General features: G+C 43.7%; 2 protein-coding genes across 11 annotated transcripts; both read left to right on the forward strand.

Annotated features, from left to right (window-relative positions):
* The first annotated feature begins 4540 nt into the window (after window positions 1–4540).
* On the forward strand, window positions 4541–19406 carry KBTBD8 (kelch repeat and BTB domain containing 8). Of its 4 annotated transcripts, none has more exons than XM_008179464.4 (4): window positions 4541–4695; window positions 7330–7540; window positions 9927–11041; window positions 15840–19406. In XM_008179464.4, the coding sequence occupies exons 1-4, from the start codon at window positions 4680–4682 to the stop codon at window positions 16301–16303; spliced, it is 1806 nt and encodes a 601-aa protein (XP_008177686.1). In that variant the 5' UTR covers window positions 4541–4679; the 3' UTR covers window positions 16304–19406. The 4 variants fall into 4 exon arrangements, with proteins under 4 accessions (XP_008177686.1, XP_042705915.1, XP_023955930.2 ...); XM_042849981.2 differs by having other exon boundaries at window positions 4559–4724; XM_024100162.3 differs by having other exon boundaries at window positions 4565–4749.
* A 13387-nt stretch (window positions 19407–32793) lies between these two features.
* Window positions 32794–100312, forward strand: LOC101950129 (monocarboxylate transporter 2-like). 7 transcript variants are annotated; one of them, XM_005297817.5, is made up of 5 exons: window positions 32794–33081; window positions 35453–35712; window positions 82623–82766; window positions 92467–93342; window positions 97818–100312. In XM_005297817.5, exons 2-5 carry the CDS (start codon window positions 35496–35498, stop codon window positions 98117–98119), a joined length of 1539 nt encoding a protein of 512 aa, XP_005297874.1. In that variant the 5' UTR covers window positions 32794–33081; window positions 35453–35495; the 3' UTR covers window positions 98120–100312. The 7 variants fall into 7 exon arrangements, with proteins under 7 accessions (XP_005297874.1, XP_065406777.1, XP_023955904.2 ...); XM_024100136.3 differs by lacking the exons at window positions 32794–33081; window positions 35453–35712 and adding exons at window positions 49209–49525; window positions 52049–52308; XM_008179465.4 differs by lacking the exons at window positions 32794–33081; window positions 35453–35712 and adding exons at window positions 49570–49849; window positions 52049–52308.
* The last annotated feature ends 43867 nt before the right edge of the window (window positions 100313–144179 follow it).

Below are 144179 nucleotides of genomic sequence, written 5' to 3' on the forward strand. Positions count from 1 at the left end.
CGTAGAGACTGTCCGGTTTGGCCAATGTACATTGGACACCATTATAGTGTGTATAGTAACACCCATTGTTTCATGTTCTCTGTGTGTATATATATATATCTTCCTACTGTATTTTCCACTACATGCATCCGATGAAGTAGGCTGTAGCCCACGAAAGCTTATGCTCAAATAAATTTGTTAGTCTCTAAGGTGCCACAAGTACTCCTGTTCTTTCTTCAGGCAGAACAGTCAGTCTTGAATTTTGAATACTTGTGTGGTTTTCAAGGAGACCAGTTCTGCTCATTAAAAACGGCATCTTATCTGGTGATCAGTTCAACCCAAAGCCCTGGATCTGAACAATTTGAAGAAAGAGAGGTTGTTTCAGAATCTAAACCATGATCTGAATTTTGCAGCCAGCCCCTATTTCTGTGGTGGATGTACCAAATACTGTACTTATTTGTTGGTTCAGCCAGGTACTGAAAAATGTAAGTGATCAAACTATGTATGCAAAGTGTCCCCCCCCCACGATCAGCTTATTCACAAATATATGAAAAAATGTTCTTCCTCTTCCTTTAAAACTCCTCTGCTCCTTTCTTACTCCTTTTGCCACTTGGCATCCTAACCCACTTGGCTTCCTCACAAGAATGAGAGAGAAGTCAATGACCTTAGCCTACGTTTCTTTTGCAGGCAAGACTCCTGGTGAAGTCAGTGGGAGTTCTGAGTGCACAAGGAGGATCAGGCTCTAAGTTTAAATATGATACTTTTATTTAAAAAAAAATAAAGTTGTAATCACTTGTAAAATAAAGGGCTTAGAATTAAAGTCACTTCTGAGCCATAACCGTATCAGCCCTATTTTTGGATTGTGGGACTACTGAATGGTACATAACACTTTTCCCATAAAATGTTTCCGTCTGGTATGTTTTCTTGCTGAGCTATATGATACTACTGCTATTTAACAAATATTTAAAGCTATGTGTGTGGCAAATTTTTTATCCACCAAAAACATCATAAAGATGAGCTATTGCAAGAATAACTGTTTCCTCTGTAAAGTATCCGATTAAATGCTATATCTATGTTAAAAACACTCTCCATTGCATTCCTTCATTTTGTACACTAATCCAGACAAGCCAGAGTCTCCACACCAAAAGAAATGACACACTGAGGACATAATGCAGGTGATATCTGCAGTCAGAGAAGGACAAATATATGAGGATGTCATTTGCTAAAAGGTAAGAGTTGTAGCTATTCTCCCTTCACTTTCATTTTATATAGCTCTGGTCAATTTCACAGCCTTTACTAGTACTGAATGGGGAAATTGGAAAACTGCAGAATCGATTTGCAGGAATGAAGTTCTATTTTCTTTTACACCTCTTTCATCAGAGTCACTATCATTCCTGTGTTGCGTGGTATGATTATCGACAGCAGCCTGGGCACTGCTGATAATTGCTAACAGAGGGTAAAGCCATTCCCGGCAAGAGAAAGTAGAACCATATAAGCAGCAGTCATGACATAGAACAGTACTATTTTTACCTTCAATGTATGCTTCTGCAGGACATCAGCAATGCACTTGTTTAACTATTTCTGAGATGTAAAGGTAAAGATTTTATTACCTAAGATCTTAATTTAAATTAATGGTGCCTTTCTTTGCTTTTCTTGTTTATACAAAAAAAAATTTAAATTACAAAGCATTACACTTCTCTGCTTACCATAGAACTGCAGATCTTGTTAAATCAAGGAAAGAGAAAAAAACTATCAGCATCCTAAATGTTTTAGAATTTAGTGGCTTCTCCTTTCATTTACCCTGCTGTTCACAAAAGGAAAACAGTTCTGTACCTTCCTTCCGATAACCATTCAAGTCACAAACGTGAAAGTTGGTTCATTGTTGTTTTCTCCAACTGGGCTATCATTTGGTCATTGCAAATAATGCCGAACAAAACCACTAGCCTCCAACCACGAATCTCTATTCTGAAAAGGAGATTGTGCTTTGTACTGTTCTAGGTCATTGACAACAAAACAGTTTTTTTTAAATTAGTTTGGTTGCTTCTTTACTAGTTACTATCATAGCACCTAGGAATCCCAGTCATGGACCAAGATCCCATTGTGTTAGGGACTATACAAACATAGAAAAGATGGTCTTTGCCCCAAAGCACTTACAATCTAATTAAACCTTTTTAGCTGTTTTTTACTGAAAAATCAACATAATGGAATGAAGTCCTTACCAATTGTATTATCCAATTAGTATTATACCACTGACCATATCCCCTATAAATAGTGTTGGGAATATTGCCATTGTTTCTATTTCTGTTTCATGCTCCTTGTGTTCTTCTCCAGTAAATGTAGCAATTTTTGCAGGGCTAAATAACTTGGAAACAAACTTTCTTATTAAAACTAATCCCTCCAAGGCCCCAAGTCTGGAGCTGCAACCACGTGCAGGAAGACTGTGCCTTTGTGAAGCCTCACTGAAATCTGCCAGTCTCAGGGTGGGCACAGATATCTGGACCAGAGCCCAACACTTTAACCTGTCTGGTCATTCCATGTCAGACCTGCGGGTGGCTATCTTACAACAGAAAAACTTCAAAAACAGACTCCAACGAGAGACTGCTGAGCTAGAATTGATATGCAAACTAGACACAATCAATTCAGGATTGAATAAGGACTGGGAATGGCTGAGCCATTACAAACATTGAATCTATCTCCCCTTGTAAGTATTCTCACACTTCTTATCAAACTGTCTGTACCGGGCTATCTTGATTATCACTTCAAAAGTTTTTTTTCTCTTACTTAATTGGCCTCTCAGAGTTGGTAAGACAACTCCCACCTGTTCATGCTCTCTGTATGTGTGTATATATATCTCCTCAATATTTATTCCACTCTATATGCATCCGAAGAAGTGGGCTGTAGTCCACGAAAGCTTATGCTCTAATAAATTTGTTAGTCTCTAAGGTGCCACAAGTACTCCTGTTCTTTTTGCGGATACAGACTAACACGGCTGCTACTCTGAAACCTCTCAATCCTGCTTTGTAATTTGGCCACAATCTTGCAAACACTTGGGCATATGCTTAACTTTACTACTGTGAGTAGTCTTGTCAAAAAGCACAGAAAATCATGAGCTGGCAAGTGGAGGCTTTCCCCCTTACTGAGTCTGTAGCCAGGGCCGGCTTTATGACCCACGGGGCCCGATTGGAATAGCTGGCGGTGGTCCGAGGCTTCGGCAGCATTTCGGCGGCGGGGGACCCGCTCCAGGTCTTCCGTGGCACTGAAGGACCCCCCCGCCGCCGAAGACCCCCGGAGCGGACCCCCCGACGCCGAAATGCCGCCAAAGACTCCCGGAGTGGACCCCCTGACGCCGAAATGCCACTAAAGACTCCCGGAGTGGACCCCCCGCCGCCAAAATGCTGCCGAAGACCCCTGGAGTGGGGCCCCCTTAGGCGCGGGGCCCTCTTTGGCGCGGGGCCCGATTCCGGGAAATCGGGGGAATCGGCGTAAAGCTGGCCCTGTCTGTAGCTGTGGAGTCTGTCCTCAGGCATTTAGGCTCCCACGGCCTCTGTTTTCTGCACAGGGGAAAGGAGCTGGGAGGCCACGGAAAGGGAAGCCTCGGATCGAATTTGAGAAGGAGGAGGTGTGGAAGGTATGTAGCGCAGTCACGGCTTGTCTATACGGTAAATCGCTCAGAATGGCAACTAAGCTGGGCCCAGGAGCTGGTGTGGGAGGAGCGTGCCGGGGCGGGGAGCTGGCGTGGGTGCTCCCGTCCCAGGAGCTGGTGTGGGAGGAGCGTGCTGGGACGGGGAGCTGGCGTGGGTGCTCCCGTCCCAGGAGCTGGTGTGGGAGGAGCGTGCCGGGGCGGGGAGCTGGCGTGGGTGCTCCCGTCCCAGGAGCTGGTGTGGGAGGAGCGTGCCGGGGCGGGGAGCTGGCGTGGGTGCTCCCGTCCCAGGAGCTGGTGTGGGAGGAGTGTGCCGGGGCGGGGAGCTGGCGTGGGTGCTCCCGTCCCAGGAGCTGGTGTGGGAGGAGTGTGCCGGGGCGGGGAGCTGGCGTGGGTGCTCCCGTCCCAGGAGCTGGTGCAGGACAAGCGCGCCGGGGCAGGAAGCCGGTGCGGGACAGCGGCCCCTGTGTTCGGTTCCCACCCCAGCGAGTCACACAGTCGCTTCCCCGTGCGTAGGTGCCCTCAGACGGATGGTTGCCAACCCTCCAGGAAAGAAAGATTAATCTCCAATGAAAGATTATGTCATGTGATGAAATCTCCAGGAATACATCCCACCCCAATTGGCAACCCTCCTAGCCCTCGTCCATGTGCCCGGGCCGGGCGAGGGGGATCTGGTGGCCCTGCCAGCCCCCCAAGGCCTTGGGGCCAGCTCCCCCCGGGGTCGGGATGATAGGGGGTCGGGCCCAGGCCCCGCGCCTCAGCCACCCGCTGCGAACTACAATTCCCAGAGGTACCCCCGCGGCGGGCCTCAGGAACTACGGATCCCAGCATGCACCGCGCGCGAAAGGCCCAACCCACCCGTCCCGGCGCCTGGGGGGGGGGAAAGACTACGTTTCCCGGCATGCCCGGCGAGCCCCCGCCAATCAGCGCGTTGTAAGTTGGCCGGTGGGGGGAGGCTGGTTGGCTGGCGAGGCAGTATCCGCACCCCGGAGAGGAGCAGGGGGAAGGGGAAGCGGCCCCGGCCGTGACATTTCCTTCGCTCGCAGCCCGGACCCCGAGAATGGCAGCGCTGGGAGGTCGGTGCCGGGCCGGCGGAGGGGGCAGAGTGAGCGGGGAAGCAGAGCTGGGGGGTGGGTGTCTGGGGGCCAGAGCTGGGGGGAGGAGTGTCTGTGGGGGTCCCTGGGGGGCAGGGTGGCGGAGGGGGGGCCAGAGCTGGGGGAAGGGTGGCGGGGGGGGCAGAGCTGGGGATGTCTGGGGGGGAAGCGTGTCTGAGGGGGAGCAGAGCTGAGGGGTGACTGGGGGTGGGTGTTGGGGGGCAGAGCTGGGGGGTGCCTGGGGGGAGGGTGTCTGGGAGGGAGCAGAGTTGGGGGTGCCTGGGGGTGGGTGTCAGAGGGGGGGCAGAGCTGGGGGTGCCTGGGGGGAGGGTGTCTGGGGGGAAGGTGTCTGAGGGGGGCAGAGTTGGGGGTACATGGGGGGAGGGTGTCTGAGGGGGTCCAGAACTGGGGATGCTTGGGGGGGAGGATGTCTGGGGGGGCAGAACTGGGGGTGCCTGGGGGAGGGTGTCGGGGGGCAGAGCTGGGGGGGAGGGTGACAGAGGGGGGGCCAGGGCTGGGGATGTCTGGGGGGAAGCGTGTCTGAACAGGGGGCAGAGCTGGGGTTGCCCCGGGGGAAGGGTGTCTGACGGCAGAGTGAGTGGGGAAGAGAATTGTGGGTGGGGTGTCTGGGGAGTAATATGTGGGGGAGAGTGTCTGGTTGGGGGTGCAGATTTGGGGGTCTAATTGAGGGGAGAATGAGGCAGAAGGAGTAATGTGGGGGGTCAGAGTGTGTGGGGTGCTACGTGAGGGGAATATATGTTGGGGAGAACAGAGCGAGGATGGGAGCAGAGGTGAGCAGTCATGGAACTGATTGAAAAAGTAGATTAGGGAGAGAGCTGGTGGGAGGAGTTTCCAGGTCAGTGGTGTCAAATCCTGCAAATAAAGAAGCTGGGATGCAGGGGTGGGAAGCTATACATTGCCAATTCCATTTGTATCGGGAGCTCCTTTGGTTTTGCATGTTGGTTAGGCGACTGGCAGGTGGGAGAGTTGTTTTGGGTATGCGGGAGTTCCCGTCTCACACCTACAGAAGGAAGTGTATGTTTCTTGCAGCTCTCTGAGTTTGTGCTGTGTCTTGAGGCACGAGGAAGGGTTGGAGTTGAACAAGCCCTGGTCCACACCGGGAGGGGGAGGAGGGAGAGGTCGGGAATCAATTTAAGTTACACAACTTCAGCTACGTGAATAATGTAGCTGAAGTTGACGTACTTAGATCTACTCACCGCGGTGTGTTCAATGTGGTGAGTCGACCGCTGCCACTCCCCGTCGACTCTGCCTGCGCCTCTCGCTCCAGTGGAGTACCGGAATCGACGGGAGCACGCTCGGCGGTCGATTTATCGAGTCTAGACTAGACATGATAAATCAACCCCCACTGGATCAATCGCTGCCCGCTGATCCGGCGGGTAGTATAGACATACCCTTAGAAAAGTGTTGCTATTTTTTATTGAGTAGCATCACTGACTGTTCTCAATACTAAACGAGGACAGGTGACTCACCTGTACTGAGGAACATGCACTCTAGTTTAGAATATCAGGGTTGTCATGTCTTACTCAGTGCTGTGGAGAGACTCTTTTACTGAATACTCATTTTAAGGGAAGTGCTTAAAGTTCTCTCTGGAAAAAGGAGTGTTTTTTGAGAATTGCTCTGAGAGTGATTCAATGAGATACTGAAAATCTTAGGCCCCAAGCCTGCCAGCAGATTCTTGTGCACATCAGAGCCCTATTGATTTCACTGGAACTTGTGGGAGCAAGGTTGTGTCTGACTTTTGAATAGGGAAACATTGCAGCACATTAGCACAAAACAGGATTTAAATCTCCCATCCATCATGTCTTTTTTAAATGTGTTTAGCCCTGAATGCATTATGACCATTTTCTGTGCAGTCAGCAGCATTTTCCGACTTGCAGTTTTCAACACTTCATTTTTCCTGTTGAGCTTTCCTTTGTTGTGTTGAGCAGAAGACTTGTTTCCCTTACAAAACAGGTTGTTGCGCTGGTAACATTTTCATTTTGGGCTTTACCTTATTAGGAACCATCAGATATTTTCGGAAATGTACAGTTTTTCATTTCTTTTCACAATGGACGTCTAGTCCTTTCACATTTGAGTAATAATTTTAAGTGCTAACCAAGTAATTTTTGTAAAATACATACATATTTACATACAATGTTATTTAATATTTATGGCTGTGCGTACTTGCTATTGAAAATGTAAACTGTACTTTAGGATTGTAATCTTGCCAGTTATTTGGAAAAGACAGTAGCCCATGTTTATTTCCCATTTCATTGTTAAGCATAAGTGTTTGGAGAATCGGGACCTGAGTCACTGACTTGTTCCATTTTTTTTGTAAAAATGGGATAATAAAATACTTCATATAGATCAATAAGGATTGGGATAACTGGGTGAAAAGTTATATCATATATAAGTGCAAAATATTTATCATAGGTGTAATTTACAGATTTATCCACATAGGAGATTGTGGAATTTAGAGAAATGAGGAATCTCAAATCAGTAATCATTCTTAATGCTGATATATGGTATATTTGTGTTAATATGGATACATTCTTGATAGTGTGCTCTGTTTTTCTTTATTGCAATACCAGTAAGACTATATTTTTTTTTTAATAGAACTAAGTAAGTTTTCACAAACACTGAATGGAATTCCTTCTTCAAACACAGTCAGCAGTGGAATGGATCCCTTTCATGCTTGCAGTATTCTCCAACAACTTAAAACAATGTACGATGAAGGACAGCTGACAGATATTGTAGTGGAAGTTGATCATGGGAAGACATTTTCCTGTCATAGGAATGTTCTTGCTGCAATCAGTCCTTATTTCAGGTATAGTATGTAGGTCCCTGCACTAGTATTTACCAAGTGCAAAATCACTTCTATAACTTATTAAATAATATTTTAATTATTGATAGCAATTATAAAACTTATACCCATCTGCAGCTGTATTCTGTGTAACTTCTGCTAGTGATGACATTTCAGATTTAATAAATCTCTCTTTTTTTTTTTTTGTTAAATGATCTCTTCCAATTTGCTTTTAAAATGAATGAATTGGCAGTACCTGTATTTTTAAGGAAACTTACTTTGGAAATGATTTCATCTTCATGTTGTCTTTTTAAAAAAAAACAAAAACAAAAAACCTCTTCTCTGTGGGAGATCCATTCCATGTTTTTTATCATCATATCATTCAAAATTTATTTATCTTACCTTCTTAACATCATGCATGCATTTTAGCATACTGACATGCAATGCATTACAACTTATGATCCTGGGTTGAGTGTGCAGACTGGAAGTTTGAGAGAACCTATTTATATATGTAAATTGAGCAAACTTGATATGGAATTAATGAGACACAAACATGAAACTCCAGACTGTCATTTCTGAGTCACTTGTAAGAGTACAAGTGCACTTTATATTTAGGTAACTGACCGTGACAGCATTATATGAATGATGATCAGATATGTGCTGTTAGTAGGGTTATCAAGCAATTAAAAAAATTGATTGCGATTAATCGCGCTGCTAAGCAATAATAGAATACCATTTATATCAATATTTGTGGATGTTTTCCACATTTTCAAATATATTGATTTCAATTTCCACACAGAATACAAAGTGTACAGTGCTCACTTTATAATTATTTTTTATTATAAATATTTCAACTGTAAAAATAATTTTTTTTTTCAATTAACTTAATACAAGTACTGTAGAGCAATCTTTATCATGAAAGTTGAACTTAAAATGTAGAGTTATGTACAAAAAAAACTGCATTAAAAAATAAAACCATGTAAAACTTTAGAGCCTACAAGTCCATTCAGTCCTATTTCTTGTTCAGCCAATTGCTCAGGCAAACAAGTTTGTTTACATTTGCAGGAGATAATGCTGCCCACTTCTTTTTTACAATGTCACCTGAAACTGAGAACAGGCATTCACATGGCACTGTTGTAGCCAGCATCACAAGATATTTACATGCCAGATGCGCTAAAGATTCATGTCCCTTCATGCTTCAACCACCATTCCAGAGGACATGAGTCCATGCTGATGGGTTCCGCTCGATAATGATCCCAAGGTGTGCAGACTAATACATGTTCATTTTCATCAGCTGAGGCAGATGCCACCAGCAGACGGTTGATTTTCTTTTTTTGGTGGTTCGGGTTCTGTAGTTTCTGCATCGAAGTGTTGCTCTTTTAAGACTTCTGAAAGCTTGCGCCAGACCCTGTCGCGCTCAGATTTTGGAAGACACTTCAGTTTCTTAAACTTTGGGCCTAGTGCTGTAGCTATCTTTAGAACTCTCACGTTGGTACCTTCTTTGCATTTTGTCAAATCTGCAGTGAAAGTGTTCTTAAAACAAACAGCATGCACTGGGTCGTCACCTGAGACTGCTATAACATGAAATGTATGGGAGAATGCAGGTAAAACACGGAGCAGGAAACATACAATTCTCCCCCAAGGAGTTCAGTCACAAATGTAATTAACATATTTATTTTTTTAACGAGCGTCATCAGCATGGAAGCACGTCCTCTGGAATGGTTGCCGAAGCAAGAAGAGGCATACGAATGTTTAGTATATCTGGCATGTATATGTTTAGTATATCTGGCTGGCTACAAAAGTGCCATGTGAACGTCTGTTCTCACTTTCAGGTGACGTAAATAAGAAGTGGGCAGCATTACCTCCCGTAAATATAAACAAACTTGTTTCTCTTAGTGATTGGCTGAACAAGAAGTAGGACCGAGTGGACTTATAGGCTCTAAAGTTTTACCTTGTTTTGTTTTTGAGTGCAGTTATGTAACAAAAAAAATCTACATTTGTAAGTTGTGCTTTCACGATAATGAGATCGCACTACAGTACTTGTATGAGGTGAATTGAAAATACAATTTTTTATCATTTTTACAGTGTAAGTATTCATAATAGAAATAATATAAAGTGAGCACAGTACACTTTGTATTCTTTGTTGTAATTGAAATCAATATATTCGAAAATGTAGAAAAAATCCCAAATGTTTAGTAAATTTCAATTAGTATTCCATTGTTTAACAGTGCGATTAAAACTGCGATTAATTGCGATTTTTTTTAGTTAATCACATGAGTTAAGTGCAATTAATCGACAACGCTAGCTGTTAGAATGTCATGCACGTTATGATAAACTATATTACAGTTATCTTTAGACCTGTAGATAGAAGGGAATTGAAAATAAACTGCTAAATATTTTTCTTTTGTAGATCTATGTTCACTAGCGGCCTTACAGAAAGTACCCAGAAAGAAGTTCGTATAGTTGGTGTTGAAGCAGAGTCAATGCATTTAGTATTGAACTATGCATATACCTCCAGAGTAATGCTGACAGAGGCCAATGTCCAAGCTTTGTTCACTGCAGCTAGTATCTTCCAGATCCCTTCCATACAGGACCAGTGTGCTAAATATATGATCAGTCATTTGGACCCACAAAACTCTATTGGGGTGTTTATCTTTGCTGATCACTATGGTCATCAGGAACTCAAAGACAGATCACAAGACTACATTCGTAAAAAGTTTCTGAGTGTCACCAAAGAGCAAGAGTTTCTCCAGTTGAGAAAAGACCAACTCATAAGTATACTGGACAGTGATGACTTAAACGTAGACAAAGAAGAGCATGTTTACGACAGCGTTATAAGGTGGTTTGAACATGAACAAAATAAAAGAGAAGTGCACCTTCCAGAAATATTTGCCAAATGCATCCGAATGCCTCTGTTGGAAGAAACATTTTTAGAGAGAATCCCTCCCATGTTTGCACAGGCCATAGCCAAAAGCTGTGTACAAAAGGGACAACCTAGTGCCAATGGGTATACACAACGGCTTGGAATGACTGCTTCTGAAATGATCATATGCTTTGATGCTGCCCACAAACACTCAGGAAAGAAGCAAACAGTGCCTTGTTTTGATTCAGTCACAGGGAGAGTGTTTAAACTATGCAAACCACCAAATGATTTGAGGGAAGTTGGAATTCTTGTATCACCTGATAATGATATTTACATTGCAGGAGGCTACAGGCCAAGCAGCAGTGAGGTCTCCATAGACCACAGAGCAGAGAGTGACTTTTGGATGTATGATCACTCTGGCAATAGATGGCTACCTAAGGCTCCTTTGCTACGTGCCAGAATAGGCTGCAAACTGGTTCACTGCTGTGGTAAACTGTATGCAATAGGTGGTCGTGTTTATGAAGGAGATGGCCGAAATTCACTAAAATCTGTGGAGTGTTACGACAGCAGAGAGAACTGTTGGACAGCTGTCTGTCCAATGCCTGTAGCAATGGAATTTCATAGTGCTGTGGAATATAAAGAGAACATCTATGTTTTACAGGGTAAGGTGCTTTAACTGTGTAAGCAATATTGTTTTATCAGTAGGGAAGGGAGTTGTCTAGTTCCAGTGCTTCTACTCCTTTGAACTTCCTAAATTGGTCACTTCCTGCAGATTTTAAGAGTGCCAGAGGAGTAGGGAACTGAGAAAATGGGGGTGGGGGAGAACAGAGGGGAGATGGGAGGGGCAGTGGAGAATGGAAACATGACATTGCTGCTTAAAGTGGGGGCAGCAATTCCACCTCTTGTATACTTTAAGAGGCTCATTGTGAGGGGGAATTTATCCTCCTTTTTGCCTCCACACCTCATGTAATCTGTAGGCTTACTGGGGACTTTTACAATCTCTCCTCACTTCCTGAGAAGCTTAGTAAACTCAGTACAGCTGGTCAGAAAACTTTCATCCATGGAGGGAAAAAATCCAGTTTTTGACCACCTCTGACAATGAGCCTCCTATTTTAGTACAAGGTTATACAAGGTGAAGGAGAATTGGAGTAGATTAAATAGACTTCATGAAATTGTGATTGTTTACAAACACTAGGGATGTGTTGTCTAAAATGGAGTCTACAAGTAAGCCCAAGGAGCAAGAGATTTTACAGTGAAGGGGAAATGCTGAAGAACTTGACTGAGTTTACCAGTAGGATACGCAGCGGTCTGTTCTGAGATCCTGAATTCATTATAGTGATGTCAATTACTGTGCCATAATGAAAGGCCTCAGTTATTTTGTTATTAAACCATTACCAATGGAATTATATCATTCTGCTGTAAGAATATATGCAGACCTAATTGTAACAAACTTCATAGAAATGTAGCACTGGCAGGGACCTTAATAGGTCATCTAGTCCAGTCCCCTGCACTGAGGCAGGACTAAGTACTAATCTATTGGAGTTCTTTGAAGGGGTCAACAAACATGTGGACAAGGGGGATCCAGTAGACATAGTGGATTTAAATTTCCAGAAAGCCTTTGACAAGGTCCCTCATCAAAGGCTCTTATGTAAATTAAGTTGTCATTGGATAAAAGGGAAGGTCCTTTCATGGATTGAGAACTGGTTAAAAGACAGGGAACAAAGGGTGGGAATTAATGGTAAATTCTCAGAATGGAGAGGTGTTCCCCAAGGGTCAGTCCTAGGACCAATCCTATTCAACTTATTCATAAATGATCTGGAGAAAGGGGTAAAAAGTGAGGTGGCAAAGTTTGCAGATGATCCTAAACTGCTCAAGATTGTTAAGACCAAAGCAGACTGTGAAGAACTTCAAAAAGATCTCACAAAACTAAGTGATTGGGCAACAAAAGGCAAATGAAATTTAATGTGGATAAATGTAAAGTACTGCACATTTGAAAAAAATAACCCCAACTATACATACAATATGATGGGGGCTAGTTTAGCTACAACAAATCAGGAAAAAGATCTTGGAGTCATCGTGGATAGTTCTCTGAAGATGTCCATGCAGTGTGCAGAGGTGGTCAAAAAAGCAAACAGGATGTTAGGAATCATTAAAAAGGGGATAGAGAATAAGATGGCAAATATATTATTGCCCTTATATAGATCAATGGTACGCCCACATCTTGAATACTGCGTACAGATGTGGTCGCCTCAACTCAAAAAAGATATACTGGCACTAGAAAAGGTTTAGAGAAGGGCAACTAAAATGATTAGGGGTTTGGAGAGGGTCCCATATGAGGAAAGATTAAAGAGGCTAGGACTTTTCAGCTTGGAAAAGAGGAGACTAAGGGGGGATATGATAGAGGTATATAAAATCATGAGTGATGTAGAGAAAGTAGATAAGGAAAAGTTATTTACTTATTTCCATAATACAAGAACTAGGGGTCACCAAATGAAATTAATAGGTAGCAGGTTTAAAACAAATAAAAGGAAGTTCTTCTTCACACAGTGCACAGTCAACTTGTGGAACTCCTTACCTGAAGAGGTTGTGAAGGCTAGGACTATAACAGCGTTTAAAAGAGAACTGGATAAATTCATGGAGGTTAAGTCCATTAATGGCTATTAGCCACGATGGGTAAGGAATGGTGTCCCTAGCCTCTGTTTGTTTGTCAGAGGGTGGAGCTGGATGGCAGGAGAGAGATCACTTGATCATTACCTGTTAGGTTCACTCCCTCTGGGGCACCTGGCATTGGCCACTGTCGGTAGACAGGATACTGGGCTAGATGGACCTTTGGTCTGACCCAGTACAGCCATTCTTATGTTCTTATGTTGACCATCCCTGATAAGTGTTTGTCTAACCTGTTCTTAAAAACCTTCAATGAGGGAGTTTCTACAATCTTCCCAGGTAATTTGTTCCAGTGCTTAACTACCCTTACAGTTAGGAAGTGTTTTTCTAATGTCTAACCTAAATCTCCTTTGCTGCAATTTAAGCCCATTACTTCTTGTCCTCTCCTCAGTGATTAAGGAGATCACTTTCCTCTTTTGTAAGAACCTTTTACGTACTTGAAGACTGTTATGTCCCTGCTCTGACTTCTCTTCTCCAGACTAAACAAACCCAGTTTTTTCAATCTTTTCGTGATGGTCATATTTTCTAGACCTTTTAATCATTTTTGTTGCTCTCCTCTGGACTTTCTCCAATTTGTCCACAGCTTTGCTGAAGTGTGGTGCCCAGAACTGGATACGGCCAAGAACTGGCTTTGTAGAATTTGAGGTGACTATTTGAATGGGAGGCCCAAGATCTGCAGAGAAATCCCACACATCTCTAAGCACCTGTAGAGGCTAAGGACTCAATATGTCAGTCCTAGGCCTTCTGTTGGCTACTTTTCCTGACAGGCTCCCCCTCTCTGTTCTTGCCAATCTTTGTGAAGGGCAAACCACAAAAGATGCTGACCGCTCAGCATTACTTCCAGAGGGAGAAGAAACCAGTGTAGGTTTGCAAGGAGGCAATATTGCAAATCAGTGCCATGATTCCCTCCCAGCTGCACACCACAGCTGCACTGAGTGGGATTGATGGGATTCCGTGGGATCTGGAGAGAATTCTGCAGAGTGGTTGCTTTTTCTTTTTATTGTTCCTGGACTAAGTGAGCAGAGAGAGCCAAATTGTGTTAGCAAAAAGCATGTAGCAGTATGTCAGTCTGGAGTTTCAGCTAGAATTCAGAGTTTACCATCGTTTTATTTGGGTTTAAGTCAAATGACCCTTAGGGTGTGTTTTATTGAAAGGGAGTGCTAGCGGTAGATTTGGTGCAATGCATAGAATGTTGTTCATCCGTTAACGTTTTGTTTCAGCCTGCTGCTTAAAAATCTACACTCCTCTTATTAAAGGCTTGTTACTGCAAGTATGTCCCCTTTAACTGTTTTTCTGAAATAACTAATGGATAGAAAACGTACAGAATTTTTTTTAGTGAAATATGAGAGTAACTTCCAAGTGGAAACTTCTGAATAAGAGTGTTATTGCTCACATCTTACAGGAGGCACGAGAATGCACCTGTGCAACTTTTGCTGTTGGATGGTTGTGTGGGCTAACTTGATGCTTACACAAATAAAGAAGCTAATCCATTGTGCTACCCAGTCTAACTATTGATTGTTTTCCTTACACTAAGCCTCACGGGCAAAACACTATTAATTTCCACTGTGTTATTGGTGCAAAAACTGCGTTCTGCAACTTTCCTTACCTAGAAAGAAGCAGCATGTCAATTGCTACTGTTCACAAATAAGTAGTCTTGTGCCCTTGCCACACACACGTCCACCAAACAAGTTCATATGATTCAAGTCTGGGGGCTGACTTTGGCTTTAAAAGACCCATTGGAATGCAACTGTTAATTATTTAATTTTGTATCTCAGTGTAGAGAAATCTACCGGTACCAATGTAGCTTAATCTTTTAAACTAAACTCCACCCATTTTAATTACTACCATTCTTGCAGACTTTCCTTATTCCTATAATTGAGTGGAAGAATACTTATCTACACTGTTGCTTGGCAAGATGTCTTAAAATATGTATATGGAAGATGCTATTAAATATAATTTTAAGTACATGCTCTCGTGTGAGGGAAAAATAACTTTGTTATACTATATTCCGCACCCTTTGAGGAAACTATGATTTTTCTTCAAAGCCCTAAAAGACAGCTTCACCAAGAATGTTTTATAATCCACACCAGCCTTACCCAAATTGGAAGAGCACCAGCTTTAGTTTCTCTGTGTCTGAACTTCTGTCATTTTCAACTTTCAGCTAGTAATCTGTGCAGTCAATATATGAAGCTCATTATTGTCCAAACCAAAAAGAAGTAATAGTGAATTAGTTAGCAGGTTCATAGAATCATAGAATATCAGGGTTGGAAGGGACCTCAGGAGGTCACCTAGTCCAACGCCCTGCTCAAAGCAGGACCAGTCCCCAACTAAATCATGCAAGGACTCCATTTGGTATCCTTTTAAACAAACCATTGCAAGTGACTAATCCATCCATTTCCCTGCTTGCAGGGAAGACAACACAAAAGATTTATAGGTCTAAGATGCACAGTTTCCCAGGTTTAGCATCTTTCATGCAATTCATTCAGAAGTTCTTTATAATCCATAGATGATTAAATAGTGTTTATTTTACCAGGAAATAAAAGAACCAAGCGAATACTTGAAACACCTTAAGCTTTAGAGCCTTGAAGGACTTTCCCCAGAACCTCAAACATGGTTTAGAAGTAGTAAAGGATAGCTAACATGTACATAAATAAAGCATTGCACTGTTGATGGCCTTCAGGCTCCCCCCTTTTCAACCTGATTTCAGAGTCTGGCAGCCACATGGAACTGCATTCAGAACAATAACTCATAACTTCCATCTTACACTTGTGGTATTTTTTGTTTTTGTCTCTGTAGGAGAATTTTTCCTCTGCTATGATCCACAGAAAGATTACTGGGGTTTTTTAACCCCAATGACTGTGCCTAGAATCCAAGGCTTGGCAGCTGTATACAATGACTCCATCTACTACATCGCTGGAACCTGTGGAAATCATCAGCGTATGTTTACCGTAGAGGCCTATGACATCGAGCTAAATAAGTGGACTAGAAAAAAGGACTTCCCATGCGACCAGTCCATTAATCCCTATATTAAACTGGTACTCTTCAAAAACAAACTCCATTTGTTTGTCAGAGCCACTCAAGTCACTGTTGAAGAACATGTTTTCAGAACCAGCAGGAAGAATTCACTGTATCAGTATGATGAGGTTACTGACCAGTGGCAAAAAGTGTATGAGACTCCAGATAGGCTTTGGGATTTAGGCCGGCATTTTGAATGTGCTGTAGCTAAGTTGTATCCGCAGTGTCTTCAGAAAGTTATTTAATTTTATTCGGTAACAAGCCTTAGTGATTTCAGTGGTATCTGATGTTAGAGAAAACATGTCTTAAAAGAAAACAAAGAAATTGTCAGTATTTAATGTAAGCTGAAAGAGACAGTTTTTTGTACATGGGGATGGGTGCTCTTTAAAGGTTGCAGGCTGGTGAGGGAATTACTGGTTCATTTTAAAATTGCTGATATTTTCCAGGGGAGCAAGAAGGAGGAGGTTACAAGTGCAATTATCAGCATTTTTTTCTGGTAAACACTTAATCATGTCATTCTTGAGGAGTGTTTTTTTGTGATAAAAGTAAACGAAGAATAGAAGAGCCAGGATAACTATGCACTACAATGAAAGAAAATTAGCATTAATAGCTAAGGACATCCAAGCTAGTTTGAAGTGACTTTTTTTTTTTTTATACGGGTAAAATCCTGAGGCAATATCACTAGGTCTTCATTTTAGATCAACTGAAAGTACATAGAGGAATGCTAGCTCCTGATTATTATTTTTTTGTACTGTTTTGATGTCTACTAAAATGTTCATAATGTTGTTTGTGCACTACCTTAGTTTGGGAGAAATATTGAAGTTGGAAGCAGAACGTGAAGTATATTTGTCCGAAACAGAGAAGGCATACTATCATTTTCTATCTGTGGGCTTTGTTAAAATCAAGCTAACAGTATAAATAGCTATTTTCTGCCAATTAAATGTAGTGCTTGAAAAGCAGTTTTGACACTGCTTAAAAACATTTTCCATCCCATAAAGGGCTTAAACCCAAAAGTTGATGGTGCTAGTACATTTTTAATACTTGTATGTCTGAAACGAATGGGCCAACCCTACACCACTATTTAAAACAGCCTGCTATTATTAATAGAGTCTGTCTTCTTAGGACCCTATCCTGCCATTGTGGGGTTGTTGTTTTTTAACATATTTTTACTGCAGTAGGAGTTCCTGCACAGAATGATGACAGGATATGGACTTAGTGGCTATTAATTTTGTGGAGAGCTCATGCTGCTTCTCATAAAGTGTTTGCATGTGCTCAAGGAATACTGAAGAATGTGGCTTAACTTGATTATTCTCCTTTTTCCAACCCCCCAATTACCTTTTACTATTCTATTCTGACCTATAATGTGAAAAATTTTGCACTACTGAGCTGTCTTCATGATCCAATTTATTAAAACAAAGTTGTCCACAGAAATCCATGGTTTAAAGAATTTTAAATGCAGGTGTAGAATAAGGATCCAATATATAATAACACTTTCTCTGTGAATTGAACATCTAACTTATTTTTCTAATGACAAAGTAAGTTTAAAGTTTAGCTTCTTCTTCAATCATTAAAACGGGATGTAAAAGGGAAAAGTTTAATCCTAGAGCTCATATCAGCTCTACTTTGCCAGGTGTGTAATTTGTTACAAATCTTATTCTCTCCAGAACGAGGCATGTTGTATCTTCCTATATATTTAACTGATTAACTTCTCAAATTGAGGTAAAGGAAAGCTGTTTTATTTTAAATTGATAATGGTAAGCATTGTAGCAAAGGATGGCCATTATCTGGATTAACAGCTGTTTCCATAAGCCAAATGTTTCACTCAGTAATAGTTTAACACCCTGGCATAGCTGTTGAGAGATTTTGGATAACATTGACTTGGTGTATGGCCTTGTTGTCACAAAGTAGGGTTTCTTTTTTTAAAGAAACAAACTCACTTGGTTTTGTTTTTTAAATCTTGCACAAAATATCAAATAAACCAACTGTGAAAACTAAAAGGGAAAAAAAAAAAGCCTCTTTGCATTTACATACCTCATTGTCCAGAGATTGACCAGACTGCTTCTTTTAGGTGTGGGTGCTGGAACATCCCTGAAACTGTTTAAGATCAAGAGCATATGCATAGTTGCTAAGATTGCATTTTTAAACAATGTTAAGGTATGTGTTCCTTTTTGTTTAGTTCCTTCAAGATACTATTGTTATCCACAGCCAACAATAAGAATTTTTCTTATAAGGCTATTTCCATGGGTTTTTTTTACATTTTCCATAGTCCTTGGCTAGCTCTATTTGTGCTATTGTAGGACTCTAGCTGCAAGCTTTCTGAAGCACCCTCCCTTACAGTATTGCATTAGTGTGTAAAACTTTTTTTTCTTCCAAAAAGTGTTATGTAACTTTTTGTTGTTTTTTAAAAGCTTGGTTGACTATTTACAAGATTTCTTGCTGCTTTTTGACAATCTTCTATATTTATTTAGTAGAACAAATTTCAATATATTACTTGAAAAGATGAAATAGAATTTTGAGTTAACAATTGACTGGTCATGTGATGTATAGAAGTACAATATGCTGTGGTTAATTCTGCAGTAGGTTTGTTAATTTTGTTTATCTGCACTAAAGTACGAAGATCTCCATTTTCTTTAACCATTCAAAATAAGATTGTGATCCAAGACTGTAATGTGCTTAAAAGCTAAATCCTGGAACTTGCATAGGAGTAGAAAATACTGAATCTTATGCATGAATAATTTTGTTTAAACAGAAATATAGCTGAGACATTTTGCCACTTCTTAAATGCTTTTAAATTCTTTAAAAGTCAGATAACTGGTAAAGTCTTGCTGCAGCATCAGACTTTCAAAATAAACTTGCACAGTTTGAGAACAATTGATTAAAACTGCACCAAAGGTACTCGTAATTTACATATGGTTCGCTGCATCCTCTCTCTGCCCATGTATCATTTTTTCTGCTCTTGTTTAGATTGCCCTTATTAAATTGCCACTTACTCTTATGCTGATACTTTACATTTTAACGTTCCCTCTCCCAATCTTATAAAAATACAAAATCATTTGTATTCTCCATTTTCTTCTAAATTTTGATGTTGATTAAATCACTAAAACTGATCTTGGTGCATCAGACATGTGTAGTGAGTATGAACTGCAAGAAATCGAAGAGCTCCCTGTTGCTGTTTAGAAATGGCATCCAATGTTCAGTGCTCAGGTATGTTAGTAAGAAGTACTGTAGTCCTATGAGGGCAAATGTGTGGATTTTTAAACATTTTGCCATAATTGCACAATTTTTGCATTTTTACTTAATGTCATGTTACGTTTCTTATAATAAAATAAACCTATTGTTGAAATACAATGGACTTCAACAGGTTTTAATGATGATAAATGTCTTTAAAATGAAGTTGGTAGAGCGAGCTAGTAGAAATTCATCCATGTGCTCTCTTCCCAGCTCTGCAGTTCTACATCCCAAATACTTGCCATCCCTGCACTTTGAGGCATCCTGTGGTGAGGAAGCTGCTGGGGCCTCCGATATGTCTCTGCTCCCTACACATGTAGGAATGTAGAGCAGCCAATTACCACATTTGCCAATGCAGGCAGGACCAGCTTGAAGGTCTCTCCTCATTTCTCCCCCACCCCCCTTTCTTGGGCTGTTAAGACTTGTGCCAGTTTTGCAAGGCTGTTTATAATTTTGTTCAAATTGTCCTGTTTGCTTTTTTTGCATAGCACTCCCTATCCTAGGGTCACTGAGTACTTTGCAAACCTTGTATTGATCTTTCCAGTATCCCTATGTAGTAGGGACATATTTCATAGGTGGTGAAAGGGAGGCACAGATTGGTTAAACAACATGGTTGAGGTCACATAGGAAGCCTGGACAGAACTGGGAATATAACTGAGACCACCTGCTCTTTGACTTTAACCACAAGTCCACCTTCTAAGTAACTAGTTAACTCCCAAAAACAGAAGGGGTTGTAGCACCCTTATCAGTACAGTGCATTCTCCAAGATTTCTCTCCTTGTAACGAATTTCACAGCACTTCAAGCCGCCTCTGGAGAATCTCTGCTTGTATGTTGCATGGTTTGTTTGTGAGCCTGGCATTCTCGTTCAGGGAAAGACAGCTGACCTAGCGCTGATGGGCTGGCCCCATTGCTTCCTGGGAAGGCAGTGTGAAGCTGTCAATCCTGGGTGAACGTGACCATGTGTTGACTGGAGCCCACCCATTCAGTTTAGAATGTTCTGCCCCCCTCAGCAGTATTGAGTAGTACTCTGCAGCTCCCACATGAAACCTGTTCTAGCTTTGGCACCCTGGCAACGTGTCCTACGTTTCTGGGCATTTTTTAGTGACTCTTGGCGGGGTTTAGTCACTTGCCTGAATTAATGGTTGGCGTGTCCTTCCTCTGACAGTCGAGGTACCTTCCTCCCTTTCACCCTCCCTGCTCACAGGTACTCAGTGATGTTAATGCCCTTTCTGTTCACAAACTTGCCAATGGTTGTAAGAGATTCATGCTTGGGAGGGAGCCGTAGGAAGGGGAAAGCCTCTTTTTGCCCTGTGTGGCTCAGGCTATATTGCAGGCAGTTCTGGCCATGCCTGAAAGGCTTCTGCCAAAACCCAGGAATGCTTCCTATTGAAGTCCAAGCTAAAAGGCTGATCGAACCAGCAAGGAGGAGGTCAGTGAAGTGTCAGTCTCTGTCCTCCTGTGTGTTTTGTATAGGACTGACTACATTAAGAGTAAACCTTCATTAAATTACTCTCCTCTCCAATCGTTATTCCTCCGCTTCAGTCTCCACTTCCAATGTCCCCGCCAGAGACGGACATGGAGTGATGACTTGCACTAGGCAGACAGGGCAGAATACAGCCAGCCCGAGCAAGTGTGAACTAACATACAACCCACTGTGGAGGTAGATGGGAGTTCAAATTGGTCCCAGCAGGGTTTGAAATAGCAGCTGATTTATTTCACATACAACTTCTGTCCAGTGTGTAAGAATCTTCTGCTAAGGGAGGATTAACCTGACTTCTCCCCTCCACTCTTTTCATTGGTTGATAGAAAAGAGGAGAAAGCCCCCAAACTCGGGTTACTCATAAGGATGACTTCTCTGGTATGATGGTATAAACCCCTTGGACTAATGCACGTCCAGAAAGCTAAGTGAGGAAATTATCCATGCCAAAGAGGGAGAGACTGCAATAGGGAGATCAGATTAAGTCCCAGTCTTCAATGTGGACAAAGCTGAATCTTCAAAAGCTTACTAAAACCTATTCTTTTCACAGCAGGGGATTTTTAACCCAAGAGACAATAGAACTGAAGCACCACTGCACAGAAACGTAGGTATATCTGCCAGTGCCCTATAGTCATCAGCTTTCTCTGAATGTTTTTTGTTCTCTGTACTTGCTTGGCTGTGGAGTTCATGGCTATTTCCAAAGGATATCAAAGGAGCTATGAACAAAATTGGCTATAGGGTCATTCAGAGGAGAGGTTTCTATAAATGCCTGTAAATTTTCAGCCAGTGCAGTGGTCACTAATTGGGTATCTAGGAGACACTTTTGGTTAAGAATAGTAAAGGAGATACCCCGGTGAAACTGTGGCAAGCCGCTCCTGCAATGGACCAACCCCTTCCCTCAAAAAAATGCACATTATTTGGTTTTCTTGTTCCCTCCCCAAAAAAGACAAGACAAAACTCCCTAGAGGAAAACTGAATTTTCACGATGAGACCCAGATGTTCCTTAAGTCCTTATGGAAAAAGAGAATATCAGAGAAAGGACCTTCCTCATTTTCCCCCCCCCCTCCCCAAATAAAATATCTCAACTCTGGATGAGATTCAAAAGAGGAAAAGTGAGCAGAACATGGGTTGAGTGCCCAATCTCAGAAAAGGGATTCTTTAGTGGCTCGCCCATGTCCATCTCTCTCAGAGAGCTTTCAAGCAATGAGAGCAGGTTATTCTATTTCCTGTAGCACTCAAGAATTTCCTCCTTGCCACAAGTTTCAATGGGAGCAGGGTTAGGCTAGTGCTACTATCCTCAAGCTTTTTAAAATCCAGTTAGAAAACCTGCCGCACAACATATAGGACCGAACGCATTTCTTGTTACAAATAAATAAAAATTACCCAGTTGACGAAGTTGCATTGGAACAATCTGCTATGGATGGACTTATGAAAGTTCAGCTAACTTTACACAGTCAGGCTGCGTTTTGAAAATGTAACACTCCTGAAATGTTTCACATGGTTCAAACGTTAAGGGCTAGATTGTGTCCCTTATGTCAAACCTTGAGCAGAAGATGGTATGGCTCTCTCAGAGGAGAAGTACAGGGAAGATTGATTGTGGCTCAGGCCTGCTTTTTGAGCTGGTGCAGCAGGGGAGGTTGGGCCATGGTCTCTTTCTCCACCCCTACCCAAAGCAGAAGTGAGCAGTGCCCACAGTACTGGGACTGCTATTGTGTCCTGCCCTGGAGGAAATGCTCCAGAAGATAGGAAGCTTCTTGTACATCCTTCCACAGCTAAGAGCAGTATGTAGTTTGGCCCTAATCTCATAATCTGAGTAGAGCAAATGGAAAAAGCAGGCACCTAGCTAGACCTTCTTCCTATCATTTAATCTGATGAATGGACTCTGAAGTGATAAAAGGACAAGGGCTCATTTAGTGCCCTAAGCGTTAGAGCAGCCCAGCAAAGATAACATAGTACTTAGAATCCACCCACCAGAATAGTACCAACTAAATCCAGAAAGGAATATTTCTGGTTTATAGCGACAATTTGTGATCTCTGCTCTCCAACTCATTTACTTTTGCCGAATGCTGTCAGTGCACATTCTAAACATACTGGACCTACCCAATTAATAAAGAAAATCCCAAGACTGAGTTTTCCAGAAACTTCATGCATATTGGTAGGATTAACTTGCTAGATTTTACCAAAGAATTGACAGTCTAACCTAAACTGACACAGCAGAACAATTACATTATCAAAGAAATATGTTCATATATTGAATTAGGGTTGGATAACTTCTGCAATAAAGCTTTTAATAAATATTTTTAAATTTTTCAACTAATTCAGATGGTCTCTATTCATGCTGTGTTAGTGGTGGATTTCTGCAAATATGCTAATGCACAAGTTTACTGGCAGGAATGTGTCATGAACAGAAAATTGTGCATTAATCTTGAGAGAATGTTACAGTAAAATACATTTTATGTTGTATGTACTCCAAAACCCTGATTTTCAGAGTTACTTTCCTCCACATAGGCGGGGTGGGAAGTACGTCATAGCAAAACTAACCAATACAGCTCCAATTTCAAATATTCAAAGTAGAAATATTTCCAGTGTTGGAATTTCAATGAAATCATGAAATTTGAAATAATGAAAAGGGGAAATATTTCAATGTCAGTTTTGCAAATTTTCACCCTCTATATTTGCCAACCTACTATAAAACTGATCTAACTTTTTTGCTTTGTGAATTAAAAAAAAACAAAACTTTTTTTTCCTGAACACTGTTCTCAATGAACTGCATGCCAACAAGCCAGAGTACAAGAACTGCTTGTGGAAAATCTGAATAATTTAGAAGGAATGCATATAACAAACATAGAAATACGTTCTGCTTCAACATTTTGTGTACAGAAACAGGAAGAATGTGTCTAATCATTATAAATTATTTGCTCAGTTCTGTTTAGAGTATGCATCCAAAAACCAAACTAAGTAATGCACCTTCTTTGGAGGACTCTAAATGAGAAAGCCAGATAAAAGCAGACCTATAAGTCTCTGGAAAAAGTCTCTGGCCACTCTTCTTGTTTAACCTTTTCTTACCATTATGCTCCTTTCAGCAATCACTCAAAATATCTTGTGTGGCCAAGTAATGCAGATTGTATCCAATATGTATGTGTAAAGCACTCCTTCATGGGTGCTCTGCAAAGTTTGAACCTGGAACATTTGGATGCAAAAATACAAGCTTCTAACGCATAAGCCCACTGAGCAACTTCATTAGCTGATGGCAATAATAGCCACTAGAAGAGAATTTAACTCCACTTTACCCATGTGTTATGTACACACATTAGAAAAATAGTACAAATATTTATATTTAATAAATGAAAGATCCTAGCTGGTACAAGTTGTAAGGCACCAGCCTGGAATGGCACAGAGCCAAAGACGCTTTAAACCTGGTGTGTGTGAGCAAAGAAGAAACAACATTTTTGGCAGCAAAAGGCCAGCAATGCAGAAGCTGCTTAATTCTAAAAGTCTAAAGGAATTTCACCTTTCGCTAGGCCAGTAAGATTTACAAAAACATTATTTCTAAAGGGTTTAATCTCAGGAGAAACAGATCCTATGAACTCTTTCCCCTGTGCCCACAATCCCTTGAGCAGACAGATTTCAATACAGTCAAAAATACACAGGACGAAATGTGTGTTGTGCATCATCTCAAATTGTCACTTGCTACTTATCACAGCACAACATTCTGGGATTAGCACTCTGAAAGAGAGAGCCAGTTCTCCAGGTCATCTGCCCATCCAGTCTGTCAGTCCAGGAGGCTTTGTAAATCCAGCTTTGGAACACTAGCTATAAATAAATAAATAAGATGGGAAATTCTAAAGTAGGATGAATTGCTCATGGAGATACCATTTAATTTACAACTAATACACAGGGATAAATGTTCAGACGTTGTATGCCAGCTGCCAATATTTTAAAACGGAGTTGGGCATCCAGTCCAACTTCCAGAGTGCTAGTAAGGTTCCTGTAGCAGATGCAAATTGGAAGGTAACAGGTAGGTTTACACACTTATTGTGATCCACCCAGAAACAAGCTATTGCTGGGATGATGGGAAGTAGCATGGGCTAGTGCATGGGGCTGGGATTCAGGAGACCTGGTTCTGTTCCCACTGACTAGTTGTGTGACTGTGGGCAAATCACTTCCTCTCTGTTTCCCTTCCCACCCATTGCCTGTCTTGCCAGTTTAGACTGCTCTTCAGGGCAGGGACTGACTCTCACTGTGTGTTTGTATAGGGCCAGGCACAGTTGTGCACCGGCTATTAGCAATGTGGTTCGCACCTTGAATTTTTTGCCTCCATATCTATCTAAAGTGCTTGTGTGACCCTCTGTTACCACAGCATCTTGGTGTCTCACCGTCTTTAATGAATTTACCTTTGTGGTACCCTTGTGAGGTAGGAAATATTATCCGTGTTCTATAAATGGGGAACTGAGACACAGATAGGCTAACTGGATTGTTCAAGGTCAAACAGGAGATCTGTGGTGGTGCACCCTAAGCCCCTTTCCCTCTGTCTATATACTCTACTACAGTACTTCAAAGAGATGCCTTTAAAAAAACAAATAGTTTGGCCTCACTTTTAACCAGTGGAAGATTTGTTTCCATGCTAACAGGAATAATATTAGTTGGCATTTTGCCTCTACAAAGCTCTTCTGTAGTTGTTGGGGGAAAAGAACAAGAAGAATTTATTAAAACTAGGTTGTAAAGGGAAAGGTGGCTAATGGCTTTTAATCTCCAGTGTGCGGTGTTTTGTTCCTATGTTGTTTTGGATGGATATAGAAATCATTACCGGCCAGAATGTTTATAATCTTAAATTAGGTCAGATTTTGGCTTGAACTACTTGAATGTTCCTTTAAGTTCCTTCATGATAGCTGGTCCAGTCAAAAAGGGAGCTACTAGAACTTTGGAAGGCAAATGTTGGGAATCAACCAAATAGAGGAGTATTTCTTCTTCAATGCTGAAACATAGCGTCTCGATGCATTACGGATGGTGTCAGATCTCTGTAGAATTTCTTAAGTGTCCAACTTAAATGGAATATTCCTATTTGGTGCAGTTTAATTCTCACCAGCTTGGACAATGAAATCATATTGACCTGCCTATCATCAGCTTTATTTTCTTGGGCCTCACTACCCTGCTGCAGTGTTTGGATTACAAACACTTCAGGGGAATGTTTTAAATACCCAAAATGGAGTTTTACAAGATAAGTAGTATGGAAACGTTCCTACTAAAATTGGGTTGTACAAAACTCTTCTATGAAAGTGTGCACCTGCATTACCTGACATTGATCTTTAAATACTCCTAAACAAGAGGTGTGTGTGTGTGTGTGTGTGTGTGTGTGTGTGTTAAATTCTCCCCAACATGTGAGCTCTCTGCATCACTATCCCCATATTAAGGGTGAAATTCACCCCTGAGCAAAGAGCCTGCACCAAGCCTATGACCCTCTTCAGTCCTCCTTAAACCATTAAAGCACTGTTTACATAGGATAAAAGTGATGCATAGATCTTGTGCTGGCCCTCTACCCAGGAGTGAAATTCACCATAAAGGCTTGAAGAAGGCTTAGCTATGCAGAGGGATTGAATATCAGCATGTGGCTGGACTAGATGACCTCTTGAGGTCCCTTCCAGCCCTACATTTCTATGGGTCCTCTAAAGGGTAAATTTTGCTTGCAGGCTGGGGGGGAAGCAGAAGGAGAAAAGAATGTTAAGAAACAAATCCTGAAGAAAGAGAGAGATCACTGATATGTGTAGAGGGGGAACAACAGAAAGACAGTCTAGCTAATCTATTAACATCCAAGGAGGTGAGAGCGTGAAATAACTGAGGTTCCATGTCGTTTTTGTGGAATACTGCTTCTTTCTGTTCAATTGGTGCCTCTGTATGGAGTTTATTGGCCCACTGTAGTGTTTTAGGTACCTAGCTGGACCCAGATTCACTAGATCCACTCAAGTTTTGTAGCTCTTTTCTACATCATATAATTGTAATTGTAATACTATCAATATGCTGGCAACTTTCACCATCTGTCTTTTTTGTTCATCAGGTTATTTATTGCCCTCCTGCAAATGGCTAGAAAACACGTTGTTCCTTGTGTCTGGATCTTCTACCAGTGCCCTCTTTTTCTGGGCCGAACTTGCATCTTAACATGAATATCCTAACTTCCTAACTGTCAGGGTGGTTCAGCACTGGAACAAATTGCCTAGGCATGTTGTGGAATCTCCGTCATTGGAGGTTTTTAAGAACAGGTTAGAAAACACCTGTCAGGAATGGTCTAGTTATTTCATAGTCCTTCCCTGAGTGCAGGGGACTGGATTAAATGACCTACTGAGTTCCCTTCCACTCCTACACTTCTATGAGTCTATGCCTGAAGGTAGTTATGAGTAAGAAGGAAAGTTTCAGCTCAAAAAGGAAAATGTTTGGAGTAGAATTGAGCAAATTCAGCACTTCCATCTGATGGGAAAATCTAGCATTTCAACATTTGTTTTATCCCAACTTGGGACAAAACGTTGACATTTCAAAATTTCTCACAGAAAGGAAATTTGGAAAGCTTTTGGTTTGGAAATGTTTACATTTTTCATTTTGGCATTTTTGATCAAAGTAAAATGTTGACATTCCTGAAAATTTAAATGTTTTGGTCTGGTTGGTTGAAATGACCCAGAGGATTTCATTCAAATCATTTCAACATTAAACTGCATTTTCCTGTTGGGCCTTATGGAATTTTAGTTCAGGAGCCTGATGCCCTCTTTCTCTCTTTTGGGCCTGACTCCCTGACTGGAATACATCTCCCATGATGCACCACACAGAGCTTGGTCATAAGGCAATCTACATTGCATTATGGGAGCTGTAGACCTCCAGGGACCTCAACCCATTGGAGAAAAATGGGAGCCTGAATGACAAATCCCATAAGGAAAAGCACTGATAGGGAAATGCAGTTCACTGTTTTGTTGAACTGATTCAAAACAATATGTTGCAGATCTGTTCAACCAAGCAAAATAGTCTGATTGAACCAACCCAAAGTGAAATATTCAGAAAATCAAATTTTGGGGGGGCAAAACTGATATTTCCCCATGGAAAATTTTGATTTGGTGCAAATTGTGCATTTTCCATCAGCAAATCATTGTGATGGAAAATTCCCAACCAGCTCTAGTTTTACTCATGTGGAAACAGTGTGTGAGGACCACAGACAGCTGGCTGAGCCAAGACAAACAGAAAAAGAAAGAGCTCCTCTAAAGGTGTTTCAGTGGACATTGGGTGGAGTTTTGATCACTACGCACTACTCCTGGGAGAATCAACTAAGGGTGGGATTTAAAAAACAACAACCCAACATTGGCCAAACTTTGCTTCTATTGAAGCCTGTAGGCACTTTACCATAGATTTCAGTGGAATCAGAGATAGACATATACTGATACAGAGTACTTATATGAATTGAGATCCAAACTGCCTTCCTCGGTCTAGGCTTCCGTCTACACTACGGGATTATGCTGGCAGAACTATGGTGCTGTAGTTATGATGCTATAGTCCCTGCAGATATGGCCTGAATGCTTTTCAAAATATCACCCTTATTTTTTTCCAATAAACTTGATGCTCAGTTTTCTAACCCAAACAATTTGTAGATGCCGTAGACTGTTGAGGAAATTCACCTAGCTATCAAGTACACACATTTAATAATAAATCTAGAACTATGCTAATGGTTCCAGGCCTTTAGGACAGATCCCACCTCGCTGTTCCAGCTACTCCTTATGTTATATGTTGAGACTAGTTTGTTAGGCTGTCTGTGGACAACCCAAAATTCTGAAATGTGAAGTTTATGATCCCTTCCCCTAATGTTTCTGAACCGTGGTCAGTAGTTCACTGACTGTAGAGCACTTGCTGATGGATCACAGAGAGCTGTCTTGTGGTGTGGTACTAGCTGTTTCTCCTTTCCAGCTATTAAACTGAATTAAAAGAATCTAAAAATATATATTTTTTTTACTTTTCCATTTTAGCTATTGGAACCACTGCCAATGTGTGTAGGCGAAAAGCTGTGAGATCATGTTTTTAGTGTAAAGTACATTCTCATTTAACTTCAATCAGTTTCTCTTTTCTCTTTGCTATATTAAGTGTATTCTGGTCTTTGTGTATTAAATTTGGTTAATGAAGCATGTTACATAGATGACCTTACATCTACAAGACAATGGACAACACTGAGATACTCATCCCAAACGCATCGCTAAACTCATCCATTTCATCCTCACCCATAACAGTTTTACAGCCAACAGCAAATACTTTGTCCAAATTATGGAAATAGTCAGGGGTACTAAGATGGATCCCCACTATGCAAACATTTTCATGGACCATCTTGAGGAAGAATTTCTGGACAAATGTACCACATAACCAATGATATACCTGAGATGCATCAATGATATTTTCATCCACTGGACAGATGATCTAAACTCCTGCCTACATTTCCACCACAACCACTACCCAGCCATCAAACTCTCTCTAGAACATGCCTGAACCAGCATCAGCTTCCTGGACACCATGATCAGTTTCAACAATGGAACCCTACAAACATCTATATACAAGAAATCCCTGGATCACCACATTCCCCTTTACAGATCCAGTAGCCACCCCAAACAGCCAAATAAATCAGTTATCTACAGCCAGACACTCAGATACCACAGAATATGTTCTGAGGAGAAAGTCGAGAATACACACTTTAACACACTCAAAACCAAACAGGGACACTCCCCAGAGAAGTAGATTGTATTAAAGCTAGCCCTTCTGAATGGCAGGGGCCAGCAGATATGTCCATGGGCATTGGAATGTTGGTCACATGTCCACACCTTTATTATAACCTTTAAAAATCAAGCAAGATGCCTGCTAAAGGCAACCTATCCTGGCATAATTACCCATTGTTGAAAATGAGCACCATTATCATTATCACTTTGCTTCTCTCGGATTATATAACCTTTGGGATACATTTATGAATATGGTGATGTTTATAATAACCAATGCCTTATTCTAATTTGGCTTGAATTGTGAAGAATAGCCATTGGCACCATACTATAATATGGGGACATGCAATAAGAAATGCACATACCATAATGCCACAGCTAGCAAAACCCTTAAGAGATTTCACTGTGGGAGAGAACACAGTCATTCCAAACCTCTGGCCTTGGAGCTGGATTTCAGAAAGAAAGACATGCCAAGAGTACTAAAATTTAGTGAAAAATAATTATCAGAAAAGACAATGTGCAAAATTCCCCCCTTATGTGAAAAATCAGGAGAATGGGAAGTTTTGACTAGAGAAAATTTTCTGTATCAGAGTAATTTGTTTATTTTTGGATCAAGAACACATGACGCAAGCATGGTTTCACCAATTCTTCCCAGAATACTTTGTGCCACAGTGATCAGACCTGGCCATGGTAAGAGACTGTGGGTTTGCAAATGCTAATCTCCCAGACCTTGAAATTATAACGCACCATTGAAAATCCTGCATTGTGTGACTGTGACAATTTTTGTCAGAAGACCATAAGTTAGTGCTGCTTTGGTGTGGTGATGAACCACTGACCCATGATTATTACTTAGGCAGAACACCAAATTCTCTAGTACTAATTCCAACAAATAAAACGCCAGCTGTGTATGCTAGCACTTTTTTTCTGGTTATGATCAGGTTGGGGCAGCCGAAAGATCTCTAAGGAAGTGTGTTCTGAACATGGCCTTGTGATGGGGTGTCCACACAGGACTGGAAGGGGTTAAGGTGGTCAGGTAAGGGTGACCAGATGTCCCAATTTTATAGGGACAGTCCCGATATTTGGGGATTTTTCTTATATAGGTTCCAATTACCCCCACCCCCGTCCCGATTTTCCACGCTTGCTATCTGGTCACACTAGTCAGGTAGGCCTATTAACTCCACAGGCTGCACCTGGAGGAAGAGCCAGGGAGCAGGGAATTGGTCGGAAGCTGGCCTGTAAAGCCAGGAAGCTGGCAACAGAGAGGGCTGCTGCTGGGAAAGGACAGTCACTCGTTGGGAAGAGTGTTTGGAGACAGCAGAGGTGGGAGGTTGCAGTCATTCACTGGGAAGAGGGAGGAGGCATGTAGGCTGTTACTCTATTACAGAACGCAGGTTGCCCTAGACCAGGGATAGGCAACCTATGGCACGGGTGCCAAAGGCGGCACGTGAGCTGATATTTCAGTGGCACTCACGCTGCCCGAGTCCTGGCCACCGGTCCGGGGGGCTCTGCATTTTAATTTAATTTTAAAGGAAGCTTCTTAAACATTTTAAAAACCTTATTTACTTTACATACAACAACAGTTTAGTTATATATTATAGACTTATAGAAAGAGACCTTCTAAAAACGTTCAAATGTATTACTGGCACGCGAAACCTTAAATGAGAGTGAATAAATGAAGACTTGGCACACCACTTCTGAAAGGTTGCCGACCCCTGGCCTAGACCTATTCAGTAATTCCAGGTGAGCGTGAAAATGATTTAATTGTTATTGTCAGACAAAATATTCACTCTCCCAGGGGGGCCCTACATGAGTTTTTTCAGCATTTTGTTTTTCAGCAATACTGAAGTACAAACGATACTGAAAACCCATATGCACCTTGATGCTGCAGAACACTTAAGCATATGCTTAACTTTAAGTCCCATTGAAGTTCAACATGTGTGCAAATGCTTTGCTGAATTGGAACCTCAGCTTACAAGAGTTGAAAGTGCTTAGCACCTCCCAGGATCAGGCTCTTATCGAAGGAAGGTCTGTGAGGAACAATACACTGAGGGGTGAAGCAGCAATAGCGGTGACTGTTCAGAGCAGGAGAACATCCAATTTTGCACTATAAAACAGGAGGGACAGTAAGTAACATGGATGATGTATGTATTGCATATATAGTATTGATTCATTTCTGCATTATCACTGATTATAGTCTTAAAAATAACACATTGAAACTACTTTATCAAGAGCATGTACCTTTCACATCCTTTAATTGCTAGATATCTTATCACTATAACACACTCTCAGGATGTTGGGTTATGCTGGTACCATCTCTCAGCCAGCCAGCCTCATACCAGATAATATATCTATGGTGTGACTGACACTATCCCAACCTGGCATGTGCCCATCCTTAGGGTCTGCTCAGACAACGTTTGCCTAGGCATAGCTCTTAGTGTGAGGTGGGGTGGAACAAGGCATACCACATCAGGAGCTGTGTGTTCTCATTACCAGGCTAGAAGCAATAATTCTGCTGTTAGGAAAACTTAATTGAAAGGGAAGTGGAGCATTTATAGCAGAATGTTTGTAAAAACTATTGCCACAGAAATTCTTATTGAAAAAGAATTGATTTTTTTTCATATTTATTTTGAATCCTATGAATCAAAATGTCATTAAAATAAGCGTTAGAAGAAAACCAGCTTGCTGTGCCTTTTAGGAGCCAATCCAGTCCCCTTCTCTCTCGAGAGAGAAAGATATTTAATTGACGGGAAAGACCCTCAGCTGGTATAAATTGACCTAGCTGTATTCTCCCTGAAATATTTTTCTTTGAGGGATAAGCTAAACTTCCCCAATTCTTTTTTCTTGCCACTTTACTGAACACCGTTTACTCTCCCGTTCTGCAGGGTGGTCAGCTCTCAGTTAGATACAGGATGACGTTCCGATCTACTTCCTCTGAAGACACAATTTTCCTTTAGTTTTACTCCCTTTGTTGCAAACATAAGAAAAACATACAGCTGTGCTGAGGCAAGAAATGGCAGTCCACCTTCATTCTCCCGCCTTACTGGGGAACTGGTCTTTCCCATCAATTAAATACCTTTATCTCAAGAGAAAGCGACTGGGGTGGCTCCTAAAAGGCACAGGGAGGTGATTTTCTTCTAACTCTTATTTTATTTGAGTGATTGGGGAGCGTGGTAAGAATGTTAACGATGCAATATCCCCTCTGGTTTGCCTCGCTCCTGGACATAAGCTGATATTCTGGCAAGAGTCAGGCATATGCCAAGGGCTGGCCACCAGGAACTTTCAGTCAGCTCTCCAGAAATTGTCAGCTGTTTGCTGGAGATCCTGTGGAAGTCAGTAGCTAGGAGAGTCAGATCCTCACTCCCATGCGGCGTTGGGGAGACGGGCACCCTGCGGGGCCAATCACCTGCTGCTTATGCAATGGAATTATTCTTTTAAGCCGGGATAACCTGAAATCATGAGGCTTTCCCCTCCCATCTGAAAACCGTACAATGAAGCATTTACCCTAACGAGAGGGCAAGCTTTGTTTTTTTTCCCTCTCTGGAGGGGAAGCTCGACTGCAGTAAGAACAGCTCCTAGAAACCAGCTTCTAAGGTAAGTCACCTCCGTAACGTTTCCAGCACCGCTTAGTGTAGGAAGAAGTTCTGGGCTCCCCTTATCCTTCAACTCCATGCCCATGTATCTCTGAGCTGCCAAACTCTCCTGGGGCTCTGAGCCCCATTTTCAAGACCCAACCCCCCAGGAGTGCCCATTATTTAGCCCAAGAGACCTTTGAGGAGGTGGGTCTTTAAATCTATAGAATGAAATCAGGTAGGGGACTGGGGAAGGTTCTTGGGAGAATCTGTACATTGGAGTGGGGAGGCAGAGATGCTGTATGAGAAGAAGAAAAACAGGACTACCCCTAAGACTCCCTGTTCTGTGATTCTGTGCCATTGTTAAATGACAGCCCCCATCTCTTTGCTGCCAAAAACTTTAGAGACCACCTATCTGAGACTCTCAAACTTCTGTGGACGTAAATGGGGGCCCTGACACCAAAGAGGGGCCACCAGCTCCTAGCCCCTCCAAGTCTCAGATGACCCAACTTCCCATTCCCGAATTGTGGTGCATACTGATCCCTGAGACCCTCAAACTCAGGGGTATTTATTTATAACACTGCTAAGCTTCAGGGACCCCATACCTTACTCCTCAGGCCTGACATCTGACCCCCTTCCCACCAGACTTGCTCCTCTAGCCCTTTCCCAGGTAGTTCTCATTTCCAAGCCTTTCCTCATACACCTCCCATCTTTGAGCTTCTGTCCCCAAGAGCCAACAGCCTGGCTGGTGCTGCGATAGCTATAAAGTGCAGAGAACCTCCAAGGTTCAGCATCACTCTCCAGTCTCCTCAAAGACCCACACCATCACTTTCTTCCCTCCTGAGATCCTCTCCCCAAGTCAGGGATCTGCATCAGTACCCCTCCCCCCCACAGCGTGATACAAACCCCATCAGGGTTCTAGCATTCCACTACAAAAGACTCCTGGAGATGCTTCCAGACAAATGCAGGAGACACACTTCATAGGAGAGTGAAATGAAATGGCAGTGTGTGTATGACTAAGCAATGGCCTTTTAACACAGGCAACGGAAGCAGCAAGAGAGAGAGTAATGTTGGGACACAAATTTGCATTCTGGAATAGAGTCATAGAGTTTAAGGCCAGAAAGGATCACCAGATCATCTAGTCTGACCTTCTGTACATCACAGGCCACACTAAACCCAATAATCAAAATGAGACTAAAGTATTACAGCCCTAAGGAGACTAGACTATTGTGCGCCATAGACAGAGAATAGGAGGGACTGAGGTGTCCCAATGTCCAACGTTCCCACAATGGCGATGGCCATCACCCACACACTGCAGAGGAAACTGGAAAAAACCCCAAGGTCACTGCCAGTCAGACCTGGAAGAAAATTCCTTCATGATCCCATATATTATGATCAGTTAGACTCTGAGCATATGAGCAAGAGAATGTTGTGAAGGCCAAGACTATAACAGGGTCCAAGAAAGAACTAGATAAGTTCATGGAGGATAGGTCCATCCATGGCTATTAGCCAGGATGGGTAGGGTAGGTGTCCCTATGTGTCTGTTTGCCAGAGGCTGGGAATGAGCGACAGGGAATGGATCACTTGATGATTACCTGTTCTGTTCATTCCCTCTGGGGCACCTGGCATTGGCTGCTGTGAGAAAACAGGATATTGGGCTAGCTGGATTGTTGGTCTGACCCAGTGTGGCCATTCTTGTGTTCTTATGTATTACTGCTCCATTTAGACAAGTACTTACATGTAAGTAACTATTTCCAGTGTTTTTCTGGTGTTCATTGGATAAACATGGATTTCATTTTTTAAATTTTGTATCGGGAGTGTCTTATCAGTGTTTATTGGATAAAACCTAAAATCAGAAGACCTACATTATTTTAAGTGACAGATTTGTTTTTCCTCAAATTTTTATCACAAACATTTTGAAGGGACAAAATAGATATTATTCTTTAAGATAAGATGTTAACTAAATAAAATATCTGTGCTCCTTAGGAAGCATTTTGCAAGCTAGATCACATAAATGGTGATTATTGCAAACTAATGGAAAAGTAATCTTAGTCCTCAGAATCAGATGATCGATTATTCTCAATGGGGAATTTGCCTCCTGCACTGAAGACTGATGTCATTCCACCACTTAGCTCTGAATATCTGTATACATCTTACCACTAGCTGACTGTAAAAAGTTAGAAACTCTCAGGCCATCACATTGGAATAGTGTCTTGATGTTTTAAGAGGCGGTTGTGGCAGGGTTATGGCATGGGTGACTTGAGAGACTCTGGCATTTATTACATATGAACTATCAGTTTTATGTGTGTTCTGATTGCACTTAGTACACAAGTCCATAAAGTTTAGGGCTAAATATGAACTGCTAATTTGTAGGTATGCACTTTGTTTTTCAGGACTCCCAGAGACCCGCTTTCTTGGCTGGAATCTAGGTTAGCTATGTCTCCCCCAGCTAACACAGACCTAGGCTATACCCCTCCTGATGGTGGATGGGGATGGGCAGTGGTATTTGGAGCTTCCATCTCTGTCGGATTTGCATATTCCTTCCCTAAAGCTTTCACAGTCTATTTCAAAGAACTCCGGATGGTTTTTAATGTATCCTACAGCCAGATTGCATGGGTGACTTCCATCATGTGTGCAACTACCTACGGGGGAGGTGAGTGAAACTAGAGTGCTGGCTTTCTTTGGGTCAGGAAGGGAATCTCTCTGCTTAAAAACTGGGTGGGGAAAAATGTTATCCTCTAAAAAGTTTTGGGGAGGCTTAAACTGAAACTCTGGTTTTCTAGAGGCTGTCCTTTAACAACATAAAGTGTTACCATGACACTTTAGAGAATATTGATAAACTTTTACATTAGGAAATGTTTTGGTGATGAAATCAGTATATAAATGATATTGCCAGTTCACATGGTTTTATTCCAAGTCTTGTTATATTTAGGGTGAAATCCTGGCCTCATTGAAGTCAGTAGGAGTTCTCAACAAGCAAGTTTAATAAAAGTACCATTTTAAATGGGAAAGGATGACTTTTTTGCAAGCCTTTACTCAAACGTCTTGATTGAATGACTGTTTTTTCACAAGGGGAAGTTTTCTGCACCATATTTTCCTGGCATTTATTATGAACACCTAAATGTGTTTTTATATAAAATCCATTTTATTCATTTGGGACTAGATCCTGTGAAGTGCTGTGCACCCCTCAAGTTCCACTCAGATCAGTGACTGGGAAAATTGAGTTTTAAAAAATGAAAGTAAATCTTCAAAATGGTTGAATTATTATTGACAAAGCCCTGGCTGGGATGATTTAGTTGGGGATCGGTCCTGCTTTGAGCAAGGGGGTTGGACTAGATGATCTCCTGAAGTCCCTTCCAACCCTCATATTCTATGATTCTATGATTATTTTTTAAATTTTTAATAAAAATAAAGCAGGATCATATCAAGGGAAAGGTGTGTGCAATCACTGCACATGGGTAATTTCTGTTGCTATTGTTTTGTATTTAACGATGAATACAACTGATTGAAAAAAGAAACTGGAAAAATTTCAGTCATTTTTGTCTCAAACGGGCTTATTTTTGTGTTTTAAAATTGTAAAACTTTTTTTAAAAATTGAAATTTTAGATACATTTCAAATTGTCATTACTGCAATTTTATTTTTCCTCTTTTTTACACCACATACACTATTTTTATTATTTGTATTAGTCTAGCACCTAGGAACCCCATATAATCTGCAGGGTGGGTTTTCTCTTCTTTACTCTCTGCTCCTCAAACTTTTCAAAATGTCCTCAACTTTGGAAAAGTTAGAGGGGCAAAAGAGAAAATGAGAAAGGGGGTGGGGAGCTTGGTGCTCACTAGTGTTCATTCTACTGTATTTAATAGCAAAGGGGTGGGGAGGATAATGAAGAAAGCAAAGGGTGAAAACAAATTTCAAAATACCAAACGTCCAAAATTTGGGGGTCTTATGGAGTTTAATTTTTTGGTCAAACATTTTTTAAGGAAACTTTTTCACAAGTTTCAATTTTGAAAGGCCATTTTTCATAAACTATTTTTCAATGGAAAATTTTGACCAACTCTATCAGAGTATTTCTTGCTTAAGTCATAGGAAAGTTCAGACTGAAATTTAGGGTGACCAGACAGCAGGTATGAAAAATCAGGACAGAGGCTGGGGGTTATAGGAGCCTATATAAGAAAAATCTCCAAATATTGGGACTGTCCCTATAAAATCGGGACATCTGGTCACCCTACTGAGATTATAAAAGTTTCCATGTGGGTGTAGACACACAACTTTCATTACTTACAGTGAGAATTGTGTGGGAAAATCTCCTTTGGAAATCACAACTTCAGTTTTTAACACAGCAAATTCTGAGCTAACTATGCATAGAAAAACATCTTAATTATTTTTAGAAGGAAAAGTTAAATATTTTTTTCACACTTGGCTAATTCCAAAATGGCTTAACAGACATGGCTCAAATTTTCTGGATGAAAGCCAGGCTCTACTGAAGTCAGTGGGCGTTCTGACATTGACTTCAATTGAAATCATAGTTCCTCCTCTCTTCTCAAACATTCGCCTTTAACATGAGCGCTAGAAGCATAGAAAGTGTCATCCCAAAGAGATGAAGCAGAGGCTAAGAGCCTAATGTAATTTTTAGAAACCAGTTCCGTGCCTGTGATCACTATAATAAGAATGTTGTCATAGTAGCTTCCAACCATGTTAAGGGAGTGCCTGGCAAAAGGTGCTTGAAAGAAAGGGTATGTCTATCCCGCAGTTCGGAGTGAGCATCCCAGCCTGCAAAGGTGGAATTGCACTAGCTTGCCTCAATTTAGCAGTCTGAACTGCTCCAGCTGAGACTTGAGTTAGCCCCCTGAGCTTAGAGCCAGAAGATCTGGTGGGCTCAAGAGTAGACAAACCCCTTCTTGAAAAGACTGTGGCATTTTTAGGGCCATTCCATTGACCCAAGGCTGCAGAGAGCTTGAACTAGCACTACCCTCGGGACCAAAATCCTCATCTTTTCTGTTCGAACAGGGTACAATGGAAGGAACAAAAGTGTCAAAAGACAGTTCAATGACACTGAAGAGCAATCCAGGTAGGACCTTGAAAGTTAATAGTAAAACCTTATGCTTGATCTGGCGGACAACATCCAATGAGTACAAAGAGCAAAGCAGTGGGGAAAACGTAAGCAAACAGACCATCTCTACCCTCGGTAACATCAAGCTACCGCATTCTGTACCAGAGCTCAGGGGTCCGATCCCCTTTCAGACAGCCATGTCTTTTCTGCACAGCGCTAGTCCAAAGCAAACCAGGCCATGGCTGATGTGCAGTCTCTAGGCATTTAATGCCGCGATCATCACTGTCCTATCTGAGCCTTTACTGTGTCCTAAAGATAAACGCAATAAAGGATCTCTGCTTCCTTCCTCAATTAGTTAGAACAAGTGACTAGAGCTGGGTGGGAAAAGTTTTCCCTTCCCTCCCTTTGTTCTTTCAAAGATTTTTCCTGTTCTGCACTGAGCTGAAACCAAGCCCTTCAGAAATTTTTCAAGGTAAAGACACCCAGACTCGTCAGTGTCCTGACCATCAGGCTACTCAGCTGGGTGTGGGGGACCCAGGCTTAAGTCCTGGCTCTAAAACAGCCAGAAGAGGGACTTGAACCTGGTACCCCATGTCCCAGCTGAGTGCCCCGAGCCATCAGGTTCTAAAGTCAATCTGTCTCTTTTTCAGTTTCTCCAGTTGAAGGATTTCCACTTTGTAGACATTAATTGAGCTAGAGAAAGAGCAAGATATTGACTCACAATTTAAGTTAAACTGGTACAACTTTCTCTTATGTCGACAAGATCTTTAGAATCCTTTGCACCTGTTTCTTCCACTACTGGCTGGTCCAGGACTTAGGGACACCCTGTGTGGTGACACTATGCAACACAAGCTGTGTTTAGTTAGGCATAGTCTTCACTACTAAAAATGGCATGGCTTTTGCCTTAGGGTAACTGACCTGTGCAAGCTATTCTGAGGTAAAAACAGAGTGATAACAAGGCCCTTAGTTTTACCATAGGGTAAATTAGGCAAGGTCAGCACTCTAATCCTGCCCTAGTTTACCTCGCAATAAAACTAAAATGCCTGATTTCACCTCGTTTACCTCATGGTAACACTGAAGTGCCTTGTCTTCACGTGTTTTTAACTCAGACTAGCTCACATGTGTTCGCTACCCAGAGGTAAAAACATAACTTTTCTTGGTAGTGAAGAGAAGGCCTTAGTCTGGGAGCAAAAAACCATGGACTGGGAATGACAGGGATATCATAGATTCATAGAATTTAAGCCAGAAGGGACCATCAGCATCATCTAGTCCAGGGTTGGGCAAACATTTTGGCCCAAGGGCCAAGTCGGCATTACGAAACTGTATGGAGGGCCGGGTAGGGAAGGCTGTGCCTTCCCAAACAGCCTGGCCCTGGCCCCCTATCTCTATCTGCCCCCTCCCACTTCCCGCCCCCTTACTGCCCCCCTCAGAATGCCCAACCCATCCAACCCCCCCGCTCCTTGTCCCCTGACTGCCCCCTCCCGGGACCTCTGCCCTTAACTGCCCCCCAGACTCCCACCCCATCCAACCCCCCTGCTCCCTATCCCCTGACTGCCCTGACCCCTAACTGCCCCCCGGGGCCACACCCCCTATCCAAGCCCCCTGCTCCCTGTCCCCTGACTGCCCCGACCCCATCCACACCTCCTCCCCCTGCGAGCTCCCCCGGGATTCCCACACCTACCTAACCCCTACTGTTCCCCGTCCCCTGATCGCCCCCCCCAGAACATCTGCCCCATCCAACCAGCCTCTGCTCCCTGTCCCCTGACCAGGGCCAGCTCCAGCGTTTTTGCCGCCCCAAGCAGTGAAAAAAAAGCTCTACCGGTGCCACTTCGTTGTTCAGAGGCAATTCGGTGGCAGGTCCTTCCCTCTGAGAGGGACCGAGGGACCCGCCGCCGAATTGCCACTGAATACGTGCCACCCCTTCCTATTGGCCGCCCCAAGCACCTGCTTGCTGCACTGGTGTCTGGCGCTGGCCCTGCCCCTAACTTTCCCCTGGGGCCTGCTGCCCCTTATCCAATCTCCCCACCCCCCGCCCGCCCATGCTGCTCAGAGCAGCAGGAGTTCGCAGCCCCGCCACCCAGCCGAAGCCAGCTACACTGCCCACGCTGCCCGACAGAAGCAGCGGGCCAGAGTGCTGGCGGCGCGGTGCGCAGCAGCTGCGGAGGAGGTGGGACAGTGGTGGATGGGCTGGGGGCTAGCCTACCCAGCTGGGAGCTCAGGGGCTGGGCAGGACGGTCCCGCAGGCTGGATGTGGCCCGTTGGCTGTAGTTTGCCGACTTCTGATCTAGTCTGACCTTCTGCACGATGCAGGTCACAGGCCCTCTCACACCCACTCCTGTAATAGACCCCTAACCTCTGGCTTAGTTACTGAAGTCCTCAAATCATGATTTAAAGGCTTCATGGTACAGAGAATGTCTATGTCCAGTGGCTTCAGTAAACATGCCCCTTTATATTCGTTGCAAACAACTGACTCCTGTTTCTTCTCTGTCCGGAGGGACACTGCAACACCCACTGACTAACCTTTTATTTATACATCTTTCTGCACAAGCCATGCATTTGGCCATGTATGTACATAATTTTAAATACTGCCAGCTTTTACCCCCAGTCATGATAGAATTAAATACAGAGGCTGAGATTTTCTAAGCTGTGGAGGGGATTTAGCCACACGTCCTCTTTTAAAATGAATAGCTAAGTCCCCTGCACTGCTTTGAAAACCTCAACCATGTTATTTCCCTCTTCTTAGGTAACCATTTCCCAAATGTAAGAGAATAGGGTCCACTCCAGGATTAAAAGGTAAGCAAGGATATTTGCAATGTAGTAGCCAGGGAATAATTCCCAAGTGAACACATTCTGGTTATTAGATTTAAAGGAATCATATCTGGTTTCTCTACATAATTTGGGTTATTAGAAAGACAAGATGGGTGAATTAATATCTTTTATTAGTTAGTGGAGATATTATCTCAACTATGCTGTCTCTAATATCTGGGGATCAACACGGCTACAATAACACTCTATTCAGGTTATCCTGATTGAAATACTTGCTAAATAAAAAAAAATCTCACTGCTATGTCTAGTTTCCGGTTTATAGGAAACCATTCTTTCCAGCAGTGATGGTGTATGTACCCGTCTGCTGTTACCACATAGACCTGGGACTAGAGCTACTTAAGCATTTCCCTGGATAACAAATGAATTATTTCTTGTTGTAGGAATTCCTCTGGCAGTTTGGTCTCTTCTCTGCTATTAATACTGGAGCTTAGCAAACACCAAGTTTCTGTTTTGACCTCTCCTTGACCCCTTGTAAAACATTACTAAATGGAAAGGGACATGATGAGCGGGAGAAGATTGCCATGTCCCTAGCTACTTGCTGAGCGGTTCTCAGTTCGTACCAATACACTAGAACTCTCTTCCAGGGCCGGTTGCTGCCCCTGCCAATCCTGCATGAAGCATGTGAGGACGGAAATGTAGCAGGATCAGTGCAATTGAACTCTGCAGGCTGCCTAGGCAGCAGGGTGCCAGTGGGCATGTCTACATTGAAATTAGACACCCACGGCTGGCCTATGCCAACTCACTTGGGTTCGTGGGGCTCTGCTTGCAGCGCTGTTTAATTACAATGTAGACATTCAGGCTTGGGCTGGGGCCTGGGCTCCAGGACCCTGCGAGCTGGGAGTGTCCCAGACCTCGGGCTGCAGCCCGAACGCAAAGATCTGCACCACAACTTAACAGCCCCTTGCCCTGAGCACCATGAGCCCAAGTCAGCTGGAACAGGCCAGCCGCAGTGTCTAATTGCAGAGTGGACTCTGCACCCCAATTGCCACGCATCCCTGATTTGTGGCAGCTAGTCCCATTCACCTGCAGAAGGAACAAGGGATTTCGAGAGGGGCATATGTGTTGGGGGGATTAGGATTTCCGCCAAAATACCCATTGGGTTGCGAGGAGAGCGTGCTGTCAAGGTTGGTTGCCCCTCTCTGGTCATCTATGCACCCTTAATTCCCATGTAGCTTCAAGCCCATGTTTCTTATTAAGTCGGTCTGCTGGTAGCTATTCCTCCTTGCTGGTAGTGATGCACCTTTGCGCTTTTCCACGCCATGGAATGGACAGAAGGATCTGACCCTAAAGCATTTCCTAATAATGGGCCTATCCACAAACCTACCCCAATGTTATGTCTCAGACATGACCCTCTAAGTGAGAAAGTTTAATAAAATAGCCAGCTGTATATTTCACAATTCCAAAGAGCCCAATCTTTGGATTCCCAAGATCTGTTCTTAGGCTTTTATCATAAAATCCCCACAGTGGGTTTTGGATTGCTTCTGGCACACTTATTTACATAAATTCTCCACACTCTTCCACCTCTGCAGCTCCCCACAGCCCTCTTTCTGAATTGGGACCTAACCATCGCTAGAATTAATTTAGTTAGTGGATGGCAAATGCAGAGTTCAGGGGATGCAATGTCCCATATTGCCGCATAGTTTGCTTTATTGGATAGGTTTCTTTTTCTCACCTATGTCAGCGACTGTGGATGCCATCCCAAATTTGGGATCATTGTCTGTTCCTCGTAGCTCTTGTAAATATCCAGCACGAGGGCTACCTAGGGAGGTGGTGGAATCTCCTTCCTTAGAGGTTTTTAAGGTCAGGCTTGACAAAGCCCTGGCTGGGATGATTTAGTTGGGAATTGGTTAGGGTTACCATATTTCAACACTGAAAAAAGAGGACACTCCATGGGGGCCCCGGCCCCACCCCAACTCCGCCCCTTCCCCGGCCCGGCCCCGCCCTTTCCCCACCCCCATTCCAACCCCTTCCCCAAAGTCCCTGCCCCCTCCTCTGAGCACCCTGCATTCCCCCTCCTCCCTCCCGCTCTGATCTTGGTTGGGGTTGCTAAGTGCTTCCCTGCTCCCCACTTGCCCTGCAGCCCTGTGACCCCTGCAGCCTCTGTGATCCCTGCTCCCCACTCACCCCCCCACCACCCCTGCAGCCTCTGTGCCCCCCGCCTCTGCGCCCGCTGCCCCTGCAACCCCTGCACCCGCCCCACCCTGCCCCTGCAGCCTCTGTGACCCCTGCTCCCCACTCGCCCTGCAACCTCTGCACCCCCCCTTGCCCTGCAGCCTCTGTGACCCCTGCTCCCCACTCACCCTGCAGCCTCTGCACCCCCCCGCCTCTGCAGCCTCTGTGACCCCTGCTCCCCACTCGCCCCCCCACTGCCCCTGCAGCCTCTGTGCCCCCCGCCTGCCCCTGCACCCCCTGCCCCTGCAGCCTCTGCGCCCCCCGCCTGCCTTGCCCCTGCGTCCCCCTACCCCTGCAGCCTCTATGCCCCTACCTGCCCTGCTCCTCCTTGCCCTGCAGCCTCTGTACCTCCCTGTCTGCCCTACTCCCCCGTTCACCCGGCAGCCTCTGCCTGGCGGGGGCTTCGGAGGCTCAGCGGCGACCGGGACGGCGCAGGTCCCTGCAGCCCCGGTACACGCCACACTCCCCGCCGCCTCGCACGTTCCCCTGCCTGTCCCCGCTGGAACAGCTCCTGCGGTGCCAGGGCCGCAGGAAGGGTCCCCCAGTGGCCAGGGGGTCCCCTCCTGCGAGGGAAGCCCGAGCTGCTGGCTGGGCCCAGCCTCCCCGTGCTCCTGCGGGCTCAGCTGGGGCGCGTGGTCTGCCCGGCCTTCGGGAGCAGCAGCGGCCCCTCCGCTGCCTTCTGCAGCTGCGCCCCCCTCCCTGCCCGAGCTCGCTACAATGTAGCCGGGGCGACTGGGCTGCGCTACGGACCCGGCGGATCATGCTGGGGCCGGGCGGACCCTGGCTTATGCCTCGCTATTTCCCTGGACATGTCCAGGCTTTTTGAAAATTCCTCCCGGACGGGGATTTAAGCACCAAAAAGCCGGACATGTCCAGGGAAATCCGGACGTATGGTAACCCTAGAATTGGTCCTGCTTTGAGCAGGGGCTTGGACTAGATGACCTCCTGAGGTCCCTTCCAACCCTGATATTCTATGATTCACCCAGGTTTATACCTATAGTCTCTATTTGCATTGTTTAATTACTGCTCTGCTAAACAGAAACTCAGAAAGTGAGGAGAGTGAACCAGCTGCCCAGGCCCCAAACATATCTCCAGTGATAGTGTCTCTGACATCTGGGAGGACTTCAGGCCACCTGCATCTCACTCACCAAATGTACAAATGCTAAGCAGGTTGATGGAACCTGGGGTCTCCAGCCCAATTTTATCTGAAAATGTGAATCTTCTGGGGAACTGAGCCAGAATTTTGGACTGAGAGAGCTTTGTTTGCTTTCAGATTTCCCTGTGAAATGTCCACCCAGTTCTAGTTAATGGGGAATCTGAGCAATTGTACAGATTACAGAACTTCACCCTGTGAGGTCTAGTATCTAACTGGTGGGATAACACCCGAAACTGAAATTCAACGCATGAGGCGAACACCCAAAATGAGTGGTTGACCCTGATATCTGATAAAGCTGATGACAGTCGAAGTTTTTGCCCCACCAAGAATCTCAGCTTGATTTAGATGGGTGAGGCAGATGTTGTGGTACAACTGCCTCTCATATTCAGAGCATGGCTATAACAAGTGGTGGCTCATTCATTTGCAGTCCTCTTTATTGCTGGCTTCTCACTAGATCACAGCACTGGGAACTGAATAAGTAAGTTTTCATTTAATTAAAACGCCTAACTTGCAACGATTAGTGCTAATAAATCCCTAAGGGCTGGAGGCTCTTGGAAGGCATTTTGTGTTAACTTTGTTTAGTCATGCTCAGTGATGAGGAAATCCAAAGTCCTGGTCAAAAGAGGATATGTACTGATCCCTTGAGCGAAATTAAGAATATTGTAAGAACTCTAAACACACATGACCATTTTCAAATATACCAGGTAATCTCTTTCCCAAAATGAGGTCACACTGAGGACATTGATGGAATTGTTGTATGCGAAAAAGGATCTGGATTCCACTGATGTTAGTTTATGGGGAATTTCACACTATTGGCCAGGTTGAACTACCAAACATTTGCCTTGAACTGAAGTTGATATCTCAGATGTAAGTGATTACTCAGCATAGTCTAATCTATCTTGCCATCTTGCATATTGGCTCTATATAGTAAAACCAATAAAAAAACCTGATTCGTTACGTAAGGATAATAAATGGTTTCTATGGAGATCGGTGGGTAAAGAACTTGGACTGTTCAGGGATTTAAGGTTTATCTATGGTAATTTTCTAATTGTCAGATAACCTTCAACCCTCGTGAGAATTCAGTGGCACATGAAAGCTCTGGCTTAAATACTGGTCTAAGGAAACATTGACTCTATTGATTCACATTAGTTCTTGTACTCTTGTATGGTTGGGTTTTCCCTTTGGACTCTAATGACCATGCTTCCTGTGAAATGCATGGACAGCATTCCTCCCCATAACTTTACTAATGTAACTAAAAGAAAATAAAAGCTTTCTTTGATTGATTAGTGGCATTTTAAAGATATACATACTCAGCCAAAAGAAATCTTTTTAAATGGAATTTTTTACTGCTTTAAACAGCTGTAAATCTGCTTGAATGCCACAAAACAATGCACATTATGTGGATGAATTATAAGATATTAATGCAAGTATAGTGCTACAGTTTCAAAAGTAGTGGTTTTGGGTGCTCAGCGTGAGACACCTAAAGAGTTCAGATTTCCAGAGCATGGGTTCTTAGCCTTTTTTGACAATCAGGCCCCTGTAAATGAGATACCTTTTTAAAATCAAAATCACCAGGTTCTCTTGAAAAGGCAGGTTATAACTGTGATGGATTTGGAGCTGCCCTGTGATCATTTATCGATGTGGTATGTTGGCCTGGTTATCGGGATGTTTACTATATGAAGACATTAGGTTACCTCAATATAAGGCTGTCTGGAAAAACAACCAGTAATGAAAAGATAAAGCCACCCCGCAGCAAACACAAGAGTTGTTAAGGGACAGTGCCTGACCATTGGCTCTGAGGACTCTGGCTTGATTTCCTGCTGAGCCTACAGGGCTGATTTTTGCATGGAAGGGCCAAAGCCCCAGAACACAGAAGAACGAAAGGAGTATAGCAGGGTATGAAAGGAACCTTCTCTCAAATGAGAGGTGCTAGTCATTCGGGGGAACCAGATTAAGATCCCAGTGGGGGTGCCTAAAGAAGTTAGGCCTATCCAGGTTACCATCAGGATGTGGTATATGCACAATCTAGATGCAAGAAATTATGTACGTGAATTTTTTTCATGCTGGAAAAATATTCTCCATAATACTAAATGTTCATAAATACAGCGTACCTATTGCTTTATAAAAACGAGGAGTCCGGTGGCACCTTAAAGACTAACAGATTTATTTGGGCATAAGCTAAAAAACCCTTCATCAGATGCATGGAGTGAAAATATTGCATTATGGCTATGAGAACATGTATGGCAACCAGGCTGTGTGGTTCTTCTGACCCTTAGAAAGGAGACCTGCCCTGTCTGTATCATCTAACAGACCACAATGTTGTGATATGTTAGCATGTCACCGCACAACATGATAGTGCATAACAACATCATCACATTATGTCAAAAAATAATCACAACAGGATGCTATTCCACAAGCCCTGAAGACGATTTTGGGTTCTGTTTACACTGATAAACAGTGTATGGTCTCAGAATTCCTGAGAGTAGAGATTGGCTTGTGTCACCAAGTTCAGATTGATAACTGTATCTGCATGTCTCCAAATCCTGATTAAAATGTCTGGTTTGGAGATGGGTTTTGGTTCAGTGTGTTAAACAAAGAGGGACTAGTTGCAAAACTCAGATCTGGATGTGAACGTCCATAAAGTTTGGAGTGGTTCAGAAACAGCTGCCTTATCCCCAAAGTGGTAAATGGGGCCTTAAGGGCTTTTTATTGATCTCAAAGGGCTTTGAATCAGGCCCTTATATAAACCAGAACCGAGGAGGCAAAGTTGGACTAAATGCAGGTGTAAGAAGGCAACTGTAATTTACTGGCAACTTGTGCTGCTGAAGAATTAAATTGTTAACAATAAGTTTCATAAAGAGAATTTTGATATGTAGGAATTTAAATATAATTATGTATTGCACAGCAAACGGCTAGGCATAAACATGGTGAGATACAACAACATATAAATGATATGCTGTTATATTACACATACATGCATTGGTAATATGAGATTTCTAGATTAAAAGCAATACATATGCAGTTTTATGAGAAGGAAATTAGTGTTAAAGGAGATGTTACCTGCTTAACAGAAAATTTTATTTTTTTACGCAAAAAAGTGTAGCCTGATTTAGGGCTAAGAATAAAACTTAGGGAAACCTAGTTCCCTTGAAACTTAAAGCTTAAGAAGAAAAAGTATAGCCTACTAATAGTAGTAGCCATCGTAGATAGATAGAATAGACAGAGAGAAATAGAGTAGAAATAGAATAAGTAAGAATAGAACTGAAGTCAGTAAGAATGGAGAGAGCTCTATTGAGATGGGTCACCTCTTTTATAGGACAATTGCCAGAAATCCTTCCTCTTAGGCCCAAATTTCATTCCTCACCCACAGAAATGTTAGGGTCACTTACCCCATTGGCGAATATGTATGTTCGTATTGATGACAGGTATGTACGCACATCAGTCTCTTGTGGCGTACTTGTTAAGTCTGTGGGTACAACATTGAACCCCCCCCTATGCCATTCTTCTATCGGTCTAGGTGACGGGCTTAGACCTAGGCATAGGCACTTTATTTGGGTATAGGAAAAACAAGATAAAAGGTCAACTTTGCTTTTCTGGGTAAAAGGGCGCAGGAGAGAGATATGCCAACTTTGCTTTAGCTTAACATGCAGGATATGGCCTGTAGGTCTCTTGCATTACAGCCAAACTTACTTTAATATAAATCTATAAACCTATTACGATAAACTTATAGTTTAAGTATTTGGTTTAAGTGTGTATATCTATCTATATCTATATATCTATCTTTTCTTATAGTTTAAGTATATATATATATATACACACACACACAAGCAAGCAGGTTAGTCCTATGGGCTACACAAGTGAAGAGATACTATTTAACAAAACCTACAAAACGATTTCTATGTTCACCTTATCAGATCTATTTTAACCAAACTGTTAAATGTTAAGATACATTGTTTGTACTTAACGTTAGGCAATTCTCCCTTATGTGGTATTTTTCAAACCTACAAACACTTTTTTGTGCATAGAAAATAATATCCAGGATTTTGTGATAAATATTTTAAACTTTCTATAAATTCTCATAGCTTCCACGGTTTTCAGTTTAATCTCAGATTTCATAATCATTCAGAAATAACATTTATTTGTATGCTTTAAAGATTATGCAGAGCAGAGGGCATAAAAGAATATTAAACAAACAACACAAAAGACCCAAATGCTCTTTGGTTCATGACTGTTTTGCATGTTACAATGTTTATTAGGGCAATTTAGGGTGTGTGAGGTGAGTGGAGATATGGCTTGGGTGTCCTAGAAACTGGGGTGGAGCAAGGCTGCTGGAACAATTTTTATAGTGGGGAGGCCATTAAACCAAATTGTAAACCCTGTATATAATGGAAACCACTTTGAGCCAGGGGGTGCGGCAGCCCCCCTAGTTGCAGCACCTATGGGGTGGGGGGGAAATGGGACTGAACCTTAAAAGAACATGATCAGCCAGGTTTTGGCCCACCGTTTAGGCATTTAGGTTTGCTTTTATACATAAAAGAACTTAAATTGCTATATAGAATATATTAAAAATAAGTGGAAAATAGCTCATATTCAAAGGCCTATTATTTTGTGCTTCAAATCTTTTCTTTGGCAACATTTTCAAAACGTTTGTAGACTTTTTTTAAAAAGTTGTGTGGCCCCCACTCCACTAGTAATATAAATGCCATTACTTTAAAAAAAATGGAATAAACAGCTTTTAGTTTGAATTTGGAAGTGGCCTTGCAGTTTCTGCAGTCGGTACACTGCAGCCTTGGGCTCGGATAGGACCCACACGAGTGCAACTGACCCCGACCCGTCCGCCCCCTTCACAATTCTAATACTGGGGGGGGGGGGGGGGGGCGGTATTTGGTAACCCGGGTAAGGCGATTCCGTGTGAATGGAACTGGGCAGTGCCCCTTCCAGGGAGGGGTCTCGCTTTTCAGAGCAGATCAGTGTTTTATTTTTACAATGCACCAGCCGCCCCCCCCCGCACAAACAGCATCTGCCTGGTTCGCCCTGCAGAGACCTGCGCGGGGGCGCATCCGGCTGCTGGGTGGAAGTTTCAAACGAAGTTTGTTGCCGGTTCTGCAAAGCCCTTTGAAGGCTCGGGGGGTTTCCTTGAGCGTCCCAAGCCAGCCCGCGAAGGGGCGCCGCGTCTTTCCCTTCAGTGCCCGTCCTGCCCGGGAGCAAAGGAGCGGCCAGGGTCACTTTTAGCTCGTGCAACAAACCTGATGCAACAGCTGGTAGGTTACTTTGCACCGCCTCTCCAAAGCCAGCTAACCCCCCCCCCCCCGCCTGCCCCCCTGCGTGGCTGCAAGAGGCGCTCTCTGGCTGGGGGTGCGACTGGCAGCCCCATGCAGAGGCAGGGCGGGCCCGTGGGGGCTGGGGTGGGACTGGGAGGGACTATTAACCCCCCTCCTGCCTGGGCTCGCCCCGGGTCTGGGCCGGGCAGGCTGGAGGAGCGGACCTGCTCCCCGCCCCCCTCGCGCTGGTGGCAGTGAGATTTTCCGCCAACGCTGGCACTTTCCCGCCGCCGCTGCCCGCGCAGTGCCAGGCTCAGCGCGCAGGTGAGTGGCAGCCGGCGCGGGGCCCCGGGCTTCGGCCGTCTCGGGGAAGGGACTTGCGGGGTGTTTCCAGCTGGGGGGGCGCTGGGAGCTTGCTAGGGAGCTGAGCTGGTAGCCGGGGTGCCAGGTGCATGTGCCTGTCTGTGGCCTGCCTGCTCAGTCTGTGTGCCACGTGGCACATGCATGTGTGTCTGCGTGTGCGCTGTGCACCGCCTGTGTGCCACAGGCATGTTCTAGTGTGCACCCCCTACGTGCAGCCTCTGTACCAGGCATGTGCCTGTCTGTGTGCCACATGCATGTGCCAGTGTGCACACCCTACGTGCAGCCTCTGTACCAGGTATGTGCCTGTCTGTGTCTTGCCTGCACAGTCTGTGTGCCACATGCATGTGCACTCTGTGTGCAGCCTGTGTGCTACATGCATGTACCTGCGTGTGTGCGCTGCACCACCTGTGTGCCATATGCATGTGCCAGTGTGTGCACCCTATGTGCAGCCCGTGTGCTGCATGCATCTGCCTACTTGTGTGTGCTAGGTGCAGTAATGTGCTTGTTTCATGTGTATCATGTGTGTGCCACATGCATGTGAGCTTCATGTATTATCATGGTGCCTTATGGATGTTCCTGTGTGTGTACACTCTATGTACAGTGCCGTGTGTGTGAGCCCCGTGTGTTTGCCCCATATCTATGTAGCCTGTGTACCGTCTGTGTTCCATATGCCCGTGTGCTTCATGTATTATTGCTGTGCCTTATGCATATGAGTCCTGTGTATGCCGTAAGCCAGTGAATCTGATGTAATCTGTGTGCCATGTGCCTATGTCATGTATCATCTGCATACTATATGTGCATGTTTCTTGTATTGTTTCTGTGTATCCATGTGCATTCACAATGCCAGCCTGTGTACTGGATGTGTATGTGATTCCCATGTACTCGGGCTGTGTGTATTCCATATGCATGTGCTGTGTGTTCTAGGTGCATGTTCATTCTTTGGATGCAGAGGTATTCTTCGCATATGCAAGTGTATTCTCTGTGGATCCATATTGTGTTCTTCAGGCATGTGCATTGCACATAACAGAGTCTTTGATTAAGAATCCTTTGATCTGATTTTCCCCTGGTGTGTTCTGTGTGTATGCACATGTCTTACATGTAGTCTGTGTGCATGATCGTGCATGTATGTATTGAGTGCATGTTCCCACAGATGGTAGCAGTCACACTGTCTTTTTGCTCCTGGCTGCATTTTCAAGCAGCCACTTTCTGCCTTTTTCCTGCTTATGTGTGTGGTGGTGGTGATAGGGGGGTTCAGGTTTTCCTTGAACACACACAGCGGTAGGAAGGAGATACAGTGATAGAATTCTGTTCTCTCCAAAAGCGTGGAATGTTACACACGGAACAAATTTTTCCTGGATTTGTATCCCAGAGTGAGCCAATTCAAGCCGCTGGAGTTGCAAAGGGGTGTGGAAATGGCCAAAATTTGGGCTGTTATTCTTAAGTAAAGCTAAGATTTTGTCATAGACATTTTTAGTAAAAGTCACGGACAGTTCACAGGCAATAAACAAAAATTCATGGAAGCCCGTGACCTGTCCCTGACTTTTACTAAAAATAACTGACAAAATGGGGAGGGAGGAGGGTCCAGCACTCACCGCTGCTGGGGCTTCAGGGGCTACCCACAGTGGCTGAGAGCACAAGGATTTCTTCCTCCCTCCCCCTGCTCCCGCGCTGCCTGTGGCAGCTCAGAGATGCGGGCTCTCGGCTGGGAGCTCTGGAATCCGCCTGTGGCGACCGGGCAGCTGCCTTGGAAAATGTCACAGAGTCTCTGGAAGTCATGGATTCCATGACTTCTGTAATCTCCGTGACAAAATCTTGGCCTTATTCTTGAGTAATAGCCACCTCAAAAGAATAATTATGGAGATCCCTGGTATCTCATCGTTGGTCGATAAAAGCGAGTAGGGCAGGCAGAGTCACTAGGCCAGGGTGTAAGTAGATTTAGAATTAGCTGTTATCCATTGCACTGAAGCACCATAACCTACCATGCGATTTACCTAGGAACTGTGTTTTTCTAAAATAGTGTTTGAAATTTCTGTTGACTGCTCCAGCAGCTGCAAATTTTCCAAACCCTTACCACTGAGAGATAGTGAGCGAGCGAGAGAGAACTGGGCGTGGAGAACTTGCCCAAGGACTAACTTTGCGTGTGTACACTTTGTTTTTCAGGGCTTCCAGAGGAGTGCTTTCTGGGCTTTAATTTAGCCTGGCCATGTCGCCTCCAGCTAACACACAGCTAGCCTACACCCCTCCTGATGGGGGCTGGGGCTGGGCAGTAGTATTTGGAGCGTTCATTTCCATTGGATTTTCATATGCTTTTCCTAAAGCCATAGCAATCTTCTTCAAAGAAATCCAGGATTTCTTTGGCACATCCTACAGTGAGATTGCATGGGTGTCTTCAATTATGTTGGCCACTACCTATGGTGGAGGTGAGTACATCAGAAATACCCAGTTGTTTTTGTTTTCTTCTAATGAGGGAGTACAGGTACCTACAGATTAAAGAAACTGTAGATTCTGATTGCATTCAACTGATTGCACTCTATTCATGTGTGTATTGGAGTATCATGCATCTTTTAGAAAGCTGTACTTGGATAATGAAATCAAAAATCTTGTGTTGCACAGATCATGTTTAAGATGTTGCTTCGAGTAAAAATTTCAAAATGTGACTTGGGAGCCTAAACGCCAGTATCAAAAGTGATTTAGGGACAGATTTTCAAGGATATTTAGGTGCCTGAAGATGCAGATAAGTGCTTCATGGGGTTTATACGCACTAATATTAGGCACCTAACTCTGATTTCAGTGGAAGTCAGGCACCTAATCTAATTGGGCAGCTTTGAAAATCTTGCTAGGTGTCTTTCTGCATCTTTAGGTGCCTAAGTAACCTTTGAAATTCTGGCCATTGGGTACTTCGGAGCCTGAATCCCATTCACTTTCAAATGGGCTCGGAAGCATAGGCGCCAACTTTCTCCGGTGCCGGTGGATGCCTGCGCGCCCCCGCCACTGGGCCCGCCCCGACTCCACCCTTTCCCCGCCCTTGGCCCTGCCCCCATTCCATCCCCATCCCCAAAGTCCCCACCATAACTCCGCCCCTTCCCTGCCCCTATTGGATCCCTTCCCCCAAATCCCTGCCCCAGCCCTGCCTCTTCCCCCAGCGCGCCACATTCCCCCTCCCTCCCTCCCTCCCTGCCCCGCGAATCAGCTGTTTCGTGGCACACGCGCTGGGAGGGAGGGGGGAGAAGCAGGATGCAGCGGCGCGCTCGCGGAGGAGGAAGCGGAGGTAAGCTGGAGCGGGGGGTGGGGAAGTGGGGCGCTGCCGGTGGGTGCTGAGCACCCACCAATTTTTTTCCGTGGGTGCTCCAGCCCTGGAGCCTATGCTCAAAAGTGATTCAGTCCCTCTTGAAAATAGGCCTTTGCCTTTGAAGTCAGGTAGGTGCTTTTGAAAATGTTACCCTTTTATAAAGCGTTGTGGTATTTATTTTATGTCTTGTTCTAAGACTTTGAAATGTTGCAGTATGTGTAGGAGCTTAGCTATGGTGATTATAGATCTGCTTGACCTTTAGTGATTGTCTTTGTAGAATTTGCAGTTGAGCAACCGTAACTCTGACCGAGCCAAGTGTTTGTTTGAGGGAAATTCCCTGTTTTGTTAAATAAGTAGATATCAGTATGGATAGGTAAGTCACATGGCCACTTATCAACATTAATGTCCATTATCTTCCCATTGTCCCCCCTGGCCTCCATTCAGAGCTCTCATCCTCAACATCCTATTGCCTGTGTGAACAGGTGCAGTATTTGGGGGCTCAGGGCGGCCGAGGCAGGAGAGAGCATGGGTGTAGCATGGTTGTGTGTGTGTGTGTGAGAACATAGGTGGAGTGGGATAGTGAGAGGGGAGTGCGGCTGTGAGGGGATTTGGGATGCGTGGGCAGGGATGGGAAAAAGTGGGGCTATAATGCTAGAAGTGCAGAAGGGCTGAAAGAAATGGGCAAAAACCAAGTATGTCAATGCTGGAAAATATCAAACTGAGTCGAGGGACATGGGATGTGGGACTCAAACCTGGCCCTAAAAAATATTAGCTCCAGGCACCAAGTTCCTGCCATGCCCAGCAGCCTCGGGTGTCTGCAGGTGACTGGTCTGAGTGATCGTACTGCTGTTAGCGGGCGCAGGATGTGTTGGGTTTAGCAGCGTTGCTCAATGCACCCTTGAAACTGCGCTCTTCTGTTCTATGGCAGTGCAGTCTGGCCCGTTTTCTGCTCAGTCTGATGGAACGTGCAGGGTTTTCCTGGCGCGGGTGATGTTTTGGATGTCATCCTTTATCATTACACGGTTGTTCACCTTTGCCCCGATTTGCGGTGTACATGATACCGAGGTCGTTTTCTGCTTGCTACATGCTATGGGAACAACCTGTTTGACCTCATGTTTTGTCTAGCTTCAGAGACCCAGAGCAAATTTTACATCGCTTCTGGCCCTTTATTGGCAGGAACTTGGACTTGACGCACCTGCTGAGTTCCCTCAATAGGAGCCAATGAAAGCCTGGCCCACTTTATTTCCCAAGCGTCAAGGAGACACAGGATGCCTGCTTTGACAGCGTGCTGGAAATGTTTTTCCTTGTTTTGGCCTCGGCAGGTAACTTCTCCCAATCAAGATGGCAGCTGTGAAGCAATTTGGCCTGTACAGCAAGGGCATTAATGTCTTTGGGAGTAGCTTTGCCAAGTGTCTAAGGCCTTGATCTAATGCCCATGGGAAGTCAACAGGAGTAGCTGGCTGAGTACCAGATAACTGGCTATGGTGTTCCGGCAAAGCCGAACAGAGCAATGAATGAAGCAGTCCTCTGAATTGTAGCTTATCGTTTGTTGTGACAGGTTGTAAGTTCTGTAATACAATAGCAATAGCTAGTCACCCTCGTCAGCTCACAAAACAGAGCATATTGGGTAGCTCTTACTTTTTGCTACTTCCATTGTAACAGGCTGTGAACAACCTGGGCAGTCTTTGATTAAACTAATGTAACGGCATGTCAATACTGAATCCTGAATCGGTGTTACAGGAGGTTACTCCCTTTTTTTTTTGCATGCTTTTAAAATAAAATGAATACAGTTTTCCTACCTCGTGGAGTAATGCACTCTGGAAAGGTTAAAGGCATACACATGCTGAATGCTCTGGGGTTTGTATTTGTTGACCTAGTGCTTGATTCAAAAACCCATTGAAATCAATGAGAGTCTTTCAATGGACTCCAGTGGGTCAGTCCCGTAGAGCCCAGCCTTGCAAGGACCTGAGCTCATCCTTCCATGGGCGTGTAGGGCTCTCCTCACCTCAGAGGAGTGCTCAGAAACACACAGGCCCTTTAGCGCCAACCCACAGGAAGGATGTATAATTTTTGAAAGGTCAGTGCTCGGGGTGATGTTCATGTAGTTTGGCAACACAAGCTCTGTCCCACCAACCCCAGGCATAGCTACCCTACCCAACCCCCTTCTCCCTCATCACAGTAGTCTCCCCATACATGAAATGCATGGCTTGGCAGGGACTGGGGAGTGCAGTGAGAGGTTCCTTTGCTCCCCTTGAAGCTCATTATTTGCTGTGCATTTAATCCTTTTGCATTGATATTGATAAATAATCATAGAAATGTACGACTGGAAGAGATGTCGCTAGGTTATCTGGTCCAGTCCCCTGCACTGAGGCAGGACAAGGTATTATCCAGACCATTCCTGACAGGTGTTTGTCTAACCTATTTTTAAAAAACCTTTGGTGATGGAGATTCCACAACTTCCCTAGGTAATTTGTTCCATTGCTTGACTACCCTGACAGTTTGGAAGTTTTTTCTAACGTGTAACCTAAATCGTCCTTGCTGCAATTTAAGCCCATTGCTTCTTGTCCCATTGTCAGTGGATAAGGAGCATAATTTCTCACCCTTCTCTTTATAACAACCTTTTACGTACTTGAAGACTGTTATCAAGTCCCCCCTCAGTCATCTCTTCTCCAGATTAAACAAACCCAATTTTTTCATTCATTCTTTCCTCATGGATCACGTTTTCTAGACCTTTAATCATTTTTATGGTTCTCCTCTGGACTTTGTCCAGTTTGTCCACATCTTTCCCCAGAACTGGACACAATACTCCAGTTATCAGCACAGAGTAGAGCGAAATAATTACTTCTCATATCGTGCTTACAACACTCCTACTAACACATCCCAGAATGATGTTTGCTCATTTTTACAATTGTATTAAATTGTTGACTCATATTTAGTTTGTAACCCTTTATAACCCCCAGATCCTTTTCTGCAGTACTCCTTCCTAGGCAGTCATTTCCAATTTTGTATTTGTGCAATTGATTATTCCTTCTTAAATGTAGTACTTTGCTTTTGTTCTTGTTGAATTTCATTCTATGTATTTTAGACCATTTCTCTACTTTGTCAAGATCATTATGAATTCCAATCCTGTCTCCAAAGCACTTGCAACCCCTCCCAGCTTGGTATCGTCTGTAAACTTTAAAAGTGTACTCTTTATGCCATTATCCAAACCATTTATGAAGATGTTGAATAGAACCGCACCCTGGACAAATCTCTGTTGGACCCCACTTGATATGCCCTTCCAGCTTGACTATCAGACAGTGTAATCATAATCAGGCATCTTAGAGGCTAAAAACAAGCTCTCTAATTCAGAGGTTCTTAACCTATTTACCATTGTGGGACGCATATGTGGCCCACAATGTGTTATGTGGGGTGAGGGCCAAGGAGTGAGATCGTGAGGGCAAATGTGAAGCTGTATGGCAGCATAGTAACTGAAAAATATTTCACGACCATTTTATTAGATTTAACTCATGTTTTAAAATCACACAAATTAAAGTTTGCTACTCAAGCCTTCTATGAAGCACTACATCTACATTCTTCTTGGTTTCTCGTACTTTTGCACAACTCTGTTAACGAACTACTCGAATGCAGTGCGTTCATCTTTGGTGGCTTCTCATGTGTCCGGTACTTCCAGTCCTTCAACTGATATGCTCATTAGTTCATTCACATGATCAGGCAGAAGGCGACTTCTTTCAGAACACAAAATTCTATTCAATGACGAAAAAGAACACGAAACTGTAGCTGTTGTGACTGAGAGTAGCCAGAGATGAGTTCCTATTTCTTTCATCCCGGGAAACACAGCACAAAGATCAGTTCGAGCCACTAGCGATGGTAAAAAACAAGTTGAAGTCAAATCTTCATTCATTCATCATATGACATTCCACTCTATGATCAGATTCTCTGTGTTATCCTGATCACTTGGCAGCCCCATTGCCGATTGTGCCTTACTCCACTCAACTCATAGGTGCTGGAATTAGAGGTGGAACTAGAGGTGCTGTCTTGAAGTGGATTCCATTATATACAGGGTTCAGTTTGGTTCAATGGCTCTCAGCACTCTCACTATAAAAATTGGTCCAGCGCCCCTGACGCAACTGTTGGTGTTTTATAAGACAGGTATCTGTGAAAGCTACATAGGGGTTGAGTAGAATCCAGAAGTTGCTGTTGTAGATTTATAAGAATCAAGTCTGTGTACTTTTTCAGATGGCTTAGCAAACACTTCTTGTCCTCGTCACTTAAGGAGTCAATATAAGGGCCTTCATTAGTCAGCTTCTGGACTGAAGTCTTTGCTTCTTCCAGTATGTTTTCAGTGGATATCTTTCTGATTGATCCAAGTGTAGCTTTTAGTGCTGGAGAAAGATCTATTACTGTTGTAGCAGATGCCTAATGACATTGTTTAATGACCCAAGTGGTTTCAACAGTAGCCTTATAAGAGAGAAAGATGATTGCATTCTCTGAAAGTAGTAGCAATAGTCCACCAGCCTCAATACTTAGATCTGTCCCATCTTGGTAGATACTTTCCAAAGCCAGTAATAATTGTTGCAGTAATTTTAAGAAAACAGCCAAGGATTGTGTATGAGAAAGCCAGCAGGTTTTCCCGGTTTGGATTAATTTGAACTTCAATCTCAGAGAATCTTCTATTTTTTTCCAAGATGTTCAATCTTTTTGGACTCTTCTTGAAAAAAGAATATAACAAAGACCTTACATTTATGACTCTTTAAATGTCTTTTGAAGATTCTGCAGCTCATACTAGTGCTAGTTGAGTAGATCATAGAATCATAGAACTGGAAGGGACCTTGAGAGGTCATCTAGTCCAGTCCCCTGCACTCAAGGCAGGACTAAGTATTATCTAGACAAGGGGCTCTCAACCTTTTTCTTTCTGATGCCCCCTAAACATACTAGAAAAATTCCAGGGGCCAGGGACAGGGGGGAAGCTCGGGGTTTCAGTCCTGCACTGCTCCTGGTTTCAGTGGTGGATGGGGGAGAGCTTGGGGTTTCAACACTGTGCTGCTCTTGGCTGCAGTGGGCGGGGAAGAGAAGAAGCTCCAGGTTTCAGCCCCATGCTTCTTTGGGTGGGGGAGAGGGGGAAAAGAGGCAGGAGGGCTTCGAGTTCCAACTTCGTGCTACTTCCCACTGTAGCGGGGCGGGGGGCGGTGGGAGGAGGGGCAGGGGGAAAGCTCAAGGCATCAGCACCTTGCCGCTCCCTGCTTCAGCCCCGCAGAGGGGGGTGCCGGGGCTCAGGACTTCAGCCCTGCGCCGCTTCCCGCTCGCAATTTAAGCCCATTGCTTCTTGTCCTATCCTCAGAGTTTAACAAGAACACATGAGAAGCCACCAAAGATGAATGCACTGGGTTAACAAGTGACAATGCACTTAATGTTGGCCTCCAGTTTGTAGTGTGTAGTATCTCTTGCTTAAATAGAAAGTGTGATGCGACAGCCGTTTATTCACATAAACTGTCTTGTGTCTCCAGCATTCTTAACAGCCTCATTAAGTACTTCTAAAATTGGCTTGGAAAGTGACTGGCTTATAAGGCTTTGTGCATCTCAATGCAGTCCAGAGGCTTGGTGTTTTGCAGCTTTTTCACATAGTTTGTCAGCACTGGTTTTGCTGATCAGTCTGGCAAACCAGGCTCCTCCAGTTTTACCAGCTGTAGCAGTGGGAAGCTTTCCTTCTTCTTAAGCTTTTTTGCAAGAGGTGCGGCCGTAGCCCTGTTTTCTAACTCCAATAAATGGGAAAAATTTGACTGACAAACATCGAGAATTGCCTTTAGGTTGTGGAGACACTGTTTCTTCAGTGGGTAGCTGTATTTGTGCTTCGGGCTGTTCAAATATAGATTCTCCACTTGAAACTTCAGATGTCATGTTGATATATTCTTGGTTCTTGGAATGTTCTTCATTTTGGTTGGTTTGACCACTAGGGCTATGAAGGGGGAATTCAGGCGGAGTGTACACCACCCCCTAGGGGAAGTGGAGAGAAATCCACGGCTCACTGAATTCAGTGAGAACCTTTCCATCGGCTTTAGTGGGAAGCTGGTCTCCTGCACAAAAATCTTCTGTCAGGTAGCACACATCTGGAACCCGCCGAATGGGACCCTTATCCTCTCTGCCACTGAACAAACTGCTGCTGATATCCCACTACCAGAAGCGCACAGGCTGACTCAGCCGGGTCAGATGACTAACAGCAGACTGCTGATTGGGCATCACCGGGTGCAAAGCTTCCTGTTCCTGTCCCATTCCCTGTCTGAGCAACTAGTCACTAGGCCTGTTGCTGCCTGGACCTCTGAGACCAAGTTCCTCGCCTGGTTTCTGCTCCTTGTTCTTGCTGTCTCGCCCTGTTCTTTGTTCCTCCCACCACACCTTGTCTCTGTTCCTGTCACCACGCCATGAGCCCAGTTGCTGATTCCAGCCTTCACCCTTGGTGTGACCACTATTCTGATGTTGCTCCTGATTCCAACCACTAGGTTAGGCAGCCCACGTTTCAGGCCCTGACATCACCATACATCCAGTGGAAGTGCTACTGTGGGGACCTCCACACTGTGGAGATGGAGGCTAGATTAGGTGGTTGGGGAATGTTAGGTATGTGGTTAGCTGTGGAACTCACTGCCACAAGATATCAATGAGGGCAAGAGTTTAGCAGGATTAAAAAGGGCATGTATATGTATTTGGGTAATGAAAATACCCAGTTAGAATCATAAGTATTAAACCAGAAACAAATTCTGGGAGGGATATAAACCCTCATGCTTCAGGGGTCAATCTAACCTCTAACAATTGGGTATCAGAAAGGAACTTTCCTTCAGGGTAGATTATTCCATAACTGCTTAATTCACGATTTCTTGCACCTTCCTCTGACCCATGGTATTGGCAACTGTTGCAGAAAAGATGCTGGGTTAGATACAGTCTGGCAATTCCCATGTTCCTACGTGGCAATTCATTTTCTTCTGGCTTTTACATTGTTCAAAACAATAGGGCTAAAATACAGTGTATGGTGCATGCTTTTAAATAGGACATTGGAATGGAAGGCATTTTATCCTAATTAGCTAACTGTCCCTTTGAAAGGATCTTAAATGTTACCACATATGAATTGCTACCACAATTGTAACAGCGGGTCAGTGAATGCATAGAGATCCATCTTTGGAGCAGCTGTATGATCAAGGCCATCACCTTTGCCATGCAATCCTTTAGAATTATGTACATTTATTTGTCCTCTGCTCCCCTTCTCCGTTCCTGCATTGGGTTTATATTTGCTTCAGTTTTCCTCAAGTTGGTGATGCCAAATTGCTTAGTGACTGCAGACAAGGTAGCCGTGGGAGTTTACAGAACATTAAACACTGGAAACACACTTGCCCCAGAGTGTATTTAACACATCTAATGTGATTGACTGGGCATTTAACATTAGAGCGGGCTGACATAAACAGCTTGAGTGATTTAGAAGATGTCATTAAAGGAACAGGGCACCAGTTTATATAAGTTTTCAGAGTTTTGTTCTGCTAAAGCAGCTATTGCAATTGTCTGCGAGCCAATATAATAAAACCTGTTTTACTATGCAAGGTAGTTAATAGTTTGACATCAGGTTTTGTAACTTTGTTTTTTTAATTGAAATAATAAAGTAAGAACATAAGCTTTTTTATATATGCTGTTTACTAGAGCTGGTTTAAAAAATATAATTTTCACAAAAATGAAACCTATTGTTTTTGGTCTTGTTAAAATGTTGATGAAAATGTCATCAGAATTTCTAATTTCAATATGTTTCAACCAGCAAACAGAACAAAAATCTTGTAACATGTGCTATAGTTACTGATGCAAGAGATGGAACCCAGAGCTAGATTCTCAAGCTGGCGTGGCTACCAATGCCTCAAAAAGCAGAGCTCCAGACTGCAACTGCCCTGAGCTTTGGAGAAGTTTGTGTCTGGATTTCGATCAGTGCTCTGTGGTTCAGGGTCTTCTCTAAATAATACCAAATGATGGCATCAGTGCTTATTATTTTTCTGACCAATAACGGTATCCAGTCCTCACTGGAGAACTTTAAGTAATGCTATTTCCAAACCAGGAGAAAACCAAGCCATCACAGGTGACTAGATATTGCACTGATGGGCATGAAAAACGAACTCAAATGGAATAATAAATTCATAGATTCCAAGCCCAGAAGGGACCATTGTGATCATCTAGTCCCACCCCTGTATAACACAGGCCAGAGAACTTCCCAGAAATAATTCCTAGAGCAGATTTTTTAGAAAAACAGTCAATCTCAATTTAAAAATTGTTAGTGATGGAGAATCCACCACAACCCTTAGTCAGTTGTTCAGTTGTTTAGTTACTTTTGTGTTAAAAATTTATGCCTTATTTCCAGTCTGAATTTGTCTATTTTTAGCTTCCAGCCATTGGGTCACGTTATACTATAGATAATCAAATCTATCTTGCTGTAATTTCTATAATCGAGCCTAGTGCCATACTAATATACACTGTAGGAAGAAGTAACTTGTCTCCAAATATTCATTTAGCCTAAATGAAGATTCATGAAACTTTAATATCTTTTTATGACCTGCTCCTTTCACCTCATTGAGTTGGTGTGGTTGACTCAGACCAAGAAACAGAAGTGAAAGCCAATAACGCTCCTTTGACAGAACTCCAAGGTTCAAGGGCATTCCTTGCCACGGCCTTTCCAGCACAGTGGCCCTGGCCCATCTGACCCAAAGATCTACCAGTGGCTTCAACCTCCTGACAGGGACTGCTCAGCTGGCTGACGGTCCAACATCTGATCTTCATTTGCCCCCTCTTATATCTTCAATATGCTGAAAGAAGACCCCTCCCCCACAAAAAAACCACCACCAACAAAACCAAACCTGTATATTTGGGCACCCAACTTGAGACCCTTTTTAAGAGACCTGGTTTTCAGAGGGCGGGTGCTTAGCACTTTCTGAAAATCAGGCCCCTTCACAGTGTCTCAAGTTGGGACCCCAAAATCATTGGTCCCTTTTGCAAGACGTGGTCATATATTCATCCTGCTTGAAACATGGAGAGAATGTGGGGTGTCTGGATGTGGCGTTGTAAAACAAAACAGTCTCAAATAGATAGGGAGTAACCTTGCCTGGATGCCAGTGTAAATACGTTGTAACTGACCAGTGTGAAACTGAATTAAACTAGATTATCCAGCTGGCGTTAGCATGAAAAAGAGTGTATGTCCATCCTGTGCCTTGAGGGAAGTGAGACAAGTGACTGGTTTCACACCTCAACAACCAGCCATTTAGCAATGAAATCAAGGCACAAGACTTGCCCAACCTCACCTGGAGCTGTAGGGCTCTATTCCAACCCCCGCGCCAGTGCAGCCAAGTTGGCTCTGTTGTACAGCAGCAAAAGGGCCAAATGCAGTTATTTGGGATCCAGCCATGTAGGTCAAAAGCTTTGTTCAAAGTCAACAGTTGGTGCTGTTTGTTCATCTCAGTTCATTGACGGGTCACTGTCCTCCTCTGGCACCTTTTCTGGGCAACTTTCCTTCACGGGATTACTCTTTATCCTGCAGGGCTGGTAGATAACAGAAGAATATCCTTGATTACTGGCTTGACTAACTGCCTGCTCGGGGGCTGATGAAGAAGGAAGTGGTAGCACTGCTTGAAAAAGACTTCTTTAAATGGGATTTCTAAGCCTGAGAGAGCAAAATAACTGTACAGCAGATTGAAAGGCATTGGGGTAGGATGCTGGAAACCAGCATAGCTCCATTGAAATCAGTTCTCCACCAGTTGAGGAACTAACCCTGTATGTTTCCACAAAATATGGAGACTCTGATGTTCTGATTAATAATAGCCTTTATTTTCAGACATCGTCAGCCTGCTGTCCCTCATTGCCTTGACATGATCCTCATTATAAGGATGTTCTTTCACTGCTAACATTGTGCCATGCCCTCCGTCTGCATTTCACAAATGAGTCCGAAAGAGCTTGTTTTCTGGTACTTCTTTCATACACCAAGCCAGACCTGCAGCTGGTGGAAATCGGTGTAGATCTGTTGACTTCGGTGGAGCATTGCTGATTTATAGCAGCTGAGGGGCTGGCCCACAATATCAAAGCAGCTCTGGTTTTGGGAAATAAGATTGAAGCAATGGAATACCTGTGTTTAATCACTATAAACAATTTACATTTTCCTTAACGGGTATTCAGGGAGGCAAACAACCTACCTTGTTTTAAGATGGAACTCGATATGCTTATGAATGGGATTCTGTGAAGGGATTGCCTGCAATAGCAGGGCCTGGACTCAAAGACTAGGAGGGGCCTTTTAGTCCTGAGTCCGGGGATGAAGGCTGCAAAGTCCTGAGCAGGTTCTGAACACCCTGCGGTCAGTTGGAGTTGAGGGCACTCAATATCCTGCATAATTGTGCCCATTGTACTGCTGGTTCTGGATTGACAGGCCTAGAGAGTGTAGAATTTGGTCTGTCCTTCGCAGACCTCTTTTCTAGCCACAGAACAGGCACCAAACAGGGAGTTGTCCCTCCACTGGCCTGATCCAGAGAGTGGGTAGTTCAGTCTCCATACCTGTTCCTCCCATGGCACCTTTTTAACACTTCTCGTTAACCAACTGCTGGTATTTTTTCATAGATTTTTAAGGCCAGAAGAGACCATTATGAACATCTAGTCTGACCTCCTGTATAGCACAGGCCAAGTCTTAGCCCTGTTTTACAGATGGAAAACTGAAGTGCCTAAATGCCTTTGAGGATCTGGGCCTTGGTTACTTGTCCAAAGTCACACGGAGGTCTGCAGAAGAAGGAGGAACTGAATGGGGGTCTCCAGAGTCCCAGGCTAGCAGCCTAACCACTGGATAGGGTGGCCACTGACACGTCCCCAGAATACCAGACATTCTGGTCCATGTGGGAAGGGGCAAAGTCAAGCCACATGGAGGATGCCATTTTGAAGAGTGTGCTGCATTGCCCCTGTCTGCGTGACCTCTGTGCATGATACAGTGTGTCCTCCATGCAGAATACTGGACAAAACCATACCTGGTTTTCTCTCGGTGCCAGACAAGGAACAAACCACTCCAAAACAGGACTGTCCAGCTTCAAACCAGACAAATGGCCTGCCTATCACTGGACCATCCTCCCTCTTGAGGATTAAAGCTGTTTTGGAAGCCTTACGTCAAGCAATGTGGTTTCTAACAAACCTGACGATCCTCGCTGTTACATTTGAGAGAGGCCATTGCTCTGCAACGCGGGGGTCTATCAGAGTAGCCATTCTCAGCCAAAATCACATGAGGGGTCTGGGTCCCACTGGCCAAACAGTCTGTTAAAAATACCTGTTGAGGCAGTTGGTGAAGTTTCCCACTAAATATGCTCATCATGCCCGTAGGCAAAGCGTGCAGAAGGGACAAAATGCGCTCTCCGCTGAAACTTGAAGGCTTGTACGGCATGCCCACTAGCACTTCCACTTGTCTTTTAAACCAATTGAGAGCACTGGATTGGGATTCACTAGACCTGGGTTCAGTTCCTGGCTCTGTCACAGGCCTGCTGAGTGATCTTGGGCAAGTCACTTCCCCTCGCTGTGTCTCAGTTTCCTCATCTTCGAAATGGAGCAAGCACTTCATAAGAACATAACATAAGAATGGCCGTACTGGATCAGACCAGTGGTCCATCTAGCCCAGTATCCTGTCTATTGACAGTGGCCAATGCCAGGTGCCCCAGAGGGAGTGAACCTAACAGGTAATGATAAAGTGATCTCTCTCCTGCCATCCTTCCCCACCCTCTGACAAACAGAGGCTAGGGACACCATTCCTTACCCATCCTGGCTAATAGCCATTAATGGACTTAACCTCCATGAATTTATTTCACAAGGTAGGTCAGTGTCACTATGAGATCTATAGATGAAAAGCAATATATAACATCTAGGTATTATATGTATGCAAAGTATAACTATTTGCATCTGCCACACCTGTTGGGGCTCACTGTTAGAATACATTAGAATTTGTGCAGGTGTTTGCACCTGCGAAGCACAGATACGAATGTGATGAAACGTATGAGCAAAGTGATAGGATATGGATCTTAATGGAACCAGTATCTTCAGGGATGCCATGACAGGAAGGTTGGTTGTGGGGTTAAGACACAGGGGAGCCACTTAAGAGACTTGGATTTGATTCCTAGCTCTGCTGCAAAATCCTTGAGAGGCTGTTTAATCTCTGTGTGCCCTAGTCTCCCCATCTGTAAAATGGGAATACTACTCATTCCTTTGTCTGTTTGGATTGTACACTGTGTGTCTGTAGTTTATAGGAATTAGGTAGTATCCCTTTAAATAGTTAGGGATTCCTCTCTGTCTTCTATTGCAGAAGCCACCAGAACCTAAGAGAACAGCAGGGTGTATACGTAGGTAGGCCTTGTACGTTTTTAATTACAATTATTTGGACCCTAGCTCTGTAGGTGTGGTTTCCTCATACTCTTAATGGTGAGTAGAGAGCAAAAACACAATAGGGCTTTACCGTGTATTTGTACAGCACCTTGCACAATGAGATCTTGGTCTCTATTAGAGCCTTTTGCTGCTAGTGTACTACAGTTAATAAATAAACTGAAGGACAATCAAGGCAATGTCCACATACTAATATTTATGCTACTGTTTTGAGAATCACTGTCTGAATGTTTTGACGTACAGGAACATACAAGCCAGCATCTGAAAACTCCAAAGAAATTGTGATTTGTTTTTGAATAAAACTGTGATCCTTGAGCCAGACAGTGTTTATTAGTGTCATTATTTATTATTTATCAATTTGAAATTGGATGAAAAAGCCAGAGGATCTAATTCTGGAGATCCCCTCTATTGATTTTTTTTCTCTCACAAAGCTTGTAAACGCTTAATACAGCATCTGCTACCAACAGCAAGGCTGGGCTTGTATTGGACTTGGGAAGTTGAAAGTCAACAATTGACCTTGCACATTTTAATCCAGAATTTTATAGTTCCATTGTATTATGCTGCTAATACTATAAATTACAATGATGGGTATAGAAAGGACATGCAACTACATAAGGCATTATGGATAATGGGCCTGATTCTGCAAACTCAGACAGAACTCCCGATGAAATGAGGGCTGTGGGATCAGGCACAAAGGTAACTTTAGGCCTGATTCAAGAGTCATTGAAATCATTCCGTCGGCTTCAATGGGCCGTAGACCTTTCAAATCACTGTACAAATATCAATCCACAGGACACCCCTATGCCAAAGGTAAATAGTATTTTCCTCATTACCAATGGAAAACGAGAAAGGGTATGTTACTTGCTCAGGGACACTCAGCACATCAGGTTACAACTCCGAAGGTCCCAAGCTTATCCATTAGATCACGCTGCTTGGTAACATTTTACAATGACCCTACTGCATATGGGTATTTTCATCTCTCTTTTCAACTCCCCACTTAAATGCAGATCTGTTCAAAGGGAGAAACACATGGTACGTGGTCCAGTTCAAGAAATAGTTCCTCCAAACTGCAATTATTTTAGCAGGCATTCTGCTCCGGCGGGGGTCTGTTACCAGCATGTTTCGTCTAGTGTCATTGAGGTCGGACAGCTGCAGCAGTAAGTGCTGCAACTCTTGCGTTGCCTTTCCCAGAAACAGTTCACTGCGCTAATTCTGCAAACGCTTATGCGTGTAATTAGATCATAGATCATAGAATCTCAGGGTTGGAAGGGACCTCAGGAGGTCATCTAGTCCAACCCCCTGCTCAAAGCAGGACCAATCCCCAGAAATTCTACTCATGGGAAACCAATGGGACCACTCCTGTTAGTAAAGATACTAGTGGGTTCAGGATTGGGGCCCAGGGTTCTATATAACTTAGTCTAAATAGAGACAAAGTGCCTATGAATTAGGCAGTTAATACCTTTGAGGATCTTGGCCAAAACCACCACTTTAGAGTATATCGATGACTCTAATCAATGGGCAGCATTAGCCCTCAGCTGTTTGGTGCTCACTGTTACATGCTTGTAATGCCTATTTCTTATCTGGCCTAGCGCCAATCTTTCCCCTCCCCCCTCCAGTACTGTCACTGATAGACGTGAATTAGAGTTGTTTGTGAAATCAGTAAATGTCAATTTCACCTAGCACATACAAATTGATGGAAAAAATATTTCCATCCATGATCATAGAAATTTACAGACAGGCAAAGGGTAAGAAAAATGCTGTTTGAGAATTTATTAGAGTTTGATTTAAGAATATTTACTATATATTTTGACATGGGATGTTGACAATCTGTGTTTGAATGATTATAAGGCTAAAACTTTTTGAAACTGAATGTCTACTGTCATTAAATAGTTACTGTTTCACCCTGCCTATAATTTCCTACAAGTGTGCAATTTTTTAAATTGATAATTAAAAAAATGCTTAAAATTACAATTTTGCACAACCATGAAACTTGAAATTGCTAAAAACTGGAAAAAATGCTTAACAATAAACATTGATATTCTTTGTCATAAACAAACAAAAATCAAATTCTGCCAAGTCTAATTACGATTAAGCCAGACCCAGTGCTCTACATCAGCAAAAAGAAATGCATGGCCCCTGCGCTGAGCAGTTTATAATCAATGGGATTGATTCTCCATGGTCCTGCACCTGGCTTCTGTTCCTGGCCCTGCCACTTTGTGCCTCTGTTTCCCCTGGTGCCCTGTGTCTGCCATGTCTGTGTGTTTGCAGGGACTGCCTCACCACAGGTTTAGCACAGTGAGTTACAGAGTCTCTTGGCGCCACCGTAATACTACTAATAATTTGCACTCACTTCGGGCAGTTGTAAATTCTGGCAAAAGAGGGACGTGATGGAGAATCAAGCACTAGGTTTAGACATTTAGGCTTGGTCTACACTAAACCCCCAAATCGAAGTAAGGTACGCAACTCCAGCTACGTGAATAACGTAGCTGAAGTCGACGTACCTTACTTCGAACTTACCGCGGTCCACACCCGGCAGGCAGGCTCCCCCGTCGACTCCGCGTACTCCTCGCGGCGAGCAGGATTACCGGAGTCGACGGGGAGCACTTCTGAGTTCGATTTATCGCGTCCAGACAAGACGCGATAAATCGAACCCAGAAGTTCGATTGCCTGCCGCCGAACCAGCGCGGTAAGTATAGACAAGCCCTTAGTATCAAGTTGAGGGTAACAACAGCGCGGAGTGGGGAGTGGCTGAGAGAAGAAAGGTCAGTATTTACAGGAATATCATCACCTGGTGACTCACTAGAGATGTGTTCAATTACATAGTGCTGGTTCAATGACAGATTTTTTGGTATCGTATATGTAAAAATAACGGTAATTATCGCCTCGCTTCTTGTGGCCATCTCTGAAGATGCGATGTCTAGGGAGGGACTGGAATGATGAGAAGGTTGCTGCAGGCCAGCCTCAAATGCCAGTTGCTGGGGAAAAAACCATGTAGTTCTACTGAGATGTAAACTGTCCGGATCAGGGATGATCTTTTTGTTCAGTGTTTGTACAGCACCTATCGCAACAGGGTCCTGGTCCGTAACTGGGGCTCCTAAGTCCCACCGCAATAGAAATAATTATAAATAATCATGATACAGTATTGTTCTCATGACTTTTAATTCTGTTGCCTTTTCGTACTGAGTAGTTTTTTCTGGACCTTGATTCCATTTAGCATTTATAGATCATGTTTTACTTCCCAGGGAAGGTCCTAATCCTGCCAGCACTTAAACACGCACTTCACTTTACACCCATTGAGTTGAATGGCTTTACTCCCATAAATAAAGAGAAGCATGTATGTAAGTGTTGTAAGGATGAGGCACTAAGGGACAGATTTTAAAGGCATTTAGACACCTAACTAACTCCCATTGATTTCATTGGGAATTAGACACCTAGATACTTTAAAAATCTACCACCAAGTCCTTAACTTGCTGTAAGAACAAGAACCCTGACTGTTAAATATATAGCTTCATTATAATCTGAATCCCTCCTGTGGCATCAGATGGCCTGTAGGGAATGACCAAGGCTTCGTCATCCCTGTCTATTGTGCTGTATACTGGAAAGGCTCCCTTGTTGTGTTCACTTTTTTCTCTGCCTGTAGCAGACAATGGTTTAGTCTCCCGAGGGCTGTAATACTTTGGTCTAAATCTGGTTGTTGAGCCTGGAATGGGGATGACTGGGTGGCATTTAGCAGCCTGTGATATACAAGAGGTCAGACTAGATGATGTAGTATCCCTTCTGGCCTTAAACCCAATGGGTACGTCTACACAGGAAAAAAAGACCAGCGGAAGCAAGTCTCAGTGCCCGGCTCAACTGACTTGGGCTCACGGGCTGGTGCTGCAGGGTGAAAAATAGCAGTGTAAACGTTCAGGCTTAGGCTGGAGCTCGGGCTCTAAAACTCAGGGAGGGGTTGAGTCTCAGAGCCCAGGCTCCAGCCTAGGGTGACCAGAGTCCCGATTTTATCGGGACTGTCCCGATATTTACTTGTTTGTCCCGCGTCCCGACCGATGTTTGGTCGGGACACTGGACAAAGAAGCAATTTTTGCCCTCAGCGCCGGCTCGCGCCCCCCTCCTTGCCCCGACTCCACCCCCTCCTTCCCCATTGGATAGCTCCCCAAATCCCTGCCCTGGCCCCGCCTCTTCCCCACGCACGCCGCTTGCGCGCTGATCAGCTGTGTGGCGGCGGCGCAAGCGCTGGAGGGAGGCCAGACACCAGCGTGTGTGGTGCGGCCGCCATGAAGATTAAGAAGGTGGTGCGGTGCAGCAGCTGCGCCTGGAGGCCAGCGGTGGAGGGATGTGTGGAGGGTCGGGCAGTTGTTCCGAGTCCGCGCCTCTCTCTTGGCGTGGCGGCTGTGGGGGGTCCGGGGTGCGGGCGCTGTAACCCGAAACCTCCCACCCGTGAGTGGAGCGGAGGCGGCGAGAGAAGAAGGAAGCGGCTTGGCTCAGCAGTCCCACACACACCAAGGGGGGAGTGCTCCGGTTTGTTCACTGGAGCTTATGGCAGCTACAGGGTGGGGAAGGGGGTGTCTGTGCCTCCTTTGCGGGGCTCTCTCAGCCCCGGGTGGGTTCTCGCTGCTCCTGCGGCCTTCTCGGCCCCACCCCCCGGGACTTTGCCTCCTGCACCAGCCTTTGTGTGCGGAGGAGGGACAAGCCCATGCTGGGAGGGAGGCTGGTTTTTAGGGCAGAGGAGCAGCCAAGCGCTGCATCTCTGATTGCAGAGCCGGGGGCCCAGCCAGCGGCTGCAGAGGGTTGCAGCAGGGCGGGGGGTGCGCTCTGGCGGCCCCCCCCCCCCCCGGCGTCCCAATATTTCATCTTTGGCATCTGGTCACCCGACTCCAGCCTGAGCAGGAACAGCTACACTGCCATTTTTAGATTCCCAGCACAAGCCCAAGTCAGTTGACCCAGGATCTGACACTCACTTTGCTGTGTAGACGTACCCTATGACGCTGTGACAAGGCTAGGTCGTGGGAAGTGTGGAGGACCTGATTCCTTTGGTCCCTGCCTTTTACCCTGTCTGGCATGGGTGGCCCTACCAGGAACTAAAACTCCCAGCAGCATAGCTCTCTGGATTGTTGGGCTTCATAAGCCTTCCCGCCAAGTCGAGGTGGGAAAGGATCCCAGGAAAGGATTTTCATTATAATGCTGATTTATACTGAGAATCCATGCAAATAATGATTTTGGCTTTGTCCTTGATGGAGCTCAGTAAATTCGTACACGTCTATTGAACATCACAAACCACTCAAGCCCTACAAGGTCACCACCTGTGTACTTCATTTTTTATTTTTTTTTAAATAGCCCCATTCTAGTTAACAGCAAATAATAGCACCATGGATTCAGGTGAAATATTTTGGTGGTTTTGGTCTTCCGTCGTCACAAAGCTTTATCATTTTGTCCTTCAGTGCAGCTAGCAAGGTTCCAGACAGGAGGAACAGAGTTGTGACAGACTTAACAAAAAAGGAGAATACTATGTGCTAGTAAGAAAAAAAATTAAAGGGTTTTTTGTTAACCCTTTGGAGTGATGGATTAGGTATTGTGGTAAATTACAATCTGTCCAAAAAAGTAATTTTTAAAGCCAATGTATTAAATCTTATTGTATTAAATCTGTACAGTATGAATTTCATCCTGGTGATGCAATTGCAGGCACGTGGGTTGCCATTAGCCAGATGGTGCCAAATGTGGACAAGAAAGATCTGCTAAAGATCCCAAAGCTTTACTAATACAATTAGTGGTCTTCTTAGCGTATGCACAACGTGCCTCAGGTGGCACGTGACCGGGATTCATCACCAAATTTGGTCCGCTGGTTGGATCATTAGCTTCCCTGGCTTGGGCCGGGTATTGACGGGGAGTGTGACGTGAATGCTGATCCATGCTCCCCCCCCCCAATTTGTGGTGACTGGCCATATTACAACTATTCTAGCCCTAGGTGTGTCTTGAACAGGACCTACCAGCCTCTGCTTATTGAGGCCAAATTATATAGTACTGTGACTGTAGACAAAGAACCCTTATACACATGCATGAAGAAAACTAGCTTCCTTGTAGACTCAAGCAGGATGTAAACCAAAGCCTTCTGAGGTCAGGAAATGGGTGTCACAGTGATTTAGCAAACTAGCTTTCTGCATTTAGACATTGGACGGAGACAGATTATGAGAGGGATATATTTATGTCAAAATTTCAGCAAAGATTGGAGGGGCGGGGGGAGGGAAATTCACAAAAAAGCCAGGCCAAGATTTTCTAAAACTGGGAGTCTAAAGCCAGGCTGTCATGTCAATATGTGAGCATCCTAATGAGATGTCTGATTTTTTAGAATTGCTAAGCAGCTCTCACTGAAGTCAGTTAAAACTGTTGCATGTTCGGTGTCCCTGCAAGTATTGAGGTGCACTTATTGGGGTGCCTAAACATGAATTTAGGAGCCTAACTTTAGACATTTTTTGCAAAAAAATCTGGACCCAAAGCTTTTCAACATGCCATCTGAACCTATGCACGTAGGACCTGCATCCTGGAAATTAAAATGTAAAACCATAAATCCAGTAGATCAGAGTTGGATCCTTTGTTGCTTCAAAGTTGGCTCCTCTTTTTTACATTGAGTGGCAGACTGATAAGAGGTGAGAGACTCCACCCTTCTATATCTCACAAGTATGGCACACAAATTAGCATCACAACACTGGATAATGTTAATGTCATTAAAATTTACCAGCTGCATAACATTTGCTCCAGCTTTTAAAAGAGATGATTTTATTGTCTCAATCCAGGTTTATCACACGAACACCTTTCTTACCCAGAGTGAATGGTGGCTGACACCAGTGTCTTATTAATTGTCAGAGCTGCCACCACGTGTGTCACTCTTCTGCTCATTTATTTAACAATAAATATTCATACATGCTAATTAATCCAGTGTTGACAAGGGACAGATCTTGAGTAAGCCCTTTGCACAGTGGTGGATAACACCAAAGGAGTATAACTATATTTTGGGTCTTCTTCCTTCTCAGGAGTAGCCTGGATTTTGGGCTTCCAGGTCTTTTAGTTCTTTTATGTGGATTTTTACAGACTCCTTTTAAAGAGTCACTTTCATTTTTGAAAACTCAAAGCTCAAGGTGAAAAGTAATTGGACAACATAACGAATGAGAAGGTGCCTGCGTTTATTTCCCGTAGGCAAGTTACTGTATTTTGCTGCCACTGAAATCTGATTCTTTGACACGGCCTTTTATGTACAAACAAGCGATGAATGGAAGCCTGACACAGATATGAGAAAATAGATCTTTTAAGCAGGCCAGGCATTAAACTGGTGTGATTTATATGGGCTAAGTATAGTGCTTTACATTCTGTCGGTCTTCCAGGAGTGGTGGGTGGACATTATTCCCATAGTCCTTTAGGGAATGCTTAGTATAGACCACTGTTCCCCGTCCATAAGGTTTTCTGGAGGACAGGACATCTTGCTAGTGCACACCCCCCCCCCCCATGGCATAAGGACTCTGGAATGGAAAACAGTTAACGCATATCTCCATTTTTGAGCCTTCACATTAGTTTTTACTGTAAATCTTGCAAATCTCTTAATCACCTCAACTGGATCCTTTTCTCTGTTGTTTCACAGGAAGGAACCAGCAAAGAACAGACCCAAGTGGTGGTACTTGGATCACTTTCCAGTATCCTCCAGCAGCACTAAATGCTCTGACCACTACGTGTTGGAGCTACAATAATGATTGCTCTGAATGGTTTAACATAGGGAATACTGTGCAGTGTCCAGATCCAGTTCCCCTCTCACTTACGTGGGGACAAACCAGGAGAAGCCCCGCTGAATATAATGGAGTAATACTGGGGTAATTCCAACAGAAGAGAGAGGGGAAGCAGGTCCATCTCTGAATGTCCTCTGCTGGCCCACTTCTTTTCCCAGGTGACAGATGATTAATGAAATTCACAGAGACTGAAAGTTCATCAAGAAGGAAGCTCTTTCCTGGGTCAGACAATTGGCTGCCTCGCTCACTAAGCTGGGGGCGGGGGAGAAATGTTCATTCATTTTTATCAGCAAAATATCCATTGCAAAAATCTTGATGTCTATTCCCCATGTCAGGCAATCTACGGCACGTAATATATTTTGGTCTAATAAGAAGCTACAGTATTCAGCTTTATCTCCTATTTTCTCATTAGAAGATACCAGGTGATCACCCTTTCTTTGTTAGGCACTGAGCTAAAAATGATGGATCTCAGGTGGTTTTGGTTTTGAAAGCTATGCACTTTATTGGTGAGACACTCAACAGCTGCTGAATAGACCTCAAAGGCTTTTTCCTCATTTCTGAGACTTTTCAGAGGATCTGTCAGTGCTTGCATTGTTTCTTCTGCAAGGTCAAGGCAAGTAAGTGGCAGCTTTATGAGTGTTTGGTAGAGATATGCCAGCTGTTTCTCGTGCCCTGTCCTCCCCAGTTCTATTAATTAAGAGGCAAAAATCACAGAGGCTCATTTTAGCCCCACATTCTTTCTTCCTTACAAGAAATTGGGATGATTTAGTACAGACTGCAGGACAGGAAGCCTACGGCTCCTGCACATTTGGCCACGCAGGTGTCCGCAAGGAATATGGGCTTGGGGTCTGAACGATGCACACTGCTGTTGTAATTGGTTTCCGCGTGGTAATAGTCCGTATCTTTATTCCATCCATGCACTCTAAATAGCTTGTAAATGACAGGTCCTGCCTTTCAACTCCGGCAGTTCCCAGAGATGTTGTCACAGATTTAATTTTTGCTGTAGCCTCAAGCGAAGCAATAATCATGTTGCCTTTTTCTGGCTCCTTTGCCAGCTGCTCCTAATTCCATTCCACTGTTTTGAGCTGTTTGATGTTTTCTGAAGCTCCCCAGAATATTTCAGGGGAAGATTTACGTATGTAACATGTTTTGGATTGCCAGCATGAAAGTGACCCCATCTGGAAGGTAGCGGGGGGAAATGTAGGTATATTGGAACTAGTGAGGTGCATTCGGGCCGGTGGGTGCAACATTGCTCATGAAAAGACATTGGAGTGGGTGGGGGTGTATTTTTCTGTGCTTTTCATAGTTGCAAAAATCAGCTGGGTTTGTGTGCTACGCTGAGCACAGACGTGTAATATGCTGCACGTGACAGAGATGTGCTAGCCACGGCGCATGGGTGTTTCTGGAGAGTGATGATAGTGTATGAAATACCATCTCCCTTCGCAGCTTTCTCAAGCCCGCTCCATTCAAGACGATGGCAGATCTCTGACTGGCTTCAGTGGGTGCAGGACGAGGCCCTAACTGTTCAAGCAGAAATAATTTTTTATGGGATTTTCAACGTGCTTAGGTGCCTTTGGAAATCCCACCCCATGGCTGCTACAAAAAGTAATGGTAATTAATGCTAACGTGCCAGAATCTCAGTGGTGCTTTCTGCGTGACCTGTGTCACCACTGAGATTGCGGCTCATATAGCAGTACAAATACACAAATTCATCTGGTTATGATAACACTGATCATAAAGATGAAGCCAGATCGTTGAAGGTCACATAGGCCTGCTATAAAGCCATTCACTGAAGATGAAATCTTGTGGCATGCATCAATAGATGGAAATAAGATTAAGAACAAGGCTCCTGATAGTAACTCATAATTTGCTTGGACAGGAGACAGAGCTTTCTTGGGGGCTGGAATGAACTCTCAAAGGATGTGGGAACCACCACAAACCCCTCTCCTTGTATTTCCGTAGAAGGTACATTTTGACCTGCCTTCACTCAGGCCTGGTCTACGCTATGGGGGGAGATCGATCTAAGATACGCAACTTCAGCTATGCGAAGAATGTAGCTGAAGTTGATGTACTTAGATCTACTTACCACAGAGTCCACACTGTGCGATGTTGACTGGAGATGCTCTCCCGACGAGGGGAGAGCAATCGGCGGTCGAAGACCCGCTAAATTGACCACTGATTAATCAATCGCAGTGTGTCAAACGTCCGGTAAGTGTAGACCCGGCCTAAGAAAAACTCACAGCACAGCACACAGAAATCAGCTATTTTCAAAAAATCTACACACAATTTTCCCTTTGGGGAGAGGAAGAGAGACAGAAGGAAAAACCAGAATTAAAGATGCTAATCATGTCACTTAACAGAAGGCACTTAGGTACATTGGTAGTATAGAAACCAGACAAAATATGCCTGGCTGCGAAGATCATGTCGGTGGTGCCTTGTGATGGTCTGAAGCCGCACTGGGACACTGGCGGTACTTCCTCTGCAAGAGGGAGCAGACGATTCAGTAAGATTCTAGCAAGAATCTTCCCAGCGATGGAGAGAGAAGGACAATGCCTCGATAGTTGCCACAGTCGGCCTGTCTCCCTTTTTGAAAATGGTGACGATGTTAGCATTACGTAAGTCAGCAGGAATTTCTTCAGTGCACCAGATTTTGAGGAGCAGCAAGTGAAACTCGTTAGAAAGCTTATGCTCCAATACGTCTATTAGTCTCTAAGGTGCCACAGGACTCTTTGGCTTGGTCCACACTGGGGCGGGGGATCGATGTAGGAAATGCAACTTCAGCTACGAGAATAGCGTAGCTGAAGTCGACGTTTCCTAGATCGAACTAAGTTTACTTACTGCGGGTCCACGCGGCGCAGGCAAGCTCCCCCGTCGACAGCGCTTCCTCCTCTTGGAGAGCAGGAGTTCCGCAGTCGAAGGGGGAGCGCTTCTGGGATCGATTTATCGCGTCCAGATGAGACGCGATAAATCGATCCCAGAAGATCGATCTCTACCCGCCGAATCAGGCAGGTAGTGTGGACCTAGCCTTTGTCGCTTTTTACAGATCCAGACTAACAGGGCTACCCCTCTGATACTCGTTAGTCAGTGTTTCTCCCCCCACTTTCAGTACCTCAGCTGGTATGCCATCAGGACCTGGTGCTTTATTTTTCTTCATTTGTTTAATTGCTTTGCAGACCTCTTCAGGTGTTGGTGGGTTGGCAAGAGTTTCCCAGATTGGGTGCTGAGGGATGGAGTTGATGGTATCGTCAGTCACAGTTGTTTCTCAGTTTAGAAGCTTTTGGTCACGTTCCTTCCAGCGCTCTTTGATGGATTTATTATCTTTAGGAAGGATACTACCATCTTCGGATCTCAGAGGTATGAGGACACCAGGAGCTGAATATGGCCTTTATCGATCTGACCAAAGCCCTCAACTCTATCAACCGTGAGGCTCTGTTTAAAATCATGTCAAAGTTTGGCTGCCCAAGCAGATTCATCACCATTGTAAGACTTCTCCATGACCAGATGACTGCCTCCATCCTGTGCAGTGGCTCTATCTCTGAGCCCTTTGTCATCCGAACTGGTGTAAAACAAGGCTGTGTACAGGCACCCACCCTTTTCTCCATTTTCTTAGCAGCTATGAAAACATTAACCCAAGACCGTCTACCACAGGGCATTGGCATCCAATTTCAGACTGATGGCAACCTCTTCAACCTTTCTCATCTCCGTGCCAGAACTAAAGTAATATTGGCAACAATAACTGAACTCCAGTGCACAGATGACAGTGTTGTAGTTGCATGCTCAAAGGAGGATCTTCGAACAGCCCTTAATTGCTTCTCTGAAGCTTACAAAAGCCTAGGGCTAACTCTGAACATCATCAAAACAAAAGTTCTCCACCTGCCTCCACCTCCAGTCAATCGTCAGACCCAGCAAGGAAGATGTATATCGACAAAGAAGAACTGGAAAATGTAGAATTTTTTGCCTATCTTGGCAGCCTTCTCTCACAGAGAGCAGACATAGACGTCGAGATTCAGCACAGAATTTGCTGGGCCAGCCTTGCCTTTGGCAGACTGTCTCACTGGGTGTTCAACAATCACAACATCAGAACACATACTAGACGTTTAGTTTATAAAGCGGTGGTAATCCCAACTCTCCTCAATGGCTGAGAGACTTGGGTGACGTACAGAAAACACCTGAAAAACCTGGAACGCCAGCACCAGCACTTTCTTCAGAAGGTCCTCAACATAAAGTGGGAGGATCATCGCACTAATGTCAGTGTCCTCACAGAGACCAACATCTTCAGTGTTGAGGTCCTGATTATCCAGCACCAGCTGAGGTAGAACAAGCACTGTGAGCACATGCCTGATGTACGCTTAGCAAAACAACTGCTGTACGCCCAACTCACCAAAGGAGAAAGGAAACGGGGAGGCCAAAAGAAACGCTTTAAAGACACCTTCAAGGTAAACATCATGAGATGTGGCATCGGCAGCACAAACTGGGAGACAGCAGCGCAGGATAGGGATAACTGGCAACGACGCATCAGAGAGGGAACGTCCACTTTTGAGGAAAATCGCAGAAAAATGCCAGAAAAGAAAGGAAAGGCAACTGTCATGCAGCAATCGCAGCCCAACCCTGTCTTCCAACACCATCTGAAATGTCTGCCATCAAGCCTGTGCTCAAGAATCGGACTCCTCAGTCACTAAAGGACCCATGAAAAATAAAAGCTGTGAAAGATCTTCCTCAACCTCGAGGGATCGCTGCTGCCGACGATAGAAATCAGAATAGAATAGAAAATATGGGAGGGTATTCTTGCATATGACATAATACTGTCTTCCCATCCCAGGACTTCAATTATTATTCTAACGGAAGACAAAGTTAACAGATTGATATAAGGCATAGGAGAAGCCATAAAGGCCTTTATGAGCCCTAGTACTCTTTGGAACAGTCTACTCTTTTACAAAGCCCTAATGTAAGCTTGCAGGAGAGTGTAATTGGAGCCACGTTTTTCCCAGTTGCATAATTAGGTTTGCATGATGAGACATGAACATTTTGTAAAATTGGAAAATTTAAGGCTCATGTCCTCTGGCTGCAGACCAGTTTCAAAGGGTTGGTGCCTTTCGCAGGATCTTTGACAGTGGCTCACTCTCTCTACTGAATTGCACGACGCTTTGGGACAAATTCAACACTGATGTAAGCAAAACAGCTCGTCAATGGTGCTTCAGTAAGAGTTGTGTCTGCTTACATCAGGGCTGAATTAGCTCCAGTGTCTCTCTCTTATCCCAGGTCCACTCATTAATTTCAGTGGAGCACAAAGGGCTGCTTACACGGATCTTACTGCAGGATTAGGGCATAAAGCTAGAAGCCTTAATTATCTACACACGCTTCCTTTAACTGAATAATACATGAAGTGGAGTCCATATAACACATCATTCAATTAAAGGGACTGTAACAGAGAGAGATTAATAATAATAGAGGGATATATCTCCCGGCTGGCCTGGGAGCTCTGGAACCTGTTGTGGAGGAAAAGGAGATCTGGTCCTTCCTACTCTCCATGCTGCCGCCACGATCCTCACCAGGAAAAGCAGAATAAAGGAAAAAGAAGAAGAAAAATTATATGACGTATACATTGTAATCAGGGTACTGATTTTAGCTTTTAATCAGTAAACATGAATAAAACATCCTCATTACACAAAAAATGAAATCAGCGTTCATCCAATAAACACTAGAAACACATTGGAAATGGTTACTTGTATCTAAGACAGTGGTTTTCACCTTTTTTCATTTGCGGACCCCCTAAAAATTTTCAAATAGGGGTGCGGGCCCCCGTGGAAATCTTAGACATATGCATCTAGCTAGAAAGAAGGTAGATAGGTACTTTTTATGGTGTGAATTTAACAAAGGTGCTGAGAATTGTTTGGGGGTGGAAATCAGTCATGTATTGGGCTATTTTTCCCTTTTATCCACAAGGATGAAAACTGCTTTGGCAAGAAATAATGTAGGAATATTTAGGAACTGATCAAAGGCTGTATAAAGGGATTCCATAGGCTCCTTCACTATTTGCATCTTATAACCAGACTTGGTTAATCTTTGTTATAGTTGTGATTTCATTCAGGTTTTGAAGCAATGGTTAGTTGTGTGCGACTCCTATCTTTGCAGCTCTTAACAATGAAATTCTTAACATTGTATATTTTGTTTTAAAGGATGTACTACATATTTTTTGATGTGTACCTACTAATCTCACATAGCATATTTTACTATAATGAAGATACGGTTAATAACTTTCAGATTGTGAAGGCAGCTTGTACAACAGAAACATGATTCATTATGTTTTGCTGGGACTCTTAACTTGACCGTCCATAGAGACGGTTTATATTGAGACTTCAAGTGTTCTCTCCTTTGAAGTCACTTAAAAACAGTGGATTCGTTTCTGTGAAGACCCTGCAAAGCATTGAAGCAAATGGGGCTGTGTATGGGGGAGGGGGCAGATTTTGGTCCAGTATGAAGGGCAGAATGAATCTCTTCTTTCTTTCTGATGCAGATGACCTGGCTTGAAGAGATGAGGTGTGTATCTGTGTTGGGAATAACTGTAGCCCTTCTTTCAACTCTTACTCCAAGCCCAGTTATCCATCTAGGGCTTGATCCAAACCAGTTTGTCAATGACTGTCCTTCCAATGACTTCAATGGGCATTGGATCAAGGCCCTTAGTCTTTATTTGTTATTGTGTTTTCATTTTCCCCTTTGCGGACAGTTTTTGCAAACTAAGCACATCCTTTTAGGCAGACAGTAGCGTTATTGAGTATGACGGCTCTGCTATAATCAGAGGGCCCAATTCAGTATCACCTCATGCCAAGAACACTCACCGGCAGTGTCACGCACAGGGCAGCCTCAGAGGCGGTGTCTACACTGCATCTGGGAACAAGCAACTGAGTCCACTGACATTGGAACTCGGACTGGAGCTTAGGCTCTTAAGCTGGGGGAATGTGGGGGGACTTGATGTACCAAGGCTCTTAGTCAGGGCCGGCTCCAGCATTTCTGCCGCTCCAAGCAAAAAAAAAAAAGCCGCGATCGGCGGCGGCAATTGGAAAAAAAAAAAAGCCGTGATCGGTGGCGGCAGTTCAGCGGCAGGTCCTTCGCTCCTAGAGGGAGCAAGGGACCTGCCGCCCCCGAATTGCTGCAGGTGCCGCCCCTCTCCCTTGGCCGCCCCAAGCACCTGCTTGTTAAGCTGGTGCCTGGAGCCGGCCCTGCTGGCAATAGCCCTGCATCTGACACAGTAATTGCACCATTGTACATGGAGGAGATACAATATTGCAAAGGAATGCTGAGCTGACTGAAGAGTCATAACCAGGCACTATGGTGATTCTTCCTGCCCGTGCCTTCAATTCTATGTACCTGAGCAGTTCTCCCATAATAGACGATAAGCAGAGCTGTGTGCAGCAGAGGAATGCACCGTGTGATGCTAAAGATCTGTGAACGGAAGAATCTGATGCACGAATTGAAATCATGCACACCCCACCCAGGGCCGGCTCCAGCATTTCTGCCGGCGGCGGCAATTGGGAAAAAAAAAAAAAAAAAAAAGCCGCGATCGGCAGCGGCAGTTCAGCGGCAGGACCTTCGCTCCTAGAGGGAGTGAGGGACCTGCCGCCCCCGAATTGCCGCAGGTGCCGCCCCGTTAAGCTGGTGCCTGGAGCCGGCCCTGCTCTTAGTGAGGATGCGCAAAGCAGAAGACATAGGAGAAATATCAAAATAATCTGCCTGAAGTGGTTGGAGCTACCTGACAGTCAGACAAGGGAGGGGTTTTGGCTGTTCCTCTGGGGATTCCTATGCTGGGCAGGCAGAGAAAACAGCCGAGTGTGACCTTGGACAGCCTTTCTGTGACTGTTTCCCCTCCCGCTCTGGGGGTCTGGTGTAAGATTTGATATAATCGCCTCAGCCCTGTGTGTGCAGGGCCATTGAGGGCTGCCAGCTTTGTCACAGGACTAGGGGCATGGGGGGGAGGGGTGGGGCTACAAAACCAAGATGTGCTCTACAGTGTTGCTCCCTTGTCCCTTATTAAACAGAAACACAGACCTTTCGTCTAGCTCTTTGCTGCTTTTACAACAGTTATTAGTGCAGATTGTGTCAGGCGGCAGGGCTGGTCTACACACAGGTTTTGTACCAGTCTATCATATTTATTTGTGTGTGTGTGTGTGTGTGTGTGTGTGTGCGGGCGCTTTTGTAGCCAAAATAGTTATACCTGTGCAACCCCTAGTGTGAATGCGGTTATACTGGTGTAAATATACCATCATGTCACTATAGCTTATTCCCCCTCCTGTGTGGGACTAACTATGCCACCATAGCATCTTATACCAGTATAGCTGCGGCCACACTAGTGGAGTTGTACTGGTTTAACTAACATGGTACCACTTTTGTGTCTAGACAGGCTCTGAGTAAAAGACACATTAAGGTCTTATGGATGGTGGGGAGGACTTGCTTTGCCCAAATGGACCAATGTTCTTGATAGCCCTTTATTTTCTCATCCTGTTGACACTGACAGTTGGGATCACTAGACCCTAAATGCTAGATAGGCAGTGTGGTGCAATGCTTGATCTGGAACCCAGGAAACCTAGATTCTGTTCCCAGCTCTGCCCCCGACCTGCTGTCTGACCTTGGACAACCAATCTGTGGCTCTAGTTCCCCTCCCACTCTTTGTTTGTTTCTGTTGTAATCTCCTTGGTGCAGGGACTGTCATTATCATAGATTCATAGAAATGTCAGGCTAGAAGGGACCTCGAGAGGTCATCAAATGCAGCCCACTGCACTGACGCAGGACCAAGTAAACCTAGACCATCCCTGATGGGGGTTTGTCCAACCTGTTCTTAAAAATCTCCAATGATGGAGTCCACACCCTCCCTGGGAAGCCTGTTTCAGAGTTTCACTACATTATAATTAGAAAGCTTTCCCCTAATATCTAACCTAAATCTCCCATGCTGCAGACTAAGCCCCATTACTTCTTGTCCTACTTTCAGTGGCTATGGAGAACAATTGATCACCGTGCTCGCTGCACCAGCCCTGCACATTTTATGTGTGTTTAGAGTGCCTTGTGCTGTCTCGGTTGGGGCCTCTACATGCCACCATAATACAAATCATCTTGCAGTCTTCTTCACTTCTTAGCATGAGGAAATTCAAGCAGCTGTTACCAACAGCTTAAGTATTAATGAAACTACAGTGAGCTTTAACCACCTTATTTTCAAAAGGCAGGGTGTTCGGAAGCTATTTAACACTGGGATTCTTCTTCTGCCTGTTTTGTTCAGGTCCTATTAGCAGTATTTTAGTGAATCGTTTTGGCAGCCGACCAGTGGTTATATTTGGAGGCCTGCTGTGTGGAATTGGGATGATTTTGGCGGCGTTCTGCACGAGCATTTTACAGCTTTACATCTGCGTTGGAGTCGTTTCAGGTAACAAACAAGCTTTCCTTTTGTACTATCTCTTGCGATATCTTTTCTAAGGCAAGCCCCTGTCCTCCTGCGGATACTTAAGCATGTGCATAACTTTACGCATCTGAGTAGTCCCACAACCAGGGCTACTCACCCAAGTAAAGTTGCTTAAATGTTTGCATGGCATGGGCCTACACTTCTTCATAACTGTGTTTTCAGCTTACTTTGTGTGAGTCTAACGTGCGGCAGGCTCTTTGCAGATGGGCGCTGCTCCGGGACAATAATGGAGATGGTTATTAGTGCCCTCAACTCCTGCTGAAATCAATGGATCACGCGGCAGCTTGCATGATCAGATAGCCCTATCTGTTAAAATTTTTCTCTCTCTGAAGATGGCGATTAGTACAAAAATAGTGGAGCTATGAGAGTTCAGGTTTTGTTGATCCTCATTTTGGTGAGAGGGGTTCTTCATATAAAAATAATAAAAACTAGAGTTGATTGGAAAGCAAAACATTTTTCCTTTAAAATTTTCCTAAAATTTCGTTCCCTTTTTTCATTGAAAAGTTGGAATTCTAATAACCCTTTAAGCCAAGAAGTTTTCCTTTCCTGGAGTTCAACAGCTGGCTCGGTTCTGCATGGCTAAAGTCAGCAGGGATTTTGCTGTTGACTTCAGTGAGGGTTGGGTACAGCCCTCCGTCTGCCCGTCTGTGTGTGGGGACAGTAGTATCCGACATATTATTGGGCTGGTACATCACAGCTCAAAGCACCCGTGGGCAGAGTTCACCAGGAGGAAGAAGTCAGGTTGTGTGTGCTAGAGCAAGAATCCTGGGAGGCAGGAAGAGTCCAGGATTATAGGAAAGGTTTGCCGAGAGGCGCACTGTAGTGAGGCGGCCTGGTTCCCAGCTGCCCCGGAGGGGGGTGAGCCCCTACGGACGCCAAAGTGGGCGGAGCCAGTGGAGCCTGTGCCCGCCCCCCAGAGGTCAGGGTGCAGGACAGGAAGTACAAAAGCCCAACCCCAGAGCTCACTAGGGGCCCGGCCGCCGGAGAAGTCAGACGCCTGTGGCCTAGCTCCTGGTTGGGAGACTCCTGCAGCTTGCGGCCGACCTGAGGACTGGCCAGACGCTGACCAGACCCCGGAGAAGCTGGTAAACCTGCCTGTGGCAAGTTACCCAGAGAAGCTGCCAAGCCCACCGCTCGCCGGGTACCCAGAGGAGCCCATGGTGCTTGACTCCTTGGAAGACTCTGTCCAGACGCAGGTACCTCTAGAGGGGGAGGTAGGAAGTAGCCCGGGGGCAGCCGACCCTAATCCAGCTGCAGCACACCCAGAGCCCATGTCAGTGTGTTGCGGTCAGGATCCCCACTGATGCAGCAGCAGGCTGCCTGCCGCTGCTAGGACCCCGGGCTGGGACGCAGTGGAGTGGGAGGGCCTGCGTCCCCCCTGCCACCCAACGTGCGGGTGGCCGTCTCCCCCTCTCCCAAGTCCTTCGGAGCCAGGACCTGGGCCTCCTAAACTTATTTGTCTGCTCAGCCCCTGCCTGAGGGCCTGAGCTCCTGACTGTTTGCTGCCCTGCCCTGACCCAGGACCTGGACCTGTTATTGAACTGTTCGCTCAGCCCCTGCCTGAGGGCCTGAGCTCCTGACTGTTTGCTGCCCTGCCCTGACCCAGGGCCTAGACCTGTTATTGAACTGTTCGCTCAGCCCCTGCCTGAGGGCCTGAGCTACTGACTGTTTGCCACCCAGCCAGGCTAATTCCCTGACTCAGCGGACCTAAGTAGTGAGACGGCCTGGTTCCCAGCCACCCTGGAGGGGGACGAGCCCCGGCCGAACCCCTACACGCCCCCACTTATTTCCCTGGCTCGGATGAATTGCTTCCCTACAATTCCCCCTTCTCCTTGGTTGGTACCATGAGTGCTCCTCTGTGTTCCTGTTACATTTCACTTTAGCCACTTGGAAGAGCTACAGAGAAACAGCCCTGCCTGGGTTCTCCAACTGCCTCTGGGGAGAAGTAAGTGTGGCAGGGAGGAAGCAACCAAGTCCAGCTACAGGCATCCTCTGTGTTTTCTGAATCCTCCTCCTCTCATCCTCCCCCTCTCCCCCCTCAGAAAAATAATCCACCGATTGCTGGTGAAATCTGTTCCCTCTCCAGTTTATACAGCTTCTTTCTGTTAAACCCTCAGAGTGAGCCAAACCCAGCAGTTCATAGTTAGGTTAAGGCTGGCTCTGCACTAGAGCCAATGGCATTTTCTAGCTTGAATGCCTAAAATTAGACTCTGAAATTCATAACTAGGCACCAGGGGTGGGGGCGCTGAAAATCAGGCCACTTCTCTAGGTGCCTAATTTTCAGCATCCATTTGATCGTTTTAGAATAGATGTTTATAATGCTGCCTCCCGTGCAACTAGGACATCTGTTTGAAAGCATGACACGTTACGCTAAAATACTGACTTTACAGCATCTGAGATGTGGAATTAATATACTCCGTGTCACTGTGGCTGCACCAGATAGCCTGACGTCTGATAATGAACTCCAGGGACTAAACTTGTAAGATTAATAACACAGTTTACTGGCAAGGGGAAAAACATTAATTGGGACAGAAAACTTGTGACCATGTTCCCCTGCGCCCAGACCGTCTCATTAAATCTGGTTGTGAAATGTTACTTCATGCACCTAAGTAGCTTGTTTTTTTTTTTATTTCTTACGCTGCTCTGATTGTGCCACCACATTTAGGTGACACCCTGTTGTCACGGACTGAGCAGCAATTCACACAGCTTCTTGGAAGGAGATTCCAGAAACAAAAATAACCTGCAATTCTTAACCTTGTGTGCTAGTCAAAGGATCCAGCTATATACCATTGCTGAACACTTGATTGCAACATTCCCTTACAAACAAATGCCCTCTAAGAGAGATCATAGAATTGCACGGTTGGAAGAGACCCCAGGAGGTCATCTAGTCAAACCCCCTGCTCAAAGCAAGGCCAATCCCCAGACAGATTTTTGCCCCAGATCCCTAAATGGCCCCCTCAAGGATTGAACTCACAACCCTGGGTTTAGCAGGCCAATGCTCAAACCACTGAGCTATCTCTCCCCCCATTAACATAATAGTTAATGTAAATCACAAATCCTTTGTTATAGACTATATAAGCACTTCACACTATCAACCGTGAATAGAAGTGCACCAGTATGGATCAGTGCGTGCCTTGGAGTAAATACTGAGCTGCAGTAAATTGCCACAATGGATCAGACCACAGGAAAGTACTAGACTCTTCCCCATAATGGACAATTATGGAATAAGCTGCCCCTCGGGGCAGCGTCTCCTTCAAACTATAATTATTTATTATTTGTATTGGGCTAACACACAAAGGCCCCAATCAGAATCATGTCCCTGTTGTTCTAGGTGCTGTACAAACACCCAAGAAGCTGCAGGTCCAGATTTTTGCACCCAAAGATGTTGCTAAGTAACTAGTGTGCAAAGGGCCTAACTCCCAATGGGCCTACATGCTTTTAAAAATCCCACTAGGTCCTGCCCCAAAGAATTTACCACAGGAATTGAGTCTCTTGGAAGAGGTTTACAGTACTGTATTGGAAAGGCAAAATGACACAGTTGCAAGTTGCCTCACAAGATCCATCTATCCAAAGAAAATAAGGGCGTGGTGTTATCAAGCGCAGAACTCACCCCCCCCCCCACTTATTTGTTGTATAACTGTGCTGGTATAACTGGTAAAACTCCCCCAAGTGCACAAGGCCTTAGACACACCTATAATTTCCTGGGTCTGCTGCTAGCGTGCTCAGGAGTGAATGAGAATCCTCTCAGGATTGAAGAAAATGATTTCAATGCTCCTAATTAGCTTGATGCTCCTAGTTATATTTGAAATGTTTTTTCACCTAGTTTGGTCAGATCTGACGTGGGAGCATTTAAGGGTAATTATAAAGCCAGCCTCCTGATCACATGACTGTGGGAAAGTAACTACCTGAGAGATACATTTACAGCAATTTACAGTGAACTACACTTCTACAAGGCTCCTGCTTAGTCTGACAAGGAGACGCACGTTGACTGGGAAGAGCATCCCTGTGTACTTCCAAGGAACAGAGTTAAAACGAGAACCCCACCAGCAAGAGATCTCTGCTCGCCTCCCTTGCCTTTAGAAAAAAGAAGAACAGGAGTACTTGTGGCACCTTAGAGACTAACAGATTTATTAGCGCATAAGCTTTCGTGGACTACAGCCCACTTCTTCGGATGCATATAGAATGGAACATATATTGAGGAGATATATATACACACATACAGAGAGCATAAACAGGTGGGAGTTGTCTTACCAACTCTGAGAGGCCAATTAATTAAGAGAAAAAAAACTTTTGAAGTGATAATCAAGCTAGCCTATTACAGACAGTTTGATAAGAAGTGTGAGAATACTTACAAGGGGAGATAGATTCAATGTTTGTAATGGCTCAGCCATTCCCAGTCCTTATTCAAACCGGAGTTGATTGTGTCTAGTTTGCATATCAATTCTAGCTCAGCAGTCTTGGCATGCTAATAGCATCTCTTCAGAGGTAGAAGTTAGAAACATGAATGTATCAGTTCACACTGTCTAGATAGACACACCGTTCTCAATGGCTCTCTCAATTGAGGTATGTCTTTTTTCTATTCATATCAGGGGTGGCCAAACTTACTGACCCTCAATCTTCTGCATACCACAATCTTCAGAAGTTTGAGAGACGGAGAGCACCTGCCGGGGCTCGGGGCTTCCACCCTGTGGCAAAGTGATGGGGCTAGGGGCTTCTGCCCTGCAGGGTCAGGGAGTCTCGAGACGTGAGCCCTGCTCCTGCTGAAGCCCCGAGCCCCGGAACGTGCCTCCTGCGGGGCTGAAGCCCTGAGACTCCCCTCCCTGCTGGCAGAAGCTCCTAGTCCCACCACTTCCTCACAGGGCAGAAGCCCTGACCTGCCCCAAACAATCTGGTAGGCAGAGAATGATGGGTGGGGGTGGGCTCCGAGAGCCGCACTTTAACTGTAAAAGAACCGCATGCAACTCATGAGCCACAGTTTGGCCACACCTCATTTATATGTAGATCAGATGCAAATTCATATAGTCATTGAGTCAGGGAAGTAGTACCCTGCCTGCTGCAAGGGAACACTACACTGTGGGAGCTGCCATCTTTTGGATGATGTATGCAGTGTTGTTGTAGCCGTGTCTGTCCCAGGATATTAGAGAGACCATATTACCTCGTCCACCTTATCTTTTGAATGAGACATAAAACCAAATACCTGACCACCCGTGGTCATTAAATATTCCCTAACACTTATAATAAGATGAGTGGTGGCTGCCCTGTTTTTCTGGCCAATGCCAATTCAGATACATACATTCTGCCTAACTCTAATTGCCTTTGCAGTTTCCGTAGGGCAGGGTTGTAATCTTCTCTTCTTTTCCAAAACAGTTTTGCAATTGTGCTGTGTTCCACCCCAGAGGCTGCAGCCTTTCAGGTGGTGTGATGTCATCCCAGTATCTCTGCTACGAACTCATGGGGTAGTTTTGATCATTGGTTAATGCTGTCTGAGAAAGCTGGCAGGAAAACGGAAACAATTCACAAACATTGTCAAAAATGTTTATTTCTGTTTTTTGTCAAAATACTGTTTTTGTGGAAATTTTATGGCCAACCCTTATTTACACGGCACTTTGAGATCCTCTGAGGCAAGACCCCCATAGAAATGCAAATATTGGTTTATTAATTATTATTATTCCTGGCATTGAGAGAGCTCTTCCCCTCTCAGGAGCCAACCCTTGTTCTTGTTGACGTCAATGGGAGTTTTGCTTGAGTAAAGACTAAGGGCCTGGGGTACTTAAGTGCCTAACTCGTATTGATTTCAACAAGAGGGTTTGAGGATTTGGGCCTAAGGGACTGACCCAAAGCCCATGGAAATCAGTGGAAAGACCTTGATTTTAATGACCGTTGAATCAGACACTGAGGAGAGGTCAGAAGATCGCAGCATGCTGCGTATTGAGGTTTTTTTGAAAATCTGGCTCTGGATGTGGGTGCTGGGCGCTTGAAAATCTGGCCCTGTGCTCTTCGGAAAATCACACCTCCTCTGAGGCCATTGAAATTGAGTCCATTAGGTTATGTCTTTGCTGTAATCACAGGGTGTGATTGCAGCTTGAACCAACCTACTACTCCAGCTAGCTCTAATCTTGCTAGCTCGGGTCCTGGAACAACGAAGCCGCGGCAGTATGAGCTGCAGCCCTGGCTGTACAAACCCACCCGGAGCCCTGAGTATTAGTCGTAGGCTAGCCTGTGCTGAAACACATGCTGCCAGGACCTGTGCTAATGAGATTAAAGCTTGGTTGGGTATATTGTCTTGAGCTGCACTCACAGGGTGTGATTACAGTACAGACATACATAGCCTTACTGATATGTAACAGAGAACAGTAGTTATTGAGCAAGGCACCTTATAAAACCATTTTATGCACTAATTCTCATAATAATTGGAAGATATTTAATGGGGTGAAAGGATGGTTTCCATCTTGCTCAAATTACTTCTCTTCATCTCGAACCTCCTCTTTTAGGTCATGAGGATACAGCCTCTCTAATTTATTTGGAACAAAATGCCATCTGCTGGGATCAATTTAAGGTCTGGGATCCCTCTTGCTGTGATAGCAAATGAGAAGAAAACGGATATAAATATTTTAGAATAAAATTAGCAAAAAGATTAAAGTAATTAGAACATCCAGTCAGTAAGTTTGAAACTGTCGGATCCTAATGAGCAGGAACAGAATGAGGTTATATTAAATTCATTTGCATCGCTTGTAAATTAATGGTCAGATAATACAGGATAGTGATTGATTTGGTTAAATGGATAGTTGGCTTCTTACCTAATTTTTATTCTCCTCAAAGTGACTCTTTTGGCCAATGCATATTGTAGATTCCTATGAAAGACAGTCCATTAAAATTATCTGACTCATCTGAGAGAGGCTGGAAAAGTTTAAATTGCAGTTACTTCCTTAACCCAACATTTGTGCAGGTCTCTGTGATCACTGGGTTATCTCAGCTATTGCTGAGAGCCAGCAGAAGAACCATGTACCTTGTAAGTCTCACTTATGCTTTTTTTTGGAGAACTTAGGCCAGATTTTTAAAGGTATCAAGGTGCCTAACTCCGTGCAAGATGGATGCCTAAATACTTTGGAAAATCTGGCCTTTAGTGCTAGAGGCCTTGAGCTATCCTTCTGCATAGTGGGGAATTTCACCGATTATGTGTAGTGTGCAATCTATACCAACTCAGGATCTGTCCCACAACATTTATGGAGTACCTAGATCCATCAGGTCAAATTAGGTATGAATCACAGTCCTTATGTCTGAATTTCCTACCAAGGATATAGCCCTGAGGTTATTTTAACATGTATTTGTTTTGTAATTTCTTTTGAATTTTCAAAACATTAGGTTAATTTTAAAATTTAAAATTTAAAATGGAAGCTTGACAGTTGGAAAGCAGTTGTTTAACACCATTGGGTTATCATAGCATATGTGGAATTTGAGTTGCACAACACCGTTGGAATTCTGTGTAGCTAATATTACTCACTAACAATAGTTTTCCTTCATTAATTTGAAGGACCTTGACATTCCTACATTTTGTTCTGTAAAGTGATATGCTTAATCAGGTACTGCACAATTAAACAAACTAATTCTATAAATTAACGAACTGGAAAAAATCAGCATGGCGCTGTTTTCAAGATTTACATTTTCCAATTCAAGGATGAAATTTCAATTTTGTTTTACAGGGGATCATTCTTAGGCTAAGGGCTAGGGTGGAAAATGTGTGTTATATTTCTAAATGTAACTTTAAGACTAATATACATTACTTACATAATTTTATTTTGTAAGAGAAAGCAGCACACAGATGCTTAAAAAGATCTTTTAAGTAGAACAGATTCCTTACTGGTATCCTAAAGAACCCAAGAATGCTCTGACCGTCCAACACTCAACATTTAACATCTGTTGGGGTAGAAAACAGATTCCAGCTCATGCAATAGGAGAGCTAATGGTCAGTTAGGTGGTTGAATTACTTATGGAGATTTATACTACTATTACTATTGCTATTTTGTTTAAATACAATAAAAAGGGTATTTTAATTTAAACATCTCTAGCTCTAGGGACCTTCTACATTAGTAGGAGCTGCAGTGGCTGTCACTTTTGCTATTACAATGTACTTGTGCTCTGGACCTCTCAGGCCTTTTAATCTCTTGGCTAATTCCTCACATCAGCACATTAACTAACAGTGGAAGGGATGGGTGCTACTGCACTTGATTCCTAGGTCTGCTTGCCCTTCTGCAGTGGGCAGGGACGCTGCAGCCCTCCAGTGGTTGGGATGTGAGTCCTAATCAAGCATGTGAGCACGTTGCCCTCTAGTGGTTAAATACCAAATGCTATGTATGGCATAATGCTGACATCACCATATTTATTCATTTATTTATTGGGCAATGTCTAGGCATTGATCTAAGCCCATCTAGGAGTATATTATCAAGTAGCCTGGATGTAGCAAAAGCTTCGATGACCAGGGAGAGACCTGCATGTGAGTGGAAAGGGTTGATTCTGGTCAAGTTTTCATAAGGTTGCCTGTCACCTTGGTATCTGAGCATAGACTCATAGGACTGGAAGGGACTTCGAGAGGTCATCTAGTCCAGTCCCCTGCACTCGTGGCAGAACTAATTATCTAGACCATTCCTGACAGGCGTTTGTCTAACCCTACTCTTAAAAATCTCCAATGATGGAGATTCCACAACCTCCCTAGGCAATTTATTCCAGTGCTTAACCACCATGACAGTTAGGAAGTTTTTCTTATGTCCAACCTAAACCTCCCTTGCTGCAATTTAAGCCCATTGCTTCTTGTCCTATCCTCAGAGGTTAAGAAAAACAGTTTTCCTTCCTCCTTGTAACAACCTTTTACATTCTTGAAAACTGTTATCATGTCCCTTCTCAGTCTTCTCTTTTCCAGACTAATCAAACCCATTTGGCCTCTCAGTGAAAAAGGCAAGTCCCCATAAGCACCCCCAGTAGTTCTTCTATTCAGGAATGATCACGGCCACTTGAAAGCTGCTCTACAGCTCTGAGCCAGAGACCACACCATCTTCCCCAACACTTGATGGTCAGTGGTCTCCAGGACTTCTGATGGAGCTACTGTGGTTACTAAATACCATTCTCTGTTGCTCATTGCCAGAATGAAGAGAGCTGAAGAGGCACCAGGTATAAATTGGACAGCACCAGGGGCCTTGCAAAGTTACAGCAGCGTCTCCAGGTTACCCTATGGGCCACAGCGCCGTCTGGAATCTCCTCAGCACTGCCCGCTGCCCTGACTTCTTATTAGTTATATTATCATAAGCACCTAGGAGCCTAGTCATGGCTCCACTGTGCTAGGTGCTGTTCAAACACAGAACAAAAACATGGTCTCTGCCTCACTTGAGCCTTCTGCCCCCAGCATGCCCTCTTTGTCAAGGCTTGCAAAGGGGTCCTTGGAAGCAGCTTTAGGGCTGTCTTCCTCAGTTCCTGCGTTGGGTGAAGCCTTCCCCTGGTCAGAGCTGGGGATTTTAGGGCCACTTCATGCCAGTCCAGCCCTTGCACCGGGTATAAAGGGGGCCAGAGTGGCAGTGAGGATCTCACCCTTGATTTAGACAGAGCCATATTCCGAATGGAGGAATTGGCAGTATAATTTACACCTTTTGTCATTGTTTTTCTCTCTCCATTACAGGATTTGGCCTTGCTCTTAACCTTCAGCCTTCGGTGATAATCATCGGGAAATACTTTTTGAAAAGGAGACCAATCGCCAACGGCCTTGCCATGGCTGGCAGCCCCGTAATGCTTTCTACCCTGGCTCCTTTGAACCAGTTCCTTTTTGACAATTTTGGCTGGAGGGGCAGTTTCTTTATTCTTGGGGCAATTTTACTGAACTGCTGTGTGGCTGGTGCTCTCTTCAGGCCCATTGGAATGGCAGCTGACCCTGTTCGGAAACCAACCATCAAGCAAGCTGAAAAGACTGTAAAAGAGCAGACCAATAAAAGCTCAGTTGAAATGCTCTCTCCCAAAACTGTCAGTTCGTTGAGCGGAACCGAAGACGAGGAGGACAAAGACTGCTGTGAGAAGTTTAATAAGTACCTTGATTTTTCCCTTTTTAAGCACAGAGGTTTCCTGATTTACCTGATTGGAAACGTGCTCATGTTTCTGGGATTTTTTGCCCCTATTGTTTTTTTGGCCCCTTACGCAAAGCACCTTGGCATTGATGAATACTCAGCAGCCTTCCTCCTTTCTATCCTTGCAATAGTTGATATGATCGCCAGACCCACCACTGGAATTATTGCCAACAGTAAATGGGTGAGGCCAAAGATCCAGTATTTTTTCAGCTTTTCAATTGCTTTTAATGGTGCCTGCCATCTCCTGTGCCCCTTAGCCACAGGCTACACGGGTCTAGTCATATACTCCGTCTTTTTTGGCTTGGCCTTTGGTATGGTTTGTGCCATGCTCTTTGAAACCCTCATGGACCTCGTGGGAGCTGCGCGATTCACAAGTGCTGTTGGCCTTGTCACCATAGTGGAGTGTTGCACGATACTTCTTGGACCACCTATTGGAGGTGAGCATGTTTCTATACTATAACTCTAGTGACATGTCAGCTTTTGATCTAATTCCTAGATTGATACTGAGATAAATACAGGTTGCAGAGGGGTGCGTCTAACTTCATCTTCTCCATTTCAATCCCACTTGGTTTTGGGTTTTTTTGCAAGTAATTATGTGTAGAGTAATAAAGGTAATAGATTTGTCCTCCATGATTTCTCTTAGTGAGGATTTAGCAACATTAAAAACAAAAGATCATCTCTCATGTATTTGTTCCTTGGACCTGAACCTGCATATGTCCCATATGTAAAAATTCCCATTGAAACCAACAGTTGTGTGTGTGACATGGATGCTGGAGGCTTTTAGGCCTCATCCGTCAAACATGTAGGTGTGTAAGTGGCTTTACGCAATGCGACTACTCATATATGTAAACTTATTCACATGCATAAGTGTTAACAGGCTAGGGTCTCTATCTTGCAGAGCACTGAGGTGGCATTAAGGCCACCATCCAGCACATGGTTAATTTTAAACATGATAATAATTCCATTGAAATCCCTTTGCTGAATCGAGCCCCCTGGATCTTAGCTGATGTTTTTTATTTGTCTGTAAGGACACAATAGATCCAAATAGCCACAGATGTGTATGCTTTTAATTTCTATGCAGCTGTGCATTCTGGCCTTAAACTCGGCACGCTTCCATTTATAGATTTTCAATCTCTCAGCTTGGCCAATAGCATTCCAGCTGTAAAGACTGTAATGAAGAAAACGGGCTGTTTTTTTAAAGGAAAAATCATTTATTTTGAATAGATTTGAGAATTTTTGCTTCCCCTTCTTACAGTTTTTTAAAAATATATAATATATTCCTAAAATATTTGACAAAATCGAAAATAAATATGAACGCGATCTGGGTGCCTTTATTCTTTTCTCATATGTCACATGAAAAACTTCAGTTTGTGTGTTAGCTTAGACTGCAAGCAGTTCAGAGCAGGGACCTATGTTATTGTAAAGTGCCTAGCATACTGCTAAGAGCTAGATATATGGGGCATAATTGTCAGCACTGACCAGCTTTGTCACAGGGTTTCCTCAGACGCCGCTTTCCCTCTGTTATCAAGCGCCATATTACAATTTATTGCACTACAAGATGATGATACGAAAACAACCTGTAACAACCCGGGATCAATACTGCAGGAAAGTTATGCAGCATCTCTGTGAATGTGATAGCACTCTTGGAAAGGGAGCTAAGCTGTGGGTCTACCTCCCAGTGAAATAATGGGAATTAAGCACCGAAATATCATTGAGGATGAGGGCCCTAGATGTTAGCTAGTATTCAGAGTAAGAGTCCTAAATCGTTCACAGCTCTAAGTGCCACTCTAGGGTGACCAGACAGCAAATGTGAAAAATCGGGACACAGGATGGGGGGTAATATCGGGACATCTGGTCACGCTAAAGTGCTACTCTGATAAAGGATTGATAATTTAATATGAGATCAAACAAAAACAAGGCCATTTGCTGTCAGTAGAAGGGCATCTGGGGACCTCTTTTATGATTATCACTCTCCCTTTCACCTACACCCTGAGAACCCGGTCTCCAATAGTCTGTCCTCTCATTGCACCTTCAGTACCTTTTGGCTTTGAAAGAACCAAAAAGTCCCACTTCTGCACAGCTTGCAAGTTGGTTGCAGTCACTGTGTGTGCTCCATCTGGTAAAGGAAACAGAGCGGCACTCCCCTTTATCAGCTCTCACCGGCCCCAGCCCAGTACTTGAACACACCTGTAACGAAACACGGGAGCGGTACTACTGACCGCAGCCTACTTTCTAACCTCTAGCTTTAAGTTCATTCTCCTCAAGGCTCCCTACTAACAATATGTGTTCAAACCTGCAGCAATGCCCAGAGTCATTTGGCAGGCAGTAGAAGGATTCTCCCGTGAATAAAATTACCTTGTATTGGGTCATTATGTAGCATGTACTGTAAAGTCCTTTCCCATCAAGGAGCAAACAATATCTACATAATATAATTATTTAACACGCTTTTCACCTCTCTGGGCCTTTCATCAAACCTCATGTGGCCATGAGTTAAACGAGTTTGTATGTGGCACCCAGCTGCCATTTATTCTGCACATATCGGTGGAATCGCAGAGGGTGGTGCAGGCGCGGAGGAGCGGCTTGCCCCGCACCCGCATGCTGGGTAGGGTAACTGTCTGCTGCTAGTACTGTTAATCTGTCACCTTTACGTGCGCTGAATGGCCGTCAACTTTTAACTAGGCTTGGTGTTCTGCCGGTATTTGTATATAACCCTGTTAAACTGGGATAGCAGCTCACAACACAACTTTACGTGACAGTAAAGCCCAGGAACTCACAAGGGAAAGGTAGAGTTAATATGGTTTTGAATTTCATAAGATAAAAAACTAAGAGCTGCCGAAGCTTCGTTCTCTCACATTTTACAGAGCAATTTAATTCTTCCTTTCACTGTGTGGCAGAAGCAGATGCAGCCTCTTCTTTTCACACAGTCATTATATAGTTCATAGCAAATTGAAGGTTTTAAGGTGACTGTTTTCTAAGTTCTGTAATTTTTACGCAAGAGATTAAGCTAATTGCCAAAGACTGCTAATGAGGCCAAAACAGTGCTGTGTAATAGTTAGTGATATTAGTTTTGGAGTATTTTTTTCATCATTTTAATAAGCAACAAATTTATTGGTTCTTTGGCATTTAATAACCCACTGCAGGGTTCTGCTTTAATGAACTAAGCAAATTGTTCCCTGTGTGTTTTATGGCTTTTCTTATTCTCAAAGGAAAAGAGGCGAGACTATCCTACTGTTGAATTTTCCAATACTCTACTCATTAAAACCCTCATTGAAACCTATTTAACAGACTTCCAGATCATCCTGATTACCAAGAAGGAAGAATTGCTGTAATTAGTCTTTGGTTGATGTTTCATGAGTAACATCCATAAGACAATATATTGAAAGCTGTGTACCAGGCTATCTGTAGAAGAAAGCAGATTGGTGACCAAAACCAGTTGAAATAATAATTTCTGCAATCAGTAAATATGTTTAGTGGCCAAAAAATACCTAGCTAGTGTAAGCATACTTTGGGATAATTAATCATCAGACTTTCAACAGATTAGTTGTCACTCAGGAAGTAATTAAAGGTTCCCCTTCTCAAAGAGAAAAAATGGTTTCAAAAAGTCAGAGCTTATATACAGCCTGTTAATTGCAAAAAAGAACTAAAAAGGCTATGCTTGAGGTCAATCTTATTTTAATTAGGATTTGGGATGTTAAATTCAGTCCATATTGCTCCAATACACGGGCATTAATACTCAGCATCACAGTCTCAACAAGGTTTGCATTATGTTACATTTGACATAATGGAGAACATTGACAGGTCAATTAAACCAAATCTTTTCAATGTTTCCATAACTCCATTGCCAAGGCATTAACCTTTGAGATGAAACTGTCACATTTTTCCTGCCACTGAAAATAGCTGTAGGCAGCGTTGTTGTAGCTGTGTTGCTCCCAGGATACTAGAGACGCAAAGTGGGTGAGGTAATAGCTTTTATTGAACCAGCTTCTGTTGGTGAAAGACACACGTTTTCGAACTTATACAGGTGACCCGAAGAAGAGCACTGTGTAAGCTTGAAAGCTTGTCTCTCTCACCAATAAAAGATATTACCTCACACACTTTGCCTCTCTAATTGAACATGGTTAACATTGACAGCACCCTCTTTGCTTTCCCTGCAACTAATGTTCCAAGTTCTATGGAAAGCCCTTTCGTCTCTAGTTCACCAGTTCAAGCCCAGGCAAGGCTGGTAATGACTGAACGTCATTGCCACTTGATTGCTGTTTAGTGAATCTGTCCCATTTCTTAATGGCCAGGTGTCCCATCAGACAGGCCACTTTTACAATTATCTACAGCCCCAACAGAGAGGCTGGGGGGAATGACTCAGCTAGGTGGATCTTATTCATCCCGTGCTTGATCCAGAGCCCATTGAAATCAATGGAAAGACTCCCATTGACTTCAGTGGCTTTTGGATCAGGTGATCCTTGCAGTTGAAGGCAGAGGCATGACGGCAAGGTGATGGAGAGAAGCTGGTGCTGCCAATTTGGTACTTTGCACAAGCCCTAAATTCACTCAATAGCACAAAAACATCCCTTAATAAAGAATTCTAATATTTTATTCTATAGTTCTATTTTTCATGTGCATAAGAAATCTGGAAACTACAGTACAAGGCCTCCATCACTCAAAGACTTAAGCACCTGGTTAACGTTATGCAGTATGAATAGTTTCATTGACTTCAATACGATACTCACAGGATGTGAAGTTAAGCATATACTAAGCCTTTGCAGGATCAGAGCCTAAGTTATTAGAAAGTACAGAAAATATCCTATTCTGCGCTACAATCACAATAGCAGCTGTGGTGTTCAGAAACGGAAGCCGCCATAGATATTTTGATTTTTGCCTTCACGTCTAAACTACGTTTCTGTTTTGCAATTCACAGGAACGCTTATAGATACTTTTGGAGATTACAAATACATGTTCATTAAATGTGGAGCTGTGATGGTCTTAGCAGGAACATTCCTGTTCATCATGAATTACTACAATTATCGTATGCTGGCGAAAGAGGAGAGGGAAAGAAAAGCGACAGAAGAGACAATGAAGGACCACAAACATATAAGGACAGAAACAGAGGACGGAAATATCTGGGCCAAAGAAAAGATGCAGGATGGTCCGGAGGTGGAACCTTTGACAGACGAAAGAGAGGGACTAAAAAAAGAAGTGAATGGCAAAAGTGAAGTCTAAGCTTGTTTTAACAGGTTGATTGGGAAATTGCTTTTTGTGTTTCTTAAATTGACTGTAACAGTGACATGACTTTAGATGTCTACTTCTGCATTGATTCTGCTCTATTTCTACACGTTGCTTTGTCTAGGAAAAGCCTAAAGGAAAGAAAAAAAAGTCTAGCGTCTTACGAAGTGCTGGCACATACAGGGCACTACCTGTTCCTATATTGTTGGAGGGCTGCATCATTTTTCTTTAGCTATTTCCTGTGGCCAATAGGGATCTTAAAAGCATCTAGCCCCCATTCTGCTCTTAGGCCTGCTCCAATGTCGATGAAAGACAATGACCTAGGAGTGTGATTTCCCTGCTTGCGTATGCAGACTTGGGCTGGCTCTCATTGAGCTAGCATGAGTCTAAGTAGCCGTGTAGCTGTGGTAGCACGGGGAGCAGCAGCAGAGGCCGGGGTAAGCTGAACGGAGTAACACCCACCATTTCAGGCAGCTTTGTAATCAACATGGCTCAGCCATAACTCCACTGCCCCCACCCAGGCTGACGCGGCTACACAGTTATTAATGTTCGTGCTAACCCAAAGACAGCTAGCGGAAGGATATGTACACGAGCGAGGGAATCACACCGCTCGCTCGTAGTGTAGATGTAGCCAAAGTCAATGCAAAACCTTCCACTGGCTGCAGTGAGCTTTGAATGAGATGATATTAGAGAGGAATCTTCCACTGCTATGGAACCATTTAAGTACTGTCATTATGGGCCTGATCAGTGTCCAGGGAAACCAACAGCAAGGCTCCCGTTGACATCAGTGTGTATTGGATCAGGGCTCAAGGACCTAGCGGGAAGGCTTAAATGCCACCCTCATTTAGCCGCTGCACTTTTACTAATGCACCTTCATCACAGGGAAAAGTAACTAGGCTTAATACCAATCACCTTCATTTTGAAGCCATGCTCAGTTTAAAGATTCAGCTTGAATTAAAGCCTTGGCTTCTAACGACAGTATGCACCGGTACGTGGTTGTGGGTGATAGGCCACGTGGTCTTGTGGACTGAGCACAGCATCTGGAGCCAGGCAGTCACCAGCTCTAGTGCCAGCTTGACCAACGACTTGCTGTAGGGCCGTGGGGAAACGGCTCTGAGCCACATCCCCGGGTGCCATGAGCAGAGTAACTTAACGAAGGTGAAATTCACCCTGTGTAGAGGACCAGGGTGCGCCTGTGCACCACTTAAGCCTTCAAGAAAAGGGCGAAAGTTAATTCCATCGACGTCAATCAGCAGGGAAAACTAAGTGGGAACAACGGGAGTCCTGCAACGACTTACACGCAGGGGTGTTGGGAGCCATGGAACCAAACTGAAAACCCTGTATATAGTGGAAACCACTTCAAGCCACAGGGTGTGACAGCACCTATGCTTACACATATGCTTCGCTTTACTCCTGGCTAGTCCCATTGACTTCAATGAGACGATTCACGTGAATAAAGATAAGCCCGTGGGTTTGCAGGATCAAGGCCACTGGCTTCCGTAGAGTTTCACTCACCATCAACGGTCCTATGTATCTGTTTCCCCATCAATAAACTGCAGATAATAACAACAGGGAGTTGTGAGGGCTCATTAGTTAAACCTGTTAAGGTTTGTATAAACACCAGCACCCAGGTCCTGAGCGGTATTTAGGCACCTAACTCCTATTCGTTTCACGTGGCATTAGGGACCTAAACACCGTTGAGAACCTGGGCCGAAGTATTATTAATGACTTCCCAGCTCACTGCAGATATTGGAGAAAAATCATATTCCGTAGCTCTGTCATCTGAGCACAGTATTTAATTAAACCCAATGTACAGACTGAGTACACCTTAGCTGTGAACGATGGCTTTTTAAAATGAATCTTTTCTGTGTATTCTGCTGCCCTTTAAACGTAGGTCCGACGTGTAGTTTCCTCCACAGGACTGGGGGATGTGCAGTGGGGTTGAAATGCTGTTTCCATTGAAGTCAGTGAGGCTAAGATTTCATCCTTAGACACCATCTTGTGTTTGTTGTGGACAGCACATCCCAGTAACCCTGGATTTTTTTTTTTTAAATATTCTTTATCACAGTCATGTAAATATGAACAAAACTATTCCAAACTAATGGTGTTGATGGCGATGCCAGAACATTTCCTGTCAGCACATGTCATTTGGAAGCTTTAAGCTATTCAATAAAGCTCTTTTAAAAAAAACAATTGCAATTGATTCAATGTCTGTTTGTGAGAATAAGGTTGTGCTTTCGCTTTGTTAAGAGTCTGGTGATAGCATCACATACAGTGGTATCCATTCCAGCTACATATAAGTGGGAGTATAGATTGCCGCAAACAGAGGGGGCGAATAAGCCTCATCCTTTTCCGCTCCAAAAGCCAGTGGAACTCAGGGTAACACCGAGGCGAAGAGCAAAGCAGGATTCATAGAGGATTGGATGTTTATATGGATAACCAGAATATAGAGCGTTATAGCAGTAAATATTAAGATTAAACAAGAGTTTGAGCAGGGATATAAACCTTCCTGCCTCACTAATTACTGAGGGTCACCAGGTTATTCCATACCTGTATACAGCTGGGTTTAATGTGCCACCTTCTGAAACAGCTGATATTGGACATTATCAGTGAGAAGCTAGTGCTCTAGAGAGACCCTTGGTCTGATGCAGTCTGGCTGTTCCTAAGTGCACCCCTAGTTTTTAAAATGAATGGGTTTTTTTAATGTAGCTGGGTGGGGTGGGGGTGAGTTCCATTTGATATTGCACGAACACCTGATAGATTTGCCTTTGCCCTCATTGGGAACAGGATTGTGAACCTGTTCCTAGCCCACTGAATCGAATGGAAAGATTTCCCTTGACTTCAACGGGCTTTATAGCAGCCACAAGGCTCTTTTACTGTAGCTTTTTTTGAAGAGGAAATATTTTACTCCTTGGTTTAAGTGAAACAGCTTCTCCAGACTACGCAACCTCTTCCATTTGTTTCTGCAAGCCTCACCGGGTCTAACACTGGCTTGCTTCTTGCTAGCTGTGATCCCTGATGTATTTAGAAACCTTGGGGTCTTTAATCTCCTTTTGATGCAGGTGCATAACTCTTGTTAGTGTTAATGGCAGCTAAACAAACAGGACAAAAGACTTTCTTGTCACCATGCCTGTTGCTCAGCTGTTGGTGGAATGTTAATTAAACCAAACCCATATGCAATTCAGGTAATGTCCTAACAAGATTATTATGAACGTGCTTGCCATGTACCTGCCAATCACAATATGGGCGCTGTGCAACTGATGCAGTAGGCCAGCAATCTGCGTCAGTTGCACAGCATCTATATCATGATTTAATAATGGGCAGGAAATAAACCTTAATTTACTGTATAAGGACTAAGTATTTATTATTAACAGTTTGGCCCTGCAGAACTCCACTCAGAGCATAGGGGAGTGTATGGTTTTGGTTGTGCCTTAAAAAATATACCTAATCTGGAATATTACAGCTATCCTTTGCTCCTGCTTTTCAACTCTGATGTCACTCATATGCCAGACAGACTAAACCAAGATGGTTATCAAAACACATACAGTGGACATGTAAAAAAAAAAAAACCTCCATATTTTTGCACGTGTTGTCTGCTATATATATATCATGTGGGCCAGGATTTCCGAATCTAAATCAAGCATTCACTATCATCCTTCTGGACCATCACATGTTTTATCGTCCATTAATAGCTACAACCCAACAGGTTAAATAATGTCTCAACCGCTTCATAAAAAGCTGCCCAGCGAAACATTATGACATATTGGAAAGGTCATTTACAGAATGGCTTAATACAATCAGATTAATACTTAAGTATGAAAAAAAAGCAGAACCGTCATCTCTCCTACCAAGGCCTGGAACACTCTATTGGCCTTCACAGAAATATCCAAAGCATAATAGTCGCTGTATTTTTCTTTTGATACTGCTTGTCTTGAACAAGGTCAGCCCATTCTTCTAATCATTTTCTGTCGCTTGTAAGGTGTATTTATATTATATTATTCTGCTGTAACTATTTTAAACGTTAGATGACCCAGCACAATTCAGTAACAAATATTCTGCGGTATGTAAAGCTAACATACCAAATACACATCAGTTACCAAGAGAGCCATCTGCTCTCTCTCTCCTCCTTAGCTGGGTCAGTGCACATGACCCTGCAAGCCTATGACATAAGGAGATTCTAATTCAAGCACACTTTATTGGCATAATTTTCAGTTTTGCCCTGCTGATTCCTCCCCCACCCCCTTTTGTACATGCAGCTGGAGGTAGGGGAAAGAACGGACACGTCTCCATCCTCAGAACAGACAGTCTGGGTATCTGAAGTGGCATGGTCTAAATTTAAGCTGACCCAGTAGTTGTGTTGAAGAGCAGAGCTTCTGGAATACAATTCTTTGCAAGATATTAGGTGGAATCTTAGTCCCAGTGAAGTCAGGGGCAAAATTCTCATTGACTTCAATAGTGGCAGGATCTCCCCAGTTGTGCCTTCTCTTCCTCTAAAAGCTTCTGCGGTTAAATAAAAGTTCCTCGTAGGCCAGCAACTCATGGATGCCTCCTGCTTATCTCTCACTTGTCAGCCTGAACCAACACCAACCCTAGGATACCTACTCCCTCTACCACACCAAATATCAGCTCCAGCAGATACAGCATCCAAATTTTTCTTGATGAAGAACTGGAGAAAGATGAGGATCCATCCTCCTTCTCATTAATCTAGTTCTTCTGGGACAGAATTCAAAGTCTGCTGGTGCCAGCATGAGTCGTTCCATTTACCGCGCTAGCCTCGCACTCCCAATTGCATGCTGTCTCCTTGATGTCGTTGAAAGCCGCTGAGAACAATCTCCGGGAGTCTGATAACGAGGGCTCCACTACAACAGGGGTGCTTTCATATCTCAGACTCTTACCATCAGTCTGTTCTCTCTAGAAACGATTGGTTAGCTCCTCAGCTGGCATAATGCAGCATAGCTCCACTGAAGTCAATGGACGTAATGCTGATTTACCCCAGCTGAGGATCGGCGCCATGATTTAACGGGACTCCAAAAGAAGCTTAATAAATGCGTTGTAAATAAAAAGAACACTACCCCAGACAGTAACATTTCTAATGCAGATAAATAAACGTATCCATATGTGGAAAGCATAAATAAACGTATAAATCTTAATGTTAGCACAGCACACGTGCAGAACAGGCTGTCAGTATGTTTAATAACAAGTTCCTTATGTCTTAATAACGCTCCTTAGGTTAAACCACCAGTTCTCTCATAATTTCCTTCAAGCTATATTCTTTCTTTATTACTTGGGCTGCTCCTTAGTCCATATTTATGTTGTTTCTGTAAGATTACGACACCATTTCTATCATCCGAGAGACCAGCACGTTTTAATATAGTCATCAGCTCTAAAGTCACTTTCTGAATGACTGGTCCCGGCTCTATAAGGATTTGATGCTACAAAGTGCGGAACACGCTGACTTTAACCCAGCAAAGCTTTTAAGCATATGAGTAGCCCCAGTGATATCTACTCATGGGTTTAAAGTTAACCATGCATAAGTGCTTTGCTGAATTGGGGCTAGAGTGTTCAGCACCTGGCAGGATCAATCCTTAAATTGGGCTTCCAAAGACAATCGCCGCAAGTAAACTTTCATCGGCTCATTTTGCATTTGTTGAAAATGAAAGTGAGGTAATGAGAACCATCCTTTGGAGTGTGCTCTTGAGAAGCAATGCACTTTGAGTGTGCATCTAATTTGGTGATTTGCATGGCAACTCGGACACACAAATCATATTTACATGCGTGCTCAAGTCTGGAAAGCATCTGTGAATGCAAGTCAAGAGGAACGAATGTTGGTTAATAAACATACATAACAGGCACATGGGAGCATGATTGAGATTTTAGATGTGCAGGGACAGCTTTCAACCCATTTCAATTGAGTTCAAGTACTAGACATACATTTTGCATTAAATTAACTTGTAACCGTATGGAAAGTGTGTCGCTCAGACACTCACGGCTAGCTTGGGGTTTGAAAAGAATCTTTATTTTGTTGTTTAGCCAAAAAGTCCCTTTTATGTAGCAAAAATCCAGGCCAGGTGGCAAAACCATATCCATGAAACTAAACAGTTCTTGAAGAAACAGAAGCAAAGGAAGGACTGTGAAAGATTTTTCCTCTCCCTTTGCTACTGCAATGGCCCTGTCAAAGACTCCCAGGTGACTCTCATGGGGTTCACTCCCATTTGTTTTAGGTCACAGAAGCCATGCAAGCTGAGACCATGAGGTGTCACTAGCTCTACTCTGCAATCTGCTCTGTCTTTTTTTAAAAATGGTAGCTGTTTCACAGGGAGGCCTGACCTGCACCAGCTATGGGTTTGAGACAGAGCTGGATGAAGCTGTGCAATTACTTTCAGATTTGCTTCAGTTGGCCCAGAGCCGAAGAAGAGCTCTGTGTACGCTCAAAAGCTTTGCTCTCTTACCAACAGAAGTTGGTCAACACAAGATATTACCTCACCCACCTTGTCACTCCAACTGCGTCAAAGAGAGCTCCTCACACAAACGGAGATGTACCAAACTTCAATATCTCAAAATTTCCTCTCCAATCAACTACACCTCAGTAGATACAAGAGGATGCCTGATCTATCCCTTTTCTCCATTAACAATTCTATTCTTTATCGCAGCCTAAGAGAGAACCACAGCACAAGTAATGCGGGCTAATTTGGTGTAATTTATAACACTTTAGAGATGCTCTTAGACTTAGACTCATTCCACGTATTACTTTGTAATTTACAGTTCCCCTCCCCATGTCCTTACACATTGCCTCTGAATTTGACCTACTGAATCTAATGCAATGGAAGGGACCCCAGCCGGCTGAATTCTACACTGATGGGCCAAAATGAAGGAACGTAACAAGATAAGCAACTAACAGCAGAGTATAAAATTGCCTTAGCGAGAGTAGGCTAATCTCTATGTTTACACTTGATTATACTTTCTTCCTGTTCCTTAATCTATGAGCTGCACTGACTTGGGTTCTTCATTTTCCCAGCAGTATATGAGGGATTGAGAAAGTCTAAGGAAGTGTATGTTTGACGGAGTGAGAGTGTAAATTAGTGTGATGGAGCCTAATTTACTCAAGTGGACACACCACCTCTGAATTTGGCCCTGCTTCGCTCAGGCTTTGTTTACACTGTAATCAAAACTGTGACTGAAACTCATGTAGACCTTATCCAGGCGAGCTTCCATCTAGCTAACTTGTTTAAAATAGCAGTGATGATGTGACAGCTGAATCTTTCACACCCCTGAGTGCCACAGCTATGTCAACCGAACATTGCAGTGTAGCCCAGGCCTATAGCTGCTAATGTGGTTTGGTGAGCACCAGAGATACAGGGCCTAACCCTCACATGAGTAGCCAGAGATGCAGGATGGGACCCACAGACTTTACGGCAAGAAGGAGTGTTAGATCAACTAGTCTTACCTCCTGCATGTCACAGGGCCTCACATTTCATCCAGCGACACGTGTATTGAGCCCGTTAACTGAGCTAAAACATAATCTTCCACAAAGGAAGCCAGTGTTTATAAGTATTTTACTTCCTAGTTTTTTTATGTTTTCTGTTGCTAGGGAAACCTGTCCTAAGCAAAATGCCAGCCAAGATGGAGTCAGTGGTCGATAGTTAACAAAATGGTTAAGCAAGACTTGTTGAGAAAGCACAGGCAGCTGCAGTTTCTGATTCTTCTTCGAGTACCGTCCCTCTGGGTGCTTCGCTGTAGGTGCACATGCTTTTCCTGGGCTGCTGATCGGAGAACTTTGGTAGCAGTGTCCATTCAGCCGGCGTCTGGTTTTGTAAATAAAAAGAGTGTATGTTTACCACTGGCTATGCACACCTGTGAATGTGACAGCGCTAAATTAAAGACGAGGAAGGGGAAGAGGCTTTTTAACAGCCCACGCACAAACAAAAATAAATCTGTTTGCGCTCCTTTTAATGTAGGCAACTGTTGGGTGACTCAAATCCAAAAGTTCCATAACAAAGCTGAATGGAAGAGATATTAGTTATGTTAAACAGCTTCTTCTATGTACCTCCATAGCCTAACCAAATGTTTAGTTGCAATATACAGTCATTTTGTGTAGTACTATGTAGCCGTTGTACGAGAAACTGTCCAACAAGGCCATTTTTTGGCAGTTGACACCGATTTCTTTGGCTGCATTCAGAAAGTGCAGGTTTACAAGAATTAGCTAAGGTAGGACTGTCATGCCACGCAGCAGTGACATTAACATTGATTATAAAATATGAGCAGGCAGAGTTAGACACACCAGAAACCAGTGTGAGCGTTTAAATGTATAGTATACATCAAGGTCAACATAGCCTTCCATAATGGCAGTATATCTCAGGAATAAAGGCCATATTTGCCATATACTGCTACCTATCTATCTGCCTTGGCATTTAAAATGGGTATAATTTAATTACTATTTATATTTGATGGCCTCAAAGTGGATTCAAATGACACCAAAATCATACTTGGCATGTCGTGTGATATCACATTATTGGCAGGTGTCAACATTTTATGTTACATTTATGAGCAATGGGATGATGACACATTTTTCCACATGCCGTTTTAAGTGAAGTTCAGATTAATGCTTTTCCAAGCCAGCCCTGTTCCTGATGCCCTGCTGTCTTGCCTTTACATATTCTATTCTATATAGCTTCATATACCATGCTCATCACCATAGATCTAAGACAGGGGTGGGAAAATTCGGACCACGTATGGCCCATCAGACCTTTTAATCCGGCCCTCGAGCTCCCACGGGGGAGTGGGGTTGGGGGCTTGGGCTGCTCCGTGTGTGCCATGGCGCTGCGTGTCTCCCGGAAGCAGCAGTATGTCCCCCCTCCGGCTCCTACATATAGGGGCAGCCAGGGGATGCCGCATGCTGCCCCCACCCCAAGCGCCAGCTCTGCAGCTCCCATTGGCCGGGAACCACAGCCAATGGGAGCTGCAGGGACGGCACCTCCAGACGGCAGTGGGCAGAGCCGCCTGGCTGTGGCTCCATGTAGGAGCCAGAGGGGGACGTGCCGCTGCTTCCGGGAGCTGCTTGAGGTAAGCGCCATCTGGAGCCTGCACCCCTGACCGCCTCCTGTGCCCCAACCCCCTGCCCCAGCCCCGATCCCCCTCCTGCTATCCAAACCCCTTTGTCCCAGCCCGGAGTACCCTCCTGCACCCCAAACCCCTCACCCCCAGCCGGAGCCCTCACCCCCTCCCACACCCCAGTCCCCAATTTCATGAGCAGTCATGGCCTGCCATACAATTTCCATACCCAGATGTGGTCCTCAGGCCAAAAAGTTTGCCCACCCCTGACCTGAGAGTGTTTCAGTCATGCATTAAGTGCTATGACTGTCACATAGTTTGTTTTTTCATCATCTCCCAGGGGGGAGGAAGTGTGTGCACTGGAGTGTTGTGTTTTGGTACATTTTTTTTAAACATACACATACACACACACACCTTTGTTAGTGAAGGCAGGTCAAAGAAATGCACCTTGCACTTGAAGTGCAAAGTGGTGAGGTTTGTGATGGTCCCTCGTTCCTGTGGGAGTTCATTCCACAATGTCAGATCGGCCCCCTGAGAAAACGTAGTCTACTACCTTTATCCTAATTGTAGCAATTCCTTTGGTGCCAAAGTAGTGAAGCTGGTGACCGCGGTTCCCAGCCTGGAGCTTTGAGCTCTATGAGATATCCTGGTCTTTGAGCACTTTGAAGATAAGGAGTGAGGCCTTGAATGTGATTTGATATTCTATAGGAAGCCAGTATAGAGAGTACGCGTCTGATGCATTTGCAGTAGCCTATATGCTGAGGAGACACACTGCAGTGTTCTGTACCAGTTGGAGTTTCCTCCGCGTGAAGGCTTCATGCCCAGATACATCGCTTTGCTGTAGTCCAGCCACGAGGTGATGCAGGTGTGAATGATTGAGGCACGGGCATCATTTGCTAGAACAGGACAGAATCCCCTTGTAAGTCAGAGAGGATAGATAGTGGCAGATTCACTCCCCCTTTGCACTCCCATTGTGCAATGGAGAATCAGGCCCCTGTGCCAAGACTAAGGCCCTTTTCTACCCTGGGAATTTGGTTTTGGCCTGGCCTACCCTTAAAATTTAGGTTGGCATAGCTATGGTGCTCAGTGTGTGAAAAACCAACCGCTTTGAGCACTGTAACTATCAGACCTTGTTGATGGAAGAAGACCTAGCTACCATCTCTCAGGGAGGCGGTTTCCTACAGCAACGGATAAACCCCTCCTGTCACTGAAGGCTGCGTCTACACTATGAGACTGTGCTGGCACTGCTAAGATGCCCTAGGTATGCTACTATAGTCCCTGTAGAGTATATATGGCCTTTGTTATATGCATCAGTGTAATTTCACTGGTTAAAAAACCTCACAAAGTTGCTATTAGTACTGATGGCGCTAACCCTGTAGTGCACTCTCTTTATCATGAAAGTTGAACTTAAAAATGTAGAATTATGTAAAAAAACCCCTGCATTCAAAAATAAAACAATGTAAAACTTTAGAGCCTACAAGTCCATTCAGGCCTACTTCTTGTTCAGCCAATCGCTCAGACAAACAAGTTTGTTTACATTTGCTGGAGATAATGCTGCCCACTTCTTATTTACAATGTTATCTGAAAGAGAAAACAGGCATTTGCATGGCACTGCGTCGCAAGATATTTACATGCCAGATTGAGTAAAGATTCATGCTTCACACACCATTCCAGAATACATGCTTCCATGCTGATGAAGTGTTCTGCAAAATAACAATCCAAAACAGTGCAGACCAATGCATGTTCATTTTCATCATCTGAGTCAGATGCCACCAACAAAAGGTTGATTTTCTTTTTTGGTGGCTCAGGTTCTGTAGTTTCCGCATTGGAGTCTTGCTCTTTTAAGACTTCTGAAAACATGCTCCACACCTTGTCATTCAGATTTTGGAAGGCACTGCAGATTCTTAAACCTTGGGTCAAGTGCTGTAGCTATCTTTAGAAATCTCACATTGATATCTATTTGCATTTTGTCAAATCCGCAGTGAAAGTGTTCTTAAATCAAACAACATGTGCTAGGTCGTCATTCGAGACTGCCATAACACGAAATATACGGGAGAATGCAGGTAAAACAGAGCAGGACACATACAATTCTGCCCCAAGGAGTTCAGTCCCAAATGTAATTAACACATTAGTTTTTTAACGAGTGTCATCAGCATGGAAGCATGTCTTCTGGAACGGTGGCCAAAGCATGAAGGCGCATACGAATGGTTAGCATATCTGGCACATTAAATACCTAGCAATGCCGGCTACAATAGTGCCATGTGAATGCCTGAACGATTAGTTTTATTAATTTTTTTGAGTTAATCGTGTGAGCTAACTGCGACTAATCGACAGCCCTACTTTTTGCACTTGCAGGTGGTCAGCACAAAGACTTCAAGCCAAAACGTTCTGCTACGGAAACATTTGTCTCTCTACCAAAAGATAGGGGAGTATCGCTCTTTTTGATAGGCTATTCACCCACAATTAACATACTTTTCATTCTTTTATCATCACATTCCATATATTTATGAGAAAAGACAATCATGCACGCATCAGTGAGCTTTATCTTCTGGATCTAATTCTGATTAAAACTGGCACATATTAAAGCTGTATTATATATTGCCTTCTCTTTCTCATGCAATGCGAAATGATAGCTAGTAGCTATCAGGGGGTGGATGTGCTGCAACAGCTGAAATGAAAAAGTGAGGGGGGGGAATTTTCCTACTAATCGTGGCAGGGCTTGCATTCTCTTTCCGAACAGATGACCCTCTCACATTTTTAATCTGTGTGTAACTCAGTATCAAGGCTGATAATCAATGCCGACCATCCTTTGTATCAACACAACTCCAAAGGTTCTCAGACTGTCCACGATGGCCTTCCCCACATCCTCCTTACAACCCAGCATGTGTAACCAGCGCTTGGAAAACTTTTCTGCACGTTCTACAGCTCTGGAGGGAACTATTGAAGGCCCAATCACGGAAGAGGAGTGACGGAGGAAGAAATTTGCAAAATTCTCCCCATTATTTCATCAGGGGTGGTTGGCTGAATCCTCCCCCTCACCCAATCCCCAGTGGATCATGGAGGAACAGCAGGTGGTTAGATCCACACGTGCCGAAGCCCCATCTCTGAGCCAACTCTTGGTTTCCACTGGCACCCCTTCCTACAGGAATGCATCTCTGAAGGAGTCATGCTGACAGAGCTTTCGCAGCTGATGGCCATCCCTGAAGGAACTCCTTGTCCTTGTCTCCTGAAAGATGGTCCAGAAGCTAGAAAGCTAGCCTGGGACTTGAGAGACCAGAGTTGTACCTCAGACGTCCTGCATGACCTTAAGCCTCTCTGTGCCTCAGCTCCCCATCTATAAAATGGGGACAACAGCACTGCCCTGACAACAGTAGGGTGGCCAGGTGTCCAGTTTTTGAATGGAAATTTCGGTAAAAAAGGGGACCTGACAGTGTCCGGTCAGTATATAAACCGGACACCCAAAGTCCGGTTACTGCAGGTGGAGGAGGTGGGGAGGTGCTGGGTCACGACCCAGCTCCTAGTCAGCCAGGGCCACCTCCTACCTGCAACAGGCAGCTGCAGCTCCCAGCCCCGGTTTCTGACCCTGGTAGGGGAGTGGGGAGAGGAGGGAAAAAGCACCAAGTGACAGGGAGGTAGGACGAAGAGGAGTGAATGGGGCCATGGGGCAAGAGGTGGGGTCTTGGGGAAAGAGGCGGGGCAGAGTGGGGCCTCACTGGGAAGAGGTGGGGCAGGGTGCTTCTGGCACTCCTGCTGGAGTGTCCGGTTCTTAAGTTGGCAACCCTACCTCACAGGAATGTCAGGATAAATGCATGAAAAACTGTAAGGTGCTCAGATACTATGGTCAGAGGCCCATACATGTCCTTCAGGTGGATAGCTACATCCCACTGATGTGGATTCTGACAGCATCTTGGGGTACAGAGAAATCCAAACAATGACTGCACTCCAAGGAGAGTGAGGAACACCTCTGAGTATTTATTCTCACAAGCATAGGGCAGTAGGGGACTGAAGGGACTGCCCTATGGCTGTGGCCCCCCTCAAAAATGTAGGGTTTGTTTCCAGCTCACGAGCTGAGATTTTTAATATCGATCCCTCATTTCTGAGGGATGAGATTTGGGATGGCACAGTCTTCTTCTGCTCTGTGACTGAGTTTTTGTAGCTCCCCCAGCATTATTCTCACAAGCCAGTCTGGTAAGAGTAAAGGGGGTGTATATGGATGCAGAATGACTTAGGAGAAAATATATTCCTTCCTGACAGATTGTGTTCTCCACAATGTGTGTCATTATTCTATCTGGCAATAGTGTTAGCAAGTTGATATGTTTAAGATGAATGAGTCTTTGCGTTTCATTCAAGAAGCTAATAAAGAAGATACATTTTCTCTTAATTACTTGTGGTGATAAATGAAGACCAGGAGCGAGACCTCCCTGTTGTGTTGTGAGTGGGATAAAGCTTTGTGGGGCTTCTGAATGACGTGCAAACAAGTTATCCATTTTACCATCGTCAAACAGTGGCGTATTCCAAGACCTAGCGAGTTATAATGCCACTTACCTAGCGTGATTTAGGGTACCTCCATTTATGGTACCCACCATGGACTATCTTTAGGAGCCTTTTTTCACAGGGTGCATGCTCTTGTTCACTGAGCCACACTTTTGCTAAAGTGGCCTCTAATTCTGGGTACCCTTATTTCTGGGTCTACATCACATCTCTCTGGGTCAATCTGGCCACTAGTGTTTAGCCATACGAGAGGTGTGCAGTGTTATAATTCACTAGCTCTTTGCTAGACTCTTAGCCTATATTTACTATTAATGTATCATGATTTAGATTAGTAGTACACTTCTACTCCGATATAACGTGACCCGATATAACACGAATTCGGATATAACGCGGTAAAGCAGTGCTTCGGGGGGGCGGGGCTGTGCACTCCGGTGGATCAAAGCAAGTTCGATATAATGCGGTTTCACCTATAACGCGGTAATATTTTTTGGCCCCTGAGGACAACGTTATATCAAGGTAGAGGTATATATACACATACGTATGGGTTACTGAAGAGGAAATATGCACTGAATGTGGCAAGACTGATTTGCCTAATCTTTGTTAGGTGCTCATTACGCAGCTGACTTACCATTTAATCTTCGTTTAAACATCTACATCTTCTGAGGAAGACACCGTGCAGTGCTCAGTGTCGACACTGCTAGGTAGCCCCATTTCTCACATTTTTCTATGATGTCCTCCACTCTTGTCCTAAATTCTTCATAACATATTAACTTTTCTGCAAGTAAAATATTTCTACTTGGTTTATTTTAAAACATTTATAAATAATCAATTATAATACTTGACTATTTAAGTAATTCGCTCAATGTAAAATTAGCTCAGTCATTTACAAGTTTGGATAAACTAAATGCAGGTACATGGAGTACAGTATAGCTACATTAGGGTATGCGACTGGAGAGATAATACTAAGTAATTCAGCCATTAAATACCGCTTCCAGTTATAGGAGTCAGTGGTAATCACATGTAACAAGGATTAGGACAGTACTGTAACTGGATTGTAATTGCAACCTAACTACACTGTAGTTAATTTACTTGCCTTGTGAAGTGTAGCTAAAGCTAGAAATTAGGGTCGGTGATAATGTAATGTACTGGTTTTAATAACAAATCATGGAAGAGGATAGTTCCTGGGGATTAATGACTGCCTGTGAAGAACTGATAGCCTGAAGTTCTACTAAGGGTTGTTAACTCCATCTGGTCATGGCCCCTTAGGAAATACCCTTTGCCAAGTTTGATATAAAGGGGAACAAAGGAAAAATGCACATGGATTTCCTTCATAGCTGATTCAGTTTCAGCTGCTATGTCTTGCGCATGTCTATAGATATAATGCCCAGTTAGCTAACCAGGTTTCTTGAATGACATGGCCGCCCAGAGGATTCAGGGGGCCTGGGGCAAAGCAATTTTGGGGGCCCCTTCCATAAAAAAAGTTGCAATACTATAGAATACTATATTCTCATGGGGACCCCTGTGGGGTCCGGGGCAAATTGCTCCACTTGCCCTCCCCCACCCGGGCGGCCCTGTTGAATGATGTCTAAATATTCTAGTCAACTTGTAAACACTATTTACAGTCTAATATTTTGTATCTGATGTATAAGTTTAGGGGTTTGTAGCCATATACTCCATTACGTGGTGCCAATATTAGAATCAAGATGGCTAGCTCAAATTCTAGTGTGTATGTTTTAGCCACAATCCGCTTACAATGGTTGGGATTTATGTTAGATTGGCCAGGGGCTTCCTGAAACACAATTCCAGCTTTTGTGAATTCAGAAACGGCAGTGCCAGTCGAGTAAAAATATCCAGTACCAGGGGGCTCTATAAAAATGCTGTTTCATCAGTCTTCCTGCTTGCGGGAGCCCATCCCAGAATGGAAGGTGGTAATGAAAGTAATTTAACATACATCTATAATTAATTTACTACACTCTTCCCGCTGCTGGCAATCAGCCTACCTAGAAAAGTTTGTGAAATTGATCTTATAAAGACGGAAAAGTTAAAGCCAACTGTTTTGCTTTACTCCCGAGCATGTAGGCATTATAAGCACCATTTGAAGAAATGGGTGAGGGTTCATTCAGCAAAAGAACCTGCCTCTCAGAAATGCCAGTGACTATAAACTGGGCCAGAACCTCCCTCTTTGCAGGCACAATTTGCAAGCCCAGATCAGGTAGCAGGGGGCATAAGTTATTGGATTTGCTCTGACAATTCAGTGTGGCAGAGTGTGAGCAGAAGTTCAGTGTGAGTGCAAAATGTGCCTGCAAACAGAGAGGCCTCGAGGAGGGTGTGGGGCTAAGCTGCGTCATGTTTGTGGAAGCACCAGAGAGATGGCTCGAGCCTCATGATCTTTCATGGAAGTGCCAGCTACCCTGGTGTGCTCAGAAGCAACTCGACGGAAGTCAGCGGTGTTACACGATAGGAAAACCTGTGGTGGGAGTTACGGGAAAATCTTTCCCAATAGCTTTAGACTCACTCTTCCCTACCCATTTCTCTCCCATCACATGCCCTCTGTATATGACATTGTTTCCATTTCTCATTGTTCTTTCTGCTATTAGCTTATACTACTTAATCAAAAATATGGCTTTGTGCAAGTGCAAATGTCCAACACCAGCTCACGCAGACACTTGATTCGGATTGCACGTCACTTGTACACTGGTCTACCTCCCCTTAGCTTCAGTGGAGTTATCTGGATTTACACTGGTGTGAGCGAGCGCAGAATCAGATCTGTTGCGTTCCTAGACTTAGAGTCCCCAGAGACCATTTTTACAGCATAGGCGTGTATGCAATAGGGCCTTTTGTAGAAATGACCTCACTATTTAAGTAGTGAAAATCTAGCCCATAAAATTAATTTTGACGTCATGGTAACAGCCAAATAAGTAAGTAAGAGATTTCTAGTTAGTCTGCATCACTGTCAGATTAGAACAAGAAACCATTTTAAATAGGCACAAGAATAGCCCTAAACCTGGCCCTCTAGTCTGGGTGAGAGTCGAATAGAAAGTGCCATCTCTACTTTAACTACGGCAATGAAGCTATGACCGAGTTGGTCTCTCCTGAATTGTTCCATGGGAGGAGACTCCTGGGAGAGGGGGCGGGGGAGGCGGGTCCTTGTTATGGAAAGGTTGAACGTCACTGACCTCTAATAATTATCACACATCTTTGCCCACCTTATACACCCTGACCTTAACCTGCCATCTTTGCATACTCAATTATTCTTCAGACATATCAGGGTCAGAAGAATTAGTCCCCGAATCAGAAGATTCAGTTCAGCAACTTGCGAGAAAAGGGGTTTCCTGCCAGTGTAATGGCACAGAGTTATTCTTCATTTACACTGGTGAGCGAGTGTTTGCAGAGAGAGGCAGGAACTGGCCTGCAGAATTCCGACAAACGGTAGGGCGCTTGCCTAAGGAGTTTTATGGCCTGATGCGTGTTGAGATGCTCCTTTGTCACAAGGCAGCAAATGCCTTCGGTGTTGGCTGTCGGAGACACAATAGCGACAGCCAGCAGCAAAATGTGCAGCCCTGCTTTGAAGCAGACAGCAAACATGCAGGGTTGTTTTTAAAATGCCGCGGGCATCAGCCCAGTTTAAGATGCCTCTGAGTTCACCTGCAGCAAGTGCCATCTCTCTCATGCATACACACAGTCTCTCTCACTGCAGGGGATTGGGAAAATAGCACTTTCCTAATCCAAATGAGACTTTGGGGAGGTATTTCCCCAGGCGTGCGTGTGTGTGTGTGAGAGAGACAGCACTCTTCAAAAAGTGGCAGAAGAGGCAATAAAATTGATGGGGTGTTTCTATGTAGTTTTGTGCTCTCATTTTGCAGAAGATGGAAGCTTTCCACAACCACTTACACCAAAACAATGATTGCAGCGTTTTAATATAAGGGAGTCTATGCTATAAATTCCAGTGCGTTTCCCATGAGAACTCCAGGAGCCTTCATCCGACCATGTAATGGCATAGCCTACTGTATATCTGCCTACTCAGGCAAAATTTAAATTTGTCATACATTGCTCTGCTATACTTACAGACCGTAAAAGACTGTAATCTACCATTTAGATACCATATGTTAAGGCATTTACATGCCCAATTGGCCTGCCTAGAATCTGGCCCCAGACATGCTGTCTGCTCTAGATGTACATTGAGGACAGGATTTTCAAAAATGCTCAACGTTGAGCCTAACTCTGAAGTTGATGGGAAGCTTACCATTGACTTCAATGGGAGTAGAGTTGGACCAATCCAGTCTTTTGTAAGAATTCACAGAAACGGCTGCTTTTTCAGTGATCTTAATTTATTATTTGTATACGGTAGCACTTAGAAGTTCCAGTTATGGGCCAGAACCCTATAGTGCTAGGGACTATACAAACACAGAATAAAAACATAGTCCCTGCCCCAAGGCACTTACGTACTTAGATTGGCTTATATGGTATGAAGGTTGGGTGCAAAGCACTGTGGAATGAAGTGTACAACAACACTATAAAGGATGAATACATTTCTTCTCTCATCATTTGGTGGAAATTGGTTTGCTATTTCATATGATAGCTATAGATGAAGGCATTTTTCTGAACTCTTTCCAGTCTTTTTTCCTGAGTTTTGCAAAAGTTCATCAATCAACATTAAGTAATGGCTGCTAATGAATCATATACAAATATACATGATACCACTATTGTTATTTTATCAGTTAATTAAAACCCCCACTCGATTAAAGATAGGTGCGTACTAAATCCGTGTCAGGATGCACTTCTAAGAGTTTGTTCATTTTCAAGCACTTGTCAACAGAACTATAGCCAGGTAAGTTACAGTCACTTACAGCATGTGGACAAAGTGGTGTTTTTATATTTTTGTGTTTTATACATCACAACTCCATGGGAATCCATTTCTCTTGAGACTTCCAATATTTCTTTTAAGTTGATACTAATTCCTTTTATTTTGTTGTTGTTGTAAGTTCTCCTAAAAAATTCTACCCAGGGCCAGAACTATGAGACAGAACTGATTTCTCCCAGCGACTCCATTGGGTCTTATGTGCCGCCCGTAAAGTACTTATTTATGCATGTCAAAGTAAACTTTAAAAAAGGACAAAATTACAACTCGCAATTTTTTTAATGTGAGCATTTTAAAAAAAAGGGAATATTCAGAAGTACACTGGGGTAATGACGCATGTTGCAAGTAAACCCCAGAGAATGCAGCCATTTTCAATGCGTGTGACCTATATATGAAGGCAGAAATTTGAGTCACACCAAAGAGATCAAGCCAAAGAGTTCAAAAGTTTTCAAAAGCCACTAGTGATTTTGGGTTCCTCCATTTTTTTTCTGGTGTCAAGGTAGAGGCACAGGAAAGGGGACTGATTTTCATAAAGTGCTGATCACCCACCCACTGAAAATCTGGACTATGGAGACTCAAACTCGGTGTCCAAACATCCTAAGTCACTTTTGAAAATTTGGGCCAGGGTAGTTCAAGAATTGAAACAACAGGTGAGTGGGTTTGACCACTTCATTAGAAAGAAGAAAAGAAAAAAGAAAAGAAAAGGTTAACGGGTAATGTGCTCACAGTCTGTAACTAACCACATGTTGAGAAAATTTCTGATAGAAAGCTCTTTAATCTAGCAGACAAGGCATAACAAGATGCAATGGATGAAAGCAGAATTTAGACAAATTCAAACTAGAAATAAGGATCACATTTTTAACAGGAAGGTACTTAACCACTGTCACAGTTTGCCTGAGACATGGTGGATTCTCCTTCACTTGAAGTCTTTGAGTCAAGATTGGATGACTTTCCAAAATATATGCTGTAGTAGTTCAACTGGGAGTTATGCAGGATCCACCTGATACAAGAACCATTTAGTGTCATTCTGTGGCTGTGTTATGCATGAGATCAAACTAGAGGGTCATTATTTGTCCCTTCTGGCCTTAGCATTTTGGTGCATATCTCATTAGGAATGGTTTGGATAGGACTGAAAACATGCACGCTTTAAAGAGCTGGTTCTGTTTCTCTTTAGTGGCACTTTTTTCCAATAAAAATGCCCTTTTCAAACAATATAAGCATTTCTTGTGGGAAATGTTTGTATTGTTTGGTTATTTTTATTCAAAGTGAAAGAAAAAATTCTGTTTCAAAACCAAAATGAAAATATTTTGGTTTTCAGTTTTGGGTTTCTTCTTTCCTTTTTCCACTCCTTATCCGGGGAGGGGGGGGGGGGGGAAGGGAGAGGGTAATGAGAGAAGGGAAAATTTAGAGAAAAAAGAAAAAACACCACCTGAAAAGCATTTATTTCATTTTGAATAGAAACAAGATTTCATTTTTACAAAAAATAGATTTCCAGGAAAATGACTTAAATCAAAATATGTTTTTCATTTATTATTCCAAAACTTTTCATGCCAAATACTTATTTTCAGCCAGCCCTGATGTTCTATCATCAGCTATGTTCCAAGAAATACATTAAGTCATAGGAAAGGTGTTACTTCTGTTGAAGGTAAAATATATATTGGCACGTTTGTGTGGTATGTTAAAGATACTAAGAGGCAAATTTTCAGTCTGCTCTGAACCTGGTCTCGATTGTAATCAGTGGAAAACTGCACCACCCCGTTACATGTACCTGGTATTTGTGCCTGCAAAACAGCAGCCAACATGTAAGAACCTAAACCTCTCCCTTGTAATGCTTATTTTTTTTAAACAGCCCATTTTCTGTTTTAATTAGTTATCTGCACAACGCAAGGAATGGCACACAAGCTAAAGTGCTGAACACGTATTCTATTAAGGAGAAGAGGGGTTATTTTCGTCTTATAGCAACTGCTCTGGCTTTTAGAATATGCTGTAAAGAGATTTCTCAAGCTGAATGCAGTGTTTGGATTTAACCACTAGAGATCAGTCTCACTCTGCATTCGGTGCCTTGCTGGAAAGAAAGGGTTTCATTTAGAGCGTGCCTTTTGGCTTTTAACATCTGCTTTTCAGAATGTACCTGTTCTCCCCAGGGATCGTAAGGTTTGCCTAGAGGATATTCACATCCCTTCTTTAGGCTTGGTTTGGGTTAATTAATTACAGGCAATTTATAGATGAGTGACATGTATTTTTCTTTAAGATAGGTTTTGTTTCTCTGTAAGTATGGTCTCGATCAGTAATCACTTGCTTTATGTGTATGCGTTTTGAAGGGTCAAGAGGATCACTGCTTGGCATCCACACAATGTGTGTGTGTGTGCACATGTGTATGATACACATACATTCTAACCATGGCCGCACAGGAGATATGCACTCTCCTCTCAGAATGTTTCAGTTTGGGGGCAAGATTTTTATGCAGAAATTATTTTTCTATTACATTCCTACCTGTTTTCAGTATGTCTCATAAGTGCCACATCTTCATGTAGCAAACGATTTGTGTTTTAATTTCCTATTTATACAAAAAAAAAAATCTCAAAAAACCTAAAGGGGAAAGGAGCAGTTCTTCCTAGAATGCATATTTTCACTGAAGGAATACATGGTGCCGCTGCCTGTTGCCCCATGTATGTACGTGTTGGACCTTCTAGCACAACTAGGGTGACCAGATGTCCCATTTTTATAGGGACAGTCCCGTTTTTTGGGACTTTTTCTTATATAGGTGCCTATTACCTCCTACCACCTGTCCCATTTTTTCACAGTTGCTATCTGGTCACCCTAAGCACAACTCCCATCCAATCCCCAAGAAATATTTGTTGGTCTGGGGATTGGGCAGCCTGCCATGGGCAATCCCCACCAAAAAGTGAGTGGACAGTCTGTACCCCCTTGGTGGAGCCTGCCAGCTGGCCGGGTTGAATGCAACCCAGACTGGGTGAGTGGAGACCCTGGGGGAGGCCGAAACAGTAGAAGCTTCAAGAGAACAGCTATTTTGGTGACACTTTCCTCATTTTGGTTTGGTTTGGATTCTGGATCCAGAGTGCTGCCTGGCTCCGGTAACTTCCCAGGCCTGAATGCTGACATTGAGATTAGGAGCCGGACATTGCTAGGTCAGCTCAGCTCTATTTTCTGACCAGAAGCAAAGCTGCCATCTACTTTGGTCAAAGTTCTGATGACATTGGCCCTGCTCCTGCAAGCCGAACCATGCAGGCAGACCCTTGTGCCTCAGAGCCTCACTGAAGTCCAAATTATAATAGGTTTTAACTCTGTTTTTTGGAGTGCCCAGTATTCATCAAGACTTCTCTTGGCCAAAGTAGGGGAGAGGCACAATGGGAGCTGTTGTATTTAGGGACTAGCTCTGATGCGGGGTGGGAGGGAGGCTCTTTCCCCCCACTCCTCCACACTGGCCCTCAGGGTTGTAGATAGTGCAGCTGTAGCCACTGGAGTTGGTGGAAACTGACCCCAGGCTGTGTGGCAACTCCTGACCCGCACTATAGAGAGGAGCACACACTTGACCTTTTTGAGCAGTGACCCAGCAGCTGGACTGCCTTCAAACAGAGCTGTCCCGTCTGACCTCTCTAGCTCAGTGTTGTGTCTTAGCCATTAGTTCAGTTTCAAATATTTCACAAAGTTGTCTAATCATCTCTCATTTTGCTTCTCAGCAATAAATTGAACATGATGTGCCAATGTAACCAGCCATGACGAATTATCGCGGAGAACTGAAAAGCACAGGGAATAGGGGGGGGGGGGGGAAAGCAACATGCTGAAAAGTGTGCTCCAACTCTGGATTTCTGTCACACCACTGCTATGCCATGCGAGTCTGCCTCAGTGACTGCGTGCAAACTCAGCAAAGAGTGCAGAATTCGTCTGAATGTTTTAGGAAACATCTGGCATTGAACAGGTCTCCTTAAATCTGGAATGTTAGATTGAACAGAATAATGTATTTAGGGAAACATTGTTATCAAGGATTAATAGCTACGTCTCTACTACAGACTGTGGTCACCTGTAGAAAGTCAACGTTTGCTAATGCTCACTGTACATCTGTGCCATCCCAGGGCACTCCCTTGTGGCTTGAGGTGGCCCTGCAGACACCCTGCCTCAGTTTCCCTGAGGTTTCCAAAAATAATCCACTCACAACAATGTCTTTAAAGTCATGTTCCCCCTTTCTTGGGCTTTAATTTATTCTTCATAGGTCCCACTTCCCAAAGTGAGCCCCTGTTTATCTGCTGCTAATTCAGGGCTTGTGTGGTTCATGTTTGCTGCCTAGGAGTTTGGTTAAAATTCCAATTACTGCTGGATAGTTACCTTTCAGCGGTAGCCAACGCAGCTTTTGCAACCATCGCTTTCTGATACACACCTTGCCACTGTGATCCATGCCCTTGCCATCTCAAGACTGGTCTAGTGGAATGTGCTCTCCATGGAGCTATACTTTAAATCCATTTAGGAAGTGAAGCTAGTGCAGAATGTATCAGTCCACTTAGTAAGCAAAGTGCTTTGCTGTAAGCATATTACTCGTACTCCATGATCTGCACAGGCCACTTGTGGGGTTCTGGGTGGAATTTGACGTGCTGATGTTGATTGCTAAAGTCCTAAAGGGCTTAGAACTTTCATATATGAGAGACTGCCAGTGCTGTACTGCCACAGCTGAAATCTGCAGAAGTGCTTGACCTAGTCTACTTTCTTCATAAAGGAGATGGGGCTGCAGCCCTGAGAAGTAACTAGAGCTGAGCCAATAAGCTCTTATATTCATCCAGTTTTCTTGCAAAATAGCTATGAGCAAATTGTGATTAAGTCATTCAAGAACATTTTTGAATTTTTTTAAAAAATCTTGATTATCACTGGGTATCCAATATTCATTGTTCATCACTTGAGCTGGACCAGTGAGCTGTGAGCAGTCACAAAAGTCACGTGGTATTATTTTTGTCACCTGATTGAATGAATGCCGAATTCCTTCCAGAGTCTGGTAGTCTCAAAGGTGCCACAGGACCCTCTGTTGCTCCTTCCAGAGTGTGCAAACTTAAAATGCCATTTCTGCAAACTCTTGTGCAGAAATCCACTTTTTACAAACATTTGCGCCAGTAACCTTCAATCTCTGTGGACAATGAGCACAACGGAGACACGAATACGTTTACAAACTCAAGTGAACATCGGCAGAGATTGCTTTTAGCATTTGTCTATTTCTAGAGTTGACTGTTGGCCAACATGGCATCATATGGTTATTTTCTGATGAGCAGAAGAGGCATCTGCTTGTCAGATATTCAGATCCTGGAAACACTGTCTCCCTCCACCCTGAAAGCCTAAATAGTGGATGTTCACCCATTAGTCTTGTGATGAACCGCAAGCCTCTCTGAATTGCCAAAAATCACAGTATGCATCTGCCAGGGAGTGGAAATTACAATGAATGCAGGAGCCAGCTGTTCTGCTGGAACTAGAAGACACTGCTCAGAAAGGATCCCTAGGAGGTGGAGAAAGAGAGGCGGAAAAAGGAGAGAATGGGGAATCACACATGTAGTATCACTCCAAAATGGCCTTATTTCCCAGGCTTAGAACTTGATTCTGATCTCACAAACAGCAGGTGGAGACATATCATCATCATGTCTTTGCTTAGTCTTGAAAAAGTGCTTATCACTACATAGGAGAGGAGGAGTGCATTAGAATATTAGCTGCTGAATCTGCGCGTGCAGACGCTGTAGATGATTTTACATGAAGTGTGACAAATATGCAATCATATATCCAAGATCCTAATCTTGCTGTAAGAGAGAAATTAACCGGAAAGTATTTGACCGAGTCCCAAAAAGAGATGTCATGGCATTTAATTTGTATTTATGTGGCAATTTAGAGACAAACAAGAAGCACTGATGAAGTATAGAATAAACTATAACAGCAAATTGAGATTGTTTTAGTTTGTACTCTATCTAATTAGGCAGGAAGAATGACAGATTTATATGCTATGACCAAACAAGAAATACACTAAGTTTAAATGCTTCAGTTCTGGGGGATTCATTTTATTCACAGTGTGAATCAAAGAGCAGAAAGTCAGTTGAAACACAGACAGCATGGGCCCGGTGTTGCATTGAAATCAATGGAAATTTTACATGTGAACCATCTGCTGGAGGAGGCTCTGTTTTATGACCCACTCGTACAGGCTCAATACGGATTCTAGAATGTCAACTAACATTCTTGGTGACAGCATGATGATACGATTTCCTTTACCGCTGCTATTTAGATCTATTGTCACTGGATTGCAGTGCAGGACAGCTGGAGGTACAGCATGGTGGTGATGTAGAAAACCAGTTACTGGTGCTACTGGAAAAGCCCTTGGTCTTCTGCTCCAGCACTGCTAACTACAAAGACGGGCAGAGGCGAGAAGCCCTTCCAGCAGGCTTTATGCATGGAGGAGCTGAGCATTATGGTCCATCACGGCAAATTCAAATCCAGTCCCCCACTTATTTGTCAAATAGCTTGATTAAGGCCAAATTCTGCTTCTGAAGGAGCATTTGCACAAATCCCATCGGCAAAAGAACTCCAGACACCTGCATCCGAAGATACAGTTTGGCTCCTGAAGTTTGCCCGGGGGAGTACAAATTGAATGCTTATAGGTCAGTTAGGCCCCAATTCAGCAAGATGCTTAAGCATGTGCCTCAGAAGTCCCATTGTGGGACTGAGTTGGGGCCATGTATTTCAATCACTGTGCCTTGGACATGTTTGATTTCTCACTTTCTCCATAAAATGAGATCCCCCAAATTGAGTTGCAGCTCCTAAGCGAACACAAGAAGAACTTGTGCATCTGAATACAGAGCTGCATGGAGTAGCGTTTAGCACAGAGAACTGGGATGCAGAAAGCAGCTCTGTCTTGTATTAACTGTGTGACGTTCAAGTGGCATGTGCTGATTTACACCAGCTGCGGATCTGTCCCTGCAAGTGCAAAGTTTTCTTATTATTGTTGTACGGAGACCTCTCCAAAACACAACCTCACATTCCAAGTTGTTAAGACTGGTCTGTTTGCAGCAAGAAACAAGACTTGAAATTGACCCAAACAGGATAAATCTGTTTCACACGAAGGGTCTGATCCTGCACCGTGCCATAGAGGTAAAGCCTTTCTGTGCAGGAGATGAAGGTTTCTGAGGGGCTGGTCTGAAAGTGCATAACGAACTCTGACAAGAACTAAGCCCCATCGCAAACCTCCCCCACCTTCTGTTCCAAGTGCAAAGCGCGCACCTTCCATCTTGCTTTCTCTAATAAAAACAAACCAAAACCAAACCCTACCACAACAAAACCACGGCCAGTGCACACACAATTCTTCTGCTGGGGATAGGACCGGAGAAAAACGACACATGAGGTTCTAATCAGGCCACTTAATGCACTACTGGAAGGTTCTCAGACACTACGATGAGGAAGGAGGTACCCGAACTGACATATTTTACACACACACACACACACACACACACACACACACCATTAAGAGACCATTATTACACTTGTAATGTCAAGCAGTCACAAGTTTGGAAACCCCAGAATTAAGGTTGCCTGTGGGGTTGGTACCTGCTCAGTCTCATCCGCATGACAAGCTCTCAGCGGCTCGAGTATGCTCAGTGAGGATGACTCTTTGGAGATTTTAGATGCTAAAAATTGAAGTAGCCTCTACTGAACATGTGCAAATTGCCTTTTTAGAACGGCTTATCATCCAGCCAAATGTAGGCAGTTTCACAGGGATGGCCAAAGGCACATCTCTTCAAATCCCTGCTCCAAAGCATGCGGGTGGTAGAGCTGTTAAAAAAGAAAAAAGAAAAAAGTCACCAGAATTTTTTTTAAACATTGGCAAAACAGCATTTTTTTCCCCTACCGTCACTTTCAGAAACAAGACAACCATTTTGGCTCCAACTGTCCAGACAAATTCAGTGTGAAGCAGACGCCCAGCATGCAAAATGTCATACTAAATGGTTAGCGATTGGCAAAAGTTTTAAGCAACTGAAACCAGGCTCTTATAAAAGGAAGTGTTGGGAAACGTTAATAGTAGGCAAAGCTACCGGCCCCACTTAGGAGAATAGAATAGACATTCCACACAAATGCAAAACTCAAGTCCAACTTCCGCTGAACTGGAGAGGTCAAACAAAATTCACCTTGCATACATACAAAGCTAATTGTGCATGGAAATTACCGAAAACTTAGATGCTTTACCACACAGTATGTTTTGCTTTATCAGCATGAGGAAGAAGACAGCTTGAACCATTTTTTTTACCTACCCATTCCTTTTAAGATTTCTTAGCCATTAGTGTTCTATAAGTGATGATAAAGGGAGATTTCCTATCAAATACGCTCTGCTGTAAGTGCTCTTGTAACATTACTTAATAAACATTTAAACACGTGTCAGCACACACACAAACATGAAAATACTGCTCTTTGTCCTGTTTATAAGCAATCGCATGATTCTGAACATGAAAAAGAATCCTATTAAGCACAAAGAAAGGTCAGCAACATAATTCTCCATTGCTCCCTAAAAAACGAAGATCCATTAGAAGAAACATCCCATGCTTTTAGAAGACATGTTCCGGCAGATCTCTAAATGAGGAATGGCAATAATTTTATAGCGTCTGGCACGGAAAAGGTCAGTGCTAAGACTCAACGGCCATAATACTGAAAATGAATAAAACCAGGAGTGAATTCACAGCAAGAAGAAATCTGTCCGAAAGGAATACTCCGCCCCGGTTCTCACTGGACTTTTCCTTTGGAGTTTGCTTTGAAAAGCTGTATTTGAAAAAAAGCAAATGTTGGTAAAGAAAAATCAGATCTCGTATTTAGTTGTCATTCAGATGGACCTTTATGTTCGTCTGGTCCAAGCTCCTGCACAAACGCAGGCCAAGTATTTTTATGGGCCAGGTGCACAGGGAAAATCATGCTGCACTCTCTGACGGAGTGGAGCAGTGGCCACACCCTCACTATGTCCTAGGGAGTACCAGGAGGAGTTCTATCTGCCTAAGAAGCGGAAGTAGGGGAGAAAGGTCCCAGCAACAACAGCACTTCCCGTGCAGTCATGCACGCAGGGACCACAAGCTGCGAACACACCCAGGGCTGGGAAAGAGGTAGCAACATGCTTTTGTCCTGCTGCATCCTTCACCCTCCTAAGGATCATAGACTCAGACTCATAGACTTTAAGGTCAGAAGAGACCATTATGATCGTCTAGTCCGACCTCCTGCACAACGCAGGCCACAGAATCTCACCCACTCACTCCTGTAACAAACCCCTAACCTATATCTGAGCCACGGAAGTCCTCAAATCGTTGTTTAAAGACTTCAAGATGCAGAGAATCCTCCAGCAAGTGACCCGTGCCCCACGCTGCAGAGATAGGCGAAAACCCCCAGGGCCTCTGCCAATCTGCCCTGGGGGAAATTACTTTCCTACCCCAAATATGGGGATCAGCTAAACCCTGAGCATGTGGGCGCAGACTCACCAGCCAGACACCCAGGAAAGAATTCTCTGTAGTAACTCAGATCCCACCCCCTCTAACATCCCATCACAAGCCACTGGGCATATTTACCGATGATGCACTAGGCTACTGACATCTGCATTGGGGCCCTTTGGGAGACACTGGGCTAGACCCTTAGTCTGTGTAGTGAGGCAGAGCTCCATCTGTAGAGAATCTGGCCTGTTAGGTCTCCTCTACGCCTGTCGCAGTATGAGTCCACACCGCTCTATATTCAGGACTCAATATAGCAGTCTATGCAGAGGAAGGATGGTCCAGTGGTGAGGGCACCAGCCTGGGACTTGAGACACCTGGGTTCAATTCCCTGCAGTCCTCCCCTCCCCACCCGCTGCCAAAAAAAAAAAAAAAAGATTTCCCATGTGATCTGAGCCACAGAGAGTAACTGGCCTAAGGTCTCCCTCTGAAAAATGGGGTAATATCACTTCCTACATCACGTGGGTATTGTAAAGTATCCCAAGGATTCCAAATACATAACAGCACCCCAGCCTCCCCATAGGCAGGTATGGTATCATCAAATGCAAAGGAAATTTAGCATGCCCTAAAATAACATCACTCTGAGTAAAGCTGAGAGATTTCAGCATACCTCCCTAACTGCTCCATCTCTAGACTTCAATTAATACCCATGTGTTCTTTGGAAGCAAAGTGTGTAGAGTCCTATATATTCAGAGGCTGCGTGCAGCCATCTGGAGAGAATTAAGGCATCACATTGCATGCTCTGCAGGTCCAGGGTGAAGTCTGGGAACTTTATCTGCATGAGTGCGAAGAGGCTGGGTGAACTGAGAAGCTGCATTTGTAATCCTGCTATGAGGAAATGCCTACTTTGATCAGGGCATTATGCCCTACATTTATCATGTCAGCTCATCCTGTCTTCAGCAAGTTGGTGAAGTTTTATGTTGGCCAAATTTGGAAGACTTCTTTTTCATAAACTTACTTTTTTTCTCAACATAATGCATGCAAAATTCCTGGATTACATATGCTGTGCAATGACTGGTGTATCTATGTTATGAATAAGGACTATCATATCTCATAAATATATTATAAAGATCAAAATGTTCAGCTCTCATTACAAGTCAGTACCAGTTATACAGTCTGACAGTGCCCGATGTCAACTCCAAAACGAACTACAGCTGTTCGGCAGTATACGAGGAACAATACATGCGGAGAACAAGACTAGATTTTTGAATGTACCCGACAAGATCCAGTGCTGTGGACTTGCATCACAAATGGTGCAACCATCCTCTCTGCAAAGTGAAAGGCTTGGGCTTTCCACTTTGGGCTTGTTATTCTGCATTAGTAGTACTGAGAACCAGAGCTGCAGGGGCTGATTGGAATTTACGGCTGTCATTTCAAACAGCTGACCTAGTGGGTTGGTCCAGGAGTGACTAGCCTTTCTGGTTCTGTGTACCCCAGTGCCCCTTGTTTACATACCATTCACCTGCCTGCCTCTTACTTCATATTCTGCTAGTCAGTCCTTGCCAACAGAGCATGATTCAGAATAGCAACTGGATCTGTACCTGCCTAGTAGAAACATACTGGAGGTCTTAAATCAACTAGCCTCTGATTGTTAATCTAGGCCTCATCTATAATCCAATCAGAAGGGTAAAAATCTCATTTGCTGCTAGCACAGTGTGCATTTGGAATTATCGCATGGACAGGGCCCAGTAACAAGCTCTCAGGTTACTGTGATAGCACATGGATCTGAACTGAATTTTGCAAGAACATGCAACCTGGTTTAAGTTTGGTTGAAGAGGTTCATTGGGTTATTCAACAAGGACCTGATCCTATTTTCATTGAAGTCAACGGGAGAAGGATCAGGATGTTAAAGTTGCAGCCACTTTGACCTCCACAGCCCTGTGCCTTGGCAAACAGCTGCTGCCCCCAATTAAATGTTTTACAGTAAACTTGCAAGACCTAATAGCACCCTTGAAAGAACCCTGGGCATCTATATGTTCTCAACATCTCCATATGCAGTAAACGGCTATAAAAATATGCAATCACCACACATTATGGGCATTTAAAATTACATTTAAAAGAGTATAGCAATAAAGCAATATATTCTCCATTTTAGTGTGGCACATTATTGTACATTAGGATACTTAAATGCATCCCCACAAGCAGGAAGTACTTATGCAGAATGTCTATTACTGACCTTGACGCAAGATGAGATGATACATACCTAACTGCAGACTTCTTTCACCTTGCCTAGGAGGACTTAGATAACGTTGTAGGCATGCAAGACAGGTTTAGGCTGCACACAATGTCTGGTAGTCAATGTTTTGATTTGCATGGTGTTGATTAGTCTACAAAAAAAGAATTCAAGAACAAACAAAAATATCAATTAACCAAAAGAAAAATCTGGTAGGCAACACCTATAAGATGTCAGCCAACGCTTAACGGCTAGACTGAGGGATGTGGGGGAGCTGGCCAAGAGGCAGTTCAGCAAAGTTGATATTATTTAGCTAATAGTGCCTTGGGTTCTTTAGCAAACACAAGTGAGAGGACCTTGGTTTTGCATATACTTAAACAAATGACACCACCAACATCCAATGCCTCCCAAGACCACGCTGGAAAGTTGGTTTATTATGGACTCAGGAGGAGGAGTGTCATCTACTGAAGCACCAAAACATCTAGGTGTTTGTAGTGGGGAGGCTCCTATCAAAGTTTTGATCTGTCTTGATGCCTACATGGCTTGTGAAATATGACAAGATCGCACATAGGACAAGATGAGGGTAATTTGGCTTGTTTGTTTTTTCCAGTGCCGAGATAAGGAAGAATTTCCACTCAGCCCCTTCATGTGTCAACTTGAGATGATAATCTTATAACTGTAATGAGAATGAGTTAAAACAGGACACTACTTTCTCTTCTCATAATGATCTTTGTGATGAAAATTGATTGATTTTATGTCACTTTCTGTTCTCTTTATAATTTTTATGAGAACACGGTAGCAGAATTTCATCTCTCATAAATTCTATATAAATTCTGCTTTAGCCTATGCAACTTGCAGCATTCATTTTGGCTGGCTATTTCACTACTCCCCTGTTTACAACCTGGCAAAGAGGAAAAATGGCCAATCAATCAAAATATGGAATACTGAAAAGGTCAACATAGTCCAGCAGGCTACCACAATCCCCTGAATGTAGTAGGCATTTTTATTCTGTTGCATCATTCCAGATGTGCCCAGATGCGGATTCCCTGTATGATTACCTGGAACTTCTCCAGCCCTGCACAAAGTAGGGAAAGAAAGACTCTTAACTAAAGGAAATGTAACTGAATGGGATGGGGAGACTTTTCTACAACCTCTCCAACCACCTCAACAGTCCCAGCATGGCATACTTACTACTGGGTATTGGAAAGAGCCACTTATGGCAAAAAAACATTGCCAACACGGACTATCTTATTGCCAGCCCCTCGGAGTGAAATGGTATCAACTACTTAACAGGTCCTTATTACAGGCTTGAGACTGTTCTTTTGCATGGCTGCCTTTCTCAAAAAAGTGAGCTCACTAATCAAATGTGAATCATTTTCCCTTAAACCCCATGTGACCTTGATTAGTCTCCAAACACCTAACACATACTGCTTTTTTATTAATCCTCTTTCCCTCTCATTCAACATCCTCCAGTAGGAGTGTAAAGCAGTTTTCTCCATGTACACACAAGGCAATGAAAGAGCTTAACTTTGGACGCCTCCATGCTCAGTGTTAAGCAGGAGCAGGTATACTAATCAATTGTCATATCCCGCACAAACTGGTAACTCAAAAGCCCCGTTCAGAGGACAAGTTGCATACTACGGAGATACTGGAATGAAACCCTCAAAAATGGACAAAATACACAAGAATAGCCATACTGGGTCAGACCAATGCGTAGGCCTGAGACTTCCCCATATTTGTGTGGTAACAAATGGTTCATCTAGCCCAGTATCCTGTCTTCCGACTGTGGTCAGTGTCAGATGCTTTTGAGGGAATGAATGAAACAGGGCAATTTTGAGTGATCCATCCCCTGTTGTCCAGACCCAACTTCTCACCGTCAGAGGTTTAGGGACAGCCAGAGCATGGGGCTACATCCCTGACCATCTTGGCTAATAGCCACTGATGGACCTATCCTCCATGAATTTATCCAATTCTTTTTTCAGCCCTGCTATACTTTTGTCCTTCACAACATCCTTTGGCAATGAGTTCTGCAGGTTGACCGTGCATTGTGTGAAGAAGTACTTCCTTATGTTTGTTTTAAACCTTCTGCTTATTCATTTCATTGGGTGACCTCTGGTTCTTGTGTTACGTGAAGAGGTAAGTAACACTTACTTTTTCACTTTCTCTACCCCATTCATGATTTCATAGACCTCTATCATATCCCACTTAGTTGTATCTTTTCTAAGATGAACAGAACCAGTCTTTTTAATCTCTCCTCATATGGAAGCTGTTCCACACCCGTAATCATTTTTGTTGCCTTCCTCTGTACTTTTTCCAATTCTAATATATCTTTTTTTGACTGTGTGTTTAATTGACTTCAGTTGTGTGGGAACAATTAAGTGTAGGTGCCAGTGATAGAAGTTAACTATTTGTGACCATAGATCGGATGTAACAGATAGGGTCCAAATCCCCAGCCAGAATAAACAGTGTAGTTTCACAGAAAGTAATGGAGTTACACTAATTATACTAGCTGCGGATCTGGACCCAGGATGTCAAAAGTATAACATTTGTACCCACAATTAGATGGCACAAAGACGGAGGGCAGGTTGAGCCTCTGAAGAAAATTTAGCTCATTGTCAACAATGCAGCTTATTCTTGTATTAGGAGCGAAAGCCATTGCTTAACTCTTTCAAATGGGAAATCTGTATCTGAGGCTAGGTCTACACTGGGGGGGGGTCGATTTAAGATACGCAAATTCAGCTACGGGAATAGCGTAGCTGAATTCGACGTATCCGAGCCGACTTACCCCGCTGTGAGGACGGCGGCAAATCGACCACCGCGGCTTCCCAGTCGACGGCGCTTACTCCTCCTGACGAGATGGGAGTACACGTGTCGATTCGGGGATCGATTGCCGCGTCCCGACGAGACGCGATAATTCGATCCCCGAGAGATCGATTTCTGCCCGCCGATCCAGGTGGGTAGTGAAGACAAGCCCTGAGAAAACCAAAGGGTGGAATTAAATGGTGTATTCTGTGCTATAAAAACAGGGAGCTGGAGAATGGGAATGCACTGCTGTTATTGTACAAATGTCATGGCTGTAGCAAAGCTCCAAGAAAAACTATACAGTTTGGCCCCCATTAGGGATTAACATCAGGATAAGAAGTTCAAATGCTGATATTGCCGGCACAATGATGCAAAAATGCAACCTCAGTAGTTGTCTTGACTGCACGTTCACAGCTCACTAATTTTATATCCCTTGTTTCTCATTCAATTATTTATCCTGAGCATCTGTGTTACATTTACATCATGTCACCAGTGAAATGGAAGAAAGGATCCTGCATGAAGCAATAGAGCCTCCTGCAGCTACCAGGTGCGAAGAAATTCAGTTGCCTCTTTTGGTCCTCTGCTACTGGCTTTGGCAGGTTTGCAATCTCCCTCCCTTCCCAAACGTAACCGAATCGTCATCCATGAATCTAATACAGGAATGAAAAGGCCACAGCTTTATATACAAAACAAGACAACGATACCAGTGTGAATCATGATCATCATAGGAAATCAAACAAAATATTACTTTAGCGCCCCTCCAATCTGCATTGCTCTTCAAATGAGAATCACATTCCAATCCAAGAGAAAAACAACATCCCACTTGAACTTGAAGGTCAAATATTCTCTGTCAACCTCTTGAGAAACACACCCACCCACATTATATAGATTTACCACTCAGACATTTTACCCTTACATTGATTATAAAAGTAAGGGGATCATGAAATTTTGACCTTAAATAAGATCTCCAAGCTGACAAGCCTGAGACACACTGATCTAGACCATCTCCTTTTGACTTTATTAGACCATCCTTCCTACCTTACCCAGATACCCCCTGCAGGATTTTGGCTAACCTCTTGGCATGCCCCGGTCTGTTCCTGCAAGCTATGATGGGCTCATTGGTTCAGGAATGAGACAACGCTACCAACCTCTTGTGACTTTCCCTCTTTTCTCTGGAAATTATGAGAATATTGAGGATTATTAGCTATACAAAGCTGCAGTCTCAGCCATTATAACCAGGATTTCCTCCCTAAGGTAAGCCTGTGAATAATGATGGTAGGTTTGCTGCTTCCCTTGCCTTGAAATGTATTAAACTTTTTGGTCCCTTGCTTTGATTCTAGCCTGTTTTCTCTCTCTGCAGGCAAGCAGCCACTTCGTCAGTTACTACTGATGACTTCTTTCCTGGCTGTCAGAAAACCATTTTTACTAATAAAATGGGGCAGATTTAAATCTCACCTTCTCACAGAGAAGACGGCATTATATTATAATACTTCCATCTTGATTATAGTCCCTTTTGTGCTTATCACAGATTCTCTTAACTTAGTCCCATCTTTTCATGAAGAGGGACCATGACAGTGTTTCTTCCTGATCCTGAAGAGGTATTTAATTGCAAATAATTTAAAAATGTAATGTAGAATGTTTGCTGCAAAACTCTGCAACACATGAAATATGTCAGCTTGAGGTTTGTTATAAACTAGAAACCGACCGGGTTTATTAAGCCTTTTGAGTGAACTTGGGTTGAGTTTTGACAGAACCTGTGCTCATCTGAATCTAAATGATCTTGGCCATGTTTTGGCAAAAATAAGGTTCAGGACCATAGACCACTTTACTTATTGGCTTCCCTTCCCTCTAACCTGTTTTTCTGTCCACCCTTAAACTCCCAGCAGCAATACTTTGTCTATCCGGAAAGCAAGGTTGCCAGTTCTCGCAATATTATACCAAGTTTCATGATATTTGGTATTTTTTCCTCACATCCCAGCTCCTGGATTCAAATGAGTATATGAGAATCTCAACTTTCATTAAAAAAAAAAAAGGGGGAGTAAGTTTTTAGTTCATATGGCTGAGGAGAGAAACTAGTAAACATGACCTGAGTGCACCCTAAAGCCTCAAAAGACGGAAGGTCAAATAAAAAGAACCCAAATATATATTATATTAAAATCTCATGATTTTCTGCAGCCTGCTTCATGATGTGTGAATGCTTAGGGTTGGCAATAATAGGAAAGCATCCCGCAAAAGAGTGGATGCTACCATAAATAAACAAAAGCATTATCAATAAATAATAAGCAGACCAGGACGGTTTTGTATTGAAATCAGACCCATCTCTTGCTTCCTCATGCACCCAAAATAAACTCAGAACTTTCAAATGAATTTCACTCTAGGATTTTGAAATTGCACAAGGCCAAAACTTAGAGAAAAGTTTGGGGTTTCTGAATCCACCAGAATGGGGAAAAAAATCAACAAAACTATCTACACAAAGCCCTAGGAAAACAAAATAGTTTTTTTTTTTTTTGCACAGAAATAACTTCCATTTTAATAAATGAACTTCTACAGTGAGGGAAAAACAAGGCAGGAAGATTTGTGTGTTAAAAAAAATCTGTTTGTGAACCCAGGAATGTGACGATTTATTTGGCTGTTTGGTGTAGCAATGAGATCCTCAATCAGCTAATTCAAAGCTAATTGACTCATTAGCTCAAATACATATTCTCTTGCTGTGAGTACTGGGAAGAAGAAGAAAAAAAAGCCAGCAGGGAGTCCATGTTAGTTTTTCTGGTATGCAAAACTCACATTTCCTTGACATTTAATACACGATTGTTCTGCACAACATTATTGCTTAACATGGACACTCTAATATGTTGTTCACGTATTGAAATCACAGTGATTTATAGGCCTCTTCCATTTTAAGACTTCTGCTTTAGCAAGCCAGACATCTAAGGTGCTTTTTGTTAGCTTTGCTCCTTTTTACTGTACAAGCAACGCACTGGAGAAGGTTGTGAGGGACAAAGAATGGTTTCTATTTGACTGCTATTCAACTTCCCTAACAGATGCAGAACTCTCAGAACTTGAATGTAAGAAAAGTTTGCCCAACAAAAGCCTCTTTAAAATCCCATATCATCGATATTGATTTTGCGGTATTGCTGTCATCATAGTTCCATGGCATACTCACCCTATGAAACTGCAGACCCATCACTGGCAGCAATATATTTTTTTAAATTTTTAAATCAGGAAAAAGACACACATCCCATACTTTCAGTGAATCTGGACAGTGACAATGGGCCTCAAATACCGTCTTCTTTGCATCTGAGCATCTCTGAACGCTCCATCCCCCCTCTATTCTATTCAGCATCATGGAGTAGATAGAGCACTGGACAGGAGTGCAGAAGATCTGGTTCAATTCCTGGCTTTGTGGGGTGACCAAGCGCCTTTGCCTCCCCGTGACTCAGTTTCCCCAGGTGTATAATGAGGATGATACTGACCTCTTTTGTAAAGTGCTTTGAGCTCTACTGATGCTAGGCAGGTATGAGGGGCAAGTTCCTCTATGTCATGCTTAATGCAGGTGAAGCATCTCTACATCCAGACATCATAGCAGGATTATGAATCAACATATCAAAAGGTGGTGCTCAGCTCCCCATCGGCAGGTATCACGGGGTGCTCTACTCACCACTGGTGTGCCTCCTTGTGTCCACATCTGGGATTAGCTCTGACAGTCTGACACCCCTTCCTGCAATTGCTCACTCCACCTCTCTCTCTCTTAGGACTTGTCTGCTCCTGCTTCATGGTTTGGCCCTCCAGCCAGGTCACTATAGTTGTTCCCCCTTCCAGGTGTATGTGCGTGTATCAAAGTCTCTTTAGAGACCACTGTCCCAGGCAGTCTTCCCATTCAGTGCCCCTTAATGGGGCCACTTCCCCAGTGGCTAGTAGGGGAACCCAGGTCTGCCATCTACACTGGGTTCCAGACTAGAGACCCTACAACCAGCAGCCAAGGTCTGCAGAGTCCTAAACCTTACTGCTGTATCCCTGAGCTACCTCCTACCTTGTCTTCTCTCATCCTGAGAGTGACTGCAGATACACCCTCTCTGCCCATCCCCCTGTACTCTCAGCTACTGGGCTTTACACAGGCCCCTCCTGTTCCTCTCCAGCTGAACGTCATCTCTATTTAGTCCTCCTTAATCCCTGGCTCCCCCTCCAGGTGCAGCCCAGATTGTTAATTGGCCCACCTAGCCACCTTAACCCCTTCCTTCATCCTTGTGTGGAGTGGACATCACAGCAGGTTAATCTAAAATTGTCTATGAGAGAATTTATTGCACCTTCCTGGCCACAGTGTCAGACTGGATATAGGACTTGGTACAAAGGTGCAGTTTCATCAAGCAATTTTGATTTTATATGGGTCTTAATTAGGGCTTGTTTCATATGCAATCAGGCAGCCAGATTGCTGTCTCTCCTACTTATTATGCTCATTGGGATTGTTTCACTATTTACCTTGCCCTCCCTCCCTTTGATTTGTTGTATCCACCTGTTGTTGTCTTATCATATGTGTAGATTATAAGCTCTTTTGGGCAGGGACTGAATTTGTACAATGTGTATGTGTGGTGCCCAACACAATGAGAGTGGCATAAGAGACTGTGCAGAATAGAATAGGGCCCTGATCCCAACTGGTGTCATTAGCTGCTGTCATAATAGAAATAAATAATAATATAACTATACAATTGTATAACTCAGGGGTCGGCAACCTTTCAGAAGTGTTGTACCAAGTCTTCATTTATTTGCGGTAATTTAAGGTTTTGCATGCCAGTAATACATTTTACATTTACAGGGGCTGGCGGTTGGAACCCCAGACTGGCAGTGGGCTGAGCGGACTGGTGGCTGGGACCCTAGGTCGGCAGCAGGCTGAGCGGCTCAGCCCGCCGCCAGTCTGGGGTTCCGTCCGTCGGCCCCTGCCAGCCAGGGTCCTGGCTGTCAGCCCCACTCAGCCTGCTGCTGGCCTGGGGTTCCGTCTATCCAGGTCGGCAGTGTGCTGAGCGGGGCCAGTGGTGGGGACCCCAGGCTGGTAGCAGTGTGCCACAGTAAATCAGCTCGTGTGCCGCCCTTGGCACGCGTGCCATAAGTTGCCGACCCTTGGTATAACTCCTTGAGTGCTAGGCACGGAGATTCCTTTTAGCCCCCCACCTCACCCCACCAATCCAGGTGGTTGACAACAATTAACAACACTTAACACTTCTCACCCAATCTGGGAAACATTTATTCGCATTCCTTTGATTTTTATTAATGTCAGCTTCGCTGTTAGATTTGTTTGTCAATCCTACTTCTGTGCTGTCCAAATGCAATTAAACCCAGATGATTATACATAAAGGGATAGCTGCATCAGATCGCATGGTACATTGTGTTATTTCATATAAAATGATTAGCTGTTAATTGGTTTAATGGAGAAAAAGGTAAAGAAAGTCTTTTCTCCATGAAACTAATATTTCCTATGTATTGCATGGTCCACTGTTGCTTTGTGACCGTTTCGTGCATGTGGTTAGCTACCCTCGTTCTGGATGCAGTCTCACTTACGTCAATGGAGATACCCCAATGTCCAGTGGGAGCAGGATCAGAAAAGAGGAGTCATTTCATGCTAGTGTGTCAATATTTACAAGACCATTATAAATCTGGAATCTTTCAGGGCCAACCCTTTAGTTGGTGTAAATCAACGTAGCTCTATTGACTTCAGTGGTCTATGCGGAGTTACATAGTTTGTAATTATGAAATTATAGATTTCCAGCCTTGTATACCACAATAGTCAGGGCTGTGGGTTTCTTTTCATATTTAACTGTTTGTGCCAACAAGCTCTCCAGACGTGCATTCCTTAGCAGCAGCAGACGTGATTAATTACTGGAAACCGCCATACCCAACCATTGTTGGTTCATCTACACCTTAAAGACAACTTGTTAACCTCCCCACATCCCATACCCTCAGCGATGACTCATCTGCTTGGCATCTTTACTCACCATCCATCAGCACTACCTCGCAAGGTCAGCAGTCTCCACCATGCTCTGACTTCTGGGTTTGAGATCCTGCATCAGGTCTGCAGCTCTCCCATGTGCCTGGCCTCATCTCACTGGGTCAAACTCTGAGATACTCATTCAGTTGTCACCTGGTCCGCACTCACAGAGAACGTCCATCAAACTGGGAGTCACTGTAAGTGTGGAAGTTTGCATAAAAACTGAGTAAGGAGCTCAGCACATGACTGAAGATCCGCTGTTAGGAGTCTAGTTTGCTCATCTGGTTGTTCGATTTACTGTAGCACATTCAGGAGGATATGGCTTTAGATGGGGTATGAGATAAGGGGTAAACTGGGTGTTTTTCAGTTTTGATCACAGTTTAATGATGTTCTATGTATATACATAGAGTATATATTAATATTTTATGCCTGGTTTTTGACTCATACGCCAAGTGCTGTTCAAAAATTTCAGCCCAGCTCCTTAAAGTCAATGTCAATTAATTTACACCGGCTGAGGATCTAGCGCTCCTCTTCGTGATCAACAGCAGGGCCAGAATAGTTCTAAATACTCCAAAATAATGTCATAGTGACTTGAGTTGATGACATGCAAAAGCTGTAGTTTAACAAAGCATCCTAAATGGAGCCATCAGAAGGTTATTATCAAGGTTATTAAAAACCAATTATTCCTTACCTCATTGTAACCATGAGCTGCAAGACTGAGCATCCTCTAGGTCAGAATGTGTGCATTAATCAAAGGGCTTCCTATGGTCTTGCTGGATAGCATGAATGTAGATAATGATTGATTTACTCTTCACTTAGATTAGCTCACGATCAACAGGGGGAGTTGAACATCTGACCAACAGAGTTAATTCACAATGCTTGGCAACCATTTTGCAATTTTCTCACATCTGTTCTTTCTGGCAGAGATAGTAGCTTTCTTTTAGGTGCCTAGAAAACGGCACCTAGAGAAACAGTCGTGCCACAGTATCTATTGCTATCAAATGATGATGATCCTGGTAAGACAGCTTTAAATATAGTACTTTCCTAGGAAAAATAAGGTGTATATTTAGTAATGTGCCAAATGTCAAAGTGGTGGACAGTGCCAATGGTCACTTAGTAATCAATGAGATCTCCACCGCAAAGCATAGTGGACCAAGTACCGCACTAATGAGCCCTTCAAGCCCTGTTTGGATTGAGCCACCAAATTAAGGATCAGTTTCAGGAAATATATTTAATTTGATTTCCCTACACTGGTTAGCCAAAGAACAGTTAAATATCATTCTCGTGTACTTGTAGCAAATTCCCGAGACACTCTTCTGTTATTACAATTTCTTTGAACCAGAGTAGAGCCATTCTGCAGCCTCAGCTTTTCCTGCCCACTCTGGGCTGTCAAGGACTATATTTCAGGGCTGGCAAAACGATCGCAAGACTGTCAAGTTGGCCATCACTTCCAGCGTTAAATGTTTTCCCGTTTGCTGTTATCATCATTTTCGCAAGGTAGGTTTCAGCTTTGCTGTGCACTTCTACCGGTTTCAATATTGCTTCTTACAAGTGAAGAGAACCGTGCTGCCAAGGCACAGACACGTTCGCTCCGGCCTACTTCCAAGCAATCCCCATGACAGGATAATGAAAATAAAATGGCCACCAAGGCAGTTACATTGCTATCCAGCACATCACTCAGCTGCATTTGTCAAAGCCACTTGAGCTTTTTCTGGAAGGTGTCGCAGATGAGCTGGAAAGTTTACAAATGTGTGGGTGGATTAAATAAGGAGCATTCAGATATCTCTGCTATGGGTTAGGGAGTATGTAGTTATATAGCACATTGGGGCCCAATCCAAAGCACACTGAAGTCAATGGAATGACCTACTTTGGCGTAAATGGACCTGTATCCTTCATCCTCGAGTGTGGCTATTCCACCACATAGCCCATGCAAGGAAAAGGGCTCATCTTATCAAGGGCTAACCACCTCATCTTAGGTGCTGAGCATCTTCCGCAATAGGAGTTAAGGATACTTAATGTGTCCAGGATTTACATATTAATCAATGCAATGCATAACTAACCAAGCATGAGTCCTCTGTAAGCTGTAATTCTGGAGAATTAAATGGTTGCATTGATTTGGCGTAAATACCTGAGATAGGGAGGTAGAGTTTTGGGGCGATATCCATATGTACCAGGAGGCACTGGGTTGTGCAGTTTATCATCACCAGTATCCTCATTTCTATGTGTGCAATCAGCAAGTCTAGAAACTAGAGATGGCGGAGATAGTGATGGGCCACCGCGTTTAGATCTGGAGATGAGAGATGAACTTCCCCAAAATGTAAGGCTGTTTGGATGCTGGGTTTGGCTTTTAGCCCACCTTTTCCAGAAGAATATATATATAAAAAAAATGCTAAAAATGTCATCATGGAGAAAAAAGTGACCACTTATTCATGAGGAATAAACCATTTACCTACTTTATTTGTTTTCTTAGGAATTTTTCTTATTCATAATGGCCATTAAAAAGCCTCCCATGGTACAATTCAAATGATCCCTCTCAGGCTAACAGCTGTGCAAGGAATTCATGACACACCCTTGCTAATTAAGGCCCTGATCATGCAATAAGCTCTGCACAGGTAGACCCTTGCATTGAAATCTGTGGGGCTCTCATGGAGCTTTTTGTAGAGTTGGGGCCCAAGGATAAAATTTACCTGAAGGATCCACAGGATTTTAGGGCATGTTCTGTGACCCATTCCATGGGACGGGGAAGCCAGGACAATGCCATGCCAGGCCCAGACTCTGGGAAAGGATCCTCATGGAGCTTAAAATCTAAATAGACCAGGCTATTAACGACAGGAGAAAGTATTATCAATGCCATTTTACAAATGAGGAACTGAGGCACACAGAGCTTAAGGGCTTGTCTACACAGCAAATGATTGCACAGCAAGTCAGGGAGTGAATCTACCATGCACCAGTTTGCCTCACAGTAATGCTCACTAGGGACACTGCTACAGCTATAGATTTGCACCTTGGCTTGACATGCAGCAACATGCCTTGTAGGCAAGCCCTAAGTGATTTGCCCAAGGTCACGGAAGAAGTCTGTGGCAGAGCTGGACCTAACTCTCCTGAATCCCAGTCCAGTGCCTTAACCTCAAACCGTCTTTCTTCTCTTCTCTAAAATGAAAACCCATTTTTAGTGCCCGCTGAAGTAGTTGAATGCACTCGGGTATCTAAACTGCCATCACTTTCAGTGGGAGGTAGGTGGATCTGGGCCTCAGCCATTAACCTTAGCCATCCCAGCCCCCTTCGCTTGCTAACACACATCTGGTTATGTTTTATTGCTGTAACTTACCAACACAAAGAAAAGCATTCCTGTAACAGAGATTACCAGCTGTCAGACTGCAGAATAATTTTTCAATAAGAAATAGAACAAAACTCTTATTTTTTTACACAATTTCTCAGTTCACTGATGCACCTGGTGATAATTATGATTTACATTAACCATAACATGGTCATCTTACACCAATTTAACAAAGTGAAGAATGAAATAGGCCCTTGTTAAATGTTTCATGAAATAATTCAAATTATATAGCCTAAAAATCCCCTCGTACCCTCAGATTAAAAAGAACAATCAACATTAAGAGCAAAACGTATTCCTGTCTACACTACAGACTTCTGCTGAAACAGCTGCATCAGTCATTGGTGTGAAGAAGTGTGATTGCTGACAGATATAGCTGTGCCAGCACAAATCCCTAGTGTAGGTGCAGCAAAACTGTGCTTTTACTGGTATCTTATTTCACTCATGAGGAGTGATTTTACTATACTGGTACCAAGTGCAGCTTTCATAGAATCATAGAATGTCAGGGTTGGAAGGGACCTCAGGAGATATCTAGTCCAACCCCCTGCTCAAAGCAGGACCAATCCTTTGCCGGGACAGTGGCATCTCTGCTAAGAGCGCTTTGCCAAGTACCTTTACTGGCAAACCACTCCTAGTGTAGAGATGGCCTAAGCCCCAATTCTGCATAAAGGACCACAGGCAGAACCACTGAGCCCATATGGTGCACCACTGAATTTAATTATAATCATAATTAACAAATGTAAAAAGAAGAAATTAATGACACAATCACAATTTGCTACTTTACTTAGAAAAGCCATGCAATGAGATTATGCTCTAGATAGCTTTCTTTTTCCATCACCATAAGGAAGTTGCTCCCTGAAAACAGTTAAGTTCAAACTTTCAAGACCATCTAATTAATTAATTTCCAGCTGGCAGAGACCGAGTGGGGCAAAGAAATCTGCAACGTGGTTCTGTGCTGTTCTAGGATCCTGCATCTGTGTGCATTACAGAATGAGAAACAATGCTACATTTTGCTAGTGGAATGTGTTGCTAACATTTAATAAACACACTAAGCTAAAGCAAAAATGAAAGTTTATCTCATATTCTTTGATTTTACTAAGGAAAACAACAATTTGCCGGTTAAAATACTTCACACAGAAAGCCATACAATCCTGTATGTTGTTTGCCTTGGAAACAGAAGTAAAATACAATTTCAAACTACCCTGATGATCAGTTTAATGAGTTTGAATAATAAATGGTTATGATTTATGATTTTCAGTTACAAGTATGGGCTCCAATTCTGCCACCCTTGATTTTGCGCTTGATTGTGCAACAGTTACCTCATGCTGGCAAGCACACAAGTGAGCGTGCCCAAGGCTTGCACAATCTATTCCAATGCAAGTATGACTTACTCAAGTGAATAGTCTAATTGAGGCCAATGGGGCTGTTCATCACAATGAATATTATTTACTGGTGCAAGTAGTCCCACTGAACCCAACTCAAGTTGAACACTAACGGACTATTTGCACAAGTGCTCCTCATCCTGGGGTAAATTCCTCGGATGAAAAAGGGCTGCAGGACTGGGCCCTTCTTTCTTGAACATTTATGAATTTGACTACACTTAAAGTGCCTTCCTGAGTTTTTGCATTCATGGTCACTATCGGCTGAGATCGGTAATAGCTTGTTTTTGTTGACACTACAAGACTACAGTTCAGCACAGTAACATTAATTAGGATGACTGGAGACTTTGGGATTAAAGTAGTGATTAATGATCCTTTAAACTACTAGGTCCATGTGAGCAACTATGTTCATGTTATATTTAATTTATTTAAAAAACTCACTGTGACAGTAAATCTTACTGAGAAGAGTTAGTAGAGGAAAAAATAACACTCACCCCACATTCATAATGTTGATTGCACATTCATATTCACACTTTCTTATAGTAATTCAACTGCCAGTTTAGAAAAGACAAAATAATTTATGCTGTAGAGAAATGAACTTTGAAAATCTATTCAGTAGTGGGCATGGTGTAAAAAATCATCCATATGTTATGGAAAATAACGCCAATCTAAGCAAAAACACAATGCTTAATGTCCTTCTTAACCTTGGGACAAATCTTGTGTTTCTTTCTGTGGTCTGTAAAACAATATATTCTGCCAAGCAGTCAATCTCCCTTGTATTAGCTATCTAACAAAGTATGTTCGAATTGTGCTATTGATATCTTTATTCAAGTGCTTAACCCATGTATGAGCCATCCAAGTCTAAAAAAAAAAACCCAACAAAAAACCAAAGGTTACACTGGGTATCTCGCATGTGCGTCGGAAATACATTTTTAAATTCTGCTGTTCAGAGCATTAATCCACTCTTAAGCTTCCCGAGCTCCCATATGATACATAACAATCGAAGGCTGGGAACGTGACTTGTTGAGCAATGCTGAGCACCCTTACATCTGCATTCAGACATTATGAACTCGTCAAAGGCCACCAGTCTTAACTAATTCCTTTAACGAAGTGCTCAGTGATCTCCCTTCCAGGAGTCAATCCTGGGTCTCTCCAGATTTCCATATGTTTGAAGTTTATCACCCTTTGGCAGCTCAGAACTTTCTGAATGCTGTCAAAATCCTGCTGTAACCTCATAGAGTAACCAGTAAGAGATTAAGATCATACCTGCCTGTCACCTCATCTACAATAAATATGTGCAATAATAAACATGTTAAAGAAATAAAATCCTCCTCCTATATATGGCTGAATTACTGGAGCAACATCAGCGAGTTAACTTTTGCATTGGCAAATGGTTAAAAAGATATTAAAAGCAGCAGCAATTTATCAAAAAGGGAACAGTAGCTTCTGTGCCAGCCTCTAATAATCTTTCCACAGCATCTAGGGTATGCACTGGCACACTGGCATGGTCATTCTGCCTGCACTGCCCCCGGGTGTCACGGAGGGTGAATTAAATTTTGCCGACAGCAGTAATTAAACAATGCAGAGCGTCTGAGGTAAAAACACAAGGTTTCGATTTGGCGTTGCTCCTAGCAAATGCTTTCAACTCCACTTGTCACCACGAGCAAACTGAAGGGAGAACTTTTAGAGGTCTTTAACTAGGATTTCTTCCCTCCCTCTCCAAACCAGACAGTAACTAATATGAAATCCCTTAGTCTCACATAATAAGCGGCTGGCAAATAAACCGCACATTACTGCATTCCCTAGTACACAACTTGTAAAATCGAGAAGGGCTTATGTATATCTGGCAAAAAAAAGATTTGTGCAATTAAACAAAAAAATAGCAATTAACTATTCTTTTAGTCCATTTAGAGAGTATTCCCACTTCCATGTACCACCCACCTTTGGTTTCCTGTATCTCTTCATTGACTGAAAGGGTCATTCTGAGGGCTTGATTTTCAAGGGTATCCCCAGCTCCCACTGACTTTAGGTGGAGTTGTGAGTGGTTGGTATTTCTGAAAATCAGGTCATAAGTTACAATAGCCCAGTAAAGCTAAGCTCAGGTCTACACTGGAGACTTTTGATGGTACAGAATTGTTGGTTGGGGAGTGATTTTTTTTACAACATTTCTGTACCAGCAACATCGCTAGTGTAGACTTATTTATACTGATATTAAAGTGCCTTGGCTGGTATAGGTTATTCGCTCACCAAACTGATGTAAACTATACTGTACTGGCAAAAGGGCTTTTTTGCTGGTGTAAGCGGTGTCTATACTAGGAGGGTTTGTTGCTATAGTGATATCATTTTTATATCGGCAATGTGTAGTGGGGGGGAATGCAGGGTCAAGTGCCCCCCAGATTTCTGCTTGCCCTGCCGTGGGTGGCTGGGAGGGAGAGGGGTTCTGTCCTTTTCCTGTTGAGTCTGCCCTCCAGCATGCCCGGCCCCTGACCCTGGCAGCTGGG

This window comes from Chrysemys picta, chromosome 7 (genome assembly GCF_011386835.1).
Source record: "Chrysemys picta bellii isolate R12L10 chromosome 7, ASM1138683v2, whole genome shotgun sequence".
Classification (NCBI taxonomy): domain Eukaryota; kingdom Metazoa; phylum Chordata; order Testudines; family Emydidae; genus Chrysemys; species Chrysemys picta.

Bases quoted from the DNA above. Each gene is read 5' to 3' on its own strand.
- KBTBD8 (XM_024100162.3), top strand. From the start codon at position 4,680: ATGGCAGCGCTGGGAGGTCGGTGCCGGGCCGGCGGAGGGGGCAGAGTG. The intron at 4,750-7,329 runs GTGGGTGTCTGG...TTTTTTTAATAG, and splicing joins CGGGGAAGCAGAGCTGGGGG to AACTAAGTAAGTTTTCACAA. The intron at 7,541-9,926 runs GTATAGTATGTA...TTTCTTTTGTAG, and splicing joins GCAATCAGTCCTTATTTCAG to ATCTATGTTCACTAGCGGCC.
- LOC101950129 (XM_005297817.5), top strand. From the start codon at position 35,496: ATGTCTCCCCCAGCTAACACAGACCTAGGCTATACCCCTCCTGATGGT. The intron at 82,767-92,466 runs GTAACAAACAAG...TCTCCATTACAG, and splicing joins CTGCGTTGGAGTCGTTTCAG to GATTTGGCCTTGCTCTTAAC. The intron at 93,343-97,817 runs GTGAGCATGTTT...TGCAATTCACAG, and splicing joins TCTTGGACCACCTATTGGAG to GAACGCTTATAGATACTTTT.